Raw genomic sequence first — 144179 nt, 5'->3', positions numbered from 1 at the left:
GTTCTTCACTGGAACAGGCTTCCCGGGGAGGTTGTGAAATCTATGTATCTGGAGGCCTTCCAATGCTACCTGGAAGTATTCCTGTGTGATTCATTCAGGGTGATGCTGCTCTAGCAGGGGTGTCGGAAGAGATGCTGTTCAGAGGTCTCTTCCAATCCCCCTAGCATTCTGTGATTCTGTGAATTACCAGTGCCAGCTACATTCCCAGTAGGTGTGATCCACCATGTGGATATCCAGAAAGAGACACTATCAGTATTGGAAGTAATATGTGTGTTTCAGTTTATAAATATAAAGTCCTGAGTTTTCATTATGCATTTGTGCATTAACCGAAACTAGACTTAACTAAAACTTGTGGGAAAATACACCTCATTTATATTAATGAGAACAAAATTTCAGCTTTCTGGGGGAAATAGCTCAAATATGTCTTGTGTCATTTCTGTTTCATATTTGATAGAAAATAGAGTTTCCTTTTTTTTTTTCCCCTCTAAATGCTGATCTTCCTAGTGAGACTATTTAATCTTCTGATTCACTAAGATTTTCTCTTGTAATGTACTTGAAGATGATGTTTCTAGCTTCTTGTTAGGATTTCTGAGAGCGGTTCCTGATAAATAAAGGAGAATGGGAAAAGAGGAAATTAAACAACATCTTTTATTAGGCTATACAATAGCACATATACACAACAATACTTTGAAATGTTGCCATACATTTTTTAATAAAATAAAGATTTTGGTTTTCAGCAGCTTTAAGTTTCCGTGGAGAAAAGACACATTAGGAAATCATTTACTGTTGTTGAAATCTGCTTTCCATCAAAAAATGATGTTGAGAAAAATATTAAATTTAGCCTGTTTCTAAAAAGTAACACTAGAATAGACTGAAATTTAATGCCAGATGAAACTGAAGTACTCCCACTAGCTATTGCAATCCTTTATCATTGAAAAGTATATTTTGAAAACATGAAAAATAGGAGCCTTGAATCAAAACTGTGCACCATATCACAAGATTTAACAGATTAATGAATTTCAACCTACTACATAAACAGTCTTTATTTCTTCTTCTTCTTTCTGTTTATAAAGTATTAGATACTCTTCTGTAACTTTTCATGGGCTTTTGTCATTTCCTTGATGTTTTATTTTCCATGATTCTGTCTTTAAAAATATGTTCTGATGATCAGTATAGATGCAGTATGAGCATTCTATCAGAATTTTCAGTTCACTAAACTATTACAAACTTTCTATGCTAAACAGAAATTTTCCGCGTGGACTCAATCCTGCTCAATCCTGCCTAATGTCCTCATATGATGCAAAAGATCACAGAATCAACCAGGTTGGAAAATCATTATGAGGAAAATCTAATACAGCCTTTAATACTTCTTTCTTGCTTAAAATTTGAATAGTTGTATGAAAAATAAAATATTTATGCCAGTTGCATTGAAATACACAGCTGCTACAGCAAGGAAAACTGTTTTCATGTACTTGGAACATATTCCCATAGAACTTCTCTCTCAGCCAGAATAGTAATTTCCGTGTTTCTATTCCACTTCACTGCTTATGCTAGGAAACTTTTCACGGACGTGGACTCTAGGTAATGCACTGCAGAGGACCAGCAATAAACTACAAATTTGCCAATGTTTTCAGTGTCTGTGAAGAGGGACAAAAATCAAACAGGCTTATTTTGTAAGTTTTATTAGGTCTGTGAAGTCAATCAGTACATGATCTGTATAAATTATAATCCCTTCTGTGTAAATTTGCTTCTACTAGTATTCTTATCAAGGTTTCTGTCAAATTTTATCCTTGGCGTATCTCTAGTTCCCGCTATCAAATCATAATTTAGGAATAATTATAGATAACACTTGGCAGTGTGAAAGAATGGATTGTTGATACTTTCCAGTGGGAAATAAAAAAAGCAATGCACAAATATGTGAATAGTTCCATGTAAAATAAATTTTAAAAAATATTTTTGATGTGGCAGCCTTTTTTCATTGACAGAATGGAAAGATGAGGATAAGAAACATATGCGGTAAAAGATACAAAAATTCAAGTAGGCAGGAAAGAAATGTAAGAATAACACGAGCAGTGTATTCCACACAGCCAATCAGGCAAATTGCCATATTAATATTTCTTTTCCTTTTTGTCCCTTAATGGAATCTCATTTGGTTTTGAGAGAAAATAGCTTTGTAAAATTGTTTCCCATCCAAGTAGAAATAAAGCCAAGGGTGAATAGAAAGCTTCAGACATGAAGTAAAGATGAAGAAGGGTTCTGTTTTAGAAACTGAAGCCAACATCCTTCTCGCCAACCTTTTCCCTTCAGTCTTGCTCTATGACTTTCATCTTGTCTGGAAAGAATAGCAACATGTTGTGTTTTTCCTTTCTGTTCATACCAAGTCATACTGTTGCCAAGCATCTGTTACAGAAGTGAGACACAGTTCTAATGCTGAGAAATGTTTCTAACTTCTTTTTAGGATTTCTGATGTTACAGTGCATAATACATTTGTGAAATCTGTGGGTTTACATTTTCACTGTTTCATTTCAGTAAAGTTTCATATAAGCTTCAGAAGCTGAAAATCCAGTAAATCTAGTAAATAAGACCATGCATTCTCGGACTTGATGCAAACATAAGAAGTATATTTGGTTTAGATAAGTTTAAAAAGCCACCGCCTCTATTTGACTCCATACTGTGCAATGCAGGAAAGATAGTCAATGAACTTGTCAAAGCTGTTGTTGAAGCGCTGGGCTGGGATTAAGCACATAGATTGAGGAGATGACTATTGAGGATTTGATGTGAGACTTTGTCTGGTCCAGAGAATACAATGGTTTTGAAATTCATACTTTTATTTTTTCCAATTTCAGACTAAGACTTTGGGGAGAAATTAAGATAGAGCTGAATCTCTATCAGTAGAGATATTTGTGCATAATTAGTTTTAAATATATGTTCACTACATTATTTTTTTAATTAAATATCTCCTTTCAATGCAGTTAATGGAATAAAATATATAGGGCTGTACAAAAATGACTGTAATGAAGTTACTGATTAGATTAGCTCTTTACTGCATTAACTAGTCCTTTTTCTACATAGTTGCAGATTTAGGGCTTTTTGTCCTGAGATATTCATGTTCCTTCCCTGAAAATATAATTATTATGTTTTATAGTTCATGTCAGAGCCAACTACACAAAGTTGTTCAGAGTCCAGCTAGAATGGAACAAATATGGAAAGTATTATTCTGATAATCAGAGAAACAGTACAATGGTGACATGAATTAATTGAATATTTACCATCGCTAAGGTGAGATGGTCAAGTGAGTTGCTAAGCAAAATCCTTTTCAGTACAAGTATGAAATGTAACCAAGGCCCTTCATAATGTTTATTTACTATACAAAAAGTATATGTATTATTTTGAAAAAATGAGAAACCTATTTGTCAGCAACGCTTAAAATGCTTAAGAGCACCAGAAAAGCCTTCATACAGAAAAATTCAGATGCAGATGGCACCATTAGCTGCAGTGTAGAGCAAAGCAGATTACAGCAAAAAATATTTATTGACATATTTGGCTTTTAATTTTCTGGAATCATTCAACTAAGATGCCTATCAATTTCAGTACACAAGCAGAGCGAGATACTTAGGCCAGAATAGGTAAGATGAACAGGGAGAAACTTTTCCACGCTTGGCCTATAGCAGAGGCTGAAAATACCCGTTACTGAAACATTCACTATGAAGCTCATTTCAATTGGTAGATTTTGTTCTGGTGATAAACCAAAACCAAACAAAACCCCAACTTCTAGTGGAATAGAGGTTATTCAAAGAGTAAAGCTTACTTACCTATAACTCAGATGACCTCTGCTCAACACCTTAACCTTTCTGAATTTCATTCTAGGCTATATGTAAGGATATACATTTGATTTCCCTAACGAATGGCTCTGTTTTTCGCATGGGATTTTTAAAACCCAATGTTTTAGTATCTACAGCTTTGTGTGTGTAATCTGCAGATTCTTTATTTTGTAGAAGTGGATTAATAATGACATGTACTTCAAAGCTATGTTAGAAGAGTGAATGTAATACATGGGATCCATATGTAAACCTGACTTGTACAGGTTGTTCTAAAATGTTTGCTATAGTCAAGTTAGCACCAGATGTGTTTTATAAATGAGTGCAAAGAACAGCTAAGGATAAAGAGTTCAGTAGGTGTAATGAGCAGATAGAAGTCCATCTTTGTTACTTTGCTGAAGACTGCAAAAATGCATATGCATACACATAATTATTTTTTATTATTATTTCCTGACTTACTTGGTGAGGGATACCTGGAAAGGGTTGCATTTTAGATTGATGGCTCTAGTGGCATGTTAATCTGAGCAAAACCGCAGTGCTATTATTATTAAAATAATAAAAAGTTGTAAACTGTTGACCTCCTCCAGACTTTCTACTTGGTATTTTTCATACTGTCAAAAAGCTCAAGAGAAATGCCAGAAACCAAGGATTCATAATCCTGTGCTCAAGTATTGCAAAGTGTAATGGTAGTGTTGGAACATGAATAAGACAGAAATAGAAGTTACATAAACAACACAGCTGACCTCTTTTTATCAGAGTTTACTAGAACAAATACTGTGCCTGAGAAAAGAACAGATAAAGTCAAAATACGACCAAAATAAAACTGCCATGGAACAGTGTTTCCATTAGAAGATACCTAGAGATAGATGTATAGCTGGATTTTCCCTCAGCCAGGTTCCTCAAAAGTACTTTAGTGATAATATACACCACTTCAGACACTTAACTGCCCGTTTAGGCAACACTGATATCACTGTCTGTCACCTTTCTCCAAAGGCAGGTACATTCTCTCTGCATTTCAGTTTCTGCCCATGACTTTGTGTTCACAGCATCAATTCTGATTCCAGCCAGCTGTTATTTTAGCTGAAGCTCAAACTCAAAGAAGGACTCTCAGTCTAAGAACCTTCTTCCTTAGCAGACTGTTTTGCATCAATATTCTGACCACAAGTATGAAAGAAATAAATAAAATTACTCCAGGTATTGATCAACTACTTTTACTTTTAGTCACAGTCCAGAATACCTAAGAAGTCCTACAGTAAAGACACTTTCCGTAGGATAAATTACCTCTGCTGAAATTCCTGCATCAAATTACATCAAGAATGGATTTAAAGCTATGTCCTGAGTATTTTAATTGGGCCATTTGCTATGCCAGGGTTGTATGCTTCCGCTTATTCCTTCTGTTCTGTGTTCAGCTTTTTCCTGTACAAACACAAACAAGGAAAACTGGATTTTTTCACATTGCTCTGAGGAAAGAAGTATGCAGGTCTTGTAAGTCTGTATAAAAGATTGCCCATTCAAACAGTTTTGATTGCCCTTTTAATGCACCATCTTCTGTGAAATGCAGCAGCTACCAATGTCACTTGTTGATAGATATCTGCATCAGAATTCATGGGAAAGTCTATAGATGCCTCAGAACAAATTTACATGAAAATATTCAGATTCATATCTTACAGCAAGTGTATAGATCAGGCTGTAGAACAAGTCTTCCATAGTGGAGTTTTCATTCACATATATGTATTGTGTTAAAGTAGTAATAAGCAACCAGGCCATATACCCATAATGCTGTCAGGCATAATCCGTGCTATAATAAAATTTTCTTGAATACTGAAAACTAATTTCATTAAGAAGTTTGTGGAGATGATCTAAACAAGGATTGTGGAGGGGCAGACCACAGTACCAACATCAACATTTGCCTGGCACCTGGCAGAGTCCACTGATATTTTACTTCCATCTAAATTCAATCTATATATGACCTTCTTACTGTCTGATTATTTCCCTCTTTAACTCACCCTCTCACTGGAGATACAAAATATCTCCAGAGAGTTGTAGCGTTACAGGTTTTTCAGTTTAGGAAAGAATTACGGCTACAATGGCTCCCAAACTTTATAAGGGAGTATCCTGTAGCACTGGCTGAAGAAATGAAAAAGTCTGGCTTTGCATTTATTACTGAGACAGAAAGCAAAAATTTAATTGGAAATGTCATGCTGAGTAAATAACTCAAGTGCTTCATATTTCTGCCATTAACATTTATGTGATTTCTGGTATTGTCCCATTCTAACAACACACAGAATACCTCCTAACACAGACTGAAGTTTAGTATGTCTGCATTTCCCAGCTGATAACTGAATTCCATACTGGTGTACTGGTAAGAGTCAGATATGGATGTGACAGCGAATTATTTAGATGTCTTTGAAAGGATCTTTTTTTAGAAACAATTGCTGCTTTGGAAGGAGCATGGAAACAGGCTAGACTATAGGAAAGGGCTTTTGTCTTATTTGAAATCAGGAAATATTCAGATATTTAGACACGCTAAGTCAAGCTATGTTTAAAGACTGCACTACCTAGTTTAAAATAATTTGCTGAATTCTGATGCCTCACTCCTACAAGTGTTTCCCAAGTGGAATGGAAAAGCCATCCTTTAATTAAAAAATGCAAAATGTGTGTTTGCATTGCCTGAAGGACAGTATGAAGATCAAATAAGTCAGGTAGAGTTTCATGTGTTGCTACATTTACAATTCAAAGAAACATTGAAAATGATTTATTTTTATTTTTTTTTTTAAGAAAGCCATTGTTAGCTGCTGGATTAACAGCAAGACACAGTTTCAGCCTTACATATAATTTGTTACTGTGTAGGACACAATGGCATCCTGGCATGCATCAAGAATAGTGTGGCCAGCAGGAGCAGGGAAGTCATTGTGCCCCTGTACTCAGCACTGGTTAGGCCACACCTTGAGTACTGTGTCCAGTTCTGGGCCCCTCAGTTTAAGAAGGACATCGAGACACTAGAACATGTCCAGAGAAGGGCAGCGAGGCTGGGGAGAGGCCTTGAGCACAAGCCCTATGAGGAGAGGCTGAGGGAGCTGGGATTGTTTTGCCTGGAGAAGAGGAGGCTCAGGGGAGACCTTACAACTGCTTGAGGGGTGATTGTAGCCAGGAGGGGATTGGTCTCTTCTCCCAGAAAACCAGCACCAGAACATAAGGACATGGTCTTGGGCTGCGCCAGGGGAGGTTTGGGCTTGGGGTGAGGAGAAAGTTCTTCACTGAGAGTGTCGCTAACCATGGGAGTGGGCTGCCCATGGAGGTGGTGGAGTCACCATCCCTGGAGGTATTCAAGAGGGGATTGGACGTGGCACTTGGTGCCATGGTTTAGTCATGAGGTCTGTGGTGACAGGTTGGACTTGATGATCTTTGAGGTCTCTTCTAACCTTGGTGATTCTGTGATTTTGCCAACACATTTCATATATGACATTGTTACAGAGAACATAGACATAATATCTTTATATTGTGCTACTCATTACAACGATTCAGCAATGTTAACAGATAAATGAAAAACTCATTTTCAGACCAGTTTTTATTACTAATCCACAAAGAATGAAGATATATTTGCTAATCTGAACAACTCTGTTCCAGATTCAGATACCTTTGAAAGAAGAATTATTTTCCATTTTTAGCTTAGTTCTATTTCCTCTGAAAGTATTATTTTCCATAGAAAATACTCATTGATTATCACAATGACTGAAAGGCACACACCTATACATGACTTTTCTCTTTTAGGCTTGCCTTCTGTATCAGAGAAAAAAAACCAAAGTATCCAGGTAAAACAAAATATCCAGGAAGAAATATGTTGACATAAAAATCTCTCTGCAAACCATTTTACAGCAAATGCTTTCCATTAGTTGATAGTATCAGCTGTTTACTGTGGATTTTATCAACAAAACATCTCAATTAGTATATGTAGGAGCAAATTGGCCACTGCAAAAATGATGCCAAAAACTACTTATTGCAGAAGTTTGTTTGAAATTAAAGGCAGGAAATGAGATTAAAGCCCTTTGAAACATGCCAAGTGCTAACACAAGTTTTGTTTGTGACATTTAGACTGCAAACCATCATGAATAAGGACTTGTAAGGGGAAAAAAATAAAGCTGGTTTTAGAAAAATATAAATTCCAAATTTAATTGTGATTTGTCAGCTTTCTCCATTAGAAATAGCATCAGTTGTTCCATGAGAAATGTTCTGAAAATTAATGCTTCATTTAGGTTTTTCTCTTTTTTTTTTCCTCCATAAAATCTGAACATATGATAAAATTCAAAGGAAAACATGTTCTGAAGAGAGTTTCTTTTTCAAATTTTACTTCTCTACTCCAAAGTTAAGCATGTGTGAAATATAACAGTGAGAGGCTTTGAGCACAAGCCCTGCAAGGAGAGGCTGAGGGTGCTGGGATTGTTTAGCCTAGAGAAGAGGAGGCTCAAGAGAGACCTTATTGCTGCCTACAACTACCTGAAGGGAGGTTGTAGCCAGGTGGGAGTTGGTCTCTTCTCTCAAGCAACCAGCACCAGAACAAGAGGACACAGTCTCAAGCTGCTCCAGGAGAGGTTTAGGCTGGATGTTAGGAAGAAGTTCTTCATAGAAATAGTGATTGGCCATTGGAATTGGCTGCCCAGGGAGGGGGTGGAGCCACCATCCCTGGAGGTGTTTGGGAGGGGATTGGATCTGGCACTTGGTGCCATGGTTTAGTCATGAGGTCTGTGGTGACAGGTTGGACTTTGAGGTCTCTTCCAACCTTGGTGATTCTGTGATAAAAAATGTTATTTTGTATCAAGAAAAAAACAACCTTTAGCTACAACTAATTGCACAAGCTTTGTGCCATTGCTAGATCTCAACTTCATCATTATAATAAAGTGGGCTTGGAGCAAATTGACAGAAGTCCCATCCTTAGAATGTTAAAGAACTAAGAACAGTGAAAAATGAACTAGCAGTCCTGGGAATTTTTTTTCTGTTTGTAATTTTTGGAACATCCTTCTAAGAGATGAGATTTTTTTTGACTCTAAGAAAATAAAGTTACAAAATACCTGGTCCATTAACACAGTAATTCACCTTTTTTTTCTTTAGGATTTTTCTGTAGTTAATTGGGAGTACCCTTGTCTACAATAATTACACAAGTAAACCAGAGCTTCTATCTTCCCCCGCCCCATTTCATTCTGACCCTTTACTGCATTTCAGTATCTAGTATGGTCAGCAGATAACTTAAAGTAAATCACTCTGCACTGTTTCTTTCGTATCGACTATCCACAAACCACCTCTCTATATATTCTTTTGCATTAAAATGGCTTCACTGTGTTTTAGAAGCCCAGTATTCAAAAGCTCTGCTTGTTGTATAATCCCCTGAAAACCGGAGAATGTGACATTGTGCACCCAAGGAATCCCTCATGCTTAAGGAATGTGCCATCTCCTTTTTGTTCATCACAATAAGAGGCACACAGGCTGGGCAGATGGGCAGAGTCCAACGGCATGAGATTTAACACATCCAAGTGCCGGGTTCTGCACATTGGCCACAACAACCCCATGCAGTGCTACAGGCTGGGGTCAGAGTGGCTGGAGAGCAGTCAGGCTGAGAGAGACCTGGGGGTGCTGGTTGACGGTAGACTGAACATGAGCTTTCAGTGCGCCCAGGCAGCCAGGAGGGCCAATGGCATCCTGGCCTGCATCAGGAACAGTGTGGCCAGCAGGAGCAGGGAGGTCATTGTGCCCCTGTACACTGCACTGGTTAGGCCGCACCTCGAGTACTGTGTCCAGTTCTGGGCCCCTCAGTTTAGGAAGGATGTTGACTTGCTGGAGCGTGTCCAGAAAAGGGCAACAAGGTTGGTGAGGGGCTTGGAGCACAAGCCCTATGAGGAGAGATTGAGGGAGCTGGGGTTGCTTAGTCTGGGGAAGAGGAGGCTCAGGGGTGACCTTATTGCTCTCTACAACTACCTGAAGGGGGGTTGTAGAGAGGGGGTTGTAGCGGAGGTTGGTCTCTTCTCCCAGGCAACCAGTACCAGAACAAGAGGACGCAGTCTCAGGCTGCGTCAGGGGAGGTTTAGGCTAGAGGTTAGGAGGAAGTTTTACACAGAGAGAGTGATTGCCCATTGGAATGGGCTGCCTGAGGAGGTGGTGGGGTCACCGTCGCTGGGGGTGTTCAGGGCGAGGCTTGACAGGATGCTTGGTTGTATGGTTTAGTTGATTGGGTAGTGTTGGATGATAGCTTGGACATGATGATCTCGAAGGTCTCTTCCAACCTGGTTAATTCTATTCTATTCTATTCTATTCTAAAATAAAGGTGGGTGAAAGCAAAATGAATTTTTTTTTTTTTAATAGATAGGAAATTAGAAATATGTACTTTCTGAAGAGTCAGCTTTCAATTTTTCTAACTTTATCAGTTGTCTGTGAGTAAGTGAAGAGTAGTAGCACATCCCCTGTCACATTGTATTATTTACACATATGCACTATGCATTTTAAATATAGAATATATAATTCTGCAGACAGGTGTGTATTCCTAATTAATAGGCATTCATTCTAGAGTCTGACTGTAGATACCCAGCATGTCATGCTAAGACTAAGTCTTAATTTTATATCATTTTAGGCAGAATAAATGCAAAATACAGTATTATGAAGCAATTAACAGGGGAAAAAAAAAAAAAAAAGAAAGATTTCACAAATAAAATGAGGGGGAAAAAAAAGTTGTAGTCCTTCGTTATTGTAATCTCTACTAATACAAATAAGGGCACATGAACTACAGTACAGAAAGACACTCCAGCCTATTTCCTGAGATAACAGCAATGTAAACAATCAGACATTTATACAGCCTTGGGAAAAAAAGTAAATGCCAACTTCCCACTGAATGCTTGGCAAGAGCCGCCAATGTCATTAGGGCTTTCAAAACGTACAGCTAACAAAACACCTAAAACAAAATCCCCAAAATAATAGAACCTCAAGAATTCTCAGTGACAGATTACAAATTCAGAGTAAGACTCTTGATCTTTGTCTGATAATAGTAAAAGGTAAAATACAAATGAGATGAAAAAAAAACCCACCCCTTGGCATCAGTTTTGAAAGGCATGTGTTTAGACATACTAATACTTTCATATTCAAGAATTTGAAAAGACTAGAAATGTGTACTTGCTTCTGTTTTAACAGATACCTTAGACTCAAATAATTCTAACTTTTGCTTAAAGAAAATCAATCTTCCCAAGAGAATTTTCTCAGGTAGTAGGTATCTTCTTTCTAGAGAAAGTTGATTCTTCTGATTGGTCATCTTGCCAGATCCAGTATTTTCATAGGTCAGAATAAGGACACTTTAAAGACTTTCAAGACTTTATGGAGCACACTTGAAATGCTTAGAAGAGTCAATTGCCATCCTTTTGTTTGTTTGTTTGTGTTTTTGTGGGGTTTTGTTTGTTAATATATATATTATAAATGTTGAATTTAGGACTTACTCATACATGGATTAAAGCAATTCTGTCTTAATTTTCTGGGAATGATAAGCATTACTAATGCTGTATTAATATTGAAAGACTCTTTTTGAAGCAATAACAATATTGACACCATTAAGAATTAACCACACTATGCTGATATTGTCACAAGATGTGAAATTTAACCTGAAGTTCTTATACACTTTAAAATCACTACAGCTTTTATTCTAAAAGTAAGTTGCATATAATGTGTTTGTTTTCATAAATGAATTCAGTATAATATTAAGCTTATATACTTCTTATCATATAAAAGAACACTAGTCTGACTGAATGCACCGCTGTACTCTTGGAATGCCTAACACATGGGAAATTATTCCTCATATCTAAGTGTTCTGATAGACGTGTCATAGAAGATTCATAATTTGAGGAAACTGGGATGTTGTCTTATATTAGCAGCTTTGGCTTACTGATACAAGGGAGTTATGAGCAGTGTAAAATATACTATAGTACCACTTAGCTTTTTCTCATGGTCTTAACATATTTTTTTGACATATACTATATACATAAAAAACTATCACTAGCAGAATGTTCAGGATTTACCAGTGCAGTTAATCGTTAACTTCATGCAATCATTTTAAGCATTCACTTCTACAAAATATCTAGTTGGGTTTGTGTGTGTGTGTTTGTTTTCTTAAAATATGTTGCTTTCAGAAGTTTCTTCTTTTGGGAAATATTTTGTCAAAAATTACAAGTACACCATTTGCACATATCAATCTATAATGTATTTATTTAACATCTTTATTGATGATTTGGATGAGGGCATCGAGTCCATCATCAGTAAATTTGCAGATGACACCAAGCTGGGGGCAGGAGTTGATCTGCTGGAGGGTAGAGAGGCTCTGCAGAGGGACCTCGACAGGCTGGACAGATGGGCAGAGTCCAACGGCATGAGATTGAACACGTCCAAGTGCCAGGTTCTGCACATTGGCCGTAGCAATCCCATGCAGAGCTACAGGCTGGGGTCAGAGTGGCTGGAGAAAAGCCAGGTGGAGAGGAACCTGGGGGTGCTGGTTGATGGTAGGCTAAACATGAGCCTGCAGTGTGCCCAGGCAGCCAGAAGGGCCAATGGCATCCTGGCCTGCATCAGGAACAGTGTGGCCAGCAGGAGCAGGGAGGTCATTCTGCCCCTGTACACTGCACTGGTTAGGCTGCACCTCGAGTACTGTGTCCAGTTCTGGGCCCCTCAGTTTAGGAAGGATGTTGACTTGCTGGAACGAGTCCAGAGAAGAGCAACAAAGTTGCTGAGGGGCTTGGAACACAAGCCCTCTGAGGAGAGACTGAGGGAGCTGGGGTTGCTTAGCCTGGAGAAGAGGAGGCTCAGGGGTGACCTTATTGCTGTCTACAACTACCTGAAGGGAGGTTGTAGTCAGGCAGAGGTTGGTCTCTTCTCCTAGGCAACCAGTACCAGAACAAGAGGACACAGTCTCAGTGTGCACCAGGGGAGGTTTAGGCTGGAGGTCAGGAGGAAGTTTTACACAGAGAGAGTGATTGCCCACTGGAATGGGCTGCCTGAGGAGGTGGTGGGGTCGCCGTCGCTGGGGGTGTTCAGGATGAGGCTTGACAGGATGCTTGGTTGCATGGTTTAGTTGATTAGGTGGTGCTGGATGATAGGTTGGACACGATGATCTTGAAGGTCTCTTCCAACCTGGTCTATTCTATTCTATTCTATTCTATTCTATTCTATTCTATTCTATTCTATTCTATTCTATTCTATTCTATTCTATTCTATTCTTCCCCCCTTTAGACATCAGACACCATACTGTGCCAAGACATCTAAAAAGGAGTATGCACTTGCTACTGTTTTAACAAATACCTTAGACTGGGTCATTATAATGTACTACTTGTAACAGAATTATTCTAATGTTTGCTTAAAGGAAATCCATCTTCCCAGGAGGATTTTCTTAGGTGGTGGGTACCTTGTTGCTTCATTTCACCAAATCCAGTCTTTTCATGGGTTATAAGGAGTGCAGCTGTCAAATTTTATAAATGAACTTCTGGATTATTCTTGCTTCTGAATAAAAGCCGAAAGGCAATGTACTGAGTCATTAAAATATTTTGAGAGCAAAGATTAGGAGATAAAGGAAATAACTGAAGATTCTGATAGCTTTCAATAGCTGCAAAACCATCCCACTTTTTGAAGCTGGTATTTTCAAAAGTGATTAAAAATCTTGTCAGTCTTTATTAACAACAGCATTTGTTCACGTCACTTTTCCATCTATATGAAATTTTATTTGTTTACTGAGTCTGACTTTCAGACAGGATTTATTTTATATGTGTACACATGCCATGTAAAGTGGACAACTCTTTGTAAATAACACAGGTAAGAGATTAAACCAATTTCTTAACCAGACTGTGATTTCCAAACAGGCCTGTGGCTAATTGTGTGGGATATCCATCATATAACTAATGTGAAGATCAGATATTTGACAGTGTAATAGCTGCTTGTTCAAAAATACCCATTCCACTTTCAGGAAAATAATTTTGACCATATCCAGAGTCTGATAAAATGTCCATTAGCATTACCAAAAATCTCTCAGTTGACTTAACCGATGGTGTATCAGGTTGCCAAGTTAAAGCATAGTATTGAAAACAAAATCTGAGATGTAATTTTACCTTATGAAACATTCAAGGATATTCAATTTGATTTGCTCATTACATGTCCTAAAATAACAGAATATGCTTGATTTCCTTCAAGAATCACTACATTTTGGAGTCCTCCCTCAACAGAATTTCCTTTTAGCTGAAATGGTGTGCCTGACATGGCTGGTGTTAAACCAGGCCAGATAATGTTTCTAAGAAATAGTGATTCTTAGAATAGGAAGAGGTCATATTTCCAGCTCCAAAATTTAAGGGGATCATTTTCAGAAACTTTCTTATCTGGAAGTAATAATTTTTTAAAAATTTTTAAAAATTTTTTTAATCTGAGATTCCATCTAGTGAAATTTGGATTGCTTTGGTATGACTGAGAGTAGAGTTTGACCTACATAGCTGTTTCGTTTTGTTTTGGTTTTTTCCCTACATTGTTGAAATGTTGGCTAGTCTCTCATAAACAAGAAAAAATCTAGGGAGTAAGCATGTAGATAGGAACATGGGAAGTTTCATTACTCATGCCACTTCAGTCTGTATTTTAAATTATTGTTAGTCCACATATCATTTTTTATTCAGATAAATTGGTCTCTTCCTACAAAGTTTAAAAATTATGGTAAGTATAATATACCATCATTATCTAAAATACACAGACTATAATGAGATCTAGCAGTCCAAGAAATTATATGTCATCAAATTGCTGAAGATGTTAAACATCTGTGTTAGTTATGCAAAGTTTATCAAAAAGCAGCCTCTAAATATAAAATGGAAACAGGTCAGATTCAGGAGAATATGCTTACTTTCTACTTACATTTTGAGTAGCAAATACTTCACCCCTAGAACTGTAAAATAGTAGTGTGGCTGATGCAAATTCTCATTAGATGATCTCAAGACATTCTTTAAATCGGCTTGTAATAGATATGGAATCAAATATCAGCTACTGGTGTGAATCATTCTTTTGAATTATAGTTTAAGGAAAATGGCCCTATCACAATTTACCATCTGAACAGTTCTTACAGTTTTTACTCAGTGCCAAAAGAGCGATAGCCAGGGTAGCTGTTTTTCCATGATATCCACTAAATAATGACAAAAATACAGATTGGTAACAAAGCTTATGAAATGGGAATGTTCAAAATGACAGAAATCTGAGATAAGGAATTATTTGGAAGAACAATCTGAATTCAACAGCATGAAGTTTGAACAATGCTTTGATCTTACATCCAGAAACTAATTTGGTGGCCATAAGGGTTTAAGTGCCATTGTCTTAAAGTATCTGTATTTGGAAAGGATAAACAGTGATTAGCTTTAACTGTTTTAGCTTTTCATTTTATTCATTGATGTGGAAATAAAATGTTTACTTTTCTGAAACAGTTATTATGAAATACTTTCTGAATAGTCTTAACAAAAAGGCGCTAAAAACCCCTGGAATCTTCACATAACTTAAAAATACTTCACATAAGAATTACTCATCAACAATGGAAATACATACAGGAACATTTTAAAGCCTGTGTCCTCAATAAAAAGCTAAGATATTGTCAAAAAAGGAATTATGTGTCTAGATAGGATTTAAGTACCTAAGTAATGCTAAGGATTTGGATGTTCTTCTGTGGAAATAAATCATAAGGCTGAAATCACAAAAAGTTGTAAATGAAAAGATTAATATTCCATTACATTTAATTAAATTACTAATAAACTTTATACTGCTTTGCAGAGTCTTGGCAAAATATTATGACATTTTTAGACACTAACAAACTGAGACATATGTCAGAGTTTAAACAAAATTAGTCCATATCCTTTGGAAGTAAACTTAGACCTTGTTTTTTCCTTTCATTCTGCCATCTCTTTTTACATTTTATTAGTACACTCCATTCCTGATGTGTATTGAGCTGAAACGAATTTTAGTCCTAGAGCTTACAGAGCTTTCTACAAGTCCAGAATGTTTCCTTTTCTCATGATGAAGAAATATATGCTTACACATCTATCAAAGGCCACTCTGTTTTCCATCACTATGCTGATTTAGCTGACTGTTCCCTTTTTATGCATAGAGCACACATTGCTCCTAGTGCCTGTTTTTCTTTTATCATAAATCCCAGTCCCCACAGAATAGGAAGATATTTGTTCACATTATTTATGCTTTCAAGTAGAAACATGAAGTTCAGATTCTGAAATATGTTTGAAAATAAAAGTCAGAGCTGTTGTTATTAGAAGGAATTCAAACTTCTTGTAACACTGACATGAAACATTGCTCTCATTGTTATGGGAGAAGGTCAGTAGTTCAGATAGAATCTGTATTACAGACAGTTCCAAAATGAAACTAAAGGAGTACTGATAATATATTTTTTAAGCACCTCTCTCAATGTTCAGTCATGTTATTCATAAAAGTGTGGTGGTCTTGCAGCAGAGACAATGAAGGCAGTGATTTATAGAATAGGCTTATCACAACATGTATTTAAAAGTGTAAGTAAAATGTAGTCTGAGATTTCATAGTTGATCCTATTCATTTTGCCAGTTTTTAAGGAAGTGTGTAACAGAGAGAGAGGCTGTTAATGGAGATGTGTTTGCTTTTAATGGAAGGGAGTCCTACCAGTAGAGGAATGGGCACTTATAGAATAACACTCAAGCATCATAGGCAAAATTATGCCAGTGGAATCCTAGTAGTAAGAAAGCACGCAATATCACTGCAGTGCCTGAATTACAAACTTGATGTCATCATGTTCTTAAATAATAAACTGCATTAATGATGCTTGATTAGTCTTTCTTAGGGCTGTCAAACATCTCTAAAAGCAATAAGATCATCCTATTTTTAATACCAACCCAAAATATTTGAATTCCTCATTCAAAAATGTTGCATACACTCTTAAATATACTCTAGGTTAGAAGTTTTATTTTATATTTGCTAGGGGATTATTTAGATGTACAAAATTTTCTGTTTCATTATCTTATATTGCAGTGTGCTCAACACAGGCTCTGATGTGTTGCTTATTTAGGGTGCTTACCCTATGTGGCTATTTTATTATCCCTGATAAAAATATCTCTGTCCTAAACAGGGATGAGACAAAGCATAAGATTTTTTAAGCAGATGAACCAAACAACTCTTATTTGTGTATCTAACATTACGTTATCATAACATCCATGGCAAGCTGCTCACCCCTGGATGTGGAATGCAGTGCTATTTTGCATTGTCATTTTTCTGAGCACCAGCCTATTCACCCATGATACAGCATTTTTTTCCTCTTAGGAAGAACGGTTGCATTGATTAAGACAATATCATGCTACAAAGAGCAATTATTTTTATAAGTGCTGTAATTTACAATACAACAAACAACATAATTATGCAGGCCTGTAGTTGAGACATTTAGTTGTAAACCATGACTAAGCCAATTTTAGCAGCAACTTAAATGAAGTCTTATTAATTACTAGCAAGGACCAAGCTGTTGGATACCATAAGTATGAGATTAGTGTCTCTATGTTCCAAGATTACTTTAAAGGGAAAGATTATCCCTCACATTCTTTACAATTCCACTACAAAATTTTAACCCTATTAGCTGCTACACAAACATCAGTCAGATATAGGCTCATGTTTTCATTTCTGTAATGTAATTGTTGCATTTGTTTACTGACAAAATACATCCATAGTGATTTATATAATATTTCTTTCCAGTATTTTTATGAAATACTTATTTTTGCCAAGTTGATGAAACACAAAGAACTGTAACCAAGAAGTATTTAGAACAGGCAACTCTTGACTCTAACCAGTGACTGGTTTTTTTCTGAATATCAACTGGATTTACAGGTGTCTCGGAAAACTCAATAGTATGCAACCAGTGCATCAGAAGCTAGGACTACATTCACCAAGCTTAAGCGTTACATCACTTACTGCCAAAATACCTATCTGTTGTGTAATCTGACTTAGACATCCACCCTTTCTTAATGATGTAGAATTAGGTGAAATAGTTGAATGAAGTTAGGAATCTAGCCGAGAGGGTCAGACCTTTGAGACTGAATTTTTTACTCCAAATTTTTGGAGTAAAGTTCAACAACAAAAAAATTAAATTCTCAGGTGATTTGGTATCTTTCTCCAGAAAGATTTTCTATGAATGTAGCCCATAAATGAGATTTTATCTTTCAGTAACTAATAAAACTCCTCAGGAGACTGAAGCTAAATAACCTCACCCCCATTCATTTCTGTCAATACAGTCAAGAGAGGACTGAAAATCCATAAACTTTCACTTATATGGGCTGTTTAATTTGCAGTTGTAGATGTTAAAGCAATTTTCTTTATTATATATAGTTGAAATATTCCTCTAGCTTTGGCCAGGACCTGCTCAGTACTTACTAACTGAAATATTAAATACCAAGTTACGTTGAAGGAGGCACAATTACATTATTTTTTTCTGTTATTTACTAGCAATAAAATTTTAACAACACATTTCCTTTCCCTAAGAAGTGATTTGACATTGTTGTTCACAGCTCCAAAAAGCTTACGAACTTAAAACTACAGAGATTTGAAGCAGTAAAGGAACAAGCAATCATTTATTGTGCACAAAATACCTGCACCAAAAGCAGAAGATACACAGAATCATAGAACTGTTGAGATTGGAAGAGGCCTTTGAGATCATCATGCCCAGCCCCTCACCTAGAGCTTGCAGTCCCATGGCTACTGCATACCACTAAACCACGTCCCTACATACTTCAGTACAGCATAAAGTGTTCATCATCTAAGTGAAAGAGATATTTTTTATGTACTGACAATTAAAAATATAATAGTTCTATTTAAAAAGTAAATATTTAAAAGATACCAAAATATAAAGGTATATTTTATATATATTAAAAAGATAGCTTTATTTGTATTCATATATTTTTATTTTAACATACATTAAAAGATATATATAAAAATATATAAATATAGATTTAAATATTTCAATATATTTTAAAAATTGTATTAAAAAAATATAGTGGTTCCATTTAATTGTTTATTCAGAATGACCACAACTTGCTACAATCCTTATGGTGATTTAACAGATTAGTGATTTTGAAGGTAGTGTTAAAATACTCTCCTACATTTACTTGTGGAACATATTCTATTTTTAACAATTAAATGTTTAGGTTAGGTTTTGCTTTCTATTTTACTAAAAGATTTATCATACTCTAAAATTAAAGTACCAGAAATTTTCAGCTGAGGTCTTTATTACAGATTTCTAGGACATTAATTAACCCTTACTCAAATCTAATGTATGACCAGTTTAACAGGCATTTAGAGGGTTACATATCAGTTGCACATTTGCTTTCTGCTAGCATAGGACTCTGGCCAGCAGAGGTCATACTGAGTCAGTGTGATGATCTCTTCAGGTAAAGCTTCCAATAAAAAACAAAATAATAATTCCAACAGAAATATCCTATGGCTGCTTTAATATTCATAACATGCACTGAGCCATTTGTTCCCTAGTCTTTAGGTTGCCAGTCATTTGTCTGCACCCTGACACAAGTATCTCATAATTATGGCAAAGTCAATTTGCTAAGCTTCTCTTTACTACCTTATTAATATTAAGCCCTTCTCTATAACTGTCCACCCAAACAGCACAAACTACCTCCCTGGTAGGTGTCAGTTGTACAGGTTGTAGAACAACTGACCATGGCAACAATGATTTTCCTTGAGCCACACTACAAGCAAGAGACACAAGTAGAACTAGTACTTTGATACTAAATTGTAACTGAACACGTAAATCACCTGCCCATACTACTTTTCACTAGACTGTACAGGATGACTAGTTTTCCTCAAGAAAATTAATTTAGGACTGCCTTGGCCTTAGTAGTTGTCAGTCCTTTCACAGCAATAGCAGAGGATGCAGTGGGGAAAGCTATGGATTGTGATGGTCTGCACCAAAATTGAAACATGCATGCCTGATGCTTCCCAGGAGAGTAAAGGCAGGGACAGTGGTATTGCATGTTTCTACCCACAACTCCAGTGCAGCACTCAGGAGACAAGAGCAAGACCAGCCATAAAATTGATTCCAGGAGACGGCTAGTAGGAGCTCTGTGAGAAACTGTGGCTGGCAGGTTGAGTGAAGTTCTTCTTCCCCTCTACTCTGCCCTAGTGAGGCTTTGCCTGGAGTATAGTGCTCAGTTCTGGGCTCCCCAGTTCAAGAGGGTCAGGGAATAACTGGAGATGATTAGGGACCTGGAACATCTCTCTTACGAGGAGAGGCTGAGAGATCTGGGACTATTTAGCCTGGAAAAAAAGCAGACTGAGAGGGGATCTTATCAATGCTTATAAATATCTAGATGGAGAGTGTCATGAGGATGAGTCTGGGTACTTTTCAGTGTTGGCCTGTAAGCAGTCCTGACTGGTGAACAAGCAAGAATCACCCAGGGTTTTATTTGTAGAGCAACAGTAAAAAGCAAGTAAGTGCTGGAGTGTAGGGGCAGAAATGCCTATTTGATTGAGTTTGTAGACACTCTACATATTTGTCCCGTCACATCTAAATCTCACTGCTTATATTAGGTGCTGTATCATCTCTGAGGACTGATAATGTTATTTTGAACATATGCAAGAGTAAGCTTTATTGTGATTGACTTAGTTTGCCAGGCTGACCTGAGATAGAAAGATGTTTTAATATGTCTTCAGTCTGAAATTTTATGTCAGCAGAACAGCCTGATTATTCAGCAATGCACTAGGAGGGATGAATATATTTTGGATGATTATGTTTCACATTCTATTTGATAGAACTCATCTTGTATCCAGGAAAGCAGGAAAAGTACTTTTCTTGTCCAGTTCTGATGGATGATTGTTTGTTTGTTTGTTAAGTGTAGATACATCTCTTCTGTTTCATGTCTTCCTTGTTGGCTAGTAGTTAATAATATATAGAGATCAGAAGTTGTTAGTTATGACTGAGACATTCTGATATTAACAGGTTGAAGCCCACGACAATATGAAACAACACTCCTGATCATGATATCCCTATTTTGTTTCATATGTTGACCCTAGGAATTATTAATCACCATTCATGTCTTGTTTATCTAAGACCTTGAGTAAAGATTATTTAAGGAGACTTCTTTTAGGAAATATTCTCCTCAACAGGTCTGGATCAACCTGTGTAATGTTTATATATACTCTATACTATATACCGTAAACTATCCAGTGTAGTCTATATATAATATATCATATAGTTCTTTTATAATTCATTTTAGAGAGAGAAATAGACTGTCAATTATTTACACAATAGCCAATGAAACAATGTTTTTGTATTATATATAATATCTATGTATATCATGTATCTATTATATAAATGCATGTGAATCATCTTGAATACAAAATGCTTCTATGGAGTGCTGTGGTTGACAGAGTCTAGCTCTACAGTTAGAGTTCTACAGAAAATAAATCTTTTCCTGCTATTTATGAAAGAAACTGTAAAGTTTAGAACATTACATAGTACCAAGTGGTGCTTTCTCATATTCTGGTATTTTTATACTATATGACACATCATCTTATTACATGAAAAGAAAAGATGCAAATTTACATATAGAATAGAATAGAATAGAATAGAATAGAATAGAATAGAATAGAATAGAATAGAATAGAATAGAATAGAATAGAATTAACCAGGTTGGAAAAGACCTTTGAGATCTGTTGCTGGGTAACACAATTAATTAAAAAAATAATGGTCTGGTACAAATAGCTTCATGTTTGGTTTACTGCCAAGATATGCTGATTTATATAATATTTGGTGAAGCTTGAATTTAAATTGAAGCACACTACTGGTTATTTACTGTTCTGTTACCACAGTTCAGCATAACTACTGCATGTAGTGAATATAACAGATAACATAATGGACTGTGAACTATATTACTTGCTTGCATCCCTGCTAGAGAAGAAAAAGCATCTGAGAGCACTTGGAATGTGTGGGGTTGTTAGTTATTTTTGTGCAGTAGTGGCCTTTGTGGTATTCCAGGATATTTTAGGATTCTGTTAGTAGGAGTTTGCCTCTTTTCCACTTTTCCTAGTATAACACTATCTAAATAGCATAACAGTACCTAAGTAGATCTTTATAGTTTGTTAGAAAAATAACCTCTTTCATAGTCAAATGGTATGAACATGAGAGAAGAGAAAACAAAAAGAAAAGGTACTGAACATTCAGAACTTCAGGAAACCCACTTGTATGGTATGGAAGTGTTTTGGCTTCTGTTAAGTGTATTGGTGTTCTTCAACTCAGCCTAAGAATGGAAATACACTTTATTTCTACAGATTGCATGGTACATCAGAATACTGTTCAGACTGGAATTGGAAAATAATTCTGAAATGAAGATAATTTTTTTTACTGGGGGTAGTTCCAACTATACAGAAAATATTTCTCTTTAAGGACCATTTAGTACTTCATCCTTGAAAAACAGACATGTATTTGTAGTGTGAAATACCAACTGGCTAGCAAATGCTTGGGTGGATTTCTAACCTCTGCTAAACATATTGATTGTGTTTCATTTCTTCTGAGATCCAATGTGGCCTATATTAGAAGAAATTATGAGGAGATTTGAGGACAATTTGTAAACTGGTTTTAAAGGGATACAATAATATCCTTGCATCAGTTTGATCTACCACAGTTTTTAGCATCATTAGTCAGTAATAATTATAAAGGAGTCAGGTATAAATAGGAGGGCAAAAGGACAGGTTTCTCTGGTGCTTTGGTTAGATGATGTAGCCCTAAAGACATTCCATTGAAGATCACCGATAATACGTAAGAAACACATTAAGATTCCCACTTTGGTTAACAATAGAATTAGAAATGTTTGCTTGCAGACAAACCCAGTTAACTCAGAATGTATTTTCAGTATGGACTAAACACAGCTATGTATCTATTGTGCTAAAAGTATCCAGTGGTCAACTATCTTTACTTAACAAGACAGCCCATTTCCCAACAGTTACCACATTGTGGGATTTAAGATAATGCCTTTTACCCTTTTATTATTTCAGACACCACTTTGTACTGACTTGGTAAACGCAGACTTTTAGTGTTCAACTGAGCTGTCCAAATATTTAAGTGATCAAAAATTCAGCTCTGTTTTCCTACTTTAATGGGAACTTTTAGTGATATTTATGTGGTACTAATAGATGAGCACCTAAGAAAACTCTCTTAAGAGTTTTTTATTTGAAAAGAACTTTAAAGTGAGAAGAAAATCTACAAAGCATAGAGCATGTCAGCATCAGTAAATGAACAACAAAACATATATAAACGTCAGGTCACTGATAACTCATTGTGAGATGCAGTGTTTATAAGTCACTTCATCTCATGGAAATGCATGCATGCCGAAAGCATTCAATGGCTATTTTGTAAAGATTTGAAAATATTATTCCAGTGGAAAACTTTATGTAATACTGGTAATACTTTTGAAATAATAATGAATTTAAATTGTTAACAGAAGAAGTGTGAGAAAATCCTTTGTTTATTTCTAGATGTACTATATACAATTTATAAGAAATAGGTTTCCTTTGAAATAAAACTTTTCTAGAAGTCTTCCTGAAACCAATAATATAAGGGAAAAATCATAAGCCAAATAAAACTTTTATTTAAAAGTACAAATTAACACAAGTATAATATGATAATTAGGACAATTAGGAGGTAAAATGTTACTTGGAAGAACCACAACCACAGTGACTCATGTCACTATTATATGAGCTATTATAGCTCATCAAAGGAACATTTGCCTTGTGGTTATGGCAGGGCACTGTGACATAGTTTTCCTATGTAATATTGGATCTTAAGGTTAGATTAAACAAACAAGCAAGCTTGATGATACAATACTGAGTAGCTCTTTTCCTAACTCCATTGCTCCCCAATTCCTATACAGTGCATAGGACATGATCAACAACACAGAGAATCGCTTCCTGCTGGCCTGACATGATCCTGAAAACAGGAATGTGGTTTAATTCAAATCTTTATCTTATATGTAAGTGTTTTTCTCTGTATTGCAGAGAGGTGCCTCTTATTCAAACTTCACAGTTGAAATCCTACTCTTCAGAGAGCTGCCTGTATCCTTTCTTTCAAAACCTGTCTAGGAGAAGTGATAGTGATGCCCTCTCACTTTTGCTTTTATACAGTACCTTACTGCTAAGGCACTCTCTTAAGATAAGACCCAGATTCAATACACTATTTTGACTGAGAAAACTGAGCCCAAGTTCTTTCAGCCTTTTAATCTCTGTCCTAATGACCAACATGTAGGTCATTAAAAGATAAGTAGTTTCCGCCTCCCTTATTTAAACTATTCTGTTATGAAAAAACAAACACATTACTTAGGGCAGAGACAATGTCACAAAAGCAAGTAGACCTCATAGCCTAGTGGTAAAAGTCTTCAGCTAAATGCAACAAGATAAAAGACGTTCTTCTAAAACATTGTTCCTATTTCAGTTGTCTGTGGAAAAGTTTTCTTTCCCCACTTCCATTAAACTGACCATTTTTAACAAGAAATTCTACCATGAATAATGAAACTACAGAGGCTAGAGCACTACACAGTACAGATTAACACTGGTTAACATAGATGTAAGTTTTGCAGTCAGTGTCGAATATGGGTAGAAACTACAGATAGAAATTGGATTTATATTGCATCTTGAAAAGAAGTGAGTATTCATGACTCTTGCTTAATCAAAACTCTTCAGTTTCAAGTGAAAATGCTTTATCAAATTGTTATGGATCTCCTAAATTAATTCTCTAAAATGTATGGTGTGTTCTTCAATGAGACCATAAGGGCAGAGAGAAACAGAGCTGTGCAGACAGCAGTCTTAAGATAAAAGGATAAGAACTTCATGAGTTGTTTACTCTTAAAATCTTTGTGACTTGGAAACATTTGGTGTTTTTCCTTATGTATTTCATAAAGGCCTGCAAAAGGGTTTTTTAATAAAGTATTTTGGTTCATGGTGTCTTTAGCATGACAGAGGGTTTATACTGCTGTGTTTCTCCTCTCCTTTCAGTACTGATAATTATTCAACAAATGCTCGCTTAACTTGTGCTGATAACTAATAATCTCCAGTAGAGTGTAGCTTTGCTGTTGGCATCAGTGGTCTAATCTGACAGGTAAACAGTGCAATCAACTTTGTTATCAGTATGGCAATGGTCTTAAATTTATGTACCAAAAAAAAAATTTGGCAACTGTTTATTGAATCTGAATTCTTCCATCAGACATCTAATTTGAAAAGACAGCTTCAAATAATGAAGGACATGCTACAGGACTGGACAATATGTCTGGCTCATAAAATCAAAGGATTATATTACTATGTGAATGTCTTTTCCCTGAGGACCATTTTCCTGGCATTCTGCACTAAGCTGTCTGCCACACTTCTTTCATTTAAGTCTGTCAAATACTTGGATGTCCTTAGACGCCACAGGAATCGGTGAGATGAGGATTGTGTTCTTTGCACTTCACAGGATTCATCTGCTAATTTTAAAACTGAGCTCATTGTTTTCATTACTTATTGCATCCAACTTAACTGCAAATTGGAATGCAATAAAGAAGAGTGAGTTTATTTTTAAACTTTCATATATTCCTTTTGGGTTAGAGAAGTGGTGGCTGCAGCATTCAATTTATTGAACTTTTTACTTCAGTATACTTTTTCACAGAATAAGCTCCTATATGAACACCAGCTTTAGTAAACTTACCTATGCTTTAAAGCAAGTTCATTTGTAGATTTCCATCTCCAGTCAGCATTAGCTCACACATGTATCTCAAAAACAAATTAAAAAAAAAAAAGGACAACAAGCCATTTTTGTCATGAGATCTGTGCTATATGTGACAGTGATAAGCATCTTGTGTGATGTGGTTGTTTAAGAGATGATCTGTTAATGAGGATATGCAGATCCATAATGACAGATACAAAGGATCTGCAACTTTAACTGTTGAAGGAAAGCAAAATAATCTTATCTAGTACTGTGAAGCAGTTACCACATTGCAAATTTCCCTGCTACACAGATAATTCAGGCTGTTTCTGTCATGTTCAGAATGTTTCAGGCACATAGTTGGTCTGAGGGGAAAAAAGGTTCTTCTATCTGGCTATCAATGTAAGAATACCGCGAAGATATAGATATATTTTCTACTACTGTAAGCAAACCGTGAAGGATTTAGAGATTCAAGACAGGTTTCTCTTGTCCAGCTGAATATTGCTCCCATCTAGTCTATGGTTTATGCAGTAAACCACAAGAACATATTTCTCCTTAAAGAGAGATGCAATCTTTAAAAAAAAACCCACCAACATTAAAATTAGAAAAATCTAAAAGAAATGTTTCAGCTGAAGTCCCTCACAAATAGTATAATGTACCCTGTTCACTCTCTAGGGCATTTATCATCTTCACATGAAGTTGTTGTGTATTGCATTTGAAAACTGAACACCAGAAAATCTCTTGTAAAGCTTGAAGGTTAATGGCATTAGTCTGGCCCTTGACTATAGGAAGCTGTCTATCTAATTTAAACTGACAGATGTGCTTTTACAGCTGGAGGAGTACAGAGATACTTAAGTTTTGGCCTTCTGGGAAAAAACAGTAGGTAAAATAGCAAGAAATGTCACTGAGTAATTTTCTCTAGGAGAGACTGATCAAAGTTTGGAATGTGTCCTGTCCTGAGAAGCCCCAAGAATTCACAGGAGGCTCTCTAAAAAAAAAACCTTTTTTGGTGACTGAAAATTCAATTATATCAAAAGGAATGTATTATTATTGCAGAACTTTATGTTTATTCTAGTTTACTATTTCATCCAAGCAATAGTTGTGAGTTTGATGGCTTTAGTGTATTTGACAAACCCACTGGATAATTTTCTCCTTATACACATTTTTTTTCAGGATTTTTTTTTTTTTAATGGTGATAATTATATGGGCAGAACTTGCTTTTACATCGTTTTAATGTTAATAGAATGATAAATAATATATACATTTTAGGGGACAGAATTTGAAATCTCAAAAACTGTCAAAGTAGACATTTGTTTCCATAAAATAATCAAAGCTAATGATTTCTGCAAGGATTTCTAATTTGTGTTTCATTTAAGAATACTGAGGTAAATTCTGTCTGCTAAGGGAATATATGAAATGAGAAAGGGACTGTTAAAACCACTGGTTACCCAGAATGATCCTGTAACATCCTAAATATGCACAAAAGTCTTCAGAATTATTCACATCAGAAATACTGAACTAATGTATATTTTAGTTAATCAAGAATAAAAAAGACTCCAATACATTGTTTGTTTGTTTGTTTGTTTTTGGCATAACTAGGGATATTCAAAGAGAAGCAAAGATTACAACATACTTGAAACTTAATGGATTCAAGAGTCATTTCCTCATTCTTTGTAGAAAGTGAAGAAAGTGGTATAAAAAGTGCTACTGTTGATCTCTAAGGGCTAGCACTGAATTCCCCTGAGATAATTCACAGATAGCATCTAAAAGTTTGTTTGGAGTAGAACTGCACTGAGGTCACTGTTCAAGACAACAAACTGTCTGCTGCATTCTCTGACCCTGAAAGGTTAGAGTTTAGGAATTTCCTGGAGAGATTCTGTTTGGTCTAACATTTTTATGAAAGTATCAAGGGGATAGTTAAGAGCAATAGTAAGGTTATTTTCCCCAGAGCTGTAAAAGTCTTTTATCTAGCCAAAAATACTTTCAGGGAGATGCCTGTTAAGTCTGTGTGAATACAGAGGACAAATCAGAAAAAGAAAACTTGGGGGTTTTTGCAGGATTCTAAGAGCACATCAAATGATTTTTATATTTTTGAGTATTTGTATGTAAGTTTTAAGGAACATAGTGTATTTTTATAGCTACATTTGTACAACATGAAGAAAAATTATTTCACAATATTCATTTTTTAACCTATTTTTGTGTACAAAACTCTTTTAAATAATGAAACAAAACAGACACATTTTTTTCATTGATGTAATGAATTTGCTAATGATGTGTCCTGACAAAACAGCTGGACACAGCTGACTGGACTTTTAAAGATACAACTGTATTCATGATAACCAGGAGGAAGTCAGAAGAAAGTTAGCTTTGTCATAATTGCATTTGTTCAGTTTTCTTCCACTTGATTTGTGGAACATTTAGATTCTAAACATGTACTGCACATCATGCCATTATGATATAACAACATTTTAATGGACTTCATAATATGGTCTATAAGACCAGTAGTTTTCTCCACAGAAAAAAAACCCTTATTGTTGTCTTTCAAGACTAGCAAAAAAAGATAAACTGTAGCCAAACTCAGCATGTGGTTTTCATCAGTGTCTAATTTAGGGTGTTAGTAATAGCTCATTAGTACATCTCTAGTCACTAAACAACCAAGGCAGCCAAATCTTCTGAAGCAGGAAAGTGCTGGAGTCAAATATCAACATGGTGGATAAAAATCCATAGTGTGACCGCTAGTAACACTGTACAGCCAACACTCTTGAGGTCAGCATAGCCAGAGTTTCATACAGATACATCAAAGGTGATCTTGTGGGGCAGGGATGCAGCATGAACTTTCAAAGAAGAAATTAGCTGTAGCTCCTCCAGCTGTCAGGAACATATGAAAATAATAATGTAGGAATATAAGTTAAAACCCTGTTGTATTTTATATATTTGTTGACTGTGACTTAGGCACTAGTCACCAAACCTACCCCATTTCTTCTTGATCTCTTGTTCACTGAGAAAGAAACAGCTTGAATTAATGTCCACATTTAGCACTTGCATCTTGATCAGCTTTCAGAATTGATTTGTTTCCTTCTTTGAGCGCTTAGCCCTTATCTTTAAGGGTCTGTTCAAGTTTCAACTACATGTAACTCCAGTCTTGTTCATAACAGTGCTTTGTTGTTATCCTCATTCCCTTAACCAATTTTCATCTTCCATACCTTTGTCGCATACTCCATGAAAAGCATAGGGCTCTGGCAATGATGTCACTATATTTGAAATGGCCATCTCATCCATACAGTTTCATATGGATTTGTAAATGTTTCTCCTCTGGGTCATAGAAATACAAACACTTAAGAATAATAGGATTATAATCCATATAGGTTTAACTCTTACTATTAATAGAATTATCTTTCATAGAAGTGTTTTGTATGTTATTTTATTGATTTGAACTGGGGCTTATGTGGGTGGTCACTTTCAATAAAACATTTCTTTGCTAAAGGAGACCTGCTTTATTGTTCAGTATTTCTGAGCTATCTATAATAAGATCTTCAAGGCAGACACTATGTCTGCTTTTTGTGTTGTCAACCAAATCTTTATAACCTCCAACTCAGCCATGTAAATGACAGACCAGATTTCATGCAAAATATCAGAAAGAACATTCTGCCAGTTGGATCCAATTTTGGTTATCAGAACTAAAACTGAAACAAACACCCCTTGTCCATCATGATACCTCTTACTCCCTAAGAGTGAAGGATGATTAGATTAAACACATCTCCAAAAGGGGACAGTTCTATTTCAATCAGTACTGAGGGTCTAAGTGATATATTACAAAAGAGAGTCACTGAGTTTAAGCAATAGGTTTGTTTGTGTCTGTCTATTCCTAATAATACAGCTTATTATTTTATTAATAACATAACAGATTTTATTACTATTTCTAGGTGTGTTTTTTCTTCTTGTGTTAGCAATATAATACAATTTTTTAACCATTCATCTGTGAGATGCTCATGTAGCTGCTAATAATATGCTGTTCAGGTCTTGGCATATGGTAATTCAGGGTTTGGCTGCGTGGAATTCTGTATCTTCACTCAACTGCTAGATTACTTAGTTTTATAAAACTTTCTGCTGTATAAATAGCACTTATTCTGGCAAGGACTTCTACTGATTAAGAAAGGAATCAAGAATATGTAGATGTAAGACCTGACTATAAATTTCAAAAGTCAAAGAATACTAAGTTTATTCAGAGTGGTGCTATAGCAATTCATGAGATCTAAATAAAGCTACTATTACTTTGGAGTCATTTTCTAGAGATTGGGTTTTTTTCTATCACCATTTTTGTATCTACTAGTAAGGAGAATGTTTGTCTTTCTTGCATTGTTGTGTGCTTTAGAGAAGTGTTAGGTAAAGACCTTTGTCTAGGTTGCAGAACGGAAAAAATACAATAGCTCGCTCACAGGGTTTGGAAAGAGGTAGATAAGGGTATCCCTTAAACTAGTAACTGTTTGAGTGAGGATTAGGACAGCCTGATAAGTAAGGAGGGTTCATGAATGTTTTCCTTCCAATCTCAGTTTGTTTTGGGATCTAGATGAGGTGTTCCCATTTTCTGTGCAGAGTTAAGAGTGGAGGTAATCATCACTTGCATATGAAAGTATATCTGGTAAGAAGGGAATCATGACCTGTTACAGAGTTCACAGATGAATTTATGAACCTGTAATTTATGAATGTAAAAAAAATATTAAAATTCTATGTTCCTTTTACTATATTGCTTTTAAGTCTGGAACTGAGATTCCATTGCACCATTAGTAGTACTACAGCCAATTTTTGGTTTGGGTGGCTGTAAAATAAGATGCCATGGCTCTGAAACCAGATTCTTAAAGATATCTTTCCTAATAGGAGGCATAATAACTAACTTGGAAATTCCAGGTTTTCATAATGACCTTGCACTTGAATAGCTACTTTTATTGCCAGAGGACCACAGTGGCTCTTAAACTTAATAGAGCAAAGTGGTTTAAAACAGGATGTAAAGAATCCTTCACCGGTTGAACTAGTGCAGTAGAAAGAGCAGGTAAGTGGTATTATTTCATAATGACACCACTTTCAACAATTCAGGGAGGCAATCTGTAGGTAGTATATGGAACAGAGAGGGACATTTTTTTTCTTAAAACATGCCTGTAGAAGTCTGAATTTTAGTTGCATTTGTCAATATATGTTTTGTTGCTGAGGTTTTGCAAGTGATTCTTGCTTATGCAGCTTTTTGTTCTAAACAAAATAAAAATAACCTATGAATTTCAAAATGATCAGCCTCAAAGCCATAAATAAAAATTAAATAATTTTGCCTTGCAAAAAATGTACTGTTTAACAGCCATTTAATGGGCAATAAAGCAGGTCCCTAAATGCACCATCCTCTGTAGTTTGTCCTTGAACTCTAATGCCTCCAGCTGTTGGCAGAGCACCACGCTAATATTAGTAAGAGGTATCATTAGTGCTACTAAATGTGAAGAGTATTTAAGTTACTGTGATCTGGAACATAAATAAACAGTGTTACTTCATTTCCTCTATTCAACACTCCCTCTCTTACTCTCTGTGGCAGTGTTTACATCTTCCTGCTGGGACATATTATGGCATGCCCTACACTCCAAATTAGGTACGTATTCAGGGAGTGTCATGGTTCTCATCCAAATCAGAAACCTGTGAAGGAGAAAAAACAGGTCATGAGAGAGGAAAAAAAATTAAAATAGAAAGAGTTCAATCTTCCTGGGGTTTCCTCTGTGGCTTCAATAACTCAAAGGCATCCCAGTTCCTAATTTTTTTTTTTTCTTCTTTTTTTTGTCCCCCTTAGGTATTTTTTAAAATGGCAGGTTGACCTCACATCCATGTAAAGTTTTATTTTAAAAAAAATGAACCTCATTACATTCCAATCATTTGATTTGTACCAAAATAAAATGTAACTGTTTAGGCAGTCTAACAAATGGGTTTGGCCTATAGATTATGCTGTTAACTGTTCTACTTTTTTTTTTTTTTTTTTTAATTTTACAAGAACTGGGGAGAAAGATTTTATTTTCTAATACTCCCTGGCTTCAAGATATAAAGTCCTGCACTCTCTATATTTGTGTCCTTTGAGCTGTGGTTGTTAAGTGAAAGTTATGATACGCTGCCTAATTTCACTGTTCCCACCAACATGGCATGACTCTGAAAACTTCAGAATGAAAGAAGACATGAATAAAAACTCTTGCATTCCAGAGCAGGGGGTATACTCAAGAAGGGGAGGGAGCAGTGGGCTTTGTCTTCCAAAGCATAACAGCATGTTTATAATAGAGGAAACACATACCCTTTTAAAACTGACTTGATTGGAAGAAAATTACTTTTAGCCAGCTACTGAAATCCCTAAGCACATGCTGGTTTGTTTAATGGGGAGCGATTTTGAAAGCATTTATGGAATGTATAGAAGGATCCTGTCTGAAAACATATACAAGGAAGGCATACCAGCTGCAGTTATTCCCTTCATCCTCACTGACATTAGCAATTTAAGATTTAGCCAAGCACAAAACACCCATGACCTTCTGAGCCATACAGTCCCAAAAGAAAGCAGAATTGAGCTCTGCAGTTATTCAAGTCATTATGAAGAAACATCACTGTACCGCAGAAGACCTGAAATAAATCCACACCAGTATTGAGAACTGTGAAACACTCGAAGTCATAAATCTGTGTTTTCTCTCCTGTGTTGCAATACTTCACTCTGAGGCTCTCCATCCCTGCAAAGCTAGCAAGAGAACCAGACTGAAGAGGACTGTAACTTAGCATGTTTGGCTCCTATTGTTTTTCTCTGACATTGATTTTTGTAGCTTTACAAATCAGCCAGCAGCTAATGTTGAATCATTCTTCTACTTGATTTCTTTCTGGTAAAAAATAATCCATGGTTTACATTGATATCCATGTACTATATGACTCTCAGTACTACCTGATGTAAATAATTAGTAGCTCCCTGTCAGAAACATGGAGAGTTAAAGCATAGTGCCATTTCTATTCTAGCTCTCTAGGCTGCCTTTTTAAAAGAAGGCATTATAAGAAAATGTGTTTGTCTACTTTAAGTGGTCTTTCTTTTTTTTTCAGCATTAGTGTAGAATCGCTCAAAATATATATAACATTCTGGGTGGCATTATATTTCATTATTATTATTTCTCTAGTTAATAGTTTTTCACTGATGTTGCTAATCAGGATTTTTGCCAGTGTTATAGTTTATTACATGGCTTTCAGAACAGGTGCATCACCATGATTTGAGGGAAGCAGTGAACACAGCAAGGGAGAGAAATAGATGCCGGAGACAAAATGGGTGTGGGGATTTCCTAAAGTAAAATCACTAAATTACAGTGCTAAAACCTACTCTAAAGGCATTAGCTTGAGTCATTTCATTACAGCTTTTTAATTTATTTTCTCAGATTGAAAGAATTTCAGCAGAACAGATTGAGAAAAATTTACAAAGCATTTTAGCATTCCTTCAGATTCTTAGGTCGTTCATGAATTCTATTGTCCATCCTATAGCCCAAGGAATATCAGTTCACACCGAAATATCTTTATGGTGTAAGGTATTCACCTATTCCAATTACAAATCAGAAACTGGTTTGGGATAAATAAAATTGTATTTGAATGTAAATGAATTATGATTTACAAGAGAGCAAAGAAAAATATCCACCTGGATACCTGAATTAGATTTGCTAGGCAGAGATTGAGTCAGTGTAACAAACAAACAAAAAAAAAGGCATTTTTTTGAAAATCCAGACTCATGGTTAAAAGTGATTTTATGATACATAAGGCCCTACAGGGCTTCTATCAACATCTTCTCAATAAGAGAAAATTTGCCTCATTCCATAGAGTAAATAGAAGGAGGAACGCCTACTGATGTTGCCACCATTCTTCAGAGAATTATAGAATATATTTAGCCACTGAGTTAATAATACTAAACCATGTCATTATAAATGTGCCTCATTATTGATGTGTATAATATATAACATTTGAAAGCATTATGAAAGTTCACAAGCTGCCCAAGGCACACTGAAGTTAGCACAGGGGATTTAGGTATAATTTTCCCCTTATTTTAACAAGAGCGAATACTCTTAATAAACAAGTGATGTTAAAACATAATGAAGAGCTCTTTCTCATCAGCATTATGAAGCATGTTTTTCATTGACCAAAAGCTAGTTGTAAGTGAATTATTTTAATTTGATTAAACTCACTTCTCTCACACGGTTTACATTACCCCTGTATTTATTATTTACCTGCCTTTCTCAGACATGCCTGAGAAATAAGGACTTCTACCTTATTGCTACTAGCTTAAATATTTAAGCATTTATGTTTCATATCATGAGAAAATTGTATTTCAGATGGGGAATGGGAAAGAAAAAAATCTGTCATTCATGCCTCCTATCAGCTCTCTGTGTAATTCACAATATAGTTTTTTTTCATGCTCCTAGTCATTCTCATGGGCTGTGACTTACTATATGCTTTTTTTATGTTATTTTTTTCAGTTTGAGTGTCAGGGAGTTACTCTATCTGAAGTGAGCCACAGAATCGTCAGATCTTGCTTTGCGCCCTTATTCCACCAACAAAATGATCCATACTGTCTAATGTATTGCTAATGAAACACTTACTTTGTTGTCATATTGGAACAACACTAATTTCCCTTGGCAAATCTCTTTCACTGAATGAAAAGCAATCTTCCTATAGTGTGATTGCTTCAAAATGCTTGCAGTTATGTGGTTAGGTCAGTCTGACATTAAGTTTTTGTCATGTGCAGGCAAAGCTCACCTCCATGGAGGGTCAGCAGAGAGTATGATTGTCTAACTCAGAGTACACAGTAATACAGTGCTATGAATATACTATTTTAGTGCTTTGGGTTTGATAGCTGGCATTCACTGAGTGAAGGTTTTCACTGAATCTTCTACAATTATCTCTCTGCCCATCTTTCTTCTTTCCCTGAAAGATGAGGTGCTTCAGATCACATATAATGTGAAAATGTATGGTACAGGAGGAAATGAGTCTTAAAGAAAAACCTCTGAATGAAAAAAAAAAAAAAGAAAGAGTAAAAAGCTGAAACTTCTACTGAATGTGGGGAATATTCAGAAATTGCCCTTCTTAAAAACAAACAAACAAAACATTAAGGTATTTATCCAACTTACTGAAAACTGTTAGAGGAAGGGAACTAGCATGGAATCAACAGACCTTAAAAGCTCACCAGACTCAACTCCAGTCCATAAACAGGGTCAGCTAAATCTACATAATTCCTGGCAGATGCTTGTCTAGCCTTAAATATCCCCTGACAGATATATCATATGGCCTGGCTGAACAGGGAGATTTTACTGGAACTCAGGGGAAAAAAGATTTTACCATCTTTGGAAGAAGGGCCAGGCAACCCAGGAAGACTTTAAGGACATTGTAATGCTATGGAGGGAGAAAATGAGAAAGGCGAAAGCCCAGCTAGAAATTAATCTGGCCACCACCATAAAAGGTAACAAAAGAAACTATTTTTATAAATGTATCAGCAACAAAAGGAGGGCCAAGGAGAATCTCCTCCCTTTATTGGATGGGGGAGGAACATTGACACAAAGGACAAGGGAAAGGCTGAGGTACTTAACATTGCCTTTACCACTGTCTTTAGTAGTCAGATGAGTTATCCTAAGTGTATTCAGCTATTTGAGCTAGAAGACAAGGAGCAGAATAAGGTCCCATAATCCAAGAGAAAACAATTAGAAACGTGCTACTCCAACTTAGATGCTTACACAGCACATGCCAGACAACATGGGGATCATGTCCATCCAGAATGGTCTCACAAAGGGCAGATCCCACTGGACTAACCTGATCTCCTTCTATGACCTGCCTTGTGAATCAGGGAAAGGCCACGCACGTTGTCTGTCTAGACTTTAGCAAAGCCTTCAACACTGTCTCCCACAGCACCCTCCTGGAGAATTTCTCTCTTTATGGCTTGGATGAGTGTCCTCTTTGCTGGGCAAAAAACCTGGCTGGATGGCTGAGCCCAGAGTGAACAGATTTAAATCCACTTAACAACTGGTCACAAGTGGTGTTCCCCAGGGCTCAGTACTGAGGACAGTTCTCTTTAATATGTTCATTGATGATCTAGACAAGGGTCTTAAGTGTGCCCTGATAAGCTTGAAGACAACACCAAGTTGGGTGACAGTGTTGATCTGTTTGAAGATAGGAATGCTCTACAGAGGACATAGGCTGGATCAATGGACTGAGGCCAATTTTATGACATTAAACAATGTAAAGTGCTAGGTCCAGCACTTGGGTCACAACATCCCCATGCAACGTTACAGGCCTGGGGTGTAGTGACTGGAAAGCTGCTTAGCAGAAAAGGACTTGGGGGGTGTTGGTTGTCAGCGGAACATGAGCCAGCAGTGCACACAGGTGGTCAAGAAGGCAAACAGCGTCCTGGCTTGTATCAGAAATGAAGCTGGTGAAGGGTCTAGAGCACAAGTCTTATGAGAAGCAATCAAGGGAACTGAAGATGTTGAGCCTGGGGAAAAGGAAGCTGAGGAAAATCCTTATCACACTCTACAACTACATGAAAGGAGATCGTAGCAAGGTGGGTGTCAGCCACTTATCTCAGTTAACAAGGATGAGAAGAAATGGCCTTAAGCTGTACCAGGGGAGGTTTAGATTGCAATAAGGTGCCTAGGAGAGTGGTGGAATACATGACCCTGGAAGTGTTCAAAAATGTGCAGATGTGGCACTTAAGGACATGGTTTAGTGGTAGACATGCAGTGTTAGGTTAGTGATTGGACTTGATCTTCAAGTCTTTCACAACCTTTATGATTCTATGTTCATATGCATTCATATTCCAACGTATTTCAGTGCTTAATCATAACCCATGCTTGGGGTCTTCCAACAGGAAATGCAAATTTTTGGTTTCTTGCCTGTTTTCTGTGCATATGGAAAATGTGTAACTCCCTTCCTCTTTTACATGCCCAAGTACTATTTCCGTGCCTGCCATTGCTTTTTTCCTCTTCAGTGTAAACAATTATAAGTTTTTGCACTCTGTTTATCAAATCATGTTTCCAAGATATTTGATAGGCTCCTCCTGCAGAAAGAGGTTCATAAAGAAATCTGCATTGTACTTTTCTTCACATAAAAATAAACGAGTCAGCACATTTTTGAACAGCTAGTACAAGAAAGAATGAAAATAGGGAAGAATTTGTTTTTCTGTAGAAGTTACCACAAAATATTTTTATAAAATAGTAATTCTATTATTGGGGAAGGCAGGAACAGTGGTCAGGAATATGCATTTTTTTACACTAATACCATGCCTCTTTCATGGCTTCATAAGGAGCTGCACTTGTTGCTCAGACAGAAGACAGGAAACATTTAGAATGAGGTTTTTAAAGAGAGTCTTTTCCCTCAGGAAAGCTTATTTCAACCTATGAGAGAGGTTGAATAAGTTTTTTAACTTTTAAATTACAGATTGGATAGAAAAAAACACATGAAAAGATGCACACTTACTTGCTGGTCACTTTAAAGAAGCATGATAAACATTTCTCTTGTATGGGTGCAGAAGCATTCATGACAAAGAATTTTTTCCACTACTTAAGAATTTAGAAGCAGGAATTACTGAAGAGTTATGCTGTCGAATGTGTTTCACCATTTGACACGTCAGCCACAGGATTTGAGCAGGTGCCTATGTGTTTATGTACATTCAACACCTCTTTAGAGTCAGTTTTTCTTCACGCTGTCTGTTGGGCTGCATTCAGCACATAAGATGTTTCTCAGGGATAAAAATACCATCGATGTTTGATTTTGCAGAAGTCAGTAATGTTTAACAAGGGAGACCGAGTAGTTTTGGAACAAGCTGTGGGACCTGTGGTAAGGCTGAGAAAATGGGAAGAGTTTAATATCGGTTCTCTACAAAAAGGAAAGAGATTAATATCAGTCCTATACGACTGATACATCTCTTTTCCTAGGTGTGTCAGTATAGAAAGTAAACTACTGTGAGGTCCTGTGCTATGGCTAGTAGGCCTACTCCAACAAACAAGGCATAGACAAAGTAACTTGAACAGTACCTTAGAGAAATTGATTTCTTGGGTATCCAAAGAAGCAGTTGAAGCTACAGTTCTGAGATTTTATAGCAAGATATTTTAGATCTTTTCTACAGATCTCAAGGAGAAATACACTTATGTGAAAAAGAAATGAAGTATTTCTGAAGGAGTAATGTGAAACTAGACCAAAAGGAGTCAATATATCATTAATTATATAGTGATAATTTGCAGGCAAAATCACTATAGCTCTGTTTATGTTAAGAGAAATGAACCATTTTACAGTTTGACTTTCTTTTCCTAAACCATCAAAATTAATCAAGCTTATTACCTTGCTCTGTATGAGTGCTTCAGCTAGACAGTTGTTACTGAAACCACTTCACCTCACTGAATGAATCTTCCTATCTTCTGATGTCTAACACTACATAATTTACTAAGGGTGATTGATTCTTACAGAAATATGATTTTACAAGTATAAAACAATTTTAAATAGGTACCTTTTAGAGCGTTTCAGAGACTTTCAAGACAATATTTCTGTTCCTTGTGACAGCTTTTAAATTGATGAGGGTATTTCTGGAATTAGGAGTAGCTAGGAATGAGATCCAGGGTAATTTCTGGAACTGTGAAAAGTCAGGTTCATCCTCTGGGATTTGGTGATTGGGTCAAAATGCAGGCAACATAGTACTTTGATACACTACCCTTTAAAAGAATTTTTAATAGGTGTAGCAGATGTTTTCTAATGCAATTTGAGTGCCCCAATTACTTTTAGGTAGTGGGTTGGCTTTTTTTTAAGTGACAGAAGTTTGGTGGGCAAATGAAAGAAACCATACCTCAGCTGACAATCAGTAACTGGAGGAAAACTAAAGGAGTAAGTGAAGAGAAAAAAATTAAATGAAAGGTGATCTTCCTGTGAAAAGTGTCCTCTTTGTCTTCTCAGAGTGGAAATATGGTCATTAGAAAGGTGTTTTTCTTTTTTGAGATTGTAGCATTGATAATTATTTTTGGGTTGTTATCATGTTTTCTACTCATTATAAATTAGGGACTTGAATGTCAAAGTAATTCCTGTATTCTTTCGTGCTCAGTGAATTTGCACAAATTAATACAAGCATACTATAGAAAGAAAACTTTAAATGCGTAAAAAATATACTAGTTTGTAATCTGTAATTTGACTTTATTCTTCCTCATGGCAAGCAGCTGAAGTTTAGTCAGAAGATAGTTTAATTTCCTTCCCCATTCTCATCTGCAGATCTGCCTGGTTAGCATCTAATTAACGAACACAGCTGTGGGTGGGGTTTGTGCTGTTTTGGGTTTTTTTTTTGTTGTGGTGGTGGAGGTTTTTGGGGTTAGAGCTGTTGGGGGTTTTGTGTGATTGCATTTTTTGTGTATTAGATGTGTTTCATTTGTTTTTGTTCATTTGGGGTTTTGTGTTATTTGGGATTTTTTTTGCTATTTTGATAAGTGACTTTGTGTTGAATTTTCTTCCATCTAATTAGATTTCTGACAAGTAACTATTCTTGATTCCTGGAAAAGCTCAGTGGAAGAGATCACACAAAAAAGCAAAATGTAATGTCTTATTTGTGAGGCTCCAGTCTATTATTATTAGATCCTATGTAGGCCAACAGTCTGGAACATTTATGTACAGGCAAAATTTTGGCAAAAACACTAGCCAGAAAAGATATGGAAACAGCTGGTCCAAATGTATTTGCATTTGTAGTAAGGACAGAGGGATATGACATTAAAGACAACAAAAAGGTATCTAATTTCTGAATCTTGAAATGTTATTATCTCTGTAAACTGTTATGAATGCTAAAAAAAAGCCTAATGTTTCTTTACTACAAGTTAAGAGGAACTCTTGTACTAAAACTTCTGCAGAAGTTTATATATAGAGCTGTACAATTAGATGAATGTGTGGGAAACCTGGAAGCTAGAAAGGAAAATGAGTAACTGATCATCTGAGTACTTTTCAGTGAAAGAGACATACCTGCTTCATTTTGGAACACTGCTGAGCTGGATAAAAGAATGCCTCTGAGGATAATATTCCTGCCTCCTTAATTTTTCCTTTGTGTGTTGTTTCTGCAGGCACTCCTTTTATTAATTTAAAGACACTTCAAAGAGTATTAATCTAGAAGCAGAAGACCAAAGCTTTAGATTCAATTTATCCAATACCCTGTTGATATTCATGTGTGCCGTGCTTACCATATCATCATGTACTAGTATATCATGTAAAACATACCTATGTTTGTCACATAATAAAATACTAAATTCTGTTTAATTTTTAGTCAATAACTAAGGTAATAGCACTATGAAATTATACAGAGTTTAGAGCTATCAGAAGTCTTACTTTCAAGAAAAGTGTAAGATTGACCGGTCTATAGAGTTTTGTGGCTCATATTCAGCCTTGGAATGAGTAAATGAAACCTAATGCTTTTTTACCACTTTAAAATAAATTACCTAGCCCTCAAAAGTTCATGGGAGCTACCCTTTTCACAAGCCAAAGTATGGTGTGTGAGCCATAAGCCTTTAGCAGATGCTTACAGACAGAGAGATCATTGCTATGCTAAATTTTTGTGGTCATTGCAGTGGGATATTAACAAGCAAGGATCATTCACTTTGTTTAAACCCAGTTTTCTTCCCAGTTTATATGTGGTCTGTGACTGCCAAGCAGTCAGTGAGGAAAAGGCAGTCCCTTCATCAAGGAGCGAGTCTTAAGATTAGAGTCTCTTAGACACATGTCCCCTCAGTATTTAATGAAGAGGCAAAACATGGAAAGATAAATTCAGACAACTTGGATAACAGATGCAAAATCAAATGGGTTAGGAAATGCATTTTTAAACTGGCATCTCCTAAAAGAGCTTGAAATCACTTTTAAGGATAATTAAACTTGATGTTTTCTAGCACTGCTACAGGATACTTTAGTAACTAGAATAATGCTGTGTGTCATACTGCAGAAAAAAATAGACTCTACAACAAAAAAACAGGTATTATTGTCACTAGACTCTGAACGACACTTCTAGAATATTGTATGCAACATTGGTCTCTGAAAGGAATTCTCAGTGCACAAAGGAAACAAGAAACAAAAGTTATGATGATTTTTAAGAAATCTGGCATGTAGCCAATGTTATGGAAATTTAGATAATTTTAATACATTTCTTGACATATTTTTTTCCTTTAAAATCCCTTTGAAAGATTCTGTTAAACTATTTTTTTTACAATACTTGTGATGTGTTTTTATGTTGACATTGAATTTTAAAAAGCAATTATTTTAAAGACATAAGATGTTAAGCCTTCATTCATTATTATTTTATCTTGTTCATTTTCTTTAGAAAAAATAATAATTTCCTGGTTATAATTATTTTGGGCAATATAGCTTGAGAAGGTTGTGGTCAGTTAATACAGTCCTTAACACCTGGACATGATCAACCACACCTGTGGCATGTACACTAATTACATTAATGTACACATACAATGAAAAGAGATACTCAGAAACCAGATATTGCTTAGCACTAAGAAATCTAGTAGAGTAGAAACTCTTTATTTTGAGTGTCAGAAAGCTACATTAGTGTTTAAAAAGTTTAGAATGTTACAAGGCTCAAAATAGTGTTAAATGATTTAGTAGAAACCTATGTATTGATCATGGTTGTTTTTTTCAAATTAGTATCTTATACTGTTTCAAAAGTACTCATCTTTTGAATTAAAAAACTTGGTGCCAGTCAAGAAGCTGTTACTTGCCATACTTACAGTGCAGACTATGACCAGCACAAATCTTAAAGGTAGTCATCATAAGATCTTGATGACACAACTTTGTGTGAAATAAGAGGGAAAGTTTTATTACCTAAAAGTCTGAGGCTAAATGCTCTACTGTTTTCCCAGAGCTTGATAAATGTCATGAAAACATGGACAAGCCCTTCCTCTTTTAGTTAGACATCTAGAATGAATATTAAGTTGTAGACCAATTAGCTGCATGGATTTACTTTAAGGGAAGGTAAGTAACAAAATAATACACTATTTTAATAGCTTAGTTGGGTAGAGGAATAGTAACCGTATAGTACCAGGCACTCAAGGCACAAATGCTACATTAGACATAACTGTAAAAATTATCTAATAATTTTCAGTGATCATTTAGATTTAGAAATACTAACATTTTGGGGTTTATATAAAATACATATTTTTATCTTGTCACCACTATTGTTAGAATTTGGTTACCTGAGTGGCCAGTTTTAAAAAGAAATCTCAGTATCTGACATACAGATGCTTAAATTAGGGACAGGAAAAGCTCAGTCTTGAATGCATATGTTTGCTAAATCTGTTTTCAGTGCTATTATGATATTAAGATATTTAGGATAGGGTTTTTTTTTCAAAAAAATCAGTGCTAAAAGTTGAGTGAAGTTGAGTCAAATCATTAAGTATCTAACTCTCTATTACCTACCCAAGGAGGAAGTATGGTTACTAAACCTTGAAAAAAGGGATGTGACATCAGTATCCCATCTCCCAGAAGAGTTCCCTATTTACTAGATTTAAAAAATTCTGCTTCTTGGTTTTGACCTAACACCCCCCACCCCCCCTCCAAAATCTTTAAATGCTGTTTCATGAGCTCTTTCAGCTCTAGAAAAGCAGTTCAAAATACAGGATGAATTTGGTGACTTATTACTCTCTTGAGGGGAAAGATAAATCTTGTGACTTTTGCATCTGGGGCAAATGACCATGACTCTACATATCTTGGTGTGCTAAATGTAGCTGGAGCATACTTCAGTGTTTGTTTATTATTAGTGTTCTAGCAGCCTAAATCACATACTAAGAAGAAGGAAAGGAAGATTATTTTTTATTATTTTTTAACCTTGGCTTGCTCTTTCTGATTGAAGTGCTACTGAATCATAGGCTGTTGTCTCATGGCTTCTTTCTTTTTATCTGTCTGAATATACAGTACTGAATACTGACATATCTATTAATTACTGATAATTTAAGGTGGTTCCCAAAGACACTAAATTGGTGGAGAAATAATTGAGAGGGGATGAAACATTATCTATTGAAATATGACAGGGTTATGTTGTTAGCTGGAGAAAAGTGAAATAGAGTGACTGCTCTTTTCTTCCAGTGAAAGTGCAGGTTTCTGGTTGTCCCTTAATGTAAGTTTTCTTGGTTTAGACTACTGAATACATAAAACTAAGAAGATGCTACAGAACTCTGTGTCAATATGTTTTGGACATATCTAGGCAAGCTGCTGTTCTAATTTCTATTTTTATTCTGTTTACACGTGAGATTTTCAGGATTTCTTTATGATCACAGAAAGCACTGAAATACAAATTCAGCTAAACCAAGGATCACTCTACCAAATTAGAGATGGAGAGCTGATACATTTTCCTTTTAATCTGCTGGATAATATTTCTATTTTTAAAAAAATGGAATTGAATGTTTATGCCAGCTAAGTTCCTTAAAACGACAAAGCAGCATCATTATATGCAATTCTAAAACTCAACCATCATGTCATTGCTCAGGCATAATTTAAAAGGCTTAAGTAGACTTCCCAGGGAGGCTCATTTCCATCCAAATCAAATCTATCCCGAGTGTAACCCCACCCCATTTGTAATGCCTGGTGGGACACTTAGGGCTTCTGTTGTTTATGAAGTATTGCAGTGTAAGTAATTTGCCTGCGTAAGAGATCTATAGCTTGAAGGTCAAAGGTCTTGAATGCCTGTGACCCAGAAACAAGAAATGTTTAGCCTTTCTGTGTACATAAAGTTTGGCCACTTCAAAACCTTTAGAATGTGCCTGTGCTGTGCCTCTGCAGTTTTATGCGACTCTTCTCTCAACAGTCATTGTGTTAAAAATTTCTTTTAAGAGCATACCTTGCAGGGACTGCTTGGCCTCCCAGAGGGTGAATAAAAAACACATTCACTGTCATAATCAGACCCTCACCCTAATAATTTGTTGCTGTCAGTTACTGTGTTAAAGCAGCCTAAACTATGATTTCAAAGTTAGTATTTACCATCATGGCTTTAATGACCTGTGCAACTTTTGGAATGGTAATTAGCCATGCTGTTTTGGTTTTGGGTTTTTTTTTTTCGTTTTCTATTCCCTAACATCTCAGCATACAAGAACACAATATATATAAATAACCTGCATGTTACCTGAGAAAAGAACTTGGTTTGGGCAAACCCAGGTTATCACTCAGAGCTAGAAAGTATTTTGCCAAATGATCTGGGATTTATCACTGCAGCTGCTGGACCAGGCAGCAAGGGAAATTAATCCAAAAATATGCTAAAAATTTGAACACAAACAGGAATTTTGGTACAGTCTCCCAGTTTTGAGTGTGATTTGAGCAACATTTTAACTCTTTAAATATAAAGTACATTAACCACTGTGTGATGCTCTCTTAAGGTTCTTGGCAGTGAGGTTATGATGCATTGAATTTTTCCCTTGCCTTGGGGCTCTGTCAGTTCTGATAACATTCCTATTTTGGTAGGGTACTACTATGTTACTAAAAGCCCTTTAGAATATAGAATGTAAATCCATACTAGGTAAAATACTTCTGAGGACAGTCAATCAAATCTCATTAGGTCTCAAATTGACATATTTCTTCCTTTTTACTACCAATTAATGGAGACTGGTAGCAAAAAAAAAAAAGAGTCTTAAAAGAGAAAAGACAGGGGGGGGGGAAAGGCATTATGTTATCATGTCCTGCAACTAGGGAACAGTAAGTTAATGGGGAGAGCAGGCTCTTCCCTCAGTCATTCACAATACAAACTTACACTAATTTTAAGAAGAAAATCTCTCTGACATTACCCTTGCAAAGAGCTTCTCTTGCACACTATGGTGGTCTCCTTCACTATGCACAGCTGAAACAGGACATGGAGTATGCAAGTCACAGTCAAGTGAGATTAGGATAAGACTTTATGCCTGGGACCTTGGAGCTATTCTAGAAGAAGTCATTCAGATCTGGTGGCTAATTGATATTCTGAACAAATTGAGTGTCCATATTGCTCTGGTTATATGCCTATTTAGATGGTTTAGTATATCACCAATTAAATGGTGACATTTGACTTAAGTTATTATGAAGGGCCAGTGTCTGAACTAGTTCCTTCTCAAACTTTTCACACTTTTTTTGTGGGTTTGGTTGGTTGGTTAGGGTTTTGCAACCTTTCTTATGGAGAGAGGGACTAAAGAAAAGTATATATAATCAATATTTAGGTTTTTATATTTTCTTCTGAATGGTAGAAAGAAAATGCATCACTCTTGAGTGTGACAGTAAATTATTAGAAGTAGTTTATGTAAATCAAATATCTTTAATTCATGACTATACCTTGTCATAAATGATGTATTTCAATTCTTACTTTTGTTCCAGTTCTCTCAAGAAAACTTCAGAAAACTATTTTCATGAATTTCACTAAGCTATGTACCTTTTCTTATTATGTAAAGCCCCACAGTTGAACAGATGTTTCTATGGTTAAACAACAAGAAGTGGGGTTGAGTGTATATTTCTATAGTGTTTTACAACATCTCTGTCCAGTTGAAGATTTTGTTATATTCAAACTGGCTAAAGGTAGGATGAAAACTGACAAACCTAGATGTACATAAAAACTAGGGTGCATTTCTCTGTGTGGTTTGTAAATTATTCCCATTGCTATTTTATTTGTTTCAGTTGTCGTTGATACAGAAAACTGCTTTAAACTGGAACATAATGTGCTTTTCAAACAGCATCTTATTGCATAGCATGATACATTTTAGCAGTAGATACCAGTGTACTCTTAGAGGGAAAACACAAGATGAAAAGTAAGTTACATAAACAGTTTAATTTTAATTCTGAGAAAGATGTGGCAAGCCTGCATTTATGGATTGTCACAGTTTAACTTTAATTGCTATAGCTGGCAACATTTTATCTCCTTTATACATGGCTCTTAGTCTTTCCTAGATTAGAACCAACTATTCATTTTCCATGAAGGGATGGGGACTTACAGGTCAGTGCTGACTTTAAATCACCATTTAGTTTCAAAGAAAGTCACATAGTCTGTTGACCATGTGGGCCGCTTTTTGCTTTGGAAGCTACTCATATTGTAATGCCATTTGTCACTTTAAGACTAGGAATATGATCCGAGTTCCAAGTCCCACATAACAAATAAACACTTGTGCCTCTTGGGAGTAGTAGTACTACTAGCTTACTAGTAATGTCTCATTATACCCAGATCACTGTGCATTCAGTCCTTTTGATGTACTGTGTATGTGATATATGAGAATGAGTGAGTGGGTGCTGCTTGGAAATGTCCTCTGTTCATCCATAATATAAACAGACCATACTTAGTGGTCCCTAGGTAACCAGTTTCTGGCTTGGTGTTTGATCTGCAGTCTCCTGGAGAGATTATACATTGGACCTGATTCTGTTTGTATTAGCAAATTATCTGGAGTTTGTAGAAATTCCAATAATTTACTATACAGGATTCTACATATATAACCTAAACTGAATACCCTGATAAGTCCTTTACCCTATAGACCATAGAAGCTAGAGCAATAAATCATTCTAATCTTTGGGTAGGCAGTGTGCAACAGCCCCCTACAACATCTTTTCTTTGTCTTTTAGAGCCTACATCCAGTAAACTGAAGTTTGTTAACTCTTGAGCTAAGAGTGTTGTACTTTGGTGCTTTTCCTTATGGTCTGCTCCTTAATGCTGCTACCAGCACTCTTTTTTATTTTTTTTCTTTTAAAAAAATATTTATTAATGATTCATTCACTGTAAATCATCTCATGATAATGATTTGAAAATATTTCTTCCCATTTGAAATTCTTTCTACTATTCCTGACTCCTAGGCAACCAGCACCAGAACAAGGGGACACAGTCTCAAGTTGTGTCAGGGGAGGTTTAGACTCGAGGTGAGGAAAAAGTTCTTCACTGAGCGAGTCATTCGTCATTGGAATGGGCTGCCCAGGGAGGTGGTGGAGTCGCCGTCCCTGGAGGTGTTCAAGGGGAGATTGGACGTGGCGCTTGGTGCTATGATCTAGTTGTGAGGTCTGTTGGAACAGGTTGGACTTGATGATCCTTGGGGTCTCTTCCAACCTTAGTTACTGTGATACTGTGATACTGTGATACTGTGAAAACAGCCAGAAGGGGATGAGGGAAAGTCTGTACTTCACCAATTGCTTTTTTCTCATCATGTTTTTATTTGTATTGCATTTACCACCTCTTGCAGTGACCATCTGACTTCTGTCTAGATGTTCTGTCTTGTCTTCAAATGACAAATTATGACTCTTCTCAGTATGATAGCATGTTTCACTTTGCACTTTCTTTTCCATTAGAATTTGGAAAATATGGTTAGACACTAAATTAGGAGAAACAGGGGTTTATGCATTGCCAGAAAAAGGATTTTGAAGTTGAATTTGAGAACTTCTTTCTTATACATACTTGAAGATCTTGAAGTGTCTTTTAAATCCTGCTAGATGGTGATTGCAGTATGTTCCAACGTATTACTGCCTGTGGAGTTATGGCATTGAATTTGTCTTGTCTGCTCTTGTCCCATTTTGTTTAATACAGGCCATACACTGTCCAACTGTTATGGTGGTTATTACACAAATAAAAACACTTTTTTACTACAGTCAACCATGACAGCTGCTTTCCTCTCTTAGAATTCCTAAACTGTCTTTTGTATTAACACTGTCCATTATCCATTACAAACTTGTACTACAATTTCATATCCTGCTCCAGAAGAGATTAATCCTGATGATATCCTGAATATAAGTTGACAATGCTTACTTCTGATAAAACTGAATACTTCCTTTTCCTCTGCACCCCACCCATCAAGCTCCCCTTGAGCACTGCGTTCACCAGCGCATGCATTCCTCTGGACCACCACCACTTACAAAGTGCAGGCAGAGCACAATACAACATTCAGTAACCTCAGCCAAAGGGGTCAGTTGTGAAACATGGTTTTGGAAGGCCACATTACTAAAGCATTTTCATTCTGTAGCTGACGTTAGTTACTCTTAAATGGTTACATTAGAATAAAAGACTTCATGAATTTCAGCCACAACCACAGATATTATTGCCTTCACAAGACACTTTACATGCTGATTAATATTGTATAATATATTATGTAATATATAATATTGTATATCTATTATGTAAATAAGATATATTTAAATGTATTAGTATCCTACCCCATAGGACTACAGAAAGGTAATAGAAGCTCTTGACTGTTCCTTTTTATTATGTTCCACTTCTAAAAAGTTCACAATTTTTAGTACTTCAGAATTCCTCTCATTGAGATAGGGCCTCAGAAGCACTTCAAATACTAAACAAGAAGTAAGGAGTTGCAGAAATTAGGCTTTCTACCTCCTTGTTGGTTACTACTCACTTGAGCAAATTAGCTTGCTCACTCAATAGTGCATGCAGATCCCTTTATGTAATTTAAATTGCATCTTCATAAATGTTCCATACTGGGGAGCTGAAAAAGAGAAGCAGAAAAGCTTCCATTGAATTCTTATTTGCTTTAATCTTTCTGAAGCCAAATACTTGAAATAAAGGCAACACTGGGCTTGCAACAAGACTGCATCTCACTTGGTCATTTAATATTTTCTGCCTTTAACTAACCATAAATTCAAAGTATGTAGCACTTAAAATTATATTTTCTGCTATAATAGAGGACTCAAACTGCAAACTATAAATCTTTTGAGAGCTGGCAGCAGCAAACGACATCTTAACCACAAACTCAACGGAATATTTTATCTCACATATACACATCTTTGCCTATGAATGTAATTTTCTAGTAATGACCATCAATTGAATGACTTTAACATATGTCATTATCTGTTGCTCAACAGGTGAAACTGTTTCTGATGTGCTGACTAGTGCGCTAGATACGCTATCACTTCAGCCGCTACAGAAGGGCAATGTGCTACTGCAAGTGAATTTTCTTACCTTGGTTCTAACAGGCATTTAATATATGTTACTGTGCATTAAGTCCAGTGGGGTAACAGGGGAAAAAGAGATGGGAACAGCAGTACCTGCTTTTATTCTAGCAGCAATTGTACTGATAGCCACCTCCAGTGGCTCAAAAGGCTTTTGCATCTTGTCTTACCCATAGAGTGAAGGTCTGAAGTATTACTTTATTTCATTATAAGCTTATGCTCAGAAGAAGTGTTTGGATGGTGTGCAGGAGTCAGATAAAATTTTAGGAAGAATGAGTCATTGCAGCATTAAAATGGTATCATGAAAACCTCTTAGCAAGAGCAAGTTTTGTGACTTTGGCAAATTAGGCACTTTTCATAAAACATCACAGTGAGCTTAGGCTTAGCATAAAAAAGCTGAATGGCTTGCAGTGTGAAAGCATATTTTTGTTTGGGTTTAGATTTTGATTGTTGTGTTTAGAATTCTCTTTAAGGTACAAATTCTTGTATAAGGAATATTCCTTAGTACTAAAGAAAGAAATAAATGTTGAGAATTACTAGGAATGTAATAAAGGTTATTTAAATCTGCATCAAATGTAACAAAACTTTATGCAATCCTTTTTACTTCCTACAGAAGGATGACAAAAGTAATCAAATATACAAAACTATTTTCTGTGTGAAGAAAAAGCAAACTGACTAGGAACCTTGGGGGGGGGGTGAAATTTAAAAAAAAGGGGTATATGTAAGGAGGTTTATAAAATCAGAAGTGGTGAGGAGAAGGTGGATAGGGATTTAATTTAGTTCCACCATAAGAATGAGATGCATAACATAAAACCAGTGGTATTCAGAGCAAACTAAGGAAGATGGTTCTTCGCACAGCATGCCATGAAGCTGCCACATGGTGTCACTGATAGTGAAAATTCACATGATCTCCAAAGGTGACAGTTCAAATTCCTGGAACAGAATAACTTAAGAACTGTTACTTTAAAAAAGAAAAAAAAAAAAAAAAAAAAGGATAATATTTCTGATTCAGAAATTTTGAGCTGTTTCTTGCCAAGGTCTAGAAAATGTTCTGGAGAAGTATAGCTGTGTGCTTGGACACAGTCTCAAGCTGCACCAGGGGAAGTTTAGGCTCGAGGTGAGGAGAAAGTTCTTCACAGAGAGAGTTGTTAGCCATTGGAATGGGCTGCCCAGGGAGGTGGTGGAGTCACCATCCCTGGAGGTGTTCAAGAGAGGATTGGACCTGGAACTTGGTGCCATGGTTTAGTAGCCATGAGGTCTTGGGTGACAGGTTGGACTTGATGATCTTTGAGGTCTCTTCCAACCTTATTGATTCTATGATACTATGATCTTCAGCAGGCACCTGCTGTTGGTCACTGTAAGTGTCAAGATAGCAGGCTAGACAGACTCTTTAGAAGGTGCATCTATTTCAGAATTACTTAAAAGTATCTTACAGAAAATATAAAAGCATTTTGTACATTGTCAGAATTTACTTCTGAGGGAAAAAATAAAGTCTTGCCTCTCTGAAAAAGAAACATTGCTTTGAAGAGACATCTCATGGGTTTGATGTTTATTGTTTCTCAATTGCTTCTGATTCAAACAGGCTATTATTGCAAAAAAATATCAACCTCTTTCTTTGGGAAACTATTGTGTATCGTGGTGGCTATTAAAATGGTAGGCAATTACTATTTCTTTCAGATCCTTTCTGGTTTACTTCATTAACATCCTACATAGTTTTCATAGTTATCTTGTTTGGACAACAATGTATTTAATATTCACTTAAAAACCCCCACACCAACTAATAGTGTGTTACATAAAAGCAAAATAACTGATGTGATACATGCTGCTTGAGTTATTACTAATGTTATTATTGTCTCTTCCCTTGCTTTCATGCTTATTTAGTTCTAATTCTTTAGTAATTTGAGTTAAAATGCTGTGCAGAGAGTTGCCCTTTTTTTTTTTCCTTTAAATGAGGAAGACAGATCTTAAATGGGGATAGAGCTTTTCAGCTATCAACCGGTTGGGTTTGGGGTTTTGTTTTGTTGTTTTTTATTAATTGAGATAAATTTTGTTACCTTAATTTATTCTGACTGATCATGACATTTTTTCTATTTTGTAGTCAGAAAGTTTTTGTTCCATTAAAAAAAATCAGCACAAAAAGAATTCTCACATAGTATTACATTTTCTTGACCACACTAGATTACGGACTTCACATTTTTCCTCTGTGTGGTCCAAGCAATGTCATTCATGAGTTAATATGCAATTGTACAACTAAATGTACAGTCAGTATTATAAACCCCTGGCCCTTAAGTTTGTGGGCTAACATGGTATGCTGGCCACTACCCCTGAAAATAATAGACTCTTATCTTTCTTGATTTGTACTTAGTATGTGTTTTATCATGTAACAGTACTTGCCTACTGATAGAAATGAGTGATGTTTTCACATGAGCATGAAAGATAGGACTCAATTATACATGAACTGATGTTTCAGATAATTGTGGCATTTTACCTGATACCAAAGAAAAGAAACTTGGTAATATGTGGGTTTGGGTCATGCTCCATAATGACTTGTTGTAGTGTTCTGGTAGTCATCTGCAGCTGTATTGTTTGAGATTTTACAGAGGCTGGTATGGATTCCTTGCTTCTGATAAAGTTCTATGGCTTTAGAAGCCCTGCTAAATCACCTTTAGAAACTTGTGATTGTAATAGTTTCAAAGAGGAATTATTACACTTCTTTTAAAAGGGGAAACAAATCCCAAAAGAACAAAAAAACCCCAACAACTTTTATCTAGTAAATGCTAGGTATCAGGAGAGAGAAATCTGGGTTTATACCCAGTTTTTCCTGTTGTATTTGTTATTGCTGTTCCTTTTGTTCAGTATTGCAAGCTAAACCAAAACGTGATGCTAATATTTTACTTGGAGGAGAGGGAATATTTTGTTGGTTATTGTGGAGGATTATTTTGTTTTCAGAACTAAGTATACATAGTTCCAGAGGCATATAATTGTATATGAGTTTGTTTTCCTGCTCCATCAGTTATCATTAGAAGGGGGAGGATGGAGGATGGAAGTAATAAAAAAGTCCTGTTTCAACAGGTTAACAACTGGTTAAATCTTGTCCTCCTTTCCTGAATGCACACACCTGTAACTCACCACAGTTTACAAGATGTATTTTTATGAGAGTTGTGTGTTAAAATAGTATTACCTGCTTAGATTCTTGGCTTACTTTCTTCTATTCAAAATAAGTAGTAATTTTGAAGTGGACAAGAATGTATTTTTGTAATGACAGAATCAATGTACTATAAGCCTCATCTTGTCCTTAAATTGCATTTCCATTCTTATAAAATGAAGAAATAGAAAGATACATTGCAGAGTATGCCAAGTTGGAAAAGGAGCACTTCTCTTGCTTTCAGTACAGGACTGAACTTGATACATAATCAGAGTTTTGCAACACAAAATACTAGAGCTATGTTGGTACAAATTTTGCCAAGCCCAGGGCATTGAAATCCAAAATATCTATAGATTTCTAAATCATGTACTGTTCAGCCTAAAACCCAAAACACTATGGGTGAAACTTTCTCATTGAGGAGGATGGAAAATGTTGTTACTTGTGTTTAGCAAACCTTTGATTTCACTACAATTGGAATATCAGATGCTCTTTTTTTTCATCATTTTTCCCCCCCTAAGTGAATAATGAACACAAGACTATCTCCAAAGTGAAACTTTTTATAACACTGTCATTTGACTCAGATTCACAGATGAAAACTTTTCTGCTAAGTGCAACACTTGAGTCTTTGAATTGACAATAATATCTTACTGAAGGTTAATAGCTAAAATTGTGGAAATGGAGAAAGCAAATCTTTAGGGTAGAACAAAACAATACTTTCAGATGCCAAAATAGGAAAATAATTATTTAAATCAAATAGTTGTAGTTTTTCTGCAGGTAACCTGTCTTAAGCAATATTTTGCTAAGCGTTTTAGTCATTTTAACTATTCTGGTAGCATGCACATAACTGAGCAGCAGGATGTCTTTGATGTACAAACCACTCAACAAATATTAATAACACTGCACTCCTGTCAATCTTTTTATTGGAACAAAAGTAAAAAGAGCTTAGAGGCCCCAGCAGATCTAATAAACATTTGCATTGCTTTCTACCAATGCAGGATAATTACAAGTATGGGAGGATAACAAGCTGAAAATTCTTAATATACCAATAAATATTTTCATAAAGTATAAATGTACTGTAAGAGTATTAGCAAATTTCCATAGATGCCTTGTGGCCTTCTGCCTAATCTTTAGAAACAATAACTGTGACACTGATGTATTCAGTGCTATTGTGCCTGTTTGTATTGGGGGGTGGGGGGGAAGATATTTCAGAATAAGATATTCTGTTTAAGACACATTTGGACAAACCAAGGGGTAAATCTGCCTGGGAAAATGGGATTTAAGTGTCTAGAAAACAAGATTATCTTTTTCCATTTGATCTTTGGTGAAATTATATTGAACTGAGATGTTTCGGAGTTGACAGCTCCTAGTGAATTTGCTTTTTCTTCATGCTACTGAATTGGAGAGCAGAGGCTGTGGGCCCTGCTAACCTTTTATTGTCTTATGACTCTCTTGAGTCAATTCTCATGCAAGAACTTGTGTTGCCTCCATTGAGTAGCTAAGGCGTCACTAATAGTATTTGACATTATAATAGATTTCAAGCCAAAATTATAAAGAATATTAGATGGATTCAAATCTCTGTGATTAATAGGATATGTTACTTCACGCAATTTTTTCTCTTCTTTGAAGTAAGAATATGTAATGAATGCTTTAATGTAATCATAGTCTTTGCAGCTTCCTAGAATTACTACCTCATGTAGGTGGCAAAAAATACAAATAGCATTTCTCTCCTATTTTAATAAAAAATCAAGCATAAGCCTCTGTAGTTAATGCAAAAAGCAGGTTGGTTATATACTACTTCTTACTTAATTATATAATGATGAAGGCCACATATGTAGTCTCATTAAAAAAAAAAAAAAATTCACAAAGCTGTGAAATTTAATATATGGCAGACAACATAAATTCAGGAGAAAAAAAACAACACCACAGTGGAATTATTACCTGTTCATAATTGTGTAAGAGACAATCATCATTCTAAATAGACATTAAAAGTGCGGTCCCTCCAAAGAATAGATCTCACGTGTGGTAAGTTGGCACTCTCTTTTTTTACTCTGGTACTAATTCATTTCAGCAATTTGCATATATTGAACAAGAAAGTGTGGGTGGATAAGTATGAAATCTCCTCGTCCACAGTTAGACTTTTACTGTTTGCAATGAGAATGTGTATAGAGATATTGGACAGAATTTTCTAAGCTGTCTCATGTGTTAGAGAAACCAAGTGTTGCAGTCAGAGAGACTAAACTTAGTGGCTCTCATAAAACTTGACACTTCGTTTCAGAAGAAATAATTGATATTTAGCTATAAATGAAAAAATAGCTGGAGCATAGCTATCTTGTTTCCATTTATTTCGATCATATGTGAGTTATATAAAGGAAGAGCAGTGCTGTTTAAACTGTACCAATCACTTTGGCTCCGACAGAAGGAAGGGGTCAGCTTGTGAGGAGTTTTCATGCCTGCTATCATCCTGTAATATATGCAGAATATAAAGACTACCATAGCATTGTGTGAGTAAGGAAACTGTTTCTCCAATAGTTTGTGAAATTCTGAGACTTCAAAAAGCTGATCTGGATATATAATTGGTCTTGTATAACTAGACCAGGATCAGCGGTGATCAGAGCTGGTTTTAATCAAAGGATGAGTTGGGTTTATTTTCACTTTTTCTTTAGTATCTGTATTTCCAGCTTAGAATACTTCGTAAATGTGGGTAAAATGCTCCTTGTTTCTCATTTTCTCAAAAAGGACTGTCCTCTCCAACTGTCAGCTTGATGTACAGAAAGAACACATAAAATCCCACCTCTAAAAAATAAACTTGATAGTTCTAGGATCTGCCTTCTCCTTCACGGACAGTTCTGCAAAACTCCCTCAGTAGTAAACCAAAGAACTGCCCATACTGAGTGGCCAGATCATAGAAAAAAAAGAAATAAATTATTGTCTGTGTTTTCTTCTGTTTCTTCTGTCTCTGTGTAGCTGAGCTCACTGAGTTTGAGAGGTAGCTTTTGACTGCTTATTCATCTGTGAAACAGACTGAAGTAAGGTAACATCAGAAAATGGAAAATTTGGAGAAAAAGAAGATTACTGTAGATACATAGAGAGAAAAAATAAACCTGAGTATCCCTTCTGAGCATGACTTGGTGGATCTCTGGATATTGTCTCTGACTACATGAGCTCTAATTATGGATAATTCAGACAAAGGGCAGCAATAATTTTAATTTCTAATTATTGAGTGTATTGTGGTTGCTAGTAGAGTGTGAATATTGTACCGCTACTAATGAAATCATACAGTTAAAGTGACTGTAAACTATTCATACTAACTGAAGGAATCATAGTATATTACAGATGATGGAGATTCAGGGAGGTTCAGGCTGGATGTTAGAAAAAAGTTCTATACAGAAAGAGTGATTGCACATTGGAATGGGCTGCCTGGGGAGGTGGTGGAGTCGCCATCACTGGAGGTTTTTAGGAGAAGACTTGACAGGGTGCTTGGTGCTGTGGGTTAGTTGCTTGGGCGGAGTTGGATTGGTGATGGGTTGGACGCGATGATCTTGAAGGTCTCTTCCAACCTGGTTTATTCTATGTATTCTATGTATTCTATGAGATGGAAAAGGACTCCAGTACATAGTATATTTGGCAGTGTAATTTAGCTCTCTTGAGGTAATTTTTATCTAGATAAATTATGTTTTGACTGTGTTATATGAAGAAGAAAACCTCTCCGTAATGAAGAGTAATGCTTTTCAATTAAAAAATAAATAAATAAAAAGTCTTTTTTTTTTTTACTGCTGTTAATAACAGCCTTTATAGTGACTGACTATCAAAAAACGCTCAGAATTAGTTCCTGAGTTTCTCAGAATTAGCACATACAGCTGTTACCACAAGCTGTTTCAAATACAATTGGTAAGTATTACAAATGTTTTGGGTTTTTTTTAATGGAAAACTGAGATAACAACTACCAGAGGATTTTATGCAAATCCATTAACTGTGTTCTAAAATTTTTAGCTTCACTTTATAACTGTTCAGACTTTCAGACAGTTGCAATGTGATTTTTTTTTTTCAAATTTAATGATTTAAGAATTCTTCAGTAAAACCTACTGATGTGTTTAAAAATTGAGATCTGTCATACCTTTCAATTTTTGCTACACAGAGTTGAAAAACCATGAGCAGGACAAAAATCTAAAATAAAAGCATGAGGACAGTCGGTCAACAACTGAAACCTCCATATCCAGAGCGCCTCTTTTAACTTTGCCCCATTTTCATAGTTAGGTTGCCAGACTGGTGACTAATCTCATGGGTTAATTACTTGCCTCACTTAAATTCCTAGCCCCTTCCCTTCTATATTTCTGCATCCTTATGGCACTGGGACTCCCAGGGACAGATTTGCCATTGTAAATTATCAGCATGAGACTTCTCCTGTGTAACTTTAGAGAACTCAAAATTAGCACATAACCTCCCACTATTACCAACAGAGAAAAAACATATTTAAGTGTACATTATAAAGTATGTGCTAAAGAAATAAAAAATGAGTTCCCCTTTAGAAGGAGCCTATCACTCTTCCTTGACTAGAATTTGGCTTTCAACTAGAACCTCAACCCTGAGATGACAAAAAGGAGGCAGGATATTCTTCCATGTGTTTTACTCTTCCTGGGTGAGGTTAGTTTTGCTGAGTATCTGCCCACACATGACTACTGCTGAGAACAATTGTTATTCTCACTTTGGATTTCACATTCCTTGGCCCTGTGTGAATCAATGAATACTGGCATGATGTAAGAGAACTATCAAGGCAATGGTGCCCTTGAGGCATCCTGGCAGTGGCATGAATTTGGATATTTCTGTGTATTGTGGAGACTGGAATAAATATAGTTCAGCTGATGAACTGAGGAAAAGGTCAAAAAAGCAGAAACTTACTGTTGGTTGGGTTTTTTTTTAATCTTTGCATGGCAAAAAAATGAGTAGATACAGTCTATAAACTTCTATTTTAAAGATAAACTATCTTTTTAATGAAAGCAAGCAGTTAAATGTGCTTTGAAATGTCAAACTGACAGCTCTGTTTTGTTAAAATCAAATGGTTTGGCTTTGCATCTTAAGAGGGGGAAAAAAGGAGTTTGTTTGTAAGGTCAAGTGTTCAAGTCAACCTGAAAGAATGAGAGTGTTATAATTACTCCCACTGCTGTGCAAACATGAAGCTGGCTGATGAAATGAGCCTTCTTAATTATGAACTTTGATATTGTATATTTAGGGTAAGCTTTTGAAAATTCACTGAGTTTAGTCCTCGCTCTTTTTGACCTTGACTGAGAGTAGATTGAACTCAAAATGTTGTTCTGTTCTTACTGGCACTCAGCATTATAACTTAACAAGGCATCTGCTACACAGTTTAACTAAACAATAGGTCACACAATAAATATGCAGAAACCCCCTTGAAACTACCGTACTGCCATGTCCAGACTTTGAAGTTCTGTTTGTAAAAATAAGGGAACACACTTATGAAACCCAAATGATTTTTGAAGGCCTTCTATGGATATTAACATCCCTGCTATTAATATCACTACATGAATACATCTATCTTTTATTGTAAAAGTGAAAAAGACTCTTATCCTTCTTGGATAGATCATTGACATAATTGAATAAGAGCATAAGCAGGAAATTTTGCTTATAAAAATCAGATGTGATTTGAAAGAAACCTATTAGTAAAAAGATATGATTATCAATTGTTCCTAATTCCCTCTGGCTGTTTTGAAGATTTCAGAGCAAAACCGTGGACTATAAACATTAGCCTATGAGGGGAATATAACACTCATTTCAGAAGTGTAAAAATAAATATCCCTTTTAACTATTCAAATTTTTATGTGTTTTACCACCTAGAACACTAGAACTCCAAAGGTCTACAAGTAAATATCTATTTTCATTATAAGAGATTAAAGACTTCCTAAGAGTAACCCAAGAGCAAAAAGTGTATAATGCAGTTGTCAGCTATATGCAATCCCTCGTAAGTATTAAAAAGCTTTTAAAACTATACTATGGTTTGTATCACCTTTCTTGTGCCTGTCTTTCTAGCAGGCAGCAGCAGTACCATGTAGTCTGGTTTAACTGAATTTCACTAGATTCTCAGACAGTCCAATCTCCTCTGTACCTCCACAGCTATTCCCCCACCCCACAGCCTTTCCTCAGTAGGGGTTGTTCCTCGCTGGCCACATCTCAAGGGAACAGCAAAAGTATGACCAGGACTTTCCTCCTGAGTGACCCTATAGTTATACTAAGGGACAAGAAAACAATTCTGACTAACCTGCTGGAGTTACTAGGGATGAAACCCAAAATCTGGCTTTAAGAAACAGTGATGACAAAGCTGCCTATTTGACTACTTGAAATTTTTTAAAAGGGGTAAGCAAAGGTGACATTTGTGCATCTCTGAAAATTATTTAATATAATAATCCATATTTTGGAAAAAATAGAACGTATACATTTTAGCTATGTGTGAGGTTTGTTGGGTTTTGTTGTTATTGTTGTGTGTTGGTTTTAAACACTGTCTTTACTTGTGTCTCTGCCTTCTCCTCCTCCTCTCTCCAGATCTGAGCTGGTTACCCTGGGAAGATGCCATCACTGCAGGTAGTCTTACTAAGAAGCTGGGTTTGTTTTTAGTTTTGAATACACTTAGGCTTATATTCATTATCAATAGAGAAGATTAGTTTGAGTTCCACAGCTGGAACCTGTGGAAATGGTCTGAGGCTCTATCCTTTGCACTTAAGAGTTTTATGCTGGCACAGATTAGTTGAAGTGTCCCTGTGGAGAATAGCTGTAGGTTTGTGATGGGATAGGAATTTAAAAAATAGATTAAGCCCAGCATGCTACCTGCTTTTTTACATCAGTCATGGCTGCTTAAATTCAAGTTACAAAGAGAAAGGCAACCAGAAGGACGACGGATGTGCTAAATGCTGCTTTGCCGTGTGATGATCTGCTTCCATGTTGCGTGCATCAGCTGCCTAGTCTAGCCTGAACTGTAGAAAGTCAAGAGACTGGCCAAAGAAGAGAGATAAACAAGTTGTACTAAAAGGAAGAAACAGTGAAGAACTGGTCTAAGAATGTATTTTATTACATAAATTCATTAAGGAGAAGGGGGGGATCAGCACAGGTTTCACAATATCACAGGAAACTAGGATTTGTGCCACCGAGGATTGGGTGCTTAGGAAAATGAAATTTCCTGACCAGGTGATGATGAAGGAAGGAATTGCTTGTGGCCCTTGATACAATCTGCATATCAATACACTTTTGTTCTTTTTTATTATTATTTATTTATTAAGCAATTAAGGGAACAAAACTTTCTCAGTAACGAAGTTAAGCATGGTGCCAATCCAAACTATTAGTAATAGAAACTTCCTGACCAAAACTTGGCATGTAGGTTTCTTGGTTTATTTTGTCTTATTTGGTTGTTGTTTTGTTAGTGATTGTTTTGGTTTTTTTTTTTAATAAATAAATCTGCTGCTTTACTGTTTGTTTTTCTGTGACATGTATCCAGAAAAGCAGATATATGGGATTGATTTTTTTCTCTTTTTAAGATAGAATTATTAAATCTAGTTTTAATGTTGATGGCAGTAGCACTCTTTATTTATTTCACTATGGATTGTAAAGAATATTTTACAGATTGGATTTTCTATGTAATTCCTTCCAACCCTATTTGTTGGACCAACTTCTGGTGTAATAATGATGTGTAAAAATAAGTATTTTTGTTATGACTAAGTGTACGTGGTCTGGATATGAGACTAAATGACAAGAACAAATTTACTTTGTGGTTTGGACTTGAATCAATGAGAAATTGATTCCGTTTCCCTCAAATTATATGAAATGTCCTACTGGCTCGGGCAGACCTTCTGTCTAGACTGTCTATCTAGTATTCTGTCTCCAACGGTTTCAATTGAACATGCTATTTAAGGAGAACATATAGGACTGCCTGCTTCTGCAGTCCATTTCCCTCACACTTCTCCAGCACTTGCATTCACTGAATTATGTATGCAGATGCAATGTCCCACTTCTCTACTCTTACTTTTTTTTTTTTTAAGGTTCTGATCTCCATTAAGTTGTCTGATCCATTATTAAACCTTGCAGTTGTCTGCCTCCAGCTTCTCATGACTACAAATTCTAGCATACAGCTTTACTTTTTCACACGTGCAGACAAGCTCTAGTCAGCCAGAATGGCACAGACAGGCTTAAAATTGGAAATTATTTCCAAAAAGTCAAGAAATGGCTAGAAAAAAGCAGGAGATAATGGACACCATTTCAATGATGAGTGAGCCACTTAACTTGGAAGAGTCAAATCTACAGGAAAAGGAACACCTGGCTGGATAGAAAATCCTCAAAAAATACGTAGGAGTTCCATCTGATTGCAAGATGAACATGAATCTGCCTTATAGCCAAATACCACACAGGAATGAATGTACATGCAGAAAAATGGGTTGGGGTATTTTGTTTTGCTCTCAATTGTTCTACACAATGAAGGTCAGTTCTGAAGCTCCCTTTTTCAGTGTTGAGAACCATCTTGCAGAGAACTCCTAGAAGTAAAGATTATTACAATCACAGTCATAAGGCCAAGGAGAAATCTGGAAAAGGAAAAGCTGTACACAAGTATTGCAAACCCTGATTTTACCTAGCTTAAAGCAAGACGACTAAGTGTTCAAATGTTTAAAGGGCTATTTTACATAGAAGAAAACTACTTAATTTGGTAAGGAAATCCTATTAAATAATAAGGAAAAATTAAGATCATAATCAGTAACTGTATTACAGTATTCTAGGCTTGGAAATGAATTTGTGTCAATACTGGTTTACAATCTTTTTGAGGCTCTTATACCTCAGCAATTTGCATTTGAAGGATTCAGTACATTCTTAATTTCTAGAACAGACAAAATGTTGAACAGACAGCTTGAAGCACAGAGGAAAACTGTACATAGGAAAATGCAGTAGAAAATACATGTATGAGGGAAGAAAAGGTATGCAGGAAAAAAGTTAGTGGAAATTTGGATCTCTTTATAGAAATAATTATTTCTGCCATTGTTTTAGCAATTATATAAAAATGTCTGTTGAACTGACTTAGGATCAGTTCATCCTGTTACATTCCAAGATTTTATAAATGTCATTAGGAAAGAAAGACTCTGAATACATTCTTTATCTCATAGATTGTCACTTGGAAGACTGCTGTAGGAAGGTATGTAACATGGTAAGTGTTTGGACATGCAGTGGTCATGTGCTGTTAAGTCCTAATATGTTTTGTTGAATCCAAATTTGTTTATATAGTGACATGGCTTTCGTTATGTCGTTTAGATTGTGCACAGCTTTCAGGTGGCATAAATTTACAATCCATCACTTCTTTGTTTATAGTCAGAGGTTGTAACAATCAGTTTACAGGGTATTAAATCAATCTTCTCTACATACCTGTTCTTGTGTGAGACCTTACTTTCCAAGAGGGAAGAAAAACTATGGTAAAGAGAAAGAATCTAATGCAAGACAGCTGAATAAAATGTGTGCTAGGGCTTTTTCCATTCTAAATTTAGGGCAGCTTTAGAAATATGTAATTTGGTTTGGATAATTAAAACACTTTTTTTCTGAGATGCTGCCTTGTGCTGCCCATTTTTTCATCCTACTAACCCCTTACTACAGAAAGAGTTGCAAGGGGTTTATGCAATTGCAGCTGTCCAATCTGTGGCATAGAGAAATTCTAATGCTAGAAATCAATAGTTTTTATTTTAACAGGTTAGAAAAAAGAATCATTGAGAACAAAGAAATTCCAATAATGCTGTAATCCCTGATTATCAGACAATGTGAAAGAAATCCTCCCTTGTTAATTATCAAGAAAGACCAAATTTTATACTAAATGAAGGAGAAATTTATGAATAACAAAGTGCAGGTTGCTGGGTCAAGCATTGTAGAAAGTTATTTTGCAGCAGTGATGTCTTTTTCATTGAATTAAAGTTATCCATCCTGGCAATACTTTTAAGGGACATGAATGTATAAAGCTACATTTCAAGAACACTGGCTGGAGATTTGGTGTAGAACAGTTTCCCATGGGTTAAGTTTTATGGTGAGGATGCTTGATTAAAGTTGAGGAAAAGATTACATCTGCTTTTTATGATCTTCAAGCCAACATGCTTAGATCCCTTTTCTGGGATTATATAGGGGAATGCCAAATGGGGGCTCGTACAAACCAAGAAACAAACCAACTAAACAAAACCCCAAAACAACCCACATACATTCAAAAATCTGCTTGTAAGGAAGGCCATTAGGCACAAAATCAGTAAAACTGCAGTCCCCCTAAATGTTTCCACTAAGTCATGTACACCTTACATACATATGATGGTTTGAAGTGGACTACAACCTGGTCTCCACTTGCACTATACTTTTTCTGAAATAAATGTATAATAAAACTTGAGATTGAAAGATTCAGTTGGCAGAAAATGCATTAGTAAGCAGCTGCTCCAGTAGTTTGGCACTGAATTTAAAATGCCTCCTCCTTTTCTTTTTTCCCCTGTACATATCGGGCTCATCTACATTATGTACATTGGACTTCGATGTTGAAGACACTGATCAATATGCAATTTTTTCCTCCTATGTTTTTAAGAATCAAAGGGAATATAGGGGAGTCCAATCTGTAGAGGAGCTAGAGACAAGAAGTTATTACAAAGACTTCAGCTTTTTTAATTACTCCAGAATGGCACTCCCAGTCTTCTGAATTACTGCTCTCAGTGAACAATGTTTCCTACCTTTGAGATTTACATTAAATTCCACTGAAACTCACCAGAAGGATTATGAATGTTCAGAAAAAAACAAACCATGCTATCTGCCACATTAGAATTGCACGATACTGATTTTTCTTGCTGCTATTAATACCTTTCTGTTCCCCAGTCTCAGCTCGCTTTTATTTTAGTGGTTCCTCTCTCACCTTTTATACTGCTAATGAATGGAGATAGGAAACAAGTACTGAAACACATTCGTGTTTTGGAAGCAGAATGTATCAGAAAAGACTGTAGCAGCTATGTCTAGACACAGGAGAGGAATCTGCTTGGCATGTATATTACACCAACTTGGACAACAGAATGGGGTCTATATTTTTAATTTTTTTAAATTGAATTTTAGAACAACATCAAGAGAATTCATTTGAAGGAATCTTGCATCTGACAAAAAATTTCCTTTGTCAATAGTAACTATCATTGCCATTGAAACATAGCAGGGCAAGACCTAGACTTGTATTACTAGATTATTAGGGGTATCTCTTTAGTCATTTGTGTTTATAAAGGTGCCACATAGAACTTAAATTGTCCTGCTGGCTGACTTCTGCTGAATTTGAAGGCTTGAGGAGATATATTAATCTTTACATGGTAGAGAAAGGAGAAAATATTTATAAATCAGTAAACCTTTAAATTAAACATCTTTTATGGGATAGAAATAAATACACCCTGACTTGAGAAAAGTCTTAAGAGTCCTAAAGTCAACAGAACTGTGATTTGGAAACAGCAAATACAAAGTATCAGAGCTTTCTACTACTACATTGTAAAAACCTTATAGTTGGAATTAAGGCACAATGACTATGGTTACTAGCTTTCAATTATGACACTTTAAACTTGCTCTACAGAGCAGTAGCTGATGGAAATACTCTCTTGCATAAAAGCCTTTGATCCCATGAAGGATGTTCTATGAAGGGGTGTGTGTGTGTGTGTGTGTGTGTGGAAAGGGACAGAATGAAAATGTTGGGAAACTGGGAACATAAATAATGAAGCCAGCTGATACTATTGATACCAGAGCAGGAGTGGTATGTTCCACTCAGATTTGTGATGTAGTTAGGGGGAAGCACTCCTTGCGTGGCACTCAATTATTGAAAGAATATCTGTGTGTGATTTGGCAGGCAGGTTTTGTAAATGTGCTGCAAAAGAACTTGCTTCCTACACCAGTCTGTGATGCTACCAGGAAATTTTAATATATTTAAACTCAAACCAGTAACACTGAACTTCTGTTTAGATGGGTTTTACATCCCGAACTATGCTCTCTTTAGGCTTAATCCTATGCTTTGCTCTGTAGTGCTGTAAGAGTCCACAGAAAAACAATAGCCACCTTAATTCATATGCACTCTTTTATATATTCACAGCTCTTTTGCGTAACTTTTACCACTGTCTTTGCTTCATTGCTGTTATAATCTTTAATAAATAAGTAAGTGCTTTAATAACTTTCTAGTAACTATAAAAACTTTTAAAATACAGCTCTTTTTACATTTTGGATTTCATTCTTTGTTACTTCCTAGCACTAAAATATTTTGTGTAGCAGAAAGCTGAAATACTGTTTTGAAAATTATAACTAATAAAATGAACAGGAGGTACCTAAAGGCTTGCTAGAGGTGCCTTTACTCATAACACCTACAATGTCATTCCCTGAATAGTTACATCAATCTGAAAAGCTATATAAGCATTTGCACAAGGTTCAGAAATGCTGTTCACATCAAGCAAAAATACTATTAGAGGGAACACAATTTTTTCTTTTTGCATATCTGGGCAGGGTGTAGTGTGTTACTACTCTGTGAGCAATGTCCAATCTGGTTTGGTTTTACAGCTTGACTTTTTTAATCACAGTGACGGGAAACAGAGTCTACACTCTGCTTTATTTAGGGCTCTGAATGGGATGTAACTCCTGTTCAAAGATGGCTCTGAGATGTCATTGATAGGAAGACTTACCAGTAACATGGTGCTCTGGCATGGTTTCTAACACGGCAAAATCGTTTACTGACAAAGAAAAAAGAAAAAACCCAATCCCAACAAACCAACCAACCAACCAACTAAAAACTGTGAAGCTGCCAACCCTGCTCAACATGTAATGGATTAGGATTAGCAGAATTTTTGTTGTGTGATATCTGCGTGCTTTTACCAAACTTCATCCGCTAGTTTCAGAAGCCCAGTAAAACAAGCAAGCCACTTTACTTTACTCTCGGGACTGGGACCCGGGGCGGGACAAGCCCAGCGCTGCGGGCCCGCCTGTGCCCCTCCGGGGTGCGGGGAGGGGCTGGGGCCTGCTCGCCTCCCCTTCCCGGCACAGCCGCGCCGCACCCCGGGCGGCATTTCGCGCGCCGTGCGGGACGATCCGCTCCACGGGCCGCCAGCGCCGCGCCAGCGGCAGGCGGCGCCGCGGCGGCAGCAGCAGCAGGAGGAAGAGGAGGAGGAAGGCTGCCGCCGGGCCCTCTCGCAGCACAGAGGCGCAGGCAGAGGGCGCTTTCGCCATGCGCGGCCGTCGCCGCGCACCCCTTGGCCGCGCTGCCGCTGACAGGCGTCCGGAGAGACCTCCGCGGCGAGAGGAGCGGAGCCCCTCGGCCCAGCCCGGCCTGGCTCGTGCAGGAGGGCGAACGGAACTCCCCGGGTGCGACTGGCCAGCTGCTCGCTCCCGCTCTGCCGCTCTCTCCCTCCCTCCTGCCCTTCCCTCCTCCTCTCTGTGCTTTCCACCTCCCTTGCTCCCGAGTGAGCGCAGCCTCGGATGTCCGGTTTCCTGGTGGGTTTTTTACCTGGCAAACTCCGGATAACTTTGGTGGGAATTTGCAAAGCGGCTGGTAAAGTTGGGAACTCCCTTGCAGGCGTCTAGGAGCTGCTGCTACCGCGTCTTCTCCATCCTACGGATTTACTGCCTTGGATATTGCGAGGGGAGGGAGGGGGGAGAGGACAGCGAAAGAAAAGGGGGAAAGGAAGACAAGGAGCCTCATAATTTCGCTTGCATTCCTCCGGCGGCCCCGCTCCGCGCGCGCTCTGCCATCTTTGCACCATGCACTTGCTGGAGGTGCTCTCCCTGGGTTGCTGCCTCGCTGCCGGCGCCGTGCTCCTGGGACCCCGGCAGCCGGCCGCCGCCGCCTACGAGTCCGGCCAGGGGTACTACGAGGAGGAGCCCGACGCGGGGGAGGCAAAGGTAAGCCCATGCCCCCTCGCTAGATGCCAGCTCACTCCTCTGAGCATGTGGCTCTGAGTCCGTTTGAACAGACCGAGGAAAACATTTGGGAGTAGTAACTTTTAACTTAATCTGGGGGTTTCTTTAAACGTGGGGGAAGGATTTAAGAAGAAGAAAAATTGCTTGGGTTTTCAAAGTTGCTGGAAGAAAGGTTGCACGGGGAACTATATGTACAGAGAAACTCACAACACCTGATGGGCTGAGGCAGTCCCAGGGCTCTGCTCCTGCCGCGGTGCTGGGGTTGCCCGACGGGGAGCGGGCCCCGCCGTGGCCCCGCCGTTTGCAGAGGAGCCCGGACAGAACAGCGACCCGCGGGCTTCAGCTTGCCCTGGCGCTGGCAGCTGGGGCGCTTCCCGCCGACCGGTCGCGGTGTCGCTGCCTCGGAATGAGCGAAACTGCGGGGTCCTGCAGTGACTGGGGCGGGCAGAGCAGGGGAGAGGGGGCTGAGGAAGGCTCGGAGGAGCAGCTGTGCGCAGGAACGAAGCGGTGAGGGAGTCGGAGCGGCGAAGGGGGGTGGGTGGGAGGGAGGGGAGGGCTATGAGAACAAAACCCGAGACTTTCCATTTGTTGAAAAGTCTCTTGGAGTTACTGACATTTTGGATGAGTTGCTGCTGCATGACAAGAGTTGATTGGAGCTGTAAGGTGACACTCGAATCTGAAAATTTTCATTCTGCCCAGGCGCACGGCAAAGGTTGAGCTCGAATTCTCAGATTTCAGTCACAAATAATTACTATTCTGCCTTAACTGTGGGTTGCACAGGAGGTTTCGTAACATGGAATTCAGTATCTTTGTCACTCGTAGTTTTGCAGTTCCCGTTATGCTGATGCATGAAAGTGATGCATAGTATGTGGTTGTATAAACATGTGGCGTTATTGGGAAGATCTCTGATGTCTGAACTTGTAACAATTCTTACCTTCCTTACATTGTTTTGAAGATTTTTGGCATACTTACTGAAAGCAGTCATGACCCAACTCATTCATTACTCATTTCAGTACGGGCCAGGGAGGAAGGCATTTGGATTAAATGATGACATTCTTATTAGTTTTTTTTTCTTATGCTATTTGCTTTACTGACGAGAAGTTTGGGAGATTTTACTCTTAACTACAGGGGAAGTCCAGTTTTGATAGTATACATTAGCTACACTGAATTCAGATATTCAAAGCATTTGTTTGAATAGACCGTGTGTTATTCACAGAATTCATGCTTTTTAACTCATATGTCGCATCTCTTTAAATTTTAATGACAGCTGAATGCGTGCATTGCAGTGTTGTGATTTCTAATATGCTATCAATGATCATATTGCTTAAATGGTTATCAGGTATTTTTCAAACATAGGTATTTAAAAATAGGAACACAGAATTAATTCAGCTGGTCACTGTTATTGCTTAGATTGTTTATAAAAGAAATGCAGAACATAGTGAATGGTAAAAATACTTCAAGTCTTTCCAGCCTATGACTGTACATCATTTACTTATTGGGTGAAATTGGTGTTTGAGTTGTAAAGCCTTGGAAGAGCTTATACTGAAAAGGTGGAAAGAATCCAGACCGGAGCATGGTGTGTATTTTGTACACTTAAACTGCTGAGGTAGAACAGCTGATAGAAAAGACATTCTACTAAGTGATGCTGTATGTTCCCATGCACAGTCAAACTGCCATGGTAGCGTGTGATGTAGAAGTGCAAGTGCTCCCTGGAAAAAGGGGAACTCATAGCAAACCAAAGGAAGAAAGGTCAAGAGACTGGGAAGTGAGTGGGATAGCATGTGTTAAGAGATTACATTAACAGAAAAAAAAAAAGGTTTTGTACCTGATTACTAATGAGTAGCAGAGGGAGAGGGTTACTCTGGGTGCAAGCAGACTTAGTTATGTTGGAAGTCTTTAGTTGCCGAGTTTGTTGTTTTTGCTGGAACTGTTTGAGTGAGTACTGTGTGTATTTGTTACTGTGATGAGAGGATGTTGAAATAAATGTCTGAAGTAATTATGAAAGGATTAAATAAGTAAACTGCAAGTAATTGTTTCATGGAAAACGATTACATTGTCAGTAAAAAGTCTTGAACTTTCTTAACTTCAATGAAAAGTGTGTGTTCACTTCAGTCTGCCCTAACTTTCCATTCATATACCATACGGCTGCATATTAAATGGATGCCTAAGTGCAGGTCATACAGCCTTTTGGATCAACTCTTTAAACAATAGATTTATTTATCTTTACTCCTTTTTTACAAACTTCAGCTTTGGAAACATTTGTAAAGTTGTAGATGAAAGCGAGGGTCCTCCAGCACAGGAGGAAAAGCTGGACAGAAAATAAAGACATTGTGTTTTTATGCAGGTAAGTGTTACATGTTAATCTTGTCCTAGTGATTTGCAGCAATTTGGAAACACTACAGATATAAATAGCAGTCATTTTTCATGCACAGCTCTTGCAAGGGCATGTTCTACAGCAAGTGGGCACTGATAAGCTTGTGCAACACTGCCTCCCTCTTTTTTTTTTTTTTTTCCCTGCATAGGGATAAAGTTCATCATTTATCAAGCTTACAGAGCCCAAATTAATACTTTTCATTTGAAGTGTCTGCTGAGAGAGATGGGAACAATTTCTGCCTGTCGATTACCTCATCTGGATTTCCTGTGGCACAGGAAGGTTGCCCCAATACGGTGACCTCCTCAAAGCTGCATCCCTCCTCTCTTCTGCAGGGCATGATGTAGTGTTGTCCCAGCTCCCTCTCTCTGGGTGGCCCGCTGCAGAAGGCCTCATACCTCAGTTATCTCTCTGCTTAAGGTGAGATTGGGGGAATCAACTCTCCTGCTCCTGGGGTTGCTGCACTTTGGCAGGGGTCTGCCACCCTGCAGGGATGTGTGGAGCATTTGCAGCTAGGAGAGGGTGAGCAGTTGGGTGACATTGATGACTTGAAACTTTACCTTCTCATACTCTATGAATATTTTAATAACTCCTATAATGCATTTAGTCTCTGACTCTTGCTCTTTAGGTAGTTTTGAAATAGGAAGGTGCTGTGTGTATGTACTGTCCACCCAGGAGGACCAAGTGTTTTAATGTCTTTAGCAGTGATCTGGAGGAACTCAAGCCTGGCCTCAAGTTTGCAGATGACCCTAAGCAGGGAGGGAGCATTACTGTGTTTGAGAATGGGAAGGCTCTGCAGAGGGACCTGAACAGGCTGAATTGATGGGCCAAGGCCAGTTGTTTAAGATTCAATATGGCCAAGTGCTGGGTCCACAACAGTCCCATGCAGAGCTACAGGCTTGGGGGAGAGTGGCTGGAAAGCTGCCCAGCAGAAGGTGGCATTTGTGGAGGAGCTTTGTTTGACAGCTGTCTGAATATGAACTGTCAGTGTATCCAGGTGGCTAAGAAAACCAGTGACAACCTTTTGTTAGAAATAGTACCACCAGCAGGATTAGAAAAGTGATTGTACCCCTGTGATCAGTGCTGGTGAAGCCCCACCTTGAATACTGTGTTGAGCTTTGGACCCTCACTAAAAGAAAGACATTGGAGCATGTCTGGAGTAGGATAACGAAACTGGTGAGGGTTTTAGAGCACAAGTCTTATGAGGAGTGGCTGAGGAAACTGGAGAAAAGGAAGCTGAGGTGAGACCTTATCACTACAACTACCTGGAAGAGGGTTGTAGCAAGAAAAGTATGGTCTCCTCTTCCAGATAACAAGGGAGAGGACAAGCGGAAATGGCCTTAAGTTGCACCAGAGGAGTTTTTGATTGGATATTAGGAAAATGTTGATCATTGAGAAGGTTGTGAAGCACTGGAACAGGCTGCCCAATGAAGTGGTTGAGTCACCATACCTGGAGGTATTTAAAAGATGTGTAGATGTGGTGCTTACGGCATGGTTTAATAGTGGATTTGGCAGTAATGGTGTAACTCAGAGAACTTAAATGTCATTTTCAACTTAAATGACTCTATGAATCTATGATATAAATGAAATAATATAATTTATTATTAATTGCTGAAAGTTTCAAAGTGAACTGGAGAGACTGCACTGGTGTTGTTGGCATGAATTGACTACTTAAGTTATTGAAATGAAGTCGTGACAGTAGCATGTGCTTGGACTGCTAATAAATTACCTAATGGTAATAAGGTAGCAGTAGCAGATGCTGGTTATTATGGTAACAGTAGTATGGTGTCAATTACTGAAAAGAAGCCACCCTGCTAGAAGGGTTTGTCATAGCTACACCTTCATTTTGTTGCATAGTCAAACCTTTAGGATCATTTACCAGCAGTCCTGGCTAACTGGGGAGGTCACGGATGACTGGAGATTGGCATATGTGATGCCCATCTACAAAAAAGGCCAGAGAAGGATGTGGGGAGCTACAGGCTTATTAGTCTGGGCAAAGTCATGGAGCAGATCTTCTTGAATGCTATTATACCATGCATGCAGGACAGCCAGGTGATCAGGCCCAGTCAACATGGGTTCATGAAGGGCAGGTTCTGCTTGACGAACTTGATCTCCTGTGACAATGCGACCTGCTTAATGGATGAGGGAAAGGCTTTGCATGTTTTTTACCTGGACTTTAGCAGAGCCTTTGACATTGTTTCCAATAGCATTCTGCTGGAAAAACTGGCTGCTCATGGCTTAGATGAGTAGATGCTTTGCTGGATAAAACATTAGTAGGATGGCCAAGCTCAGAGAGGGTGGTGAATGGAGCTAAATGCAGTTGGTGGCTGGTTACCAGTGCTCAGTACTGGGGCCAGTTCTCTTTAATATCTTTACCAATGATCAGGACAAGGGGATTGAGTGCATGCTCAGTAAGTCTGCAGATTCCATTAAGATGGGAGGAAGTGTTGATCATCTCGAGGGTAGGAAGGCTCTGCAGAGGGCCCTGGACAGGCAGGATAAGTGAGTCAGAGTTTCAATGTAGCCAAGTGCCAGGTCCTGCACTTGGATCACAGCAACCCCATGCAGTTCTGCAGGCTTGGGGAAGAGTGGCTGGAACATTGCCTGGCAGAAAGGGATCTGGGGTTGCTAGTTGATAGCTGCCTGAATATGAACCAGCAGTGTGTTCAGATGGCCAAGAAGGCAAATGGTATCCTGGCCTGATTCAGGGATAGTGTGACCACAAGGACCAGCAAAGTGATTATCCCTCTCTGCTCGCCACTGAAGGAAACACACTTTGAGTACTGTGTTCAGTTTTGTGCACTGTATGTTAAATTCTAGGATTTCCTCTCATCACTCGGTAGTGTAATCTCAGACTCATCAAATTTGTTAGTTGCCTCTGAGTTTCTACATGTGCTGTACTCTACATTGTGGTGTTACATTCACTGGTAAGCGACGAGGCTAGGTTCTGCAAACAAGCATAAACCTCACACCCAGCACATGGAGAATACTGAACTGAGTGAGTAGGGACAATGTTGTTTTGTCTACTGCAGCTTTCCTGTTAATATGTGTAACCACGGTCTTTTTTTCAGATGAACATGCACACACAGAAAGATGCTGTCTGTTTTTTTAGATACAAAGTGATAACCATAAGTAATATAATAGGACCTATTGTGAAGACTAAGCAACAAATATAATTATGAAACCTTGGCCTAGCCTTTTGTATGACTGGAGTGGAGTACTAAGCACTAAGAGCTCCTGGCTTTTCTAGTTCTCAGTGTAGGTATGTGCATTCCTGGGTGTCTTGTGTAAGCACACTTGTGTGCCTCTGAGGGACTTTACAGGATTACTGCTGACAAATAACTGCACTTCTGAAGGTTCTAAAAAAGCTTTGGGGATCACTTTAACAGCAGTGTTTGGAGGTGTGCAGAACCATCCCATCAAAAATGTTAGATTCAATTTGTGTTTAAAAATCTTGCACGCTCTTTAAGGGTGCCTGTCTGCTTATTTTAGCAAAAACAAAGCAGGACTTGTTCTTCAGGCTGTTGTAGTGGAGTGTAATGGTAATAATCCTCTCTCTATTGATATGCTGCAACTGGAATAGAAAATCTGTCTAGAACCTCATGTTCAGCTGCTGCTTTTTTGAATGTGGTCAGTGATTCATTAAAACAAAATGCTTGGAATAAAGGGAATCCAACTGAAGTCAGGCTGGTATCCTACCAAGTTTAGTATCCCTGTTTAATGTAAAAAATGTGCTACATCTGTTTGTAGAATATACTGTAAGAAATTCCAAGCAAGGTTGCCACTTGAAAGACGCAAGCTCTTTCAAAGTTGAAGTTGCTGCTTAAGAGTTTGGTTGGTAAAGTGCTGCATTTAATCTACTGTGTAGGGTACCACGATGCTTTAATTATCTATTACAAAAATTTGATACTTTTTTTTTTCCTAATTCCACCTTGTTTCTAACCTGAGTGATATGTAATGCCAGGTTCCCCTTTTATATATGTGTCTGCTTCAAAGGCACTAATGACTGCATAAATTGCAGAAGAATTTTAATTTAAAACATAAATACCTTAGGGAGGCAATGGGAAGTTTTTTGTTGAATTGCTATTATGTATGAATTTGTCAACTTGATTTTCATGTTTTGTGTTTATCTGTCACCAGAATTTTTTCTGATGGGTTAATATTTATGTGTTATTTATGGTTAACTTCAATGGAGAAGTTAATGGCATTTATTTTCTGATACTGCCAAAGCCCCATACTATTCATATAATGGCTTCACCAATTTTGTGACAATTCTCAAATAGCTTGACCTCTAGGATGCAGCTTAAAAATTGTTGAAGGTGTTTCACATCCTGTTGTTCCTCCCTGAATAGACCAGGCATGCATCAAGAAGAGGGTGGCCAGCAGGAGCAGGGAAGTCCATACCTTGAGTATTGTGTCCAGTCCGAGGACATTGAGACTCTTGAACGTGTCCAGAGAAGGGCAACGAGGCTGGTGAGAGGTCTCGAGCACAAGCCCTATGAGGAGAGCCTGAGGGAGCTGGGATTGTTTAGCCTGGAGAAGAGGAGGCTCAGAGGAGACCTTATTGCTGTCTACAACCACCTGAAGGGTAGCCAGGAGGGGGTTGGTCTCTTCTCCCAGGCAACCAGCACCACAACAAGAGGACACAGTCTCAAGCTGTGCCAGGGGAAGTTTAGGCTCAAGGTGAGGAGAAAGCTCTTCACTGAGAGAGTCATTCGTCACTGGAATGGGCTGCCCAGGGAGGTGGTGGAGTCACCATCCCTGGAGGTATTCAGGAGGGGATTGGGCATGGCACTTGGTGCCATGTTTTAGTCATGAGGTCTGTGGTGACAGGTTGGACTTGATGATCTTTGAGGTCTCTTCCAACCTTGGTGATTCTGTGACTTCTTATCCCATTTTAGTTCTTTCAGGTAAAATACTGGCAAAGAATTGCATGATTTTGGAAGACACCAGAAGGCTGCTGGGGAGCTGGAGCTACAGGCATTTCTCTCTGGTGTCACAGGTGTGGCGGCCCCTGTGTTAACTACTTCCTGATTATGGCAGCGCTGCAAAATAAGCAAATTCAGGAACTGGCTGTCATCCAGAGCAGAGTCCTGTACACCATTAAACAGTTTATTTTTTTTTAGTTTTCTTACCCAAGAGTCATGTTCTGCTGAGAGACAGAGGAGAGGAATTCAGCAGAAGGAATTCCTTTGGACAAAAGATGCAGCATTTGTCTATTTCCCCATTTTATTCCCAAAGGACATCAATAACAACCTCCTAACCTGCCCTCCACGTGCACATGTGAAATTTTCCAGGACTTGTGAAGATTGTCAGAAAAGATAGATCCCCTGTTACCCCTGTACCGCTGTATTCCGCATTGGTGGGGTACTGTGTGCAGCTCTGGTCCCCACCGTTTAAGAAGGATGTGATTGTCCTTGAGTATGTCCAGGAGGGCAACAAAGCTGGTGAAAGGGCTAGGAGGATTGTCTTGTGAGGAGCATCTGGGGACCTTGGATTTGTCTTCTTTGGAGAGAAGGAGATTAAGGAGTAACCTCATTGCTCTATACTGCTTCCTGAGGAGGGGAAGCAGAGAGGTAAATGCTGATCCCAGTCCCTGGGATCCAGTGGGAATGGTTCAAAGCTGCATCAGTGGAGGTTTAGACTGGACCTGAAGAAGCATTTGGTTACCACAAGTGTGGTCAGTCACTGAAACAGGCTTCTTTGACAGTTTGGGGGCATCAGCCACCTCTCTATGTTTTAAGAGGCATTTGGTCAATGCCCTTGACAACATACTTTAATTTTTAGTCATCCCTGAACTGGTCAAGCAGATGGACAGGGCAGTCATTGTAGATTGTTTCCAAATGAAGTATTATGTTCTATTTGAGATCATTTGGAAGAAGCAAAACTGCTATAGCTGCCCTTCAGCTTGCTTTGAATTCTTCTCAGATGTATCTGTAGTGGACTGCTCCTGCTGCATCAGTCACAGTATTTAAAGCCACAAGAAACTTCACACCTTAGCTGCTGTCTACTTAGGTCTGTGTGGAGAATGGAATGTTTGGGGGGGTTTCTTTCTTTGTTTCATGGGTGGTTTTGTTTCAAATTGCCCAAAATGTGCAGTCTGCTCAAGGAGCAGTCTAATTAGAGAGACAAAGAGAAGACATTTTAGAGGTTGAGGTATTTGTTATTTCCAGGTCAAACATTAATTTTAGTAGGACTTATATTGTGCACCTCTTTCCGAACAGGTGGCATGTCCTCATTACCTTGTGTGTATCCGTGTTCAGAATCAGGTGAAGAAAAGCTGCTATGTGCTGGTTGAGGTGTGCTGTCTGGAGATGATGGATTCCATATTCCTGCTCTGTTGACTAGATTCTCTATCTTAAAGGATTCTTGGTGAGGAAGCAATGTGAGGGTGGCATGCATGAGGTCCCCTCTCTAGGCCTTCCATGACTCAGAGCAAGCCCAAATGGGTGATGCTGTGAACCAACTCTTAAGTACCAAGAACAGAATGTATGAACTCAGATTCACACTTACTTGCACTTAAAAGGGCTCAAATGAAGTTGAGCTCCAGAAACTGTCCATGTAGGTGATCTCACTTTGCCCTATATGCATATTAAAGAAACTTAACGGGGAGGAAAAAAAATTTCTAAGGAGTTTAAAATATAAATGAAGAAAACCATAAGGAAAATAAAAAATTGCTTGAATGGCTATTTTCCTTAAGGGGAAAAAAAAAGGGGGTGGGGGGAGGACATTTCTCATCACAAGTATTGGATGTAATTTTAAGAGGTTTTTATTTGTTTGTTTTCATTGTTGGTTTGTTTGGTTGATTGTAAGGGGGACTTCTAAATATTTTTCTTTGAAAGTGTTGCATTTGGAGCTCTTATGAAGTCACCATAGTCTTACCTGGTTATTCTTCTTGAGTTACAATTTTAAAGTCTTGTGAACTATGCAACATCTTTGTGGCTGCTGTGAATTGGAGACTAGGAGGATACCATTTAAGTCGGTTTTGCTGGAAGTCAAAAGAAAATGTTTGTATTCCTAAAGATGCTTGCAAAGCAAAAAGTGCCTTTGTTTTTCTTACCCAAGAAAATTTGTTGTATTGCTAAGGATAAAATCTCTGCTTGTTTCCATGCTCACAATACTTAGAGAACACCACTTCTACAGTTTCTTCTTATAAATGATGCAGAAAAGGAAAATTATGTAACTTCAATCATTCCGGTTATTACTGGCACTGGATACACTTGCCAGAAACATACTTTGCCTGTAATAGTAGCAACAGTCTTGATGGAAGCTATCTGTATATTTTTTGTAGAATCACTACTCATGGTTAGATTAGCAGTGTATTTAACTAAGGAAACAAAGAAATAAACTTGCAAGGTAGCGCCTTACTGACGTTTGTCCCTTGCCTAGGCACAGATGTTTCCAAATTAAAACTGAGCCTTTGACTTCCTCTTCACCCCGCCCACTCCCCAGCAAATCTTACATAACAGGGAGAGTGCTTCTGTGGTACAAACATGACCATTTGCTTTATTTCATTTTATTCATGTATATCAAGATACTTGTGTTAAGGTTTCAAGATCTTTTTGCTGTAGGGATTTTTTTTTTTTCCAATTTTATTTTTTATTTCCTTTTTATCATTAGTATTGAAATGCTCTGTGATTTGGAGGAAACATGGCAATCTTGTTACTAATCAGCAGGCTTGTAGTATTGAATCATGATAGATTCAGAAAACACAGAGAAGTGTCTCTTCCAGGAAAGAAGATAGCGATGGACAATTATTTTATCTTTCCAGTTGGGCGTGTTCCTGGTCGGCTGGAGCAGAGCTAAACATTAGTTCGTTTAAAAATACCCAAAACTTTGTTGTGCAAGCCACAGGGCACAGCTTTCTGGAGAACATTAACAGCTGCTAAATGTCCTGCTGAGTATGGTGGGTATTGGCCTGTCTCCTTTGTAAAGTTTCATGGCCATTCATGGAGTTTTCATCTAAACTGCCAGACAGCAGAAGCCAAGACTTTAGGCTCTCTTCTCTGAGAGTTTCCTTGCTGGAGTGTTACTGTTGCCAAGTTTGTGCCTTCTGCCTAGATTTCCCAGGTGTACCTTGAAACATTAAGAATGTACATTTTTTGAACACAAAGTTTGGAAAGGTCTGGGCTCGCTTGTGGCTTAGCAGAGCCCAGCAGGTGGGCAATTGCTGTCTGCCTGAGCTGAATTTCTTTGGCCTGCCAGGAATGCCATGCTAGTAGTACTGGGCACGTGAGATTGTCCAGACCCCTCTTAGGAGAGAATTCACTGTGTCTCTGCTAAGGCAGGTGGGTTGGAAGAACAGTCTGGACTCAGACCAGCCTGACTGAGTGCTGAATTGGTTGTCTCTGCACTTAGGATTCCCACTAAGATCATGGTGCTCAAGTCACAGTAAACACAGCTTGTACAACTGAAAGGTGATGCATAAAGCACTTTTGTTTTTCTTACCCAAGAAAAGCTGCAGATTTCTCTCTGATCATCAGCTGTGGAAATGATGAAGATCTTTAATGAGAGCCCTCCTGCTTTTTGTTTTCAGGTGGCTGGGCCAGCAGGTGATCGAATCGCTAAAGCTGCTGAGGAGTTTTGAGTTCTTTGCTTCTGAAATGTCTGCAGACAGGCTCACAAGGCAGTAAAGGCACATTGAATTGTGACTTTGGAGCGGGAAGTAGGGGAGGCAGCAGTGAAGGATTTTCAGAGGGGTGCAACTATGCTTCAAAGGAAGCAAGAACTAGTGTTTCATTGCATCAGGTAGAACTAAAGAATCAGGCAAATTCTAAACTGTACAGTTATTACTAATCTGGATTAATAGGATAAAAAGGCTCTTTGTTGCAATTAAACTCTGAATATGCTAATGGTTTCAGAAAATTTATGAAACTTTCAGATTCCCATTTCTTATGACAGATTTATGATCTGTGTTTTTCACTTGAGCCTGTAAGTTGCTGCTTTACTCCATGATCAGCTGGCTTATGGTATTTATTGTGAGTATTGAAGTCACATAAAAGTAGAATGACTGTACCTGGTCAGGTAAAATTCCTGGTTAGTCCTGTGTGCCATTTTTAACAGTATCCAACACAGGCAGTCTTGTTGGACAGTCCCTGCTCCACAGCCACTAAACATGCACAGTGTGCCCCACTGATGTAGCAGAGGGTGGCTTCGAGAGTGGCGTTGGAAATCATGCACAGCACATAACAGCAATCTGTCACATCCTGCTCCTCACACCACCTTCTCCCCAGCTGCTGCCAGGTGAAGGCAAGTCTTTGGCCATGGGCATGTTTATTCCTGCAAGAAGTCCCTGCCCTGTAAGCTGCCCTGCTGAGTTCCCCTTGGGGAGGGGGGTTGTCATGCAGCATTCAGCTGATTTGTCCCCAAACAATTTCATGGAAACATCTTGGAAGATCCATACTCTGCTTTCTTTATTTCTTCACTTTTGGTCCTACAGACTGTGTTCAGGAGAAGCCCCAAAACCCCAGTATGTGAGCATGTACCTGTTGTTTGTTCCTTGGCCAGCTGAGAATTTCAGCTGTAAAACCCAAGATCAGGCATGAGATTTTCACAAGGTCTCCATGTGCATCATGATTTTTGTAGTGAAAAAGCAACCATGGCAATATGTATCTGGCTATGGTCACTCTTCTGGCTCTTCCAGAACCACTTAGTTGTTTTTTTTTTGGATGGACTTCTTTTTTTTTTTTTTTTTTTTTTTTTTTTAATACCCTTACCACCTAAGGCCCTGCCAAATTACAGGACCTACTTGACAACCTCCTCCTGAGCAAAGACATGTCACAACAAAGAAGTGGCACTACATGTTACAGACTGTTGGCAGCAGGACAGCTTGTGTACTTCCTTGCCTTAAGTGATGAGGTGTGTGTGGAAATTATTTTGTTTTATTTTAATAGTTTTCTGTTGAATATTCTCTTGCGTGTTATCCAGGTGTTTGTTGAGCCCCCCAGAAGCTTCTGACATCAACACCTTTCTGTATCAAGCAGTGTGGCTTTGAGTGAATGTTCTGTTTAATATCTATAATAGTAATTTTTTTAAAAGGCCCCAAACTGAAAGAACAATTTCTTTGGCTTTTCTTGAGCCTGACACTTCTTAATTATGCATGGAACTTCCCCAGTCCCTGTCCTGGACCAGTCAGGAAAAAATTCTGTCCATACTGTTCGTGGTTTCATTCAGTCCTTTTCTCCATTGTTCCTTTTCAGGCTAAAGATCTTTAGCTGTTCCTTACCTTTAATCATCAGACTGCATACCTTTCTTAATTCTCTTTATGACTGCAGAGTGAGGAGAGGGGAGAACCAGGAGTACACAAAGGATTTTGGATGTGTGGGGCACCACAGATGTGTATAGGAACAGAATGATATTTTATTTGCTTTCCTAATAATGTCACTTATTTAACAAGTGTATCTTGACTGGAGAGTATTCTGTAACATGTCAGATGTAAGTATGATTAAAATGTCTTTGAAGGAAGTACTTGTATTTATACTGAAGAACTGGATGGACAAAGGCATTTCACAGTTCCTCAAAATTCACATAAAAGCTGTTATTAGGTGCCTGTTTCAAGATGATGTACAATTATTTCACCTGTGTTTATGCTGTGAATGTGTTTTTCTGCCTGCCATATGTGCACAGTGAGAGGTTTAGTGGGATTATCTATCTTCTGGTTTGTAAACTATGAGCTGCATATTTAATGGTTTTGGATGTTGTATTTGTTCATTTGTGGGTTTGTTTTGGGTTTTGTTGTTGTTGTTTGTTTGTTTACTTGAAGAAATGATCTCTCAAAACAGTCAGTAATAAGCCAGCAATATGAGAAATAAGGCAGCAATCTTGCAAAGGTTGTCTATACCTGTTAACAAGAAGATGTAACTGTCAGACGAGTTTTGTGAGAGCTCAGTCATGTGTGTATAACTAATCAGATTTATCAGGAACCTACCCACAGTTGCAAATGTTAAGCCTAGCCTAAAGCACAGGGATGTAAGAAATATCCCACTGGGGCAGACCTTGACAGCTGTTTGGTTTCTGTCAGTCTCAGAACCACATGCTGTTCTGTTTGAGAACATCTGGCTTTGATGCTCTCTGCAGTTCACTCCTCTTATATGCTCCTAAGGTCCACAATTGGACTGAAGAGATTGGAGGACACTCCACCACCTCTTCCATTTAGTAGCTGTTTAAGGACATCTTGTCCATGAATTTGTCTAGTTTTGTACTGAAGATGGCATGAGTGGTTACTAGATCCTGAACTACTGTATAGCAGGATGGTGGCAGCTTGGGTGCAGTGGAGCTTCTTTGATTCTGGCAACCTGCAATATCTGTAAAGACCTATTCTACAGTTAATAGTCTTCTCTCTTCCTTGAGTTTTGTGTATTACACAAACACAAAGATTATTTTCAGCACTTAGAAAATACAATTTGATGTTTGAGATCTGTGATACATATATCCTGGAATTTTCAAAGACCAATCTAAAGAAGAAACATAAATGTGTCATTTAATTATTCCATACTGTATTTCAATAAAATATAAGTGTGGGCTTTATATTTTGAGGGACTGGACTTTAATGTCAGATTTCCCCCACCATCTTTGTTAAGAGACTAATTTTATTTTCATCTTTAGACCTTTATTACATGCATGATGTCTCTCTTCAGATGTTGTATGCCTGTGTTTTTTACAACTTTGGGCAGTATTTTCTCTATAGGTCAGAATCAAGGTTGTGGTTATTTTTTATGCTTATGGGGTCTGTAACTCTTACAGATTTGTTTGTAGGAAATTTCATCTTGCAAATATCACTTGGTGAATGCAAGTGCAGTGCCAGATACAGCAGTAAACCAGGAGATCCTGTCTTGCTCCTGGTGCCCTACTCCATGGAGAAGTATGAGAAAAGTTGCAGGAATATTTAGAGAAAGATGATGTAGTTGGGTCATAAATTTCCTTTAATTTCCTATTCTCTTCCAGGAGGAGGGAGAAGATAAGAGAATTAAGGGAAAACCCCTCAGATAAGGATTATATAATGTGAGCTTTAGCAGACATCCCGTATTATGCCCTTAGAAGCTTCTGTCTTCTCCTGAAGAAAATGGTCATCTGGGATTCAGATTTTATTTTTTTTTTCCTCCTTGCATTTGTTTTTACTTCTTTGTGGTGTTGGGACATCTGCTTCACTAGAGAAGTACCATGTACTGCTCTCTGAAGAATTTGTGCTTCTTGCTAAGGGGTCCTACTGAGGCATATATCTTTAATTCCTTATTGTTTCCTTAGAGAGCTTGTCTAACAAGTGGTATATTGAGTAAAATTGAAGGTTTTATTCCCCCCCCCCCCCCAAATATTTGTTCTGTTTGTGCTATCCCATTGGATTCTGCTATTATTCTGTATATTCTTTATTACAACTTTGAAGACTGTATTTAGCTTTGATTTTATTCTCTTTCCTTCCATAAATAACATACATGGTGAACTCAAAATCTCTGCTACCTGCATTGTCATACAGAGCTCCAAACTGACAGACTTGTTTAACACGTGCTGTTATAAAGACTTACCTTTGAAGAGGATGCCTGAAGAGGAAGCTATTAAAAAGAAAGCTTATTCTGAACCAGAGAAGGGTGTGTTCCTTAGCTAACTGCTTTCATTAGATTGGGAATTTCCTTTTCATTCTGTGAGCTAGTGCAGCACTGAGGAATTTAAAGTAAGTGCAGTCTTACTAAAATGTGGAATGAGTTGCCTATCTTAAAAACCTCGCACTGATAGCTGAGTAGCAATCTTGAAAAATAATGGAATAAGTAAACATTCATTTTGGTAGTCATTAAGTGGCTGCATTTCAGGCAGTACTAATCTTACCCACTGCTTAATTATTTTCCCATGTCCTTTCAAAACATTGGAATTACTTTACAGTAATGCAGGTACTCTGAAATGGAAATGCATTAGTTGGACCACAATACCAGCTTCAGAGTCTTCTAGGAAACTGGAAGAAAACAAAAAAGAAAACCCCACATGCTCTCTGGCTCTACTCTGTGATGATCACAACAGCCTGAGAAATTTCTACTACTCTCTTTGAGGGCTCTTTATTTCATTCAAAACTCTGACAGAGCAGTACCTGGGAAGGACAAATGAATTTATTTAATTCCTTTATTATGAGAATTGCAGTATTTTTACTTGAGTGCTATGCAATAAATTAATTCTCCTGTAATTGTGCTGCTGTAAGCAACAACAATATAGAAGTCTAATTTTTCATACTTTCCTGGGTCCCACCATAGTAGCTGAAGTAGTGTATAGGTAAAAAGTTACTGTATTGCATCTGAGCTACAGTAAATAAGGCTGCACTTGCAACATAAATTTGAAGACAGTATGCGCCAACCAGAAACCTGTTCCTGTTCCACTCAGTTCTTCTCTCCTGGTGTAGGAAAAGCTGGTATGGGGGAGGTAAAATAACTCCTTTTGGTATCAGCAGAGATTTATTATGGATTGTAATGACCGTTCACTTAAGAATACTTTTAAATGTTAAATAAAACATTTTAAGTAAATCACTTGTAGTGACTGATCTTTCTTTACTGTGTAGTGAAATTAATTTTGGTTAGTCACATACCAGGTTGCAGTGATTATTTCATGGGTACGTTACCTCCTCACAAACACATCCTCATGGACTGTGACTGCCAATGTAAACTGGTTACTCCAATAACTGTGTCTTTCTCATTTAATCTTAAACTAATTTTGCCTTTTTGTACTTTTTTTCCTTCTTTTTTTCTCCTTACATGTGCATAAAATTCAGTAATAGTAAAGTGAAGGGCCAGTGACACTGGACTGCATTGTTAATTTAGTCAGCTATGCTTCCTGCCCAGGTAGCACGGAATCTACTGTTAAGCTGCAATTCAGCTTTCTTTGTGATTAGATAGTACTGTGGGTGTTCTCTGTGTAACAAGAGGATGATCTGGCTAAAGACATATTTGTAAAAGGGTTAATTTTGCAACAAAATCCATGCAGTTCATGAGCAGCTAAACTTATGCTGACAATTCATAATATATCCCGTAGTGGGTGTGTGCTGAATGGAGGTCGTTGTCTAAAATAATTTCTATAGAAGTATTGTAATTAAAGTGATTGTAACTTATAGAAGGATACAATTTACTTTCTATTTTGTACTTTCTACTTTCAGTAGCACTAATGTGGTGTCTGGAGATACTTATTTTGCTACAATATGAAGATTGTATTTTGCTGTCATTCCACATGGGCTAGCCTAAAGCCAAGATAAATCAAGTAGTATTGGCAGATATTGTGTGTATATGAATGTATACACTACATACTGTTGCTTCAATAAAAATCAAGTATTCAGAAGTTACACAGTGTTAGAATTAAAAACTGTCTTCTTTTTTGTGTGTGTGATGTTATTCTACTACTTTTTGGAATTGCCTGATGTTCAGGGACATTGATAAGATAAGTGCCCATAGCTGTATTGTCCTGTGTCCAGAGGACAACCTTTAGTAAGCCCAAGCCTGTGACCAGTTTCCCAAATCATTGGGAGTGATGCCATTTCCTTTATCCACTCTTCACTGCCACCCTATGTCCCATCTGGCTCCATCCTCCTTATTTAACCTGTTTCCCTGCCTGACTGAATGGGCCTTGACATAGGAAGGCAGTAGGCAGCAACAGCTTACATGCTTCCATTTTACCACAGCACGTATGAGCCATGATGGACCTAATAGCAGAATTGTGAATTTGTAAGGAAACTGATCCATCTGAGGAGACTGGCAGCCTGTGTCTTAAGACCTGGGGTGGTTTCTGTCCATTCAAGGCTGTATTGTGTAAATACTAAAACAGCTGAGGGGGGCAATAGGTTTTACCTTTAGGCTTCTATATTTCACCTTTCAGCACTCCTGTTTTAAATCCATCTCCAGTTTCTTGCTGTTTTCTCTACTGTTTGCTTCTTGTCTTCACCAAAATGAAATTATTTCACCTCTCCCTTCCCTTGTCCTTTCTCATATGAATAAATTACATCAAAGCTACAACAGGCCATCATGGTTTCTTGATTCTTTGGCTCTGTCTTTGCATAGCAAATGCAGTGCCAACCAAGCTCCATCTTGATTGTCTCTCTCCCTCACTAGTTTTCAGATCATGGATTACTTTTCCTTCTTCTCCCACATTCTTCTCTGAGATTCAGATATCAGCTACTGACTCTCTTCCCTTTCTGTATCCTTCATTCTCATTTTCTTCTCAAGTCAGACTGAGCCTTATTCTGCTTTCTATCACACTATAACTAAGGTTGGAAGAGACCTTGAGGATCATCGAGTCCAACCTGTCTCCACAGACCTCATGACTAGACCATGGCACCAAGTGCCACGTCCAATCTCCTCTTGAACACCTCCAGGGACGGTGACTCCACCACCTCCCTGGGCAGCACATTCCAATGACGAACGACTCTCTCAGTGAAGAACTTTCTCCTCACCTCGAGTCTAAACCTCCCCTGGTGCAGCTTGAGACTGTGTCCCCTTGTTCTGGTGCTGGTTGCCTGGGAGAAGAGACCAACCCCTTCCTGGCTACAACCACCTTTCAGGTAGTTGTAGAGAGCAATGAGGTCACCCCTGAGTCTCCTCTTCTCCAGGCTAAACAATCCCAGCTCCCTCAGCCCCTCCTCATAGAGCTTGTGTTTGAGGCCTCTCACCAGTCTCATTGCCCTTCTCTGGACAGGTTCAAGTGTCTCGATGTCTTTCTTAAACTGAGGGGCCCAGAACTGGACACAGTTCTGGCCCCCTTTATGCTCAATTTTCTCCTTTTTATCTGTCTGCTCTGGAGTCACTGAGTGTACACAAAAGAAAAACCTTACTGGTGTCACTTCATGACCTGCTGCAGACCAGAGTTATACCTGCACAGCATGTAGCTTCAGGGAACATGTACAGATTGTTCTTTAAGACTTTTTGTGTTTCAGCAGAGCAATCTGCTGTAATGCTTATTTGTTGGGCAAATTTTGCTGAAGATTATAAAGTATACCCTCTGGTTTTTACTCCTCAATTAGTCCAGCTCATGCTTCCCTGTCAGTTTAAGACACTACAGATCTTCACTGAGGAGGCTGTACTGGTTTGATGTGGACAAGAAATAGGCATTAGGACAGTTCTTCTGTGGGAAAACATCAAGCTTGAGATTGCAGTCTGGCAAAACCTTGGAATAAGCCTCTAGAAACAAGGTCTTAAAAGTTGACAAACTGGGGCTGTTCCAGCTGAAGTTAACCACTTAGAACTACATAGTTGGTGCCACTGGCTCAGACACTGTTCCCATCATCCCCTTACTGATTTGTCCCCTGCACTGTACCTTTCAAAGCATCAGTAGGAGTATGTGGGGATCTTCATGGGGAGCTGAGTCAGGAATGTGATCTGAATGACAGCTTTCAGGGGATATGTTGTCAAAGTTCAGAAGTACTCAGTTCAACCACCTTTTCAGTCTTGTTTACCTCTTGGCTTCATGTATCCTTGTGTCTGCACAGGAGATGAGGACTTGTAAGAGGAATAAGCACTTGGGAGTAGAAAGAGTAGAGGTGGGCATTGGTTGTGGTGGTAGTATGTCATTTGTTAATCAATAACTTCAGATCACAGTGGTACTGTTAATTCAGCTGCAGGGGCCTGTTTTCTTTTCACTTTGCAATGTTCTATGGAAAAATAGCTTTAGGGCTGAAAATGTCTTGAAAGAGGCAGTAACTCTTGGAAAACATCTGTGATTATTGGTTATTTTTTACCTCATTTTATCTGCGTAAAGGTTAAGCAACTGAGTCATGCTGTCTGGACTTGTAACTGAAAGACAGAGACAGGCACCTGCAAGGAATACATGACATGACCCTCATCATCCATGGTTTCAAGGTTTCTTCAGAAATTTCAAGTTTCAAAAGTTACAACTTTTGTGGATGTACTGATTGGGTGAGGCACTAAATGAAATAAAAGTGTGTCTGTGTGCATTTATCTTGTGTAAGTACAGCAGCTCTTTCCAGTTGCATTCAGTGTTTTCCATATCTGCTTTGCTGAAATTGCTGAGGGATTTTTGTTAAGTTTTTTTTTGACCAAGCTTAAAAGTTTGCTGAAGTATTAAGGCCTTGCTTAATCTTTAAATTCTGTTGGTTGGTGCTGTGTTATAAATAGCAAGTAGCTCAAGTAGAAGGCAAAGAGGGATAAAGAAAAAGAGCAGCAGTAGGGAAGACATGGGAACTGCTGTCCAGTTATTTCTTCAGCTGTGACAACATGGGGCTGGAAACTAAGTTAATCACAGAATCACTGAATGTTAGGGGCTGGAAGGGAATACAAAAGGTCATCTAGTCCAACACCCCTGCCACAACAGGATCACCTATACCAGATCACAGAGGAACTCATCCAGGCGCGTCTTGAACATCTCCAGAGGGAGATTCCACAACCTCCCTGGGCTGCCTGTTCCAGTGTTCCATCACCCTCACAGTGAAAAAAATTTCTCTCATGTTTAATTGGAATTTCCTATGTCTCAACTTCCACCCGTTGCCCCTTAATCTGTCATTGGGCATCACTGAGAAGAGCCTGACTCCATCCTCTTGGTACTCACCCTTTACATATTTATAAACATTAGTGGGGTCATTAATAGAATGGTATAACATATTCTATGTTGAGGGAATCTAAAGTATTTTTGGTTTTGTTTTTTAAATAAACTGCATTAGATCAAGGCATCTGATACCCAACATCGGCTGTTCTCTTGAATCCCACTCACTGCTAATACAATCCAATTAAAAGACAAATAATTTTAGTATGGAATTTCCTGAGGTCATATAGTTTATTTCATCTGAGGCAAAAGTGCTTCATATGATGTAGCTCTCTGCTTTAAATAAAGATTCTTTCAGTAGACCATGGTTATAAAAATTGTACTCTGACATGGAAGTGTATTTCTCTGTCCCAGTGCTGTAACTGATAGATTTGCTATGAAGCTGACAAATGAGGAATGCAACTCCCTGTATTGCCCATTCATATTCTTACAGCAAAAGGCTGTAAACAGAATCACAGTGATTGGAAAAGACCTTTAAGATCGAGTCCAACAATTACCTAACTCTACCAGGGCCAGGCCACTACTACATCATATACTTGAGTACCATATCTAGATGGCTTTTAAATATGTCCAGGGATGATGATTCAACCACTTCCTTGGACAGCCTGTTCTTGTCTTTGATAACCCTTTTGGTATAACATTTTTTCCTAATGTCTGACTTAAACCTTCCCTGGCATAACTTGGTGTCGTTTCCTCTTGTCCTATGAGTTGTGACTTTTAAGAAGAAATTGGCACCCACCTCTCCACAACATCCTTTCGGGTAATTTGAAGAGATAATGTCTCCCCACAGTCGTCTTTTCTTCAGGCTAAACAACCACAGCTCTCTCAGCTGCTCCTTGTAAGACTTCTTCTCAATGCCCTTCGCCAGCTTCATTGCCTTTGTCTGGACCTGCTCCAGCATCTTGTTGTCTCTCTTATACTATGGTGACCCAAACGGAGCACAGTACTCAAGGTGTGGCCTCACCAGTGCTAAGTACAGTGGGACAATCACCTCTCTAGTCCTTCTGGTCACTATTCCTGATACAAGCCAGGATGCTGCTGTTCTTGGCTTCCTGAGCACACTGCTGGCTTGTGTTCAGTTAGCTGTCCATCAGCACCCCCAGATGCTTTTGTGCCAGGCAGTTCTCCAGCCGCACTGCCTCAAGCCTGTAGCATTGCTTGGGATTGTGCCCTAAATGCCGGACTTGGCACTTGGCCTTGTTGAAGTCCATATGGTTGGTCTCAACTCTGATCCAGCCTATCCAGGTCCCTTTTAAGAGCCTTGCTACTGTCCAGCAGATCAATACTCCCACCTATCTTGGTGTTGTCTGCAAACTTACCGAGGGTGCTTCCAATCTCCTTGTCAAGCACTGAGCCCTGGGGAGTGCCCCTTGTGATGGCTGAAAACTGGATTTAATTCCATTCACTACTCTCTCTGGACCTGGCCATCCAGGCACTGTTTGATCCAGGCCTAGACCATCTATTTTTTTCATGAGGGTGCTGTGGGGAGCAGTATCAAAGATTTCCTTCATGAGGAAGGAAAGAGGAAGTGAATCAGTTGAAACCCTTACTTCGAATATGGTGGTGTAGCTTGATTTCTCAGCATGATAATCCTGACCCTGCCAAGCCTCATATTTGTGATGGGCAACGAGCACTAGCAGAAACAAAGCATTAGAAAAAAATGTCTTCCTGAAATCCTGGATGCTTAAACTTAAACAATAGTTCAACTGTCATAATAAATTGGAAGTGGTTTATGTGATGTATAAAATTCCAACCTATAAAGATAGGAGAGCGGTAAACAAGCATACATTAATATTGCAGAAGTACTTCCTGTGGCACTGTTATCTGCTACATCACATACACAATAAAAATTTTTACCCTACTTACAGGTCCTAAATGTGAAGAATCATGAGCCCAGCAAAGCAAAATAATTAGACTTTAAACTCATGATACTTGAAACAGAACTATGATTTGATTTCTAGTATTTAAGATTTAATATACTTGTTAAAAAGAAGTCTAAATAATGGGAAGTGATATTAGAAGAAAGATTAAAGAACCATAATAGATACATTTCTATGTGATATTTCATTAGAGTGTTGTCACTGAGGAAGGGTCATAAGAACTTCACATATGTAGAAGGGAACAACAGTGATTTGCAGCAGCGATGTATTTTCCTCTGCTCTTCTGCCTGTGATGCTAGTAAGACAACTATTGAATTTCTGTCTCAAATTTTGAAATCTACAGATGAACCTGCACTGGCAAACTGGGTTGAGTGAAAGAGAGACATAGCAATAAAAAGAGAGAGGAAAATAGCTTCTAGTGGGAGTGTTAGAGAGTTGCTGATTGAAAGATAACTGGGAAGTGTGTAGAAGTCTTTGGAAAAGAGGAAACAGTATCACAGTATCACCAACATTGGAAGAGACCTCCAAGATCATCGAGTCCAACCTGTCACCACAGACCTCATGACTAGACCATGGCACCAAGTGCCATGTCCAATCCCGTCTTGAACACCTCCAGGGATGGTGACTCCACCACCTCCCTGGGCAGCCCATTCCAATGACAAATGACTCTCTCCATGAAGAACTTTCTCCTCACCTCAAGCCTAAACTTCCCCTGGTGCAGCTTGAGACTGTGTCCCCTTGTTCTGGTGCTGGTTGCTAGAGAGAAGAGACCAACCCTTCCTGGCTACAACCACCTTTCAGGTAGCTGTAGAGAGCAATGAGGTCACCCCTGAGTCTCCTCTTCTCCAGGTTAAACAATCCCAGCTCCCTCAGCCTCTCCTTATAGGGCTTGTGCTCTCACCAGCCTCGTGGCAAAATACACAGCAGACATAAAAAAATTAAATCAGATGCAGAGTTTTTGGCTTGGATTTTTTGTTTGTTTTCTGAACTGTGAGAGTGACTAATCTATGGAAAAAACTGTCAAGGGAAATGATGACTTTAAGCATGTGTTCTGATTGTCAAGTCTGGATGCTGTTAGGCAGGAGCCTTTATGTTTCTAAGACATTTGATTCATAGATGAAAATGGCCATTGCAAGCAGGAAGTTGAGTAGATGGTAGATGTTCTTCCTTTGGTGTAAGTGACTCTCCAAGCAGTGTAGCTTTGTAGAGGCATGTATGGTGTGGCGTGCGAGAATTCTCTTCAGACTGGCTACAAGTATGAAAAAGCATTAGGAGTACCACACTCAAATCTTACATGGGTTAGTATTTCATCTGGTGTTTTGTGAATACTGGAGGACTGCATTTGAAGTGGATAGATACTTTTTTTTTTTTTCAGTTTTATCCTTTGGCTTTCATCAAGCAGGAAATTAGGGCTGAGCTAGAGTAACTCTAGCCCACCAAGTTTATTATCCAGTTATATATTCATCCACCCCAAGTTTGCAGAACTCCTTTGTTACAGCTGGTCATAGCTCTTGCCTCTGCAGTCTTCCTTGGCAGCGAGTTTGAGCTGCACTGTGTAATTGAGTCTTGGCGGTGGAACTCTCCCTCACTCCACTTTATTTTAAAGCTGTTATTTGGTTGTTTCTTTAGATTTCAACCAGTCCTTATTTTGTAAGAAATAGTGTATAATCAATTGCATATTGGCATTAATAATTTTACATTTTATTTTACAGCCCACATACAGAACCAGTTTGGCACTGTAGGCTTTTCTTATTGTCTTTGAATGTCTGCTAATAAGTTCCTCTTTTCATTTTGAGGTGGGGTGATCCAATTAATGTGGGACAAGAGAGCAGGTATCGTGACATGCCCATTTCTAGTTAAGTGAAGAGAGAAGAGCTGCGATCTTCCCATAAACATTATGGCAGGGAACAAGATGTGTGAATAATTAAGGCAGCCTCAGCTTGGCCATATTTGTATCTAGAAGTATCTGTAAAAGAGGACAGGAGGAAGGAAGCTGTAGCTGCATGCAGAAAGAATTATTCTAGTGAGCCAAATCCAGTAAGTGATTTTGGGGACCTCAGTCCAAATGACCTTTCTGGCTTTGAAAGAAGTATTAATTTTTTGGTTTTTTTAAGAGTTTTTTGTCATGGCTGTGTTTTGTATAGAAGCATATGTGAACATTTGAATTGTGATTGCCTCCAGGACTTTTAACTAAAACAGTAAAAGCTCTGTTTGAAGAAAATGACATTTGGCAAAATTGCTAACAGAAATTAAAATAAGCTTTCAAGCAGTGTATTTAATCAACAAATATAATTTATTTTATAATTAAATATAAGTGCACCACTTTTCCTAAACTAAGTGTCCTAAACATCCTGGAAACTACTTTGCAAATTAAAAATATGTAACTGTTGTGATTTGTCAAAGACTTTAAAAAGCCATAAACTGAAGAAGTTAAATCTGTAATTCTGAGAGTTATTTTGGCTTATGTTCTGTTACTTCCTTAGTTGTATATCCCAAATAAATGTATTGAGTCAGTAGTTACTCTGGGCTTGCACGAATGTGAAAACAGAACACGATTCATATTTTTGTCCTAATCTGCAGACTTACATGCAGATCCACACGTAGGAAGAAACAAAATATATAGCCAACATCCTAAGTCCAAATCTCAAGCCTTACTCTTGGTTATACATTCAAGTAAAACATCAAGGATCTAATCTCTCACTGTGCAAATGGGAAATAAATGACATGATTAAATGTATCATGCATGGTAGGCACAGTGAAGACAATGCTAAGACTTCTTAATTCAGGCATCTCACTAGTGGTTTGAAAGTCTACTTAGAATTTTTAGGGTTTTTTTACAACAGCTGCAGTATACACTTGGAATTCTAGTTCCCCCCCACAAAAGCATAAATGTGCAGCATGCAGAAGTATACTTCTGATCTCTGTGTATGTACTGTGGGATACATAAACTACAAACTGGTAATTTCAACCCCTTTCTACGAGCAGCTTTAATTTCAAGATGGACATCCCACTCTGAGTTGACTAGCTGCGCTTCTGTGGTTGGATTTTCTTGAGGTGATCATGCTTTACGTGAAGATCATGAAGTCTCTGTTGGTAATTATGAGAGTCAAGACCTGACTCAGAGTTTCTGAAGTTAGTGAAAGACCTAACAATTGTTTTGGTAGGCCTTGAATTAGTCCTAGCATGGGTATAAATAGTATTTTATTGTGACTAAAGTGTGTATTTCAACATCATATAAAAAGGAAAAGATACTGCCAAGAAATTCTTTCTCCCTGACTCTTAAGAGTCAGTTAAAGATTAAAGTACAGTAATATTTTTAGGCAATTATTTTTTGGGCTATGTTAAAATATAATAAGCAATTTAATTTCTTTTCAATATCCATTAATTTTAAAAGGCAATATAGGATAATTTCAAGTATGTGGTGTCAGCTTTCCACAAGTGCAGAAATCTTTAGAAAATGAGGGATTTGCAAGACTCTGGGCAAAGGTATATTTATTACCATCTGAGAACTTCAGTGTATTAGTTAAGTAAGTTGCACTTTGAACATAATGCAGCACCTATAAGCATATCATTGTGTGCTGTATTAGAAACTTGGTTACCCAGAGCTGTCTTGAGAGGAATAAGGAACAGGGAACAGCTTCAGAGGATAACTTAGTAAATGAAAATTCTAAATGAGCCCCTGAAAGTTCTTATCTGTCTACACCAACTAAGGAATTGGGAAATCTAAAATTACTTACTGCCTAAAGTTGAACAGGCTGCCCAGGGAAGTAGTGGAATTTCCCCTCTCTGGAGATACTCTAAACTCTTCTGGATGTGTTCCTGTGTAATCTGGTGTAGGTGTTCCTGCTCTGGCAGGGGGGTTCTTTCGAGGTCCCTTCCAGCCCCTGAAATTCTGTGATTCTGTGAATGTGTTTGCTTTTTCGTGTCTCCTGTGCTTGGGTCTCACTATGATGAATATTCATAGACTTCTTTTAATGACGATAGGCTGGAACACTGCATCTTGCCTTGGTGAGATGCTCTCATCTCTGAGAGCAGAATTTTCTGTCACTGCAGAAATCCAGTAGCTTAAACATCTCCTTTCACAGACTCTAACCCTATGTTTTCTTCACTTCAGTTACTATAGATAGTTGAGTCAATGAAGAAGGTTTCTAAGACCTATGGGTTCCAAAAAAGATAAGGAATTGGAGATACTGTTACAGAGCCTCTCCATGCTCTCATGTTCTTCACCACTGCCCATTTAGAAAGCTTTCTTTTGGAGAGCAACTAAGATTTCTCTGCTTCCAAATAGCTATTGAAATGGAAGTTCCTTCTTCCTCAGCTGGCACTGTAGTAGTTCAAGATACTATTTTGGTATGAAAACATGTGCCTTACTCTTTTTTGTTCCAGATTTCACTCTGTCCTGAAGCCTCTTTCCATGTGTCTTTGTTTCCCTCTGTACTTTATGAATTCAGGTAGTTTGGAACTGTTTCCCACTTTTCATGAAAATTAGTTATTTCGATTTGCAATCTTTGTGTTTTGTTCTATGGTCTAGTTGATTAGTTAGGGTTGGGCAATTGGTTGGACTTTATGGTCTTGGAGGTGTCTTCCAAACTGGTTGATTCTGTGATTCTGTTGCTGTTCAAATAGTAGCACAAACAAAAAGCTGTAAGCGACATCCTGTGAATGAGTATGCTGGGATACAACAGAGCTCTGTGTACTCTATCTAGCTCTATTGTACTACATCTAGCACAGTCTTTTGTTTAGCCATAGTGTCATATGAAACCACTTCTAGTTAGTGTATTTTATCATATTTTTGTCCATAGATTTGGTCTTGTGATTTTGATCGCTGGTTTTGTTGGGTATAGCTTTCTTCAAAATTTATTTATCTGTAGATAGCTGACTGATCCAGCTGCATTTTGTGCTCTTAAAAAAATATTTATGGCTCAAAATAATTATTTTAATTGTCCTTAAAAGTTTATGTCTTCTGAGAGCTGATCACAGCTACAGTCTCAGTAACAACTGTATGATGATTTATGTAACCATTTACTAGTTATTCTAAAAATCAAAACAATAATATCTGGAGTGAGTTTTAAAATTACTGTGTATACCAAGTAAATGTCCACACACAGGTGCTGCAGGCCATGCATTTTAGTTGATTCACATCTGTTTTCTTACTAGCAAGAATTCTTGTCTGCTCAGACAAAACTTGCTGAGTTAGGTTTTTATGAATGCAGTGAATAGAAAGGAACATAACTTGCTCAGCTATTAGAGTTTGCACCTTCAAAGGAAAGTAGTTTGAATGTATAAACACTGTGTCCTGGCAAATCATAAAGCTTTTTACTGTTAAAGGTTTCTGTTTGTGTATTTTTCTTCTCACCACATAGTGTCTGGCATGGTTGAAAAACTATGAAAGTTAGTGACTCTTTGAAAAACATGGTATGTGTGTAATTTTGTTGTATGCATTCATGCTCACTTAGCAATAACTAGTGCATTATTGCAGCCGTTTTAACATTGCTAGGTACTGTTTAGTCCTTTCAGTGTGATTCTTCTTGCTCTACATCTTACAGCAGCAAGAGTAGAATCCTGCCTCAAAGGGCTCCAAAGTGAAAAACACAGAAAAGCAATGTTGCTCTTATGTCCTCTTAGCAGTTCAGTGTGGATTGCTGTCTGCTTCACTGTGAGCCTGTTTGCCCAAACATTTTGAGGTCTGTCATCAAGAACAAACTAAGCCCATTGATGTGTTGGTTTAAAAATGTATTGGTTTTGGTCTAGACCAAAAACATACTGGGATACCTTTTGCAGTGAAATTTGTTGCACACAGAAAATGAGGTTAGTGTTTGGAACTTTAATTATTTTTTAATTTAGTTAGACTTAAGAATTAAAATAGAGCTGTCAAAAAGAGAAAGTAAAAGTATGTGCTTAGGTGTTTTATTTTTTCTTTCATTTTTACTAAATGATTTACATTAAATTTGGATTGTAGTAAAAGTGGGACCAGTAATACTTTTCATTTTTGTTCTCCCTAAAATTAAGGCGTTTAAACCAGCCAATTATTTGGTATCAGTTAAATAACCAGACCTGTAGTGATAATGCCTCTACTATAGGGAAGAATTCTTTCTGAAAAGCAAAATACTGTATTTTTTAATGATGCACTAGTTATGAAAGATGCTTGTTTTAACTTTAAATCAGCACAGTATCACAGTATCACCAAGGTTGGAAGAGACCTCAAAGATCATCGAGTCCAACCTGTCACCACAGACCTCATGACTAGACCATGGCACCAAGTGCCTACAACTCAGTGATGATTTGATTGCAGTAATTCTCCTACAGATTAAAGCCATAAATGATACTGTGTGTGTTTTGATGAACTTACTTCATACTCATATAAATTTTAGAACTTTAGAACACGTTTGTTCAGAAAATCATAGCTTTAGAAAAGTGCCTTGTGGAAATGCAACATTTAGTTTTCTGTCTGATTCACTTTTCAGCTCTTAATACATCTGGACTGTTTCTGATGTTATGGTTTAAAACACGAATACAGTTAAATATTAAATTGCTTTAAAGCACTATTATGAAAGTGAAAGACAGCTTTAGCGGTCTGACTGATTTCTTCCTGCTTATTAGCAATCTGAAATTAGCAGTCTGTTTTCAAATTACTGATCATTCATTTTTAAGAATTCTCATCAGTCTTACTTGGGGTGGTTAATTAGGTTTTGCTTATGTTTTTTTTCCTTACTGTGATGATATGCAGGAAAGATAAATTGTAGCCACACACACATGCTAAATGTCAGTACCAATTATCATTGCATTATGGGCTTGTTTAAACAAAGAAGGTCTATAGCAAAGGCTCCTTTAAGTGGTCCTGTAAACTTCCCTGAGGAGATGACTAACTGTGGACTCAGCTGTATGAATTATTGCAAACGGCAGCAAAGCTTGAATGGGCTTGGTTATTACCCCTTATGTTATTTCCTCTTTTTACATCTTCCACTTCAGATCACTTTTCTGTATAATGAACAGACCAAAGAATTTTGGAGGGTGGTTAAGTCATGAAGGCAGTACTACTGCTTACTATGTCTCAAATCTACTTTTATAGACATAGGCACCCTGTGTATATGTTTGGTTCATTGCCCACTGGTGGATATTTCATTATTGATTTCAGTGGGAATTGGACCAGGATTCTGCATTGCCACAGCCAAGTCTTCCTTGAAAGATAATCTCTTTTCAATAAGAAGCTTTCCTTATCTAAGCATAGTTATGGACTTCTGCATTGTTTAGAGTGACATACTAGCTTTTGGGGGGTTTTGTTTTTTAGGAGAAGAAGGTATAATTTCATGTTGTCTGTGTCCTAAACAATCTTACTTTATGCCAATCCAAGATACTATTTTGTATTACTTTGTGTTGCAATTTACTTTGTATTTCACCAAACTGATGAAATCCATTAATTACTTTAAGGGTGCTTCATTGTCAGGAAATATTTTATAAAACAAAATGGTAAAATAATTTTTTTCATCATGCCACAATTTCTTCTGTTTAGTAAGCTATCATTCTAAATGCAAAGCTTTAAGGGTGTTCCTCAGTGTTATGTATACGAGACTTAAATAGAAATGTTGGTGTTGAGGTGTGTGCATTATGAATGTATTGTTTCAAGACTACATTTTCTCCTCCTAAAGATTCTTTATGATTTTTGTAGTGGGTCAATAAATCAAGCAACTACATGAGTGTTTCTTGCCAAAGAACTGGCTTCTCTGAATGTCTACATAAGGCAAGCTAGAATGGAGGGTCATTTTGTGGCTAAACCATAGACTCATTTTTATGTAGACCCAGTGCAAGGATGGGTGGCTTATATTTGAATTCAGGAGTAGTGAAAGTAGCTAAAAAGCAATGTGTGTTCTGCTGAAAGATTACACTTCACTTCTGTGGCTCCACTTGTATTTTATCTTCTTAAAGTCTAAGTGCATTTCTTCCTGTTCTCATGTGCACTTTCCCTACATTTTAAATAGTATCTATATTCCTTGTGAGGTTGATGCTGCACCTTGAGCAAGCATTTGGAATTGATGCGTTAGTTGCAAGAAGATCTATTTCCCTTTTATTCACTTCCTTCTCCCCCCCTCCTTTAAAGTACTAGGCAGCAATATGCTGGACATATGGAGTCCTGATTTTGGAACAGGTGTCCAAACAACATCTGTTAGGCCATTTTGTAACTGCACCACAAAACACTAATTTAGACATACTTCAGATATTTTCAGAAAGAGATTTTGTTGGCTGGTTATTTCCAACACATTTAATGAAACATCAGTTTATGGCGTTATTTGTTCTGCATTTTTAAAGTAATTGTACTTTTCTTCTAATATATATTATTAATTTCACAGAAACACATTTTTTTTTGTGGAATCAAACTTCCATATAGAGCTGTCCATGGGGGTTTGGAAGCAGTATTTGGACCACTGAATCTAGCCAAAGCCTCAGAATCAAGAAATTGTGAATTTTGTTACATATGCTTTGGAATATTTCATGCCTGCCTTCTGTGACTTAATGTGTGATGGTACAGTTTTAGCACAAGACTAGCAGAAAAGTAAGACACTGTTGAGATTATGAGTAAATAAAAAAGCCATTGTAGGTCTTTATGGGACAGTAAATGGGAGGCTGTTATGAGACAAATAGGGAACTTTTCTTGTGGGCTTATCTGTACAGATCACTAGAAAAGGAGATCATTCAGCGCATTTGTTTTTGCTAACATCTGATGAAAATATTGTATGCTGTAAATGTAAGTCCCTTATTATCTGTCCTGGATAATATGTATATGGAAGATGGTTTATTTCCTCCTCCTCTGTATTTAGGCCTTTACTCCCCTCAAGCTCCTCTTTAGACAAAACAATGGTTCCCTCAGTCGTTCTTTGTAGTTGTTAACTTGTGTTCAGTTTGTGAGTCCTAGATGGCTTTTCTGGAAAGCTGCTACAAAGCTGTAACTTCTTCAGTTTGTGTTTTTGCAGTTGAGTTTTCCTGCTTGAAGCACAAAACTTAAGAGATCCTGAGGGGTAAAAGTTTCTCTTATTGTCAAAATTTATTTTGAATTCTGATCCTGCCCTCTAAAGCTTTTACAGCCTGTTGCAAAGTAGACAGCTGCATCTCCCTCTTCTGCCACCTGAATCCAGAACAAGTATGTTCAACAGTGCAGCACCAAGTGTACAGCTGTGTTCACTTTGACAGTGAGCCACTGATAAACAATGTAGGGTACAGTTTTCCAGCAGTTTTGCTTCCCTCTTTGTAGTAACTTCCTCTAGATCATATTTCCTGCATCTTAGAATATCAAGGAAAAAGTCTTACTGAAGTCAAAATAAATTACAGAGTGGACAAGATGAGGCTTGTAATTCACAGTGAGGTCACAAGCTTTCCAAGAAGACAAGGGTCAGGCATCTTGGCTGGTAGAAAAATGACAGATTTTTTCTCAAGAATAATTTTATGAGGAACTGCAGCTCTGTGACAACTATTTCTGTTTCTTGCAGTCTTTAATCAGTGGAACACATTTGAGAAAGGGCCAGATTTGCTTATCATAATATATTTCAATGGGTGTCTTTGACCACAGGCCCTCACAAACTCTTGCATGGGGTAGGGTCATGGGAGGAAGGGAGGGGGAACAAAAGTGTTACAGAAATATCTGGTGTGCAGCTATAGCAGGTTTTGGCTGCAAACTTTTATTATGCTGCAAGAATTGTGAGTTTAAGAGTATGTATGATCTGTCTAGCAGCAGAGGCTGTCTGGATCTGATTAGTGCCTGCATTTGCATGCAAGGACAGTACAAGGTTGGGAGAAGAGTGCTGAGAGCACTAAGGCTCATAGGAGGGCATACAGGGAGAAAGTGTGGGGCTCTTCACCATGTGAAAATGTTAGAATGCTACTTATCATGTAGACATCTTATCCTAACACATCTGATCCCTATGGCTTCTTTCTTATCACAATGACTGTTTCCCTGTCATAACAGGAAAAGATAACAATACTCATTTGACATGATTTGTACATGGCTGTATCAGATGTTTACAGTCTCTTAGGGGGTAGGATTCTTCTTCTTTTCCCACTTCCCAAGCACTTCCAAGCAGCTTGTTTATTTACTGCTTGCTCAGTTGCTCAATTGGAGTTGAGCCTGGGATAGGAATTCTGGTTTTGTTTTCCAGTCTCCTGTAGCTACCAGTCCTCCAATCTGGTTATCCTTCTCAAAGATACAGCAACTTACAATTCTGTGGTTCTTTTGGTCAAAACTGGGAGTATCTTAGGGAAAATGAGGCCAAGTAGTAATTTGATTTTCAGTGTCCAGATTAATATGGGAGAATACTTACCCCATTGTAGCTGAAGCTCTTTTTTGCAGGGTTAGTCATGTTAGCTGCCAGAGTGCAGCTGACTTTTTAAAAATAAAAGACTAGAAAATATAAATCTGTCTTCTCAGCACAATCTGACAATAAGCTGCTCCTCTCTGTTAGGTAGATTCCTCTGATGTTAGGTAGAACATCAACTTTCTTTTGAAGGCCAATGGGCTATTCAATCAAAAACTCTCTTTCTTCTCTCTAGTGATTTTCTGTATCCTCCGTACTAAAAATTGTGATAAGCATATAGTAAAAGCTTGCTGAACAATCTGTTCTGCTTCATTCTTTTTTTTGGCAGATTGGAAAGTTAAAGCACGTTTGTTTCCCAGTTGTAATGTCCAGTGCATTGGGTGGTCGGATCATAAGAGGCCACATCCTACTCATTTTCCTGCAGTTAAGATCCTTACCACCACCTTTATTCTTTTCATTCATGTCACTGTTCAATTGCAGTAGATTGTCTGTTTATAAACAGCATGTGCTGTAAGTAGGTGTAATGATGCACCAATTGGCATGTCTTTTAACTACAGCACCGAAACCAGCAGCACTTGCACATACACTGTTGTGCTGATATGCTGTTTGTGCTATGAGATGCAGAACTCGGATATCTGGGTTTAAAAAAAAAAGAAAAATAAAATCCTTAAAAGCTAAACAAGATACATTTGTGCCTGGTAAACCATTTAAACTGATTAGAAGATAGAAGGCTGCATTTCAAGCTGTGCCACTTTACATAGGCTAACAAGCTGGTCTAGGAAAGAGAAAACAGCTTTGTATTTATAGGGACATAAGGTAGATTTATCATAGTTTATGTGTTGCTGGTGATTGATGTAGTACATAGACATAATAAGTGCCAGCTGTTCCTCCCCTATAAATCAGAAACAATAATATTTCCTTTTGTTTCAGTGTGAACTATCTGACCAGCTTGAATTCCTTTTTGAATTCAAAGGTCTTTTTATTTAGTTACAAATTAGATCTGTCTACACAAAAAAATTAGAAACATTGTTATCTAAGACTACAATGCAACCTGAAAGCAGCATCACAAATAACCTGTGTATTATCAGGGTTTGCTGTCATTGATGAACTATGGCAGAAGCATTTTTCCATTTCTGCCTATGTTTCAGAAATACGTGTTTCTGTCTTTCTCCATTAAAGTTGATGTCTTTGTGGCTGCCCACATCACTTGGTATTCTAGCTATATATGGAAACATCATGTTTTTGTATTGTTAACTGGACTCAAACAGATTTGACTATTTTATACCTTTTGATCTCCACTTGCAAAGTTTCTGCTTTGTCGGCAGCTGTTAAATAAGGGATTTACATCTTTAGCATGGAAAAATCCAGAGGTTTGACATACCGGCATACAAATCTAGTGAACTGCATGCTACAAGTATGACTCTCAAAAACATGATTTATCTGTCCTCTTTAGGCTTTCAGGAGATTGCATTTCCTTGCTATTCCTTTTCAATTCTCTCTAACTAAAAGGTATGTTGATAAATGTCATATGTGATGTAACAGAATCCGAAAGAAAAAAAGTGGCATGTTTGTGCAGTGTAGGAGGTTATGGACTATGTACAATGGAAGAAAGTTAAGTTGAAATACAGAAGTAAAGTTGAAATAAAACACTTGTTCAGTATGCATAGTCATGTAATGCAGCAAGCACATTCCTGCAGCTTGCTAATAAATTCGATAAATGAGAATTATCAGCGACTGGTATCTGCCTTTATAGTTATCCAAATGAACAACTGGTGCATGGTGACCTTTGATAATTTATTTTAATTATATTTTAGTGACTCTTCAGGGTTCTCAGACAGGTTTACCGAATAAGAAAACAATTCTCCTCACTGGGATTCTCATAGATAATGCGTGTCTTACACTGTTGTGTGACCTTCAAGTTACACAATTGTTACCTTTTCTACAGAAGGAAACGGCAGTGCTGCTTGTAAAAGAAGACACCACTACTCTGTCCATGGGTATGACAAGTGCTGTCAGTTCCCTTAAACAGCTTGATCTGTTCCACTTTAATTTCTGGACCCCAGTCCTGCTAATTTGTGTGTGCTCTGTATGATGAAAGTTTCACTTGACTTTTCAACTCCAAACTAGGATACATTAAAGTTACAGAAAACAGAGAGTAGTTACTTTTTTTTGCATCTAAATTGTTTGTTTGTTGGAGAATATATGTGTGGTGGGGAAGGGGAGGAAGTCTTACTTTTGTGGTACTGTTATTTGTGGCTTTCTTATGTTTTGAATTTTAAAGAGAAACTAACTAAAGCAGTTTTAGTCATGGTAACAGAACATGGCCATTTCCCTTTTCATATGATGTTCCATCATTTTAGATGTGTTTCATTATAACAATTTAATCTATTTACTTTTTAAAAAGATTATTAGAAGACAGAGGTCTTATCTCTTTGAAATGTTAAGTTGAAGCTTTATTATTTCACAACTTGTGCTTTTCAGAAATACATTTCCCTAATTTGACCCTCAGTAACCTTTGAGATACCTAACCACAAGTTACAAACTAATTACATGAACGGCTTTACTGGAACTTGTTAGGCATTTTCTGTTTATACATTAATGTAATACAAATATAGCTTAGGCAACAAAAGCCCTTGGGGCGAATTTATGTCCTGAGTAACCCTGTTCTGGTGACCTCAACAGAATTACTCAAAGTCAAGACAGAATTTAAATTGAAAGACATATCTTCAGCTGCTGGAAATAGTCTGAACTCCACTAAAATTAGTGTAGCTGTGGTCACAACAGCTGTAAAGACAGAATTGCTCCTCCAAGTATATTTTGACTGAGTTTTTTTTATTTGTGGGCACTTGTAGCAAAGGGCTGCCTTTCCAGAGTTCAAAACTGAGCAGAACTTATTTATGGAAATGTCTGATTTTACTCTAGTGCTGTTACAATGTTTATACAGCCTTTGTCTGAAGTTTGAAAAAAGGCTTCATGAAATGATGGGTAACATAGCTTCTTTCCATCCTGCGTCTTTGGTTTTTCTATGCCTTTTTTTGTGCTGTGATCTACCTTCTACAAAATGTTTTTCTAAGCAAGCAAAATGTAGGAAATTACAGTCAACAGTTACACAGTCTTGCTTAAGAGTCTGTAAATATTAGAATAGTTATCAGACAACATTTGTTCAAAAATAAATTTAAAATAATGTCTAATCTGTACTCCAGCTCTACAGATATATATTGAGATATAGATATATGGTGTTATTTATATGTATGTATAGTTTTATTTATATGCATGTGTGTATATATATATATACAAAGTATATTGCTTTACTTTCACTTTGGGGATTATCTTCTTGGTTTAATTGGAAAAATATGGTCAGTATTATGTCTGGATAAAAGTGGAAATCTGAATGGAGACTATTTTTCTCCTGAGGAGCCATGAGTGATCTGCAATTTTGACATCAAACTCCCATTTACAGGCTATTGCTATGTTTTTCAGTATAGTAGTCAACATTAGCACTGTACATTTTTTCAGCTTATTGACACCTGTGTCTGTTCCTCCTCTCAGAGATTCTCTGAGCTAACTGTAGATATCACTAATATCTTGGATTTTTAGTGACCGCCATTCATTAAGCAAATACTAAGTTGCCATCAGTTAACTTGGTAGAAGAAAACCAGCATATCCTCTTGGAAATGGTAGCCTGCAGTTACACTGTCTTCTGAAGTGAAATTGTAGCTCAAGATGTGAGGCTGGTGATCCTCCTTATTGCTCAGTGTTACTGTGTCATGTTGAGCAATATCCCCAGCAGAACTGAGGCACTGCTGATTTTTCTGGCTTGGGACATATTTTGGGTTCTGTTGCTTTGTGTTCTATATATCAAAGCCTTGAACTACGGTAGCTTAAGTATTGCAGTCTATTCTGGGTCTCTCTTTAGGTGTTGAAGGAGCTGCTCTTTCTGCTTTTCTGTGGCAATGCAGCAGTCACCATTCCTGAGAAACCTCTTCACTGTAACGTGGTTTTAGACTTGCCTTTCAGCATGCAGTACAAGTTTAAAGGAGTAACATTGTTCTCTTGCAGGTACTGGAATAGAATAGAATATTTCAGTTGGAAGTAACCTACAAGGATCATCTTTACCAGCTGCTCGACCACTTAACGGCTAACCAGAAGTTAAAGCATGCTATTAAGGGGATTGAAAAAATGACTTTTAAACTCTGACAGGCTTGAGGCATTGGCCACATTTCTAGGAAGGCTCTTTCAGTGTTTGACCACCTACTGTCCTTCCTAATGTCCAGTCCAAACCTCCCCTGACACAGCTTTGAGCTGTTCCCACTGGGTCCCATGGAGAAGAGGTCAGCACACCCCTCTTCACTTTTCCTGCTTTTGACAGGACTCCCACACACCTTTCTGCAGAGCAACTCTCCAGCCCCATCTCTCCCAGTTTGTGCTTGTTCCTGGCATTACTCTGTCCCAGGTGCAGAATCCAGCATTTGGACTTGGTAAACTTCATTCCATTAATCATTGCACAGTGCTCCAATCTGTCTAGATCCCTCTGCAGGGCATCTTGTCCACTGCTAGGCTCAACAGTATCTCCCAGCTAGGGGTCCTGTGTATCCCATGCAAAACACTAAAGCTAGGTAACCTCAGTATTGTAATCTGTAGGTCTCCCCAGGGTAACATTCAAATGAGGAGTTTGGAGTACTGGTGCAGGATATCTGCACCTTACATGGCTGTTCCCTCAATCCAAGATTGAAGTTAGTCTTACAAACCCCTGTGTTAGAAGAGACTTTAGCCGTTTTCAGAGCAATAGCCTTTCCTTCCACTGCTTATATGATACTGATTAAACATGCTAATGTATAGAATGCTACAGCTTTTTTATCATTTTAATTTACCACATTACAGCTATCCCAAAGTAGCAATGCTAATTTGAAAGTATGATAATTGACAGGCACACTGCTACTTCGTCAGATTGTCTGTACACACTTTTTAATTAATGTTTTGTTACTGGAATGGAGAGGGATAGAAATAGATTTTAGAGAGAAGATAACAAATTGTGGGGAGAAAATTTGGATGACAGAGAATACTATCAGCAGATGGCCAAATGGGAGGAAGAAAAACATAAATTCTTCGGTTTATAGACTGTCAGGGAAGAGCTTCCTGCACAGAAATACACACAACCTAGGATTCAGTTAGATAGAGGTAGAGCAGATGGAGATAGAGCTCTGCATGCAGACATGGTACCAAGGCATTGTTGTAACAGCTGTTATGGATGGATACAGGGTCACATTTATGTTCTTAAGGCGCTGAAAGGGCAGCACATATAAGCAGCTCAGGAGGTTTCAGGAGACTGTGAAGGGACTCTAACGTAGATGCAATATACCTGGTTGATGCTGTTCTCACAAATAAAGAAATGGCCAAGCATTGACTTGTAGTGACTATGAAACTCAACATCCTGAGAAAAGTGAGGAAGGTAAGTGGCAGAGTATACATCCTAGCCTTTGATAGAGCAAACTTTGGTTTATTTAGGGAACTGGTAAATTAGATCCTTTTGGAGGCAGCATGTTTACACCAACAGTAAATCATGCTTGACTAATTTGTTCACAATCTATGAGGAAATTCATAGATACGTGGGTGAGGGCAAAGAAATGGACTTCAACTACATTCATTTCAGCAATGCTTTTGCAGTGTTCTTATATTCAAGTTAGAATCTTAGGGTCTGGTTGACTGGTTGGAAGCTTGTTTTCTAGAACGTAGGTAATGGTTCATACTCTTTTTGGTGGGTAGTTACAAATACCTTTTCTCAGTGGCCTCTCCTGGGATCTGTTGTGTTTTATATCTTTGCCAGTACCAGGAGAAGGAGATGGTATATTGTAGTGAGACAGAGTGAATCTTCTTAAGGTATTTGGATGACACCAAACTGAAGGTGTGGAGGCAGTGTAACTGCTAGACTTCAGGTAATGTTTGTCACTCAGAGACACCTAGGTGCACTGGAAAAATGTACTGACAGGAATATCATGAAATTCAATAAATACACATGGGAAGTCTTTAACCTAGAATGGAAAAGCTCCTTGCAATGATACAACCTGAGACTGACTGTTTGGGGAGCAGCTCTGCAGAAAAGGGCTTGGGCATCCTGGTAGACAGTAAGCTGAGTGTGAACCTGTATTGTACCCTATTAGCAATGCAAGATGACCCCATCTTGGGCTCTGTCTGGCTCAGTAAATTAAGCAATGTGGATATCCTCCTCTGTTTGATGTTTGTTAAACAACATGTGAAATACTGTGCTTGGTTTTGGGGAAAATACTGGAAAGATGCTAAGAAACTTGGTTGAACATGTGCCCTGGAGAAGAGGAGACTCAGGGGTGACCTTATTACTCTCTACAACTACCTGAAGGGAGGTTGTAGACAGAGGGATGTTGGTCTCTTCTCCCAGGCAGCCAGTACCAGAACAAGAGGACAGTCTCAGGCTGTGCCAGGGGAGGTTCAGGCTGGATGTTAGGAAAAACTTCTACACAGAGAGAGTGATTGCCCATTGGAATGGGCTGCCTGGGGAGGTGGTGGAGTCGCCATCATTGGAGGTTTTCAGGAGAAGACTTGATGGGGTGCTTGGTGCCATGGGTTAGTTGTTTGGGTGGTGTTGGATTGGTTGATGTGTTGGACGCGATGATCTTGAAGGTCTCTTCCAACCTGGTCTATTCTATGTATTCTATGAGAAGTCTGAGAGGACTGGACCTTGTAGTGGTCTTCCAAAACTTATGGTTACTAAGAAGATGGACATAGGCTCTTCACTGAGGTGCAGAGGCTTAAAACAAGATGTTATGATCATAAGTTGAAATAGGAGAAGCTTCTACAAGATAGAAGGAGGGAAAAAGGTTTTCTACAGGGATAATTAAACATCTCAACAAGTTTTCCAGAAAGGTTGTAGACATTTTGTCTTTGGATTTTGATCAGGAGGTTGGACTATATGACCAGTGAAGGACTTTTCCAACCTAAATAATTCTGTCAGTCAAGGAGGAATAGAAAGTTATCATTGGCTGCTTGCATGAAGCAAACTAAGAAAACAACAATAATAATTTTTAAAAACAACCAACCAACCAAAAAAAACACAGCAAAGAACAACCCCAAAACTTGCTTCCGTTCAGACCTTGTTGCCAGACTCAAGTAACAGTTTAGTGGGATGTGTGTTTTTATGGCATAGGAATTCACTAAGCTTTCACTAAGCTAAATACTTAACTGTATTTGCAAAACATATAATTCTGTAAGGCAGTGAGGTATATGAACAAAAAATATAAGCAACAGTCAATCAAATTTCAGACTACATTTGCCTGTTTTAGCTACACCTGGGGGACATTTTTAATGGACATTTTATTTCCCAGGTCTTGAGCTCATCTCACGCATTGCCCATCTGGAAGTATGACAGAGCACATACATATGTATATTCATTTGTGCCATTTATACTGTTGTTGGATTTCACTGGGTTGCATTGTCCATTTAATATCTGTTTGGACAACAGTTGTCAGCAAACTATTTATTTAGCATAATGTGTTGTATTTTCTGTCTGGATGTATGCTTTTAACATCTGTTTCTAGCTAGTTTAGCTCATGCTTTATGGGACATTTATGAGTCCTGAGGAAGTCACTTTAAATACAGTGGCAAGTCTACATCTTTTTAATATGCTGTACTGCCTGATTCAGGACTTAATATCAAGGGCACCTTCTAGTTTACTTTTATTAGCAGGTGTAAAGCCTTTTATCATGAATATTGGTATACAGTCATTTACATGGTGCTTTTTGTTTGATTTTCTCCCCATAAATTCTATTGCTTCAAGTTTGGATGTATTAGTACACAGGTATAATTCTGCCTGCCAGTGATGTGGCTTTCTAAAAGAATTGGGGCAAGGTTTCACTGTGTGTGGGCTTTCATGTTGCCACTGGGCAAACCCAATGAATCTGGTCCTAGAGTATTGCTCCCTTACCCCTGGGGTTTTTTTGTTTGATTTTCTCCCCATAAATTCTATTACTTCAAGTTTGGATGTATTAGTACACAGGTATAATTCTGCCTGCCAGTGATGTGGCTTTCTAAAAGAATTGGGGCAAGGTTTCACTGTGTGTGGGCTTTCATATTGCCACTGGGCAAACCCAGTGAATCTGGTCCTGGAGTATTGCTCCCTTACCCCTGGGGTTTTTTTGCAGTTACTGTTTGAACACTAATTATGTAAAGGACAGTATTATGAAATGGTACTGTTCATAGGGAGTGTCCATGTACTCTGCAAAACTACTTTCAAGTGTGTCTAGCCCTAAGAAGGGTGATGTAAGAGCTGGAGTCTTGTCTGGGGGCAGAATTGGTAGGTGCAAATAACATTGTTGTATAGGCAGTCCATGCTGAGAGTTATTAATGTATATGTCATTTGGTTTTAAGACTGTTGAAAGGAGTTTTATGCATCTCATATGAGGGATGCTCTGAGGAAATGTTGGAAATGTTGGAATTAAGCTCAGGAAGCTAACCATGTGTGGTTGCAGAGAACAGGATTCAGTCCTTAAATTCTGAAAAAAAGTTGAGAATGGAAAAAATACATCTGGACACTTCAGAGGGGAAATATTTTCTGTTCTGTCTGCAGGATGCAGACTACCACAGCTTAGTGCAGGCTTTACTAAAAGAAGGTCAAAATAAGCCGCACAAGAGTTTTAGTTCACAGAAAAGATAGACTGGAAGGAGAATTGAAAAGTAAAAGTTGTGGGTTGAGTTCAGGACCGTTGAATAACTAAGTTAAATATAATAATAATTGTAATGAAAAGGAATATAACCAAAATAAATTATATATGAGAGAAAAAAATAAGAGGAGTGATGCACAATGCAATTGCTCACCACCCACTGACCAATGCTTGAGCAGAGAACTGCCACTCCTGGCTAACTCCCCCAGTTTCTATATTAAGCATGATGTTCTGTGGTATGGGATATCGCTTTGGCTAGTTTGTGTCAGCTGTCCTGGCCATGCTCCCTCCTGGCTTCTTGTGCACCTACTCACTGGCAGAGCATGGGAAATTGAAAAATCCTTAACTTAGGATAAGCAGTACTTAGCAGCAACTGAAACATCAGACTGTTATCAGCATTATTTTCACACTAAATCCAAAACACAGAACTACCACTACTAGGAAGAAAATTAACTCTATCCTAGCTGAAACCAGGACAGCTAAATACCTTCTAAAAATTGGATTTATCTAATTCTGACTCATGCCCTCCATGTGAGTTCCATGTTGCTTATGGACAGAATAGCAACACAAAACACATCTGTTGTTTAAATTACATCAGTCTAGCTTTTGAACGGAATCAATCTGCTAGTTCTTGTTATCCAACCTCTGTTATTGGATGTGACTCAATATCATAGAATCAGTAAGGTTGGAAGAGACCTCAAAGATCATCAAGTCCAACCTATCACCCTGTGGTGGTTTAGGCTGGGTGCTGGCCCGGATGCCACTGCACAGACCACACCTGGGAGGTCCCAAAAGGGTCCAGCCCACTAGGTGGTCACAGCAAACCAGGTATTTCACCAACAATCCTCTGCTCCTCTATAAAACATCCTCGTGGGGTCTTCACTTTCTCTTTTGTCCCCTGCTGCTGCCTAGGTAAAATGGTGTGAGTTGCCTCCCTTGGGCCTGCCCAGGCCCAAGGCTGGGTTGGGGGGGGGGAAGAAAGAGCCCTGGCACGGGGAGTTTGGGTGTACCCCCAGGTGGGGATGGGGCGTTCTTGGCTATGTTTGTTTGGATATCTCTCTCTTCTGTCATGGTGCCTGTGGTTCTCTGTAAAACTTTAATTGTTTTTTTTTTGTTTTCCCATTTAAACTTTCCACCATTATTTTGCAATCCGTTTGTCTGAGTTGTTATTTCTGCCTGTGGTGGGAGAATTTGGTCTCCCAAACCACGACACACCCAAGACCTCACGACTACTAAACCATGGCACTAAGTGCCACGTCCAATCCCCTCCCGAACACCTCCAGGGACGGTGACTCCACCACCTCCCTGGGCAGCCCATTCCAATGGCTAACAACTCTCTCTGGGAAGAATTTCTCCTCACCTCGAGCCTAAACTTCCCCTGGCACAGCTTGAGACTCTGTCCTCTTGTTCTGGTGCTGGTTGCCTCAGAGAAGAGACCGACCCCCTCCTGGCTACCCTTCAGGTAGTTGTAGACAGCAATAAGGTCTCCCCTGAGCCTCCTCTTCTCCAGGCTAAACAATCCCAGCTCTCTCAGCCTCTTCTTGTAGGGCTTGTGCTCAAGGGCCCTCACCAGCCTCATTGCCCTTCTCTGGACATGTTCAAGAGTCTTCTTAAATTGAGGGGTCCAGAACTGGACGCAGTACTCAAGGTGTGGCCTGTGATACTGAAGACTGAAAGAGACTCAGTTCTCATTGCATGGCAAACATCTACTGAACTGTGTATCATCTGGCAATTAGTTGTGCACTCTGCTGCTACTGTATGTGCCAAGACAAAGGTATGACAGTCAGGCTGGTGTCTGAGCCCCCAAAAGTTACCTGCATATGGTCCAGATCAGACAGTGCCTGTTGATTGTAGTCTTGTAGCAATGTCCCAAACCCAGCACTGAGTTTGCATCCCTTACTTATTAGCGGGAGTTAAGTGCTCTTTCGTGTTTCAAGTAAATAGCTGATGATAAAATCTCCTGCTTATGTTGTGCTTTTCAAGCATGAAAAATACTGGTGTGCATGTGGATTGGCAGTGATTGTTTCACACTGTATTGAACATAATGTAACCTTGAAAGAGGATTCCATTAAACTGTATTCTGGTCACTCATGTAGTGATACCAGAGAAACTGCAGAACTTGAGCAGTGATTATAGGTCTTCTGTTGCTTGCAACTAACTGGTGACTTTTTAGCTAAATAAAGATACTTCACTGAGTGTGTCACTTTAGCTAGTGTTTCTGATGCTCATATAACCCATTCTGTCATCTACTAAAAAAATCTTGTTAAATGGCAATAAAATTAGAGTGACATTTATGTACACCAGAGGATGGGAAATAACTATAGTTTAACTGAAGCTGCTTGGATTCCCTGTGATACAACCCACATGGCGAGCTACCACGTAGTAAATTATGTGATGCCTTCTTATTTCATTGATCAGTTTTTGCTTACAAGGGAGTCCATAGGTGAGACGTTACTTTGGGAGCTATTTGGAGTTATCAAGATACGGGAAATGGTTCTGCCATATATATCTCATGCACATTGTATTTTTTATGGAAGAAGCAAAGACTCTATCTAGTCTTTGTGGACTGTAGTAGAGAGCAAACTAGCCCCCAGGGCTCATGGATATGGGTTCACCTATGTCAATGTTGCACAAAGCAGGCTGACCATACATACTTCGTGTAGCAGCTTATATGGGTCCCCTCAGCTCCCATATAACATCTCTGAGGCATAATACTGTTTTGTGGTTTTGGAAGATACTTCAGAGGGATTTTTTTGTTGTTGGGTTTTTTTGGTTTGTTGTTTGTTTGTTGTTGTTTGTTAGGGTTTTTTTAGTATATTTTGGTTTTTTGATAGTCAACAACTGTGTTTCAGCCCCTTGAAGGAGCGTTTGTGGAGTGTAATGCTGCAGGTGCCCTGTTGTGTGCTCTGGGAGGTGGTAGAAGGGTTTTGTTGGTGCTGGACCAGCTAGGATACACTGAAGATGAACTCATGGCATTTTGTGTTTGCGCTATTAGAAGCAAGCCCTGTCTTGTCAGCTGTGCCTGGTTTTCCTCATCTGTTCAGTTTGGATGGGGAAGAGACCAGCAGGCCTGAACTGACAACATAGAAACACCCTTGCCTTTGAATCATACAGCTGCTCTGATAAAAAATGATAGCAGACACTTCATCTGGATTGTAATGTTTGCATAATGATGAAAAAATGTTTTATGAACATATGTTGTGGCGGTATCCTAAGGAAGGACTGCAGGCAACCTGATGTAAACATCTGAAAAAACTCTGGACTTAAGAATTAATCATACAAACATGTTGTGACAGGCAAAAATGTTTAGAGAAGTCAAAAAATCTATTATGGGCATTGGTAAGATCCTCTTGAAATTGCCAGACGGCATTAATAAGGAGCTGAAGTGTAACCAAGGATTTAAGAGAAGGACTTTAGGGTAGGAAAAATACTGTCATTGTGTTTTAGCAGAGTGACTAATATGGTAGTTAGGTCAGTAGGTTTTAGAAGCAAATTAGCATGTTTGAAAACTACAGCAGCAGTGGGACAAACATTGGCTGCCAGGTAACTAATTTTCAAAGTCCAATAATGTTGATCATGGAAGAGAAAAATAAATTCAGTGTAAGAAAACTAAGTTGTAAAGCTTTGGGATAGTGAAAGACTTAAAAAGCATAAAACTTAATGTGGTATTTGGAGCTAGTAAAAGTACAGCTACTGTGTCTGTAGGGACAGAAACGTGCTATACACAGTGATGTATAGATGCAATACTTAAGCTAGGATGCAAAATCCTGTAATCCTCACTAAACAAAAATCCCATTGAAGTCAGTAGAAGATTTGCGTGAGCAAGGAATGTATAACTGGGCAATTAGAGACAAACTTGCAGCTTGACCTTGACTGGGCCTTTGTGCCTTTTATTAGCTGTACCCATAGCATCTGGGCATAGTTTTTTAAAGGCACAGTCAATTTTAATGACGTCTCAGGAAAAAAATCCCCCAAATTATGTCATACTTAAAATTCTAACCGATACAAATGACAAATACACGTAACTGTAGAGAGACCTGTTAAGGCTACACTTTTAAAATCTGACTCTTTTGGAACAGCAAAATTCTGCATGCTTTGCTCCTTTCCTTCTCAAGGGAAATAGGAGTTTAATAGACACTGTTCTAGTTTTGTCCCTAATACTGCATCATGACTGTTTTTTGTATGTTCAGAAATGTAAGATAGTGATGGCAATTATTGTGTGGGATGTCAAAAATGACCTCCAGGTCAATGAATAAAAATACAAAACAGCATCTGCCATACATGTTTATAAAGTGCCATTAATAATTGCTCTCCAAATTGTTTTAAAACTTCCAGTATGAAACAAAATGTTCTTGAAGATCATTCATTTACATTTTTTCTTTCTCTTGCGATCTTAGTACAAATAAAACTGAAGATAAACAAAACACTTTCATTTGAAACAAAATTTAATTCAGCATACCAGAAATGTCATTCTCACTGCCAGTTACTCTAATGGGACATGTGTTCCCTGTGTCTGAATCTGCTTTGTTTGAAACGAGCTGTTGTCTCAGAGTATTGAGGAAATTGCAGTTCTTAGTAAAAGAAATGTTAGAAACAGGCTAGAAAAGAACAGACAGAAGTTGTTTCATCATCTGGTCCTGTAAATGGTAACCTCAATGATTACACTGGAGTCTTGGTATTAACAAGCGTGTGTCCAAAATTATAATTTCCAGGACTGTAGTCTTAGAAAAATGTGTGTGCTTCATGGTACACACACTGAGCTACTGGGGGAAAAAAAACAGTCAAAAGAAACTTTCTACTACATTACAGTGTTGTGCATGTAACCCCATCATGATTTTGTATGCAAGTCATTATAAATCACAATTTGGCTTCATATGCTTGAAAAAGGGCTGGTAGTGCTGGAGAATTTGAAAATTCTCTTCTGCGTAAATTCTCCTGCTTTCACACTTTCTTCTGCTAAAAACCTCAAAAGAACTCTGTAACCTTTTATTTTAAGGAAATTGACTAATATGACAGGATTTTTTTATTCAGAAAGTCTGAAACCTACTGACTTAACTGCTTCTTCCTTTTGTATTAGAATCTGTCATCTCGAGAAGTGTACCTTTACTTCTGAAGAATAAAATCTCAGAGTGCTGAGCCTGAGACTGTGTGTTATGCTTCACTGTCCTGGTATGAACCAATTTTTACTCCCTCATCATTTTCACCTCACAAACATGATACCTTAGTTTGTTTACTTATTTTTTTTGTACATTCAAGACTCTGCTGTGATACAAAACTATTATTTTTCATAAAGTAATTTACTTCTAAGAGTGGATAAAAAGCTTATGATGAGAAAATATTTCAATAGAACAATATAACATATGCTTAGCTTAATTTCAAACATTTTTCCTTACCTCTTTCCAAAGACTTTGAATAACTACAGCGTCTGTTCCCACTTCTTTTGCTCTCTGTATGCCTCCTTTTAATATATATAATCCCTATAAATCCAAATTTTCTTTTTCATTAGTTTCTGGGCCTGGATAAGAGTGCAGGCAACTCAGCAAAGTGGTATAGGACCAGTTTCAACTAACAGCAAGTGTCCTGGATTTCAAGACCCGAATTTATACTTCTCATTAGAGATTATATGTGTTCCAGTGGAATTTGATAGTTTAGGACACACTTTTAAAGTCTGTTCTTGCAAAAACTGCATTCTTTCAGTCAAGCCTTCTTCAAAAAGTCTTTTTGTAACATATTATGTTCAACATTGGATTACTTTGTGTCTTGTCAGTAAAAATTAGCATCTAGTTTAATACTGCTGATGTTCCTTGACCCTTTTTAAGTAACATTATAGTACAATACACTATTCAGAATAATTTAAGCCAAAAATAATGGGCAACATATATTTCTCTTGATCTGGTTGCATGAAAGGGAATTGTGACCAAGCCTTAATCTATTTTTTGGATTTGGCATTCTCAAGGATTCTATTGCCCTTCCCCATCGCTCATGTCTTGCTGACAAATCTGTTCATACCTGTTAGGTTTTATATGGTATAGTAGGCTTTCTTCTTCAATACACAAGCATTTCTTCTCTTTGGTGAACAAAAATCCCTTGGTTGTTGGTCTTTTTTTGGTGGGTTTTTTGGGGGGGGGAAGGTGGGGTTTCCTTCCTGTAGTTCAGAAGGGATGTGAAAGTGCACAGATCTTTTCTATCATAGTTTGTAATAAAGTTAAGCACATCAGGAGAAGCAAAGGTATGCCTTACATCATGTTACCCTTTCTGTGGAGAGGAACATCTCAGTTGATGATTGCAGTACCTGAAAGTGTGCATCTGGTATGGGTTATTCAAATACAGGATGAATTAAATGGCATTCTGCCATGCCACACTATTCCATTATTCTCAAATTCTGATGTGTTAAAGTACTGTCTTTTCTTGAGTTTAAACAATTTTCTCCTAATAGACCATTATGGCTTTGTGCGTAGATAAAGGATTTTACCGTTGTCTTTTGTTTTGAAAATGCTTTCAATGTAATGTTGTACTTAAAGGCTTGAAGATAAATCTTCTTCTCTTTGTATTGTTCTAATCCACTTGGAATTTTGGGATTAAGGTTGGATAGTGCTTTCCATTTGGAATTTTGGGATTAAGGTTGGATAGTGCTTTTCTCTGTCGTCCGGCTATTTTTTTCCCCTGCAGCATCTAAAGGCAAGGAAAAAAGTATTATAGGCTCAGTATCTAAACAAATGTTTTTATTCATGTATAACTCCTCTGTAACAGATGTCAAATGGTGATCCAAAGGATGTTCCACACAGAATTTAGAGTGCAACAGATTTCAAACCCAAATTATCAGAGTGGGCACAAGTGTATGATGAGTAAAAGGTGCTTTGCACTGTGTACCTACCTCAGTCTAGCAACATTCATATTATCTCTTTCTTTTACCTATGATAGCAATGAACCTTTCCATAAACTTCCACAACAAAAACAAAAGCTTCTGCTGGTATTTTGTTTATTAGTGAAAGCTCACAATTTCATACTTCAGTTACCAAAGGCTGGTTAGCCTGGTGTATTACTTTGATTTACCAAACAGACTATATTTTTTTAATGACTTGTGTAAAATAAACTGAAGAAACTTGATGTTAAATAAAATAATCAGTTAATAATGTAATTTTGGCAGCATACATATAGAAACTTTGAAATGTAATAAAATGTGCAGATTTCTAAAAGCCTTTGATTTGTTTCCTTTTCCATATATACAAAACTTGTGGTAATTTAGAACAAAGATTTTTGCAACTGGAATTGCTGTATTAGAACATGCCTGTTATTCTTCTTGCTTTTTGTTGAGTTCTAAGCAGTGTATTGTGTTTATAGCTGGAATGTTTGTTGAAATAGGCGATGTGACAAGGTAGGTGGTCTTCTAATTAATATTTCTGTACAGATCTGTAAACTGTGCAAGGTTTGTTTAATAATACAGAAATCATGTTCTATTAGATTAAGACGTTTGTTTAGGAATAAAGTTTGACTTTTTCTTTGAAATGCAATTGATCTTGTTTCATGGCCTGTGAAATTATTTAAGAACTGTTTTTAAAGTATCATTAATTCAAGAGATTTCTGTGACCTGTTGGCAAATATTTAGACCACAGATTAAGTACATTTGCTCAGAGCTTCAAGTAGAGATTTTAAAAAATTGTTGAAAAGGAAAGTTAATTAGTAATGAGAGAAACTATACAACAGTGATAAGAGGTGATGTATTCTGTCCTGTAAGTGACCACATTGTCAAAAAGAACGTTAAATTGGAAACTGAACACTGTCATCACAGTGAAAATGCACCATTTGCTGTAGCCTATGTGATCAGCATAACTTAGAAATGTTCTTAAGAGCGTGCAATTTCTTATTCCAGCTCTTAGTGAAACCTTTTCTTAGGTACTATGGACCCATTGAATAGAAAACATTACATTAAAACTGTACCTACTGTGTTTTTGAAGCCCAGAACTTGATACATGGCCAGAGCTCTTATTCTCACTAACTAATTAGAGTCTAGGATGTCTTTGCATAGCACATGCACTGTGCTCAAGCAGTATCTCAGAATGGGCTGGTATTCAAATTACCATGAAGGGCCTGACCATTACCTTCTCACTTAGTAAATCTCTACTTCATAGAGAGAAGGGTTTTAATTCTCACTGCCTATATTACATCTGCTGAAGTGATGAGAAGTAATTGCAATGTTACCATGTTAATAGTTTTCTTCAAAAACTGCCTTTGTATTTGTTTGCTTTTACCAACAAAGCTAATGTCAGTTGTTAATAAATGTGAAGATAATACCAATGAAAGCCCAGTAAAGACTGAAACTAGACAATCTTCTTATAAAGGCCTGGTAGTTCTTGTGTATTTTGCTGAAATACATCTGACTATTGGAAAGAAAACAAAAAGTTGCAGAGTATTTTAAAAATCCAGAAATATCCAAACAATTTGTAAAAATTGCCTGACTGGTGTTTTGTTTTATGCTAAGAGAGTAAGATCTTATAACCAGAATTTGTAGTTGGAGTTCAATTTCTAAGTACTTAAGTTTTCTTTTTGGAATTATGTGATTGATTTTCCTCAATGTTTGTTAAGAGTTCCTTAAAATTTTTTCAAAATGAGCATACTGGTTTTATAATGTGTTGCATTCTGCAGAACTGCCATATGGCATGAACCCAGATGCTTCATAGTTGGGGCTCAAGCATTTGACACCGGTAGTTGTGTTGCAGAGGGCACTTGCCTTCCCAAGCTGCTAGCTGTCTCCTTTCTAGCAGATTGTTGAGTCTTTTAATCACCTTAATAACCCAACAATCATCACAATGTTGTATTTTCACTTTATAAATATTTGGTTGTTTTTGGTTTTTTTTTTTTCAGACAAATGGTTTTCAATTAAAAATGGTTTCCCCTTTCTTCTGGTTATGCATGGTGATCCTTGTGTGTGTCTCCACTGACCACTGTATTTGGGGATGACCAAGAAAATCAGTCTCATCTGGTACAGATTGCACTGCCTGATGTTTCCAAAATTTAATCAGATGTAAGCCATTTGGCAGCATTAATCCAAATCCTTATTGATTCCCAGTCTATTTGTAGTGTTAGCTGGAAACATCAGTATGAGTCTTTGAGTGAATTAAATAATCTAGATACAGTTCCACTTTGCAAATGGTTGCTGCAGTGTGGCCTTTAACCTTTAATTTGTGGGCTCATCTAGTGCAAGTTCCTGAATAGTGAATCAGGTCTATTGAGAACACCCTTGATTTTTGTATTTTATTTTGCAATTGTGACCTCCTGTATTCTAAGAAATAGTTTGCAGGGATTTATGAGCACAAGTTAAAGACCACTGCTGTGGAAGAATGCAAATTTCAAAGATCAAGCTGACGTGCATGAGAACAAAACCTTTTCTGTTGCTATAAGCAAGTTGTGAAATTGCTTCCAAAAGGTCACAGATAATCAGGGTCTGGCTAAGGTGCTACCAACTCTTTTTCTCAAATCTGCTTTCCATCATAGGCAGGAATGGTATTTGACACCTTCTCTTTTCCCGTTTGAGTGCACACGAGTGTGTGTCTAGATAGTATGAATTTCTCACATGGCACTGTGGCATTGCCACCTTGAATTGTATAAGATGCTGTCTTGCCTACAGCAGTTTTTTTAATTGTCCAAGCTTGTAGAAACCTGGGAGAGCCAGCCATCTAAGACGAGCTTCTAAAAAGAAATGGGCAGCAGAACAGGCACTTACTCTAGAAAGTGACTAGAATAGCTTCTCTCTCTCTCCCTCGCTGCTTCCCAGGGAAATCAGACTCAGATGAAGGAAAAAAAAAAAATGGTATTTTCATAAATAATTCTCATTGAGTGCACAAAAGTACTGGCATTTTATTAAGGAAAGCTGAGAACCATTCAGGAATGCAGGTACTTGAGGAATAAGCACCAGCCAAGAAATGTGTTTCAGAACCTCAGCAACAGCAAAGTGTTTGACTGAAGGACCTAACCTAAGTGCCTTTGTGCAAATCTATAATCCTAGACATGTTTTTCAGCATTTTCTAATAATATCTAAATAAATACCACCTGGAAAATGCTGACTTGCATAAAAATTGAATTTCCCTTAAAATGGAAATTTTACACTGCCTACCTCAGCTTAAATACAGGAAAGCATAAACAGGAAAGCAATATTAAATAATACAAGCCTGGGATGATTTTCTAGCAGTTTATGCATCTTTGTCTCAAAAAATGTTCCAGAAAGAGAAAAAAAGGTGACATACAATATAGAAATGAAACTTCCATAGCCTAAAGGTTGTCCTCAAAGCCAATGTCTTTTTCTTCATTTTTAACAAATTCTCTTTCAGATCTCTCCTCAAACTTGTTTGTTTTAATTTGCCTATCAGCTTTGTGCATTCTCTCCCTTACTTGCTCCCCATCCCCCCTTAATTTATTTTCTTTGCCTGGTGTTATTATTGGTATTTAAAATGCCAGAATGTGTAGAGAACACATAATATAGATCAGACCATTTTATTTCTTTTATACTTTCTTTCTTACTTTTCATGTTTGCCTAATATGCTTTGTAAGGTCTTTGGAACAGAAACTGATTCTAATCTCTCTGCTGTTCTCATGATGTTTCGATTTAGTTCAAATTAACTGCAGTATTTTTGCTACTTACTTACAATATCTTGAAATAAAAAGCTATGCTCACTGTTACCCAAAAAGTGCCTTCTGTAAGGCACTGTTTTGTTACTGTGTTGAATGGTAACTTAAAAGGTTGCAAATGCAAAACTGCATTATTCAGTTTTACTGGTGACAAATTAGTACATACGAGATCAAAATCAGGGCTATCCCAGTATGAAAAAAAAGAGTTCAATGTAAAATGTGGCTAAGCTATTTAATTAAGACTTTTTCTCTCTTTTTTTTACTGGCATCAACTTCCAAAAGACTAGCACTGAAATACATGAAAATTGCAATGAAGTTTTATACGAATCTAGTGTTCATACATACTGTTCTTTTGCAGTATCCATTTGTTTGCACACTGTTGCAAGGATTGCATTCAACTAGTTGATTTTTAATACCTTGCAATCAGTCAATAATTTTTAATACATTTCAATCATATTAAAATGGAGGTATTTACAAACAGCATATTCCTATTAGGAGTTTTCAACAAAAACCTTGAAAATGAAATAAGTTGACAGCAGTAGTCTGGCAGATGCATAAAGTATCGTTAAAGCACATTGCACCATCAATTATGTGTCAAGCATGCTGCCAAATATTAAGTGTTGTGACCTTTGTTATTAATAATAGAGGCAGACACTGGGGACAAGTGAAAGACAAATAATGTAATGCGTGGAAAACCTGTCACAGCCTTGATTTTGTTAATGCCTGTAGGGTGTATTTGGTATCCTGCCTCTCTCCCCTTGCAAGCTTTAATTTTCTGCAAAACTGGGTGTACACCAGAAGGCTGTGATGCCATTCAGCAAGACCTAGATGTGTGGGGAGAAATTTAATGAAATACAACAAGGAAAAGTGTAGAGTCTTGCATCTGGAAAAGTACAGCCACATGTACCAATGTAGGCTGGGGGCTGACCTGTTGGGGAGCAGCACAGGGGAAAGGAACCTGGGCATCCTGGTGGACAGAGGGATGACAATGAGCCAGCAATGTGCCCTTGTGATAAGAAGGCCAATGGCATCCTGGGCTGTATTAGAAGGGATGTGGTCAGCAGGTCAAGAGAGGTTCTCTTCCACCTCCACTGGTGATGGAATATTGTGTCCAGTTCTGGGCCCCTCATTTCAAGAAGGACAGGGAACTGCTTGAAAGTGTCCAGCACAGAGCCCCAAAGATCATTGAGGAAGTGGAGCCATCTCCCTTATGAGGAAAGGCTGAGGGAGCTGGGTCTCTTTAGCTTGAAGAGGAGGAGACTGAGAGCAGACCCTTATTAGTGTTTATAAATATGTGAAGGATGAGTGTCAGGAGGATGGAGCCAGGCTCTTCTCAGAGGTACCCAATGACAGAAAAAGGGGCAACGGTTGCAAGCTGGAGCATAGGAGGTTCCATGTAAACATATATAAGGAAAAAGATTTTCATTGTGAGTGTGATGGAACACTGGGACAGGCTCCCCAGAGAGGTTGTGGAGTCTTACTGGAGGCATTCAAGACCCACCGAGATGCATTCTTGTGTGTCCTGCTCTAGGTGATCCTCCCTGGCATGGGGGTTGGACTAGATGCTCTTTCAAGGTCCCTTTCAACCCCTAACTTTCTGTGATTCTGTGCAATGGGAAGCCACATTCTGAAAAACATACTTTGGTAGAATAAAATGTTCCTAAGTAATAGTGAGAGGGCACTTGTCATCAACCCTTACAGCATCATTTATATGTGTATTTGTCATTTCACCTGTTCCTCAAAAAGTAATGTGAAAGTGAAATGAAGCAGGCTTGTCTTCACTGTATTCTCCTTTAATTCTTGTATTTTTAAGTTGTTATTTTTCTCAGTATTACCTGTTATCTTGTGGAGGTTGGCTAGCCAAAGGTTTGCTCAATGTCTTTCTTCAGAATACAGCTTCTAGAATTGTTAGGTGATCATCCAGGACAACATTGATAATATGTAAAAAATGACAAGACCATTAGTATGGCCAGTCAAAGGTCAGAGGTAAACATTTATTTTGAGAGCAGGGGGTGTTTAAAAAAAAACAAATTAGTGCATCTGCAGCCACTGGTGGTATGATTTCCTGATTCCTTCTCAATGTAGAATATAGAGAGCAGAGTGTCTTGCCTGTTAAACATTGTGTGGTTGGTCTGGGATTTCATGCAGAGTCCACTACAACTGATTAAATGAAAACCAGTGTGCTGTTACATTTATCAAAAAGTTTTCTTTGGTCCTAAAAGTTGCAGAATTTCTTTTATCACAAACTTTGCTAACATTACATTACTTTCAGACAACAGAGCCATTTTTATTTTATTTCAATATAGTAAAATTATATTTGGGAAAAAACTAGCTTGGTGACAGTAGCTGTATCTACAAACAGTATTTCTTTCTAAACTTTACTAATCTGGGCTTGCATAAGATTCATGAAAAATTAGAGCTCCTCTGATTTGTAGTACATTTTTGATGTTACTTTCTTTGCATCTTGTCATCAATTCTAATTAAAAGTCTGCCTTTCCATTGCAGAATCATTTTGAGTTTTTATTTTTTTTTAACCAGTGTCCGATACTAAAGGCAGTGCACAATTAAGAAAGGGCAGAGAATTTGGAATAAAAGGTAGGGACTGAGACAGTGTATTTTTGTGAAATTAACTAAAATTTGGATAAAATAACAGATGTTGTTAGACAACTGTTTTATTTACAGAAGCGGTTTCTCTCTTAAAAATGTAGAAACTTTCCAACAATTCTTAATGATCTGATGCTTCTGCTGTATACTGGGGACACTCTTCTAATCCATAAGATTTAAGATTTTGTTTGATGTTCATGTCAGCAGTCAAGTTTGACTGTTGTAGAAAATTAAATCACTCCACCAGCTCCTTACACACATGTTTTTTTAAACAGTTTGACACAGATAAGAGTAATTTGCTGCAGTTAAAAAAATACATAGACTTACATTGAATGTACCAGGAAGAGATCATTGATCTATGTGTCAAGGTAATACTAGAAACACACTAAAAACTAACTTCCTCCCCCCACCTCAGGGCCCTGCATGTACTCAATTTAATATACAGTTAGGTATTTTCTTCTCCCCTTTCTTACTAAATCAAAAGAGGAGAGAGAACAAAATCCCTCTGGTGATCAAGTTGGTTTTTTGCAGTGTGGAAAGTAAGTTTGAATTGAAGACATCTTTACAAGCAAATGGTTTTATTAAACTAAACACAGAATAATTCAAATGCAATAATGATGATTCATTTAAAAAATATTTTATTTATCCACTCCAGAAGTTAGTTACCTTTTTTTTTTCATATTAAGTGTTTGCTTCATGTTGTGAGGACATGGCACTCTGGCCCATGGAACATGCAGGAAAAACATTCACTTCAAAACAATAGTTTACTCAATTTGACACAATGCTTTATTAAAAGCCACTAATTTCTTCATGTTTTGATTTTTATTTGTATGTATTTTATGTGTGTATATCAAATTTTCTGTCTAGCTGGAAAGGTGTGACTTGATTTCCTGACCAAAGAGGTTTTCACCAACACATGCTATTTTTAACAAGTATAAGCTAGTACCAGCTCCATACCCTGGCTTCTTACCAACTAAGTGATTTTGAGTTTCAGTACTCATTTTTCTGATGACCTAGGCCTGTACCTTGAAACAAAAACCTAATTAACATCTTCTCCACAATGGGCTGCACAGCTTTTAATCAAAAGTTGACAAACCTTTCGATGTCATTTCCATGATCTGGTAGGACCTCCTAGGATCAGATACTAGGTGACTATGCGGTTTTCATTTCTGTGCCTTTTACATAATGGACTGGATCTAGCCTTGTGCCACCTCTGCCATAGCCTCCTGTGCTGTGCACATGCCATCGTGTGTCAGACACACAGTGTCTGCAGTGTTGGCATTTACTGTGCTGCTACAGTGGCCTGCTTTCCTTTAGTCAAGGGACATGTGTGCAGCACTCTGAGGAAACAGTCTGGTTGGAATGAGGCTAATCAAACCCTGCTCTCTTCACCTCTCAGGAGAGATGAAAGCAAGCAATTGCTGAATTATTTGTTTGTTCAGCTTGGATTTTTGTCTGTGACCCACTGATTAAAATCCTGTGTGGCATCCTGTAAAGGAGAGAAAGGGTGGTAGGGAGCATGATGGTCTGTGCTGCAGAAGCAATTTGAGGGCAAGGCCCCAAGGTAGTGCTTGCTGGATGGCTTGGGTTAGAGATGACCCTTTATATGGGGCAAGGAAAAAGAGGAAGTCCTGCATGAGCATGTTTCTGCTACTGATAGCTTGATTGTTGAAATATTTCAGGACAAAGTAGATGTTCATGACACTGTGGTCAGTGAAGCTTTAGTGGAAAAAAATTTCTTTAACTTTGTAACACTTTGACATATAAAATCACTTTGAAATCTGTTAGCTTTGTCTTCTGTAACTGTATTTATGGAAATGAGTTCTGTGAATCTACTTTACCTGGAGGTACATTAGACACTTGATAAGGAAGTGGATGCATCAGCATATGTCATTTTGTACCCTTTCAGTTGTTTGTGAGCCAAAGAGAAGATTGTATTCAGGTGAGCTCGTTCAGAACTGGTTGTTTCATTCACATAATGTTCAAAATCACTGAATTGAAAGAATTTCTCTTTTTAATAGAGGAGTTTGGTAAGGAATCTTAAATATTATTTCTGGTTTTGGATGCATTTTACCCTTGCAGGTGTTTCTTGGACTTAGAGCAACAACTTTGTAGTAAACTGCACAGAGTTTGCAGACAGTTGCTAGACACTTTTTACAGAGTATCTCTGTATTTTCTGTCTCATACTGCCATCTAAGGGCCACGTAGTCTGAGAAGGTGGCTAAAGGTTCTTCAATACTTCTCTTTCTCTTTGCTGCCCAATTCATGGATGAGAAGAGTGGGCAGGAAATAACAGCAATCCTTTCATGTGATATGTTGTTTCACCTAAGAGTATAGAGGAATCTTCCAGATAAGTGAGAAATTATAATGTAAATCTGAGTTGTAGTCATTTATGAAAATGCAGTTGCAATGAGTTTGTCTAAGAGCCAGCAAATAGGAAAGTGAGATTCCAGGATTTAAGGCTGCTCTTGAAACAAGAAGCTAAGGAGTGTGGTTCTTAGAGTCCTGAAGAGTTTCAGCTGAAACTCTTAGCAGTGAGGAGTGTGCAGTTCAGAAAGTCCTTGAGTCCTGATTTAAGGCTTAGTGCTTTATGATAGAATTTGCTTATTAAGGTTTTTCCCTATAGGGTACAAAATAAGATAAATTATTCTCTTTATTTCTAGATGTTTTGATTTTCCAGGACTAGGGGAAAGTGGGGGGGGAAAATGTGATGTTACTTTGCAAGTATGTGATACTAAATAACATGAATAACATTTAAATATGTTGGGGTTTAAGCATGCAGAATTTTGTCATGAAAACTTTTATTTCCAGGATGAAGATGCCTTTCTTAAAACAAAAGAAAATAAAAGCAAACTGCAAACTATAGGCTTAATTCTGTAGCTCTTTTCTCACACAAATGTTTTGTACTACAGGTATCATACTTGGAAGCAGAACATTTCAGTATTTGTCAATATAGTAACATTGGCATTGACTGACAAGCAGATTTTATAATGAGGACCCCTTTGAGCACAACTTTATTTTACCATGTATGAGTTGTTTTTCAGGCTAGTTTCCAGCAAACTTGGTGTAATAGAGAAAATAATTAATCTTGCATGTTACTTTGACAGGCTCATGCAAGCAAAGATCTGGAAGAGCAGTTGCGGTCTGTGTCCAGTGTGGATGAACTCATGACAGTACTTTACCCAGAATACTGGAAAATGTTCAAATGTCAGTTGAGGAAAGGAGGTTGGCAACACAACAGGGAACACTCCAGCTTTGACACAAGATCTGACGATTCCCTGAAATTTGCCGCAGCACACTATAATGCAGAGATCCTGAAAAGTAAGTAGAGGACACAAAACACCTTCTAACACACAAAATACTAAAATCCAAAGGCTTCTCAGTTATGTCAGAACTATTTTGACAGCTAAGCATTGTCAGTAATCCAACCTCAACAGTTTGATTTGATGTCATGTTTATAATATAAAATCTTTGACAGTCAACCTTCCATAACGAAACAAGTTGCTCCACAGGCATATTTTTGGTACATCCATTGTAAGAAAGGTGTAGACTGCTTTCTCAGCTCAGCAGATATAGGAAATGAAGTGTTTGTCTTTAGATAGAAGGAATTCTGCTTTCTAGAAGCCGCAATAACTTTGCAGCAAGCAAAGGGGGCACTAAAAATTGGATTCCTTGAATTGTTCCTGCTAATTTTCTGCAATTATGTCATGGCTGGGTAATGTTTTCTTCTCTTAATGCGTTACTGTCTTTGAACAACAAATAGTCTACTTGTGGCTTTTTCTTGTAACAAGAGGGGCAGTTGGCATGATGTTATGCTCAAAACAGGAAAAAAAAAAAGTCTTTCAAACAAATATATCAATACTGATTAGTGTTTTAGGTGGCCTGGATAAAAATACATTAGCTTACAATTGCAAGTGCTTGCAGGTAGAGAAACACAGAATCTATAGCAAGAGGTGGGGTTTTGTGACATAATACTGGAAATCATGTACCTTAATGGAAGATTTTAAGGTTGACATTAGGAGAAATTTCCATTTCCACTGAATAGTCTATCAAGAACTGGTGCCAAGGGGGAATAAGAGTGCCATACAACTGCAAGTCTCATATATGTTTAGTTTAAAATTGTATTTGCCCAAAGGCTACATAACATTATATAAAATGTTTGCCCAAATTTGCATGAATAGTCTTAAGTAAATACCACCTTTCAAATTAAATCCTGTGGTACACATAATTGCTAAATAATAACATTTTGCTTCAAATTAGTCTCTTGTAGATAACAAAAGAAAAATGTATCCAATTGTTTTCACATTTAATGTGTAGGTGTCAAATTTAATATCTCTAATATAGAGTGTTGAAGTCAAGTACTGTGTGTAACTGGTTAAAATTACTTTGTGGAGATGGGCAGTACTTCTTTAGAGTTCACTCAAGGTTTAGTTGCTGGCCAGCAGGTTGAGGGAGGAAATTCTGCTGCTGTACTTTGCTCTGCTGAAACCCTACCTGGAGTGCTGTGTTCAGCTCTGGAGTCTTCAGCAAAAGAAAGTCATAGACCTATTGGAGTGAGACCAGAGGAGTGCCACAACAATGATCAGAGGGATGGACCCACTCTCCAATGATGAAAGACTGAGGGAATTGAAGTTTTTCAGCCTGGAGAAGAGAAAGATCCAAGGAGACTTTATTGTGGCCTTTCAATATTTAAAGGGGGCTTATAGGAAAGATCAGGACAAACTTTTTATCTGGGTATGTTGCAATAGGATAAGGGGTAATGGTTTTAAACTAAAAGACGGTGGATTTAAACTAGATATAAGACAAAAATTTTATGATTAAGATAGTGAAACACTGGAACAAGTTGCCAAGAGGGGTGGTACACCCCTGTAAACATTTAAGATCTGTTTGGAGGGGGCTCTGAGCAGCTTGATCTAGCTGAAGATGTCCTTGCTTATTGCAGATGAGTTGGACTTGGTGATCTTTAAAGGTCCTTTCCAAAGCAAACCATTTTGTACTGCTTTTCCATAAGATCAGCCCAGCCTTGTTAGATTCCTTAGTTACACTGTGACTTTTCTTCTGCTCCATGACAATATGTCACACCCCTGTGAAGAAGAAATATTAGTCAAAACTTAGCACAGATAGATGTGTATTTCACTGAATGGGACTCTTGCAATGTATATTCTGATTCTAAACTTTGAAAAAAAATATCCTACTGATTTACTGCAGGAGAGTATTGTTTTTAAGCAGTCACTTTATAACACATGAAATTCCCTATAACTTGGCAGGTATTGATACTGAATGGAGAAAAACTCAGTGCATGCCACGTGAAGTGTGTGTGGATGTGGGAAAAGAGTTTGGAGCAACTACAAACACCTTCTTTAAACCCCCATGTGTATCCATCTACAGATGTGGAGGTTGCTGCAATAGTGAAGGACTCCAGTGTATGAATATCAGCACAAATTACATCAGCAAGACAGTAAGTTCCCACTTTTATTACAGTCCAAGTGCTCCTTGCACAACCATGTATGATCACGTGTATTTTAAACCTTCTTATTCCTATTATGAAGAAGGAAAAAAATCAGTTCTAGAATACATACAAGTAACATCTTGAAGAGACTAGTGCCCGGAAGAAAGTGTTTAACACTTGTTTCCCCCAGACGTAATAAAAGCTATGATGCCCCATTCTTAGTTTTGAGATTCTCCATGAAATTTGGTTCTATCCTTTTTTTTCCTTTCCTTTTTTTTTTTTTTTGTCTCCTGTATGAGGCAATTGCTCTGGAAAAATATCCTTTGATTTTATTAATGGAGGCTGTTACAGGACATGTGCAGACAGGATACATGCTGCAAATAATGCCTTTTAGGAACTGAAATTTACTGTATTAAGAGATATTAGTATAATGTGCCCATATGTTTTGTTTTAATGCACCTTCCTTCAGTGTACACTCGTGTTTATTCTTCAAGTTCAGTGAAGGCTAGTGATCATACAGGAGTGTGCAGAGATTATAAATTGAGCCTGTGAGCTATCTTTAAAGGAAAAACATGCATTATGCTAAGCAGCTATATCACAGTTATCTTACAACAATATTTCTGTCAAAAATCATGTAAAATAGTAATTCTTCAAACTGCTAATTTGCATTTGCTACAGTATTTGGCAAGTTTTTTGTTGGTTGTGGGCTTTTTTGCTTTTTACCTCAACTTTCTGATACTTTGAAGAAAACTAATTTTAGTGTAAATCTTGCTTCCTTATTCAACTAGATTGATCTAGCTGAAGATGCAGCGCATATTTATAATGAAAATACACAACTACCTAGTCCTCTATAAAATTGTAGCCCATGGAAATGTTGTTCATCTCTCATGAAACTTCTTCATGCTTTGAGCCTTCTTGAGAAGGATCTTACCTTAGATGACAGTTAGGATGAAAAGAATATTGGATTCAAGACCCTTCTGAGTAATTATTTTCACTAGTGTTTTCCTTTTATGTCTTTAATTAAATGAGAACAAATGGTTAGTAACCAGGCATCTTCTGTCCTTTTGTAGACCACCATTTTTGTAGCTTTATATTTGTTGCATAAACACTGTAAGATAACTTTATGCTGCTCACCCTGCAGAAAAAATGCTTAATGGGAAATTAACTTTTCATCTGGAGGTCTTACTAGAGGGCAAGCTTTTACATTGGTTCCAGACATTAAAATCTAAATAAAGTTGATATCATCTTTCATCAAAATTTAATTAAAAAGAGCTAATCCGAGAGGTTGTTTTTATGGGGAGCAAATCATGGATTGCCAGAATGGACTAGGTCACATGTTTCCAGATTGGTTTGTGAAACACTGGTGGTCCAGAGAGAGGTCAATAGTTCTGTAGCTTGAGCTGTGTTCTTCTTTCCTAGCTGCATAACTTTATCAAGAGCAAAACCAGAACAGTATACTGGTTTGGTTTGAATACCATTTTTTCACAAAAACTGTTTCTGTAGTTGCCGAGGAGTGTTTATACAGTTGTGACTGGGACATGAGAGAATTTCTTAATTAAGATGTGGTACAAGGTGTGTGGAAATATTTGAGGGCCCATTAAGCTAATTCATAGGTGGTAGATCTTTTACTTCTCTTTTATCCCTGACAATGTTGTAGCCCAACTTTGTAAGTGATGGCTTGTGCAACAAAGGTCTAGGGGGAAGGTGGTTGGTCAGGTTTTGTGGTGTGTTTGTGTTAGGTTTTTTCCTCTGATTTTTTATTAACCAACCAGCTGTTCCTGGTTTCCTTGACGTGAGTGATTCAACAGCAGTTACAAAGGTTGCAACTACCTGGTGCAGCAGCAGCCTGTCCTTCCACTGTACTTCTTTATACCCCACATATAGGTGCTTTGTTTATAGGTTTAATGGAAGCAGTGAGCAGATGTCAAAGAGCCATCTCGTTCCTTGCTTCCTCTTGGCTGACAGGTTGGACAGTTTTTTGGCTTCTTTCAGATCATTTGATGTAAAAGTGTTTCATGGTTACAGTAATAGTCCCTCAAGGTAAAATTACTTTCCAAGCAATTTGAAATTGGATTTAGAGAACCTTTTCTCACAGAAAATGAGTTAACAGCTTGAATTTGTTTGCCATATTTGAGATGTACATGTTGTTCCTTCGCACAATTTGGAGATGCATATGCCACAAGAATTTTCAGTTGTTTAGAACTCTATCGCTTTTGCCTCTCAATGCATTCTTCTGCTTCAGACTGATGATTGTAATTGTAGGGGTACTATTAATAGTGGGAGACATATCAGTAAAACATAAAAATGTCTTTTGTTAAAATTTTAAGGGGGAGAGAGGGAAGTGATTCAATTATGGAGAGACAGAATAAGGAACATATTAAAAAGGTATGAAATGCATTATGTCAAATAAGTTGCCTTTTGTGTCACACATAAGCCTTGAAATAGAGAAGGTTTTAACAAAGCTAGATAGTGAAATAAATAACAGTGATGTACCATTTTTCAAATAGCTTGTTTATATTCTTTCCACTACAGAAATGGTTAAATTTTGAAATCAATCTTTTGTCCTTACCTTGAAAAATCTTTCTAGATACATTGTGCTCTGTTACACTGGTTACATTTTGCCAGCCGTACAGGCAATTTAGGAACTGCAAAGGTCACAAGTTATGGAAACTGAGAGTCAATCAATTTAAGTAAAACGTTCAAAAATAAACCACAGTCCATCAGAATAACATAGTATAGTTAATGTAAATCTGAGGGGGAAAAAATCATGCATGAATCCTGTCTTTGAAAAGTATCTAGAATTACAAGCTTCCCTCATTCTGCTATGAAAATAACTGTTTTGGTAATTTTGTATATTAGAAAGTGATCATATAATAAATAACCTTATATGTGGTGATCATCATATGATAGTGCTTCTGAATAAATTCATTTAGACAGTGAAGCAAAGAAAAATTTTGTATAGAAACCCACTTTTCTTTTTCCATAATGTATGGCATGAAGTCCTAGTCGAAACAAGGAACTATCAATGCAGTGAATCAAAAATATACATCTTTTTAAGGGTCAGTGATGAGGAATATATGGGAAGACTTTTTAACAGGCATTCTGATAGTACTTTTGGTCAAACATTCAGATTGCTGTTAGATTTTTTGGTATGCTTTAAGGTTAAAATCATGCTGAGCTTTAGGTTCAAGACCACACTCTGGTCCCACCCTTATTTCTCTTCTCCACTTCAGCTCTATAAATGGATAAAGGAAGAGCCCCTGCCAGTGTGGGAACTGAAAAGAGCCGCTACAGGTTGGTCTGCGGAACCACGCAGCTCTGGCCTAGAAGCTCTTGCAAGAATGGCTGAAGAAATAACAAGGTTGGGAAGAAGGGGGACTGGTGCACTTTGCATTACAGTAATTGCAGATTGTGGAGTGCCAAGTCTTGTTGAGTAGAGCTATTCAGAGACATCTTTGCCCAGTGTCCTCTTGCCAAGCTTCTAAGATGAGAAGCACAGTACAGACCATATGCACTGATCTTCATGGATTTAGAAAACTGTTGTGTAAATGAATGAATATCCAAGGAAAATATTTTTTTTTATAGTTGGACACATCATTGTAAATGTGAGCCAATTACTTATCTTTCTACTGGTCTGAAAAGTTGATTAATTATATACCTGTCTGTAGTGGGAGGCAGAAAATACAAGAAACTGTCATTTGAGTCTATGGGGTTTGCTGCCCTTTAGTTTTGGCTGATGCAGTGTAATGAAATTGTTAAGCCTAAAATACATCTTATTACAGATGTAATTTCCACAGATGAACATTTCAAGTTTGGTTAGGGTGACAGGCAGCTATAAAGTCACCTTGATAATGGTCAGTGGGAACTACAGGAAACAAATATTCTTTAAAAATAATTTTAGTAAAAGGTCCTACAACCAAAACTTTAAAAAAATCCATGTAGTACCACTGACTCTCATGGTTTTAGCACAGTTTTTACACAGGCCATTTGCTGTACGAGGCTCTTCAATTTTTTCATGACAGAGAAGACTGGAGAAAAAAACATTTATGCTCACACATAATCTTGTTAGATTGTAAACAACTCTCATGTAAGTAGTCTAATATTAAGATCATCCAGAATATTCCATTATAAACTCTACTCTCATTCTCAGACTGACCTAGATATTCTTTAACAATAGGGGGTTAAATTTTCTCTGCCAGACACCTGATTCAGCTTCATGTGTTGATTTGGCTTTAAAACTTCGTCTTGCTTTAAAACATCAACAGAAGTGATGGTTCTGCTTTTTCTTAGATCAGAGTGAGAAAGAAGTGTACATGGCTTCATCATTAAAACCAAATTTCTTTCAGATACTTCAATTTTATTTTTAACTTGAAAAAAAATCATGTTTCCTTATTTTAGGTTAAACATGATACTTGTTTGTTTCTGTTAGGAATATGTGTATTGTGATCTTTGAGACAATCTACATACTTTAAAGTGTTAAAAGACATAGGAGACTTGGATTTATTTGTAGCTAAGACACTTGGAGCAGAATAAAAATCTAATGCAGTTTTAGACCTAGGCACCTAAATTCCATCTTGTAGGAAGAATCTGTCATCCATATATACCCAACTTTATCTTGCTGGGAAGGAAGCAACCTGGCTGATCTGAAAGTAGCTGGTACAAGATGTGTGTGTGCCTGAATGCCAAAACTTTTGTGAAGGAGCCCAAAAAGAGGGAAGGGAAACCAAGCTGTGAGCTGGCTGAAAGGGAAACTAGTTGAAATGAGGGAAGGCTGGCATGGAGAAATGTCATGTTGGGCAAAGACCCAGGGAGACAAGGACTGAACACAGTACTTTGAAGAGAAATACTAGAAATAGTGAGAAAGACTGGACCACTTGCCATCTGGCTTTCTGTGACAAAATGGCCTCAGACGGGCTGAATGGCATGTGTTGTCATGAAATGGACTGGTTATGTATGACTTTCAAATGTTCTTCAGTTACATAGATCTTCCATTAGTAAGTGAGATTAACAGGATTTAACCGACTTTTGTTTATGATACTAGCTTCAGTGGAAGAGGTTAGGACAGAGCTTTGACTGTGATTTTGTGTGCTGTAAGGGTTGTGGTTTTTTGTATATAATACTCTATATACTCTTTATACAATCATGTATTGCTTCAGCTGCTGGTTTCTACTGGTTTCTAGAAAATGCAGTGTGGGTAACACAAAGATACAGGACAGCATGGACAAGTCAAGTCTCATGTTTTTTTTTTTAAGTTTGGAGTATCTGCCTCCGGATCTAGCAATACTTGTTTAATGTACTCCAATTTGCTGTTTAATGTGCTATAATTATTGGCATTTTTCTTAAAACTTCAGCAATAAAATCTCTCCACTTTGAAAAAAATGCCCTTAATCCCTGCTCCTGTCAGATCAGGTGTTCTTCTGGGGACTGAATCATTTTGCTTGGAAGACACCTTTAAGGTCATCAAGTCCAACCATCAACTCAACACTGCTAGATCACTGCTAAATGGTGTCATTTAGCATGACATACACATCTTTAAAATAATTCCAGGGATGGTGACTCCATCACTTCCCTGGGCAGCCTGTTTCAGTGCCTTGCTTTCTGTGATGATTATTTTTTTTGTTTTAATATCCAACCTAAACTGCCTCTGGCACAGCTTGATGCTATTTCCTGTTGTATTATTTCTTGTTACTTGGGAGATCAGACTGACCCCCACCTTGCTACCTCCTCTTAAGGTAGTTGTAAAAAGACAGGTAGTTGTAGATTCTTTGCAGTCTCTTTTTGTTAGAAAATGTCCTCTTCCTATTGAAGTTCTTACTGTGGGAAGTTCTTGCAATGGGGAAGGAGAAAGTCAAAGGCTCTAAGAATACTGGAAAAGCAATCCTTTACTGAATGAGAGATCAGACAGATATAGAAGCCATCTGATGTTCAACAAGAGTACTCATTTGGGCAGTGTGGCTACCAGCAATAGCATCCACAACCAGAAATGTTGCCAGAAAAGAAAGGAGTTAAAAACCAGCCCCATATACAGATGTTATGGTGCATTTCTCTATTTCTATGAGATTGTCTCATAGAATTGAGATTGTCTTTAGATTTGATCGTATTTTAAAATACCGGAGATTATAAAAAATCAATTATTCCTACCACAAGCAATTAGCTTGTAAAAAGGCAACAATTCTGAGGATAAAAACACATCTTCTGTAACAGACTATTTTTCAAGAATTTATTTCCTGTGAAATCTCTTTTTCGTGTATTTTCATTACGAGGAGAGAAGAATAAATAGCTCCTTTTTCAATATGCATCAGAATATGGTATCCTAACAGCATGTGGAGATGACAGAAGTGTAGAAAGAACAAATCAATAATTCCAGACCTGCTATTTCACTTCCATCGTTTCTATTAATGAAAATAGTTCTGGTTTATATTCATTTTCAAAATGCTAATTCACGTATCACCTCAGGCACTTTCCAAGAATGAAGGCTAGAAATGCAATACCAAATATAATATAACTTGTAACATAAATAGTTTATGTTTTATTGGGTTTTGTGTTTCCCTTTTTTTACTTTACGTATAAACATTCGCTATTAAGATAAATGTAGATTAAGGTAATTTATGTTCATCATTTCCACTCACAATTAGTACATCTCATGTGTTTTAGTGAAACTTCTCTCAGTATACTCCTGAAGCTGAACAGGAGGCCGGTTGGTCTGACAGGGACCTCACCTCTCTTAGGTAGTTTGCAATTGTAGCAATGGTCCCAACCTCCTGCTTCCAGCAGCCTGGAGTCTGCTGTGCTTTGCAGCTTGGCAAACCGATGTGCGCCAAAACTGGAGTGTGCTTGCAATTTGATTCATGTAAAGAACCATGCTTATCTTCAGTTTCTAAATTGTACCTGGTCTTGGATAGTGGGCTTTTACTTCAGCTTTGGGGGAAAAAAAAATCATGCCATCATAAGAGTTTTTAAAGGTTATAAAGTCCCAAGAAAATGTAGGAGTATCTAGGAATATTGTTAAATATATTTGGAAAAGTGACTAAACGTATAAAAGGCAACATTGTGGACTTTGACCTCAAAGTATTGGGTCTGACTGACATTTCAGGAGACTATTGAGATTTGAATCTTGCAGTGAAACTTTATTAATTTGGTAAAGTAGATGTCCTGAATGGAATAACTACATGAGTTTCACTGTTTGTCTGTTATCACCTGTTCAGTTTTTTTCCACAAGGTATCACTGAAGTTGTCCTCTTACACCAGCTGAACTACACTTAGGACATACATTATTATTTTATTAATAGTGGACTTTGCTTAATATCTTGTAAAGCATTAATAGTTCAAGATGTATTCTGGACAGCAGCCATATAATTTGCATTGATACAAATACTGGAAAATCAAAACTATAGTATGCGGCAGCTCAAAACTTGTTCATCTAAAAACATTTTGATCTCAGTCCAATATATTGCTGTCTTTCACAAGGCTTGTAATTCTGCAACTGATGTATTGGGTTGTGGCTTAAACTTTTTTTAACATTATTCTTATTTTCCTACTTCCTGATGTACCTTCCAAATGTTACAGTTTAGATGTTTTAAAAGGCTGCCAATTTGAAGTGATTTCCTCAAGAAAAATGAGTTCTTTGTAAATTTTCTTCTTTTTGTGTCAGTTTAAATGTTACAGTAAGCTAACAGGCATGGAATAGGGTTTAACATTTAAAATGTCATTCTGTAGCTACCGTATTCATTCTGCACTTAACAATTATTTAGCAGTATAATTAAATGTGCCACTGAGTTATGATAGAGAACATCAACTCAAACTTGTAATTCCTTAGAGCTTTTTTTATATGCCCTTATATTATTTTTACTTGTAGTATTACTGATCTATAAAAGAAGTCCTTTGTTTTGTTTTCCCATTTATAGTTGTTTGAGATCACAGTGCCTCTCTCCCATGGCCCCAAACCTGTAACGGTCAGTTTTGCCAATCACACGTCCTGCCGATGCATGTCAAAGTTGGATGTTTACAGACAAGTTCATTCCATCATAAGACGTTCCTTACCAGCAACTCCAACTCAGTAAGTATCAGACTTGTATCTTAAATTGTACTCTGTTTATACAGCATGTCAAGACACTGAACTGAGTTAGAAAATTGTGACTTACATTTAGAAATTTAGTGATGAGGTGAGGAGCAGAGGGGCCTTCAATATACATAATTTGAATCAAGTCTCTAAGATGACATTTTTTCCCTGTGGCTCATAGGTAGGCACTTACAGAGCTGATAAGCATACTGGTTTGGATGTATGTTGTACACATTAAGTATTTCCCCCTCTTGTGCATTATCTGTCCTGACAGTGACAGGTAACAATTTAGTATGCCGACTTTTTGTTATTATTTTAATTAGTTGAGTTGGCAATGATTTGGAAAGAGTTAGTAAAATTTTCTGCAAAGTGTTTTTTAACTCTCAGTCAGCCTTCTTGAACTTTACTAAAATGTTGCAGTAAGTAATTTTAACATTTCAGCCAGATTCCCTGGTAATTTTCTGTACTAGCAAACAGTAGAATTTGTGAAGACGCAGCTCTATTTTCTTTTGCTGGGTATCTCCAACCCTGATGCTGAAATACATAGTGTTTTCTTTAGGTTCTGGTCACTTGGGGTTTGTATCAACATTGTCTTCTCATGCTTGGCGTTTTCTTCATACTTTCACTCTGACTTCTTCTGTGGTTAGTTTGAAATGCTCCCAGCTGGAGCCAGGCTGCTCCAGGTGTGAGCTTTTTTTGAAACTAGAATACAATAATGTATCTGTAAATTATCTGTGCTGTTTCTCATGGAGGCAGGCAAAAGGACATATGTGCCAAGTAAGGGAGCAAGTGTGAAATCATTAGAATGAAATCAGGAAATGCTTGCTTGATAAAACATGAGGCAATGCAGAGTGATGTCAAACTACAACTGTCTTTACAAGCAAAGAGTTGTTTAATGTGGTGAAGGGGAGTGGTGTACTTGTATGGTGATCACGGAAGAATGGCCCAGCACTTGCATTTTTGAGTGCATGAGTAATGGTGCTCAGGCAAATAAGAAGTGCTTAAAATTGTAAATGTATGTGCTGCCTTAATAGGTGAGGATTGTAGAAATACTACAGAAACAGTAAGTGACACAGTCTGGATACATGAAGTTAGGCATGACTTGTTAAAAGTTATAGTATCACTTGTCATGATAAAGAAATTGCAGTCAAGGAAGATGATATAATATGTTAAATGAATATTCCATCTATGGTGTACCTGCTTGCTTAGTTCAGTCATTCTTTTAAAAGGCACCAGCTGCTCTTAAGATTTTTTGCTTTCTTTGGTACCACTACCTTGGCTGCAAATCTCTTGGAGGTAAAGAGCACTTAACTGTTCCATTGTTTATTGTATTTCATTTTTGACATCAAAAGGTGTCATTGCTGAAGTCCAAATCTCTCAATTCAAGAAAGCTGTCCAAAATTTGAGTGGCTGATGAGAATGAGACAGTTAATGGTACATAACCTCCATGTAAGGTAGAAAGGAATCTGATAAGATTATTTCATTTCATTCTTTGAGATTACACTTTCTCTTTACAACTTTCATTCAGAAACTATTATTAACTGTCTTTTGACATATATGTATGTTTGGAAATCTTTTTATACATCCAAAAACAACATGAAAATTTATGCCTGTTACCACCTGTGCAATATTTGGCATGTAAATATCTTTTATACTGGTCTATTTTCTATATGAAGCATACATTCAAGGGTTAGATCTGTTTCCAAACTACATTAGGAAAGTACAAATATCAGCTTCTAGAAGTCAGAGCTAAAACTTCAGTACATGGTTAAAAATTCTTGTAGTGAGGAGAACCTTAATTAGTAATGGATTTGATAGGAGTTAGAAAATGAGATCAGGAATGAGGTGAAGCTCTTAGAAAGGTTTTTGTAATGGAGCAAAGCAAAAGCTATCAGCACCTAAATTTGTTCTTCTTTTTTTTCTTGAGTTCTTATGATAAATCAGCAGTATATTTCATTCCTCAGGTGTCATGTGGCAAACAAGACCTGTCCAAAAAATCATGTTTGGAATAACCAAATTTGCAGATGTTTGTCACAGCATGATTTTGGTTTCTCTTCTCACCTTGGAGATTCTGGTAAGCAGTTTTGCTTGAAGAATGCACTTCCATGGTTTGATTTTCCTAAAGGAGACATTAAAAGCATGAAAATTAAATAGTTGAATGGTTTTCTTTATCAGTAACATTACTGATTGTTTCTTGTCTTTTGATGTATGCTTGCTCTTAAAACATCTGAAAAGCTATGGATTTGCTGTAATTTCTTCACTTGAAAATAGGTGAAGAGTAGACACAAAATTCTGATAATTGTGCAACTTCTTTGCTGCATTTTAGACACATCTGAAGGATTCCATATTTGTGGACCAAACAAAGAGCTGGATGAAGAAACCTGTCAATGTGTCTGCAAAGGAGGCTTGCGGCCCTCAAGCTGTGGACCTCACAAAGAATTAGACAGATCCTCATGTCAGTGCATGTGCAAAAACAAACTCCTCCCTGCTTCCTGTGGGCCCAACAAGGAATTTGATGAAGCTAAGTGCCAGTGTGTGTGCAAAAAGACCTGTCCTAAACATCAGCCACTAAATCCTGCAAAATGTATCTGTGAATGTATAGAGTCTCCTAATAAATGCTTCTTAAAGGGAAAGAGGTTCCACCACCAGACATGCAGGTAAAAACTCAGTCTTTAGCCTTTTCGTGTTTATGGTATAAAAAATTGGGTTGTGTCTTGTTGAACAAATGCTTTGTAATCTTAAGTAAAGACCCTGTCTTCAATTCAGTTTCCCTTCTATGACTTTTACCATCTCTAAGAGAAAACTTCTAGGCAGAATGAATATTTGAAATCATGTTTAGTTTCCTGTACCCTTATTACTACTTCAAGTGATATATTTTTTGTCATTGATGAAATGAGCTGCACATTTAAGCTCTGTGGGTTTTTATGCTGTTTAAAATCTCACTTTATTTTTCCCCAAGAGCTGAAGTAGCTCAATTGAAATAACTCAAATATTCCTAATTAGATTTCAGGGGTTAGTTATTAATCTTCAATTCCTCATTTTTTTTCATGATCCATCACATTACTCACACGGAATCACAAAATGGTAGGGATTGGAAGGAACCCCTAATGATGATCCAGTCCAACCCCACTACTAGAGCAGGATCATAGAGTAAATCACTCATCTGATACTAAGGATTTATGAGTGCATAGCTCTGGGTGACTTCTGTGAAAAGTAGGCATATATAACTGTAAACCAGACCACCCACATTCATCATTTAAAATGGAATTTGGTCAGGAAGAAAACTCCGTAATTACTTTATATATCACAGGAGCTTTTCCTTCCACTACTTCTACAGCTATAGCAGTAGTAGTCTATATATAATAATATAAATTACTTCAGGTTCTGAAAAACGAGCAATATTATTTCTGCTTTGTATAATTCGTAAGGAACATTTTCCTGTGAAGTGAATTTGTTAAAATAGAAACAGTGCCATTTGGAGCAGCAAGATGACTTTTAATTGTATGGAAAATATTTCTGTTTTGGTAATGACAAATAACAACTCCAGAAGTGTTCAGGCACTGGAAATAGAAAATAGCAAATGGAGACATTTAAATGTTTGTAGTAATTAGTTGCTTATGGAAAGTAAACACTTATTTTTTTTAATGTAACCTATATTTATGGCAGGTAATTGCATTGCCATTAGTTTCTCTTAAATAAAGAAAAAATGTCCAATATTAGAAATGACATGTATGTTGAAGTCTCTAAAATAGAGAGAAAGATTAATAATAATTTGTATTGCCTGTTTTCTTATGTTTGGTCTTTGGGTGGAACAGAAGAGCTATGAGAACCATAAGAAATTATTTCTTCTGTATGATTCAATTATTTCAACTTCATGTTTCCAGAGTGAAAAAAACCTAACCTGATGACTTGAGCTTTATCACATTACAGAGCCTTAACTAGTACTACTCCAGTGTGCAGTTCCAGCAGTGCTACCCTAGAAATCATGTGTATTTCAAAAGAACAGTCACAGCTGGAAAGGTCAGGCATTTAAAAAGCTGAGAAATGCCATATTAAGTATCTGATGCCACCTCAATTGATAAAAAGACTTAATATCTGAAAGAGAGAATTGAGCCCAGCTTTTCTGTGTGATATGGTAGTTAAATACAGATCACTTTCTTACTTCCAAGGACAGTGTTATACAGGATGCTTCTAGCTGTTTCTAAGTAGTTCATCTTTCTTTGGAGAAAAAGATTTGTCTGTGGTGTTACTCTGTAGCTCTACAACCAGTAACAGGTTTCTTACATTCTGTGTCTGTCTGCCACAAACCTTCTCAAAAAAGGAGTAAAAAACCTGCAACACCCCGGTTTTGAAAGAAAGATACCTTACTCTTATGAGACCACGTAAACGGAGGCAAGACTCTGCAGCTTTGTGCAAGGTGCTCGATACCTAGACATGAACAGACTCTTGTGGCCACGTCCTAGACAGCTCCCTGAACAGAGAAGCAAGCCCTGTAGGTTCTGGGATTGAATCACCAAAGTTTTTATGCACTGTATCTAAAATACCTCTAACTCTGATGATTTACCCTGCTCCAGAGGAAAACGATACAAAGTCATTTGCAAAGCACAGGACAGGAAGAAAGAAGCAAATAAGATAGAAAACAAACACCATAAAGCATACTGGCTTTTATGGTGATCATGCTATTACCAGCACTGAAAGTGGCATTTCTACTTCAATTTCATCCACAGAGTTGTTAACCTACCCAAAATTACAAACCTGGGCATTCAGTAGCAAAAATTTGCACTGACCATAAAGAGAAAGCTGACACTGACTTGCCCAGCACTATATATACTGACTGAACATCCATCTTCCCTCCAACTTGCTCAGATTGTCTTCATCGAAACAGACATCTGTCACATGAAAACACTCTGTAAACAACATTCAGCCCAAATCTTTTGAAAGACCTGGTCTATTGTTCAGCAGAGTTTCCTAAGGAAACCACATTTATGTAGTTACAATGCCTCCATTGCTATTCACCCTGTGCTATCACCTCAAAAATTTATTTTGGTCAGTTTTGGCAGGGCCTGATAACCAGGCACCTCAGCTGCAAAGTATTTTAGAGGAGCAGAGGGGGTTTCTTGCTCTGTTGAAACCTCCCAAATAAGGATAAGACTGCAGTAACCTGACCTTGACTGCTGCTAGACATAAACTCACAAGGGAGTGATGCTCTATAATAGTGCTTTCAACTGTAACTTAAGTTGAAGTTCACAGTTCACAAGGAGATATAAATCCCAAACAAAGTGAACTCCACATATTTAATAATTATGTGACTGCTTTTAATTTTGTACAAATAAGAGTTTGACTTTGTCTTTTTCTTATCTTTCTTTTATTTCATTTTGTGATACTTCAATACATGAAACAGTCTAACTTCTATGGCAGCGACAGGGAAAAGCCAAGTGAATTTAGTGTTTCATCCATTGCACTCTTTTTCCCAGAACAGACCTCCTCCTGTTTGCCCATTTGCTCAGAGCATGAGATCCTTTGGCATTGTTACCTTTTACAGTGATTTCCAAACCTTATTGTGCAGAAGATCAGTAGGACTTTGAGAGATTCCCATGGGGTATTACAGTGATCTCAAATATCTGTATTAAGTGTCACAAAATAATGTTACTCCTTTAATTACAGAGAACACACTGGGGAACTAATCTATGATTAATGACATTGAAAACACTGAACAAGATGTGGCTAGTTAATAAATGTCATGTTTGCAGTCTTCCTCATTCCATGTTCACTGTTTGAACTAGCTGGTGTGAATTAATGTAACTGTAATCTAGACCTCACCTTGTAAACAAATCATTGCAGAGTAGTTACTTTGTATCCCAAAATAGCAGAGGACATATTAACTTATTACTGACTGACTTGTAACAATAATAAGGGTAGCCACAAGCTTGAAATAGGAATGAATCAGGGAAGAGGATAGCGACATTGCCTTAATACAGTGTACTGTGCTGTCCTTGACGTATGAGGTATGGTAATAAATCATCATATCAGTGTTTCACAAGCAAGCACACATTATTTAAATGCAAGTTTTAAGTAAAAGCATGTTGAAATGCAAAACATATACTTTTGTCTCTTGACTCCTTGCCAGTGTCTGAAAAAAAAACCACCCAGACTTGTACTTTGTCTCCATTATACACCAGAAAGTATTTAGCATTGTTATTGTAAGGTTATTTTAGGTCAAGTTCTTGTTTTAATAGAAAAATAAAATAGGAAAAGGAAGAGTTCAGGGACAATCACAGATATTATCTTTGTAGAAGTTCTATTTTTCAGTCAGCAATCTTTGAAGAAAAATCCTACTGCTTCTTAGGTAGATGTGGCTTGCAGTTTAGTAGTCTGTTAAACTTAGTTTATTCCAAAAGGGACTATTTCTTTTCTCTTTCTTTAAGATTTATCATAAACATGCAGTCTCTGATCTTACTCAAAAGTGCACATAGGTGCAATATGAAGTGTAGGTACACTCCCACTGGCCTCAGAGAGTGGCTATAGGAGTTTGCAACTAGAAAGGAAGTATGTTCTCATTTTCAAGATCAGAGTCACAGTGTAACATGAGTAGACAAATCTCTCTCAGGCTTATTGCATTAGTGAATAAGGTTACAAAGTCCTGGGTAAGAAGATGGTAGATTTGATTGTCACATGATTCTGGATTGCCACCTCAAACTGACAGCGTTCAGTAGGTCATAGCAAGCTAATTTGAGTACAGAAAGATATTACTGTGTTGTCAAAATTAAAGCTAAAAAATGCTAAGTAAGACTACAACCAGGCAGTATGTTAAAAATATTAACGAGTAGCTGTTGCATTGGAAGAAGTTCTCTTCAATAGCATTCAGTATTCTTTCACTGTCTTTTGTGAAGAACAGTCCAGTTAAAACTATTTGCAAGAACATAAACAGAAGTTTGGAGGAACGAAATACCCCATAAAGAAATGGCAATCAAAATGCACAGAGATTTCTATGCCAAGGTAATATAAATGATCATGTTATATTAATGGCCACTTGTTTCATTTCTTTAGTTGTTACAGACCGCCATGTACAGTTCGAACGAAACGCTGTGACGCTGGATTTTACTTCAGTGAAGAAGTGTGCCGCTGTGTACCCACATACTGGAAAAGACCACATGTGAATTAGTGAAGAGAGCACTACTTGCTATTTTGGGGTATATTTTCCCATTAGAACAACAACAACAAAAAAAAGAACAACAGAAACTGTGCTAATATTTGGAATTAAATGTTCACCAGAGACCCTGTGGGGCTTTCAGAGACAGACTCCTTGTGCTTTTCTCAAGATGTGGAAAGCAAATGTAGAAAATAACTGAGGTTCATGTTTTGTAAAGAACTCAATAAGGACTTATTTTCTGCCAATGACCAAACAGCCTAGGTTCTCCTTCATGTGATTTTTTTTGTTTTTAAGAGATAATGACTATATAATTTATTTCCACTAAAACTATTGTGCAGCATTTCTGTTTATAGCAGTAACAATTGTTAAAGCTCACTGTGATCAATATTTTTATATCATGCAAAGTATGTTTAAAATAAAATGGAAATTGTATTATATAATGGTGAGAATGTTTAATCCTCTGCCTGAAGAAAGGAACTACAATTCAACATTAGTGAGGTTCTTAAAAGGATGAAAGGCAATCAAGAGAAAGCACTTATGAAAGGAAAATTACTGACATTTTCTCATACCTGTTGTATATGTTATTTGAAATAGAAAGAGCTGTACATACTGTCTCATGACCCAGTGATATTTCTGTCTCTAGAACAAAATTAGCAAACTAAATAGAATTAATAACTAATTAAAACACTGGAGATCCTGTACATTGCCCAAGGATAAGGACTGTGTTTAAGGGCCACCAGCAAGTATTCACATTCCAATATTTTCACTTTCTTTTATTTCTGTTTAGCACTACTAAAGAGTAATATAAAATATCTATTGAAGGTTATCAGTATGAAAGTGGAAATGCCAACTATGCTTTTTATTTAGTATTACATGCTATACTGTAAAATTTACAACTAAATAATTCAGAATACTTTGATGCACTTTACTCTTTCATATAGTCAATCAGATATTTTGATCAACAATGTATGCGTGTGCAAAGGAGAAAAAAAACACTTATTCCAGTGGGAACACAAAAGGACTTCTACCAGTCTGGTATGGAATGACATTATTTCTACATTAAAAATCATCAATGACTTCTCTTTATTAAAGAGAATGCAAAATCAAAGATCTGCAACTCTAAGAAGAGGTAAGATTTTTAATTTGCATGGCAAGAGCAGTGTGCTTAGAACTAGTCAAACAATCTATTCAAAATTCTTGCCTATTTAGGTATAAGAGTTCCTAAAATGGAGGGAAAGCTACTTTTGATTACTGAGTCCTCACTGTGGATTGAGACAGGCTGTCAGGTAGCCAGGATGAGAGGCATTTTGAGAGTTCACAGTTTCCATTGTATGTCTGGTGTCCTGAATGTTGTTTCTAAGAGGCCAGCTATTTGCTATCCAAACAGGACAAAGATTAGGCATACAAATGTTGAGGAGTATCTTTATTACTGTTTTACCTCTCCAATCAAATGTAGATATAACTCTGGGTGACATTTGTGATATGCAACTTACTTAGTACAAAACCTCAATATTCCTATTGGTTGGATTAGCAGATCACACAAATCTTCAGTGTCTAAGATGGCAATGTCAGTCTAAGAACAAGAGGTTAACAGTCGGAAGTTCATTTCCAGTAGTAGTAAATGTCCAGGCATCTACTTCTATGTCGGCTGCTTGAAGGAAGCCTAAATATTCTTAAGATAAACGCCCAAAATAAGCTTTTTGTTTTCTGTCCAAGACCAATACAGAAGAAAGGCAGTGGGGGAAGGACAAGTCAAATCTGAAACTAGGAATATAGCTAAGTAAGCCAGTATCTAACAGATAAAATATGAGCTTGTGGTTAAAAAAGGAGGCAGGCATAAGTGAAGACAAAGCAAAACTGCATTCCAACAAGTAATTTTATGTAGATTATTTAAAAATGCATGTTACAATGCTGTGTTTATTTTACATGTCTAAACTGTTTGAAAGAAATTAATGAAAACAGAGCTAATAAAACCAGATGAGTAGAACAATATATACAAGCAGTTGATAGTATTTTCTGGTAATCAGGCTCTCCACATCTGCTTTAAATGAAAATAGCGTGCGGTTTTTTTAACACATTATGCACTGTAACACAATCAATATCAGAATTATTTGAATAGGCTACAGATTACCTATTCTGTGTGATAAAATGTGATTGTGTTTACCTCAGTACTGTCAGAAGATGATTCTTAAGCAAGTGTTTAAACTGTGGAGACAAAGTGGTGGCATAGTTTTCATAGCAGGTCTTTGCATCTGTTATATAAAGTAGCTGACAGATTTACACAGTTTTCAGTTTTGAAGTGTTATTTGATCATTTTTGCATCTTCATTTCAAATCTTAGTTTAGTATTTTTAGCACATATAAAAATACAGTTTAAAAGAAGATCTGAAAATATAGGTGCTAATTGTATGTCCAAGTTATTCTACACTAACTCTGAATAAAGAGCTTAAATTGTGATTTGTCTAAAACACCTGTACCTTCTGTAAATAATACAAGGGTGGGGAGACAGAGCTCTTGTAACTGCAGGGAATCATATTTAATGGTAAACAGATTTATGACATGGACATGATCTAACAGTTGTGTACAGGGAGATGTTAGGTTAGAGCTGACCTCAATGATCTTAAAGTCTTTTCCAACCAGGCAATTCTATGATTTCATCATGAATGTACAACAGTTTCTGTGCTCTTTCAATAACATGCTGTATGGAGACCTTAAATTATACAGAGCAACCATTTGCTACCAGTATTAACAAAGGACATACTATTTACACTATAACTGCTGTTAGCCTGCTGACATGTTTGCTTAATTCATGTTCAGTAAGTGGATAGTCAATCAGACCAGCATGAAATCTAGCACATGTATCGTAATGTCTTGAAAGGCTTTGTATTAGGGTTGCTTTCAGTATTCTCACTTTCAGTTTTCAGATCTCAGTGAACAACTCCAGATGCCCATTAACATCTCTCCCTCTCTGATTTTCTGAAAATGTAACTCACTGTCGCATCTATGCCAAAAGCTAGGAATGAAATAATTTATACAGGCAGTAAGCTCATTGACAGATTAACCTGAGGAATAGACTGTCTTCTTTTAAATATTAGTAAATTTATATTTAAGGAGATGTCCTTTAAAGATTATTTAATTTATTGAAGATTCTTTAATTTTGCATTACTGTGAGGTACAAAAGCTTGCTCTCAAGTAGAAAAGTTTAAAGGTGTTCAACTTGGAATTTTCAGAACTTTTGTGTTTTAGTCCATGTTAGAGCAGAAATTTTTAATGTTACAGGATTTTTACTTTAGTGACAAAAAATAAAATAATACTTGATAATTTATTTAATAGAATCCTTTTTTCTCTCTTTTGCTATTTCAGACAAACTTTCTGAGAAAGAACCCAGGACAACTTTCTGACTGAGTGATGAAATAGATGAAATAGACCAGGTATTTATTTTTATTTTAAATGTAACAAATACCATGGACTAATAAAGACTAATAAAATTAATGCAGTTTAATGCAGGTTTAAGGCTCCAGATTGCAATTGAGTTCTTGGAAGCTATGGGTAGGTCAAAACATTTTCATAGAATAACATATCTGGACTCATTTCATATATATCTTTTGGAATCTGAACATATTTTATCTACAGTGTGAAGCTGTGAATCAGGGAGCCTTACTTCAACTTGAGAATGCAGTGAATTCATATGTTTTTCCTGGGCAAGGGTTCCTGACAGACACTGACCTTCCAACTGTTTTCCATCAAACTCTTTGTCCATTTTCTACATTTATAATTAGTTGTATGTGGTCATTGAACTCTTCTGCTTTTCTGCCTTTCTCAAATTATTTCTTTTACATTTCTGGACCATATCTCAGTCTCTGTCTCTCCATAAGAATTTATGTATTTCAGTTTCAGCCTTTCTCACCTACCACTACTAATTCAAACCTTGCATTTCCCTTTTATATCAAATCTCTCACTAAAAAAGGCATGGCTTTCTTCTTTACTGACATTAAGACCTCTTTCCTCTCTA

General features: G+C 37.5%; 1 protein-coding gene across 1 annotated transcript; it reads left to right on the top strand.

The window, feature by feature from the left end:
• The first annotated feature begins 64953 nt into the window (after window positions 1–64953).
• Window positions 64954–140938, top strand: VEGFC (vascular endothelial growth factor C). Its single transcript, XM_009896351.2, has 7 exons — window positions 64954–65509; window positions 122618–122831; window positions 124778–124968; window positions 132864–133015; window positions 134983–135092; window positions 135345–135675; window positions 140066–140938. Exons 1-7 carry the CDS (start codon window positions 65369–65371, stop codon window positions 140178–140180), a joined length of 1254 nt encoding a protein of 417 aa, XP_009894653.2. The 5' UTR covers window positions 64954–65368; the 3' UTR covers window positions 140181–140938.
• The last annotated feature ends 3241 nt before the right edge of the window (window positions 140939–144179 follow it).

The sequence above is a fragment of the Dryobates pubescens genome, chromosome 1 (assembly GCF_014839835.1).
Source record: "Dryobates pubescens isolate bDryPub1 chromosome 1, bDryPub1.pri, whole genome shotgun sequence".
Classification (NCBI taxonomy): Eukaryota; Metazoa; Chordata; class Aves; order Piciformes; family Picidae; genus Dryobates; species Dryobates pubescens.
This window is presented reverse-complemented; position numbering and strand designations above follow the sequence as displayed.

Excerpts from the sequence above, each read along its gene's own strand:
- VEGFC (XM_009896351.2), top strand. The coding sequence starts at position 65,369 with ATGCACTTGCTGGAGGTGCTCTCCCTGGGTTGCTGCCTCGCTGCCGGC. Across the intron at positions 124,969-132,863 it reads CAAATTACATCAGCAAGACA|TTGTTTGAGATCACAGTGCC; the intron begins GTAAGTTCCCAC and ends TCCCATTTATAG. Across the intron at positions 135,093-135,344 it reads TTCTCACCTTGGAGATTCTG|ACACATCTGAAGGATTCCAT; the intron begins GTAAGCAGTTTT and ends GCTGCATTTTAG.